Source organism: Neolamprologus multifasciatus, chromosome 7, assembly GCF_963576455.1.
Source record: "Neolamprologus multifasciatus chromosome 7, fNeoMul1.2, whole genome shotgun sequence".
NCBI classification, from domain to species: Eukaryota; Metazoa; Chordata; class Actinopteri; order Cichliformes; family Cichlidae; genus Neolamprologus; species Neolamprologus multifasciatus.
In genome coordinates this window covers 67,399,767-67,543,945 of record NC_140445.1, presented here as the reverse complement: position 1 = coordinate 67,543,945, position 144,179 = coordinate 67,399,767, and the positions used below count along the sequence as shown (strand labels likewise).

The 144,179-nt window shown below is 42.2% G+C and overlaps 4 protein-coding genes, 2 long non-coding RNA genes and 1 pseudogene across 8 annotated transcripts; 3 read left to right on the top strand and 4 right to left on the bottom strand.

Moving 5' to 3' along the window:
* Positions 1-1,198: 1,198 nt before the first annotated feature.
* Positions 1,199-19,262, bottom strand: LOC146515996 (fibroblast growth factor receptor 1-like). The gene is made up of 4 exons (XM_085164792.1): positions 19,158-19,262; positions 4,255-4,392; positions 3,738-3,843; positions 1,199-3,235 (listed from the first exon to the last, which is right to left on the bottom strand). The coding sequence occupies exons 2-4, from the start codon at positions 4,284-4,286 to the stop codon at positions 3,140-3,142; spliced, it is 234 nt and encodes a 77-aa protein (XP_085020918.1). The 5' UTR covers positions 4,287-4,392; positions 19,158-19,262; the 3' UTR covers positions 1,199-3,139.
* Positions 16,097-19,295, bottom strand: LOC146515995 (UDP-glucuronosyltransferase 2C1 pseudogene; annotated as a pseudogene).
* A 2,204-nt stretch (positions 19,296-21,499) lies between these two features.
* LOC146515994 (uncharacterized) lies at positions 21,500-25,678 on the top strand. Its single transcript, XM_085164972.1, has one exon. It carries the CDS (start codon positions 24,660-24,662, stop codon positions 25,674-25,676), a length of 1,017 nt encoding a protein of 338 aa, XP_085021098.1. The 5' UTR covers positions 21,500-24,659; the 3' UTR covers positions 25,677-25,678.
* Positions 25,679-31,354: 5,676 nt separating this feature from the next.
* LOC146515990 (uncharacterized) lies at positions 31,355-133,315 on the bottom strand. The gene is made up of 3 exons (XR_014874860.1): positions 132,968-133,315; positions 31,620-33,051; positions 31,355-31,439 (listed from the first exon to the last, which is right to left on the bottom strand). It is a non-coding gene; the product is annotated as an uncharacterized LOC146515990 (long non-coding RNA).
* On the top strand, positions 32,072-34,304 carry LOC146515993 (uncharacterized). The gene is made up of 2 exons (XR_014874861.1): positions 32,072-32,186; positions 32,721-34,304. It is a non-coding gene; the product is annotated as an uncharacterized LOC146515993 (long non-coding RNA).
* Positions 41,484-74,735, top strand: siah1 (siah E3 ubiquitin protein ligase 1). Of its 2 annotated transcripts, none has more exons than XM_085164789.1 (5): positions 41,484-41,663; positions 56,413-56,469; positions 64,330-64,511; positions 64,658-64,954; positions 66,279-74,735. In XM_085164789.1, exons 2-5 carry the CDS (start codon positions 56,460-56,462, stop codon positions 66,648-66,650), a joined length of 861 nt encoding a protein of 286 aa, XP_085020915.1. In that variant the 5' UTR covers positions 41,484-41,663; positions 56,413-56,459; the 3' UTR covers positions 66,651-74,735. The 2 variants fall into 2 exon arrangements, with proteins under 2 accessions (XP_085020915.1, XP_085020914.1); XM_085164788.1 differs by lacking the exon at positions 41,484-41,663 and adding an exon at positions 53,201-53,334.
* n4bp1 (nedd4 binding protein 1) lies at positions 67,693-94,537 on the bottom strand. Of its 2 annotated transcripts, XR_014874859.1 has the most exons (13): positions 94,045-94,537; positions 89,126-89,353; positions 88,659-88,832; positions 87,047-87,558; positions 84,673-85,021; positions 84,090-84,422; positions 83,664-83,899; positions 80,060-80,190; positions 75,007-75,103; positions 74,620-74,727; positions 73,009-73,110; positions 69,334-72,921; positions 67,693-69,297 (listed from the first exon to the last, which is right to left on the bottom strand). XR_014874859.1 is itself a non-coding variant. In XM_085164781.1 (12 exons), the coding sequence occupies exons 1-12, from the start codon at positions 94,354-94,356 to the stop codon at positions 72,570-72,572; spliced, it is 2,934 nt and encodes a 977-aa protein (XP_085020907.1). In that variant the 5' UTR covers positions 94,357-94,537; the 3' UTR covers positions 67,693-72,569. The 2 variants fall into 2 exon arrangements, 1 of the variants encoding a protein (XP_085020907.1); XM_085164781.1 differs by having other exon boundaries at positions 67,693-72,921.
* Positions 133,316-144,179: the final 10,864 nt, after the last annotated feature.

The following is a 144,179-nucleotide window of genomic DNA, read 5'->3' as shown; positions in this document are numbered from 1 at the left end:
GTCTCATTCTCAGGACTCTTTAAAATGTAAAGAGAACATTAGAGATCTGATATCGATCTGCAGCAGATCCTACCGATAGGTAGCTAAAGAACAGCACATTTATCGACTTCTGATCACAGATATTATTGATTATTGGAGGAAACTGCTTCACTGATCACAGCAGTGATTGATTCCCTGCTGCTTCTGTTGGACTTCTTAGAGAAGCATGACTGTATGTGTGCTCGTTCCTGTGGGGAGGCAGGTCCTTTGATTCTGTGGTGTTTTTGTGGTTGTTTACGTGAAGTTTATAATTTAGCTCATATTACGTTACATTTAACATCTGCAAGGAAACACAAGCTGTGAAGCCAGTAAAATCCCCAAAATGTCATGCTAAATACTTATTTTGTCAAATCTTATAGTGAGAAATACTTCTCTCAATAGGTTATATTGCGGTTACATTGACACCTTCTGGTTTAAATTGGTATTACAGCAGTGTCCAGCCTAATGTATGTTGTTGTGTCTGCAGTTGTTTCTTCATTAATTTCCTTAGGGATTGTTACACTATTCTGATTCTGATTAATTAAGAGCTTATTGTAAGGACCTTTAAACAACATGATCACTTTACTACTTCTAATGACTGAGCTTGTTTACATGAACAACCTGGTTTCATGTTATAAATTCAATAAAATGGTAATATGGATTTGGATTATCAATCACTTTTTTTATTTTGTTTTTGATCGAAGTCCCCTTTTTGGGAGTGCTTGGGCCTTTCAGGGCTGAGGTATCAGTTCAGTGTGGGGCTCTACTGTGGTGATCATTCACCAAAAGCGGTCCTTCTACAGCATGAACAGTGTGGTCATGTCATTCAGGCTGATTTGTTCTGTAAAAACTGAAATTAGTAAGATGGATATCAAAGCTGTACTTTGTGGCCTGCTAAGCCCACAGGGCTGGTGCTGATCACATCTTCATCTGTTGAAGATACAGTTAAACTCTGAATCACAGAGAATGTTTTGCTCTTTATGGTTTATGGTGTCCTTCATCACTGTTTCCCAGTGAAATGTTGGTTTTCCTGATTTTTCTGACACCACATGAAAGCACCTTCGTTCACAGGTAACCCAGAGTCACATCCACACTCCTGCAGGTGTAATGTGAGCAACCCTCAGCCATCTGTCACTGAAAGTAACGATGGGTCTTCAGCTCACTAGTCTGGATGATTAGCCTCAATCAGGCTTTTCCTGGAACCAGAAACACAGCGCTACCAAAGTTTCTGCCTCTGCACAAGTGAAACGAGAGGGTTAGACCCCAAGAGAACAGGTGAGGTGAATGAAGTTTAAGGTCAGAGTTTTACTCTGTTATATTTAACGTTGCAAGGTCAGATCAATGATACAGAACATGAAGAACAAACTGAGGCATGATTAGAGGATCTAATGTTGCCTTTACTAAAGCAAACCCTACACCACCTTCATCTTAGCCCAGTATTTGTAACCTCACCATCATTGACACACTTACACACACCTGAGATAAGCTCTTTAAGCATGACCATGACCATCTCCTCATCTGATCAAAGAAAAGGATCACTTTCATAAGTTCACCACCTCTTTTCATCTTCATACACAAACTGAATCCACAGACTGTACAGGTGTATCACACACACATAAATACCTGCTAATCAGTGTGACATCCAATCAAAATCCCCAGATGTTACTCAGCAAACCTGGAGTTCCGCCTTCTTGGACAGTCTGTTAGTACCTCACAGCAGCCATATTATCGATCAGATGATGTCATTAAAAATGCTCCAACAGCACAAACACGGTCCAGTGGTCCAGTTCAGGTGAAGTTAGCAGACAGCTAGCAGCTACAGCCGGCTGTGTCACCATCCACCCATCAGTCAAAAAGGCCACGCCCCTAACAATGCAAACTCCCCATGAAGAGGAAATTATTTAAAAAATATCAACAGAGACCAAGCAGTTTGTGTATTGTAAAAGTGTAAATGTGTAAACTTGTTTATTTGTACTGTAAAGGTTTAACATGGGAGTGTATGGAAACCACTCAGTGCTGGACACCAGAGGAAGTACAAGAAGATTGCAATAACTGTTTATGAATTACAGATAACTTTAGTCCCACAAAAATAAAATAGACCTGTTGAAATGAGATTTCCTCTTACTTTTTTACCTGCTGATCAGTTATGCTAAGCTAAGCTAAGCTGAGCACAAATGTGAATAACTAAATCTGAAATGTTCCCTGTGCTGCAATCATCACATCTTACCAGCAGAGCTCCCTCTGGAGAGGATTTAGACATTCATGGAAGCCTGAGGGGAAACTGATGGTATTAGCGCAGGAAACAGGAAAGACAGGCTGAAGCAGACAGACACGCACCTGAAACACCATCATGTTTCCTCTCTGTGGGAGCAAAATGCCATGTTTGTGTGAGCCATGATGAAGACTCTCTCTCATCAATGGGGCCTCCACTTCTGAGGCCGTCCTTCTGCGCCACGCCATCTCAAACCCAATATCATTCAAATATATATTTAGACAGAACTTTATAAGAAACCATTTATGAACGCGCTTGCAACCGATCCTCTCGTCTGCACCAGGATGATGTGATCAAAGTTATTACAGCTCAAACTAAAGCTGACCTTAGTTATTATGACGAAAAACAAAGACTAGAAAAAACATCAATCATCAGAGACATTTTCTAATGTCCGTGCTTCCTTAGACTCATCGTTTCACTTTCTGAAGAAACAAACAGCTGCTCATGAAGTTATTCAAAAGAATAACTCACATTTAATCCACAAAGCATTAAAAACTCTGGTATTTTAATATGTTAATCAGTTATTTTACAGATCTAAGAAAGAAAATCCATAAACGAGGCATTCAGGAGCATCAGGGAGATTTGAGTTTTACACATTTATACATTTATACAGACTCTCGCTCCCACCTTGACCCTTTCATGTCCCGTTTCTCAGATGAGACAAACTTTATGTACAATATTCACACTGAGGACGTCTCGTCAGTCCGTGCTGTTTCCTGATCTCAGCTCAGTCCAGCTGTTCTTCACATCAGGCCGCAGCCAAGCAGCTTGTCCCAGGGCCGCCGCCGCTACTGCTGTGCAGGAAATGGGAGGAAGAGGATTCAGGAAGGAGACTGGCTCCCGGGAGGATTATGTGGAGATGGAGGAGTAAGCTGAATAGGCACTGACCGGGGAGTACTGGACCGGAGTGTACTGGATCAGAGGGACGGCCAGGTCCAGGTACTCCTGCAGAGGCAGAATCACACGTTAGAACAGGAAGTGGAAGCTCTGGAGACTTTAGCTCTGTCACATGACACCAAAACTCGCTTCTAACTTTTCTTTGCTCAACGTCACATCAATGCTCTCTTGCCAAGAGACCCATGCCGCTTCAAATAAATGAATACAATCATGACCCCACGTTTTTGAAAGGTCAAAGCAAAGCTGCAGTTCCTCTGACGTCCAGCAGAGGCTTCAGCACTGAGGCAGTCACACAGCTCTGCGTTAGCCAACTGCAACTAAGATGAGAGAAAACCAACACAGACTGTGGTATAAATTTCACAGCAGCTCACAGATAACTTTAAATTTACAGAAATAATAAAATAACTGTCTCAGTCTTCCTGATGGTTAGCGAGTGCTCCACCCATCAGTTAAATGTTTAAAGAGGAACGAGAGGGACCAACTGAAGAGAAACAGCTGAAGTGGAGGATATTTGAAGGTTTTACTCCTTAACAAAGAAACGACAAGTCACCTGGTTGGCCATGATGGAGACAGTTAGATCCAAATCCTCGACCAGCTGCTGGAAGGTCGGCCTGCAGGACGGGACAGCATGCCAGCACTCCCGCATCATCAGATACCTGAGACCATGCAACACACGCTTTACTGCGCAGGTCGGATCAACACATCAATGAACACAATACCAAATAAAACAAAATATCCTCTTTTGATCACAGATGTTTGCAGCTGTGTCTCTGACTTTGCGTTTCCTTATTTACATGCAGTCACGTGCGACTACACAAGCAACCTTCAGATTTGGCAGAAGGTTTGTTAGCTGCAGCTGTCTGGAGATACTTGTTTGACTAATTTCAAGTGAATTTAGAGCATAAAAGTCGTAAATGTTGGATTTTTAAAGTCGGCTCATCCTCCAGGTCTCATGTTTTCAGATATTGGCATTTAATGAAGCTGTCTCTTCTGCTGAGTTTTCCAGGAATGACCGGCTCCTCTGCTTAAGTGTCAGACTGAAGCGTTTGATGTGATGATGTACTCACAGCTCCTGAGGGCACGCCGATGGTTTCTCCATGCGGTGTCCCTCCTTCAGCAGCTTGAAGAGCTCCTCGACAGGGACGCCGGGGTACGGAGACCCCCCGAGGGTGAAGATCTCCCACAGCAGGACCCCGAAGGACCAGCTGTGAACACAGAGGTAAACGAGCAGCTCTGTAATTTGCTTCCAACTGTCACATGAAAATAACTCGTAAAAATCCTCATTTATTAATAATTGAAATATTAAATAGCTAACTATTTCTCTATATCACTATTTCTATCTCTCTGCTTCAGCTGAAGACAACATCTGAACCATCAAACATGTAAACATTAACCCATGATCTTTAGCGCCAGCGTCTAATTTCACACTCCATAGATCGGAGCTGTCAAACAGCTACTTGCTGCTTTAACGTCACCTTCTGCTGGGGTGGAGTAGGAACAGGGTGGAGGTCCACTCCAGGCTGGGATGAGTTTCACGAGTCGGAGGAGAGCGGAGCGGGTTATTGACAGACATTTGTGTCGAGCTTTGAGGGCGAAGTTGCAGATTTACAGCTCGTTCTACGTTCCTGCCCTCACCCGTGAGCACGAGCGTGGGAATGAGCTTCCAGAGGGGCTTCAGGGACGGGAGTTCAGGAGGAGCTCAGAGCAGATTTGCTCCTCCACATAAAAAGGAGGCAGGTTCAGCATCTGAACAGGACGCCTCCTCATGATGAGTTTCAAGTCTAATCGGAGGAGACCCAGTGCAGACTCAGGACACGCCGGGCTGTAGGGGCGGGCGGACTGATTAAATATCGACAGTATCGGTGGCAACACAGGTATTGGCATCAGATCAGTGCTTAAGTTTGTTCAGTGTTGTACCCATTCATCAGACAACAGGCGTGTCTGCAGCCACTGCTTCTCTCTGCCCGCTCCTCCCTGCTCTGCTGTGATTAGTCACCCTGCGGTCACATGAGCAGCACTGAGCAGAGCTGTGCAGAGCTGTGCAGGCTGCAGTGCGTGTAGAGCTACTTCACAGCTGTACGTGAAAACACTGCAAACACAATGCTGCTGGAAGGAAACCCCTCACACACACCCGGCACAAAGGTCAGAGGTCACAGTACTTCAGACAGACAAAGAATATCTAAGCGTTTGGAACTATTTTGGTTTTCATGTGAAGTATGACCCTGAAGGTAAGCGCGTCATGGACTAAAGTAAAACAGTATGTTGGATGTGACAGCAATGCTCAATTACATGGTGGGAACTAGTGTGTTAGCGCAGTTAGCTCGTTAACGTGTTGGCCGTCCAGCCCCACGCACGGGGTGATCAGCTGTAGCTCGTTAACGGAGATTTGCCGTGTTGTGGTGTTAACGTCATTTCAGATTAACGCTGACAGCACTAGTGGGAACACAACGAATATGACTGCACATTTACTCCGACATCATCCTCGTGCAAAGACAAGTGGAAGCAGACAAAAACAACAAGCACGCGTGCTACAAACTTTACCCGAGTCATTTAGACAGCCGTTAGCACATGATTCTCCTTATGGGGACCTGATATGTTTAATATGCTGCTTAGAATATAGCCCAGAAGAAGCGTATAGTATAGCTTTTATTTTGGAAAGAGACATTTCTCTGTAATAAACTCTCTTTTCCAAAGATGAGTGATTTCTCAATCAGATACATTTATTTTTTCATTACTTTGTTGTTTCAGCAACATTAAATTTAAAAACTGTACTTTTGAGTTAAAATATCTATTTATAATTTTAATAAATGACATTAAAAAAGCATGAACATTGTTTTGTATCGAAAAAATATCGAACCGTGACACCAAAGTATCGAACCGAACCGTGAATATTGTGTATCGTTGCACCCCTAGTATTTAGGTGTAAGTATCTTTTCTACTGACACTGATAATGAATGAGCTCTAGGTTTTTCTCATATACTAAACACCAACTTTTTACTACATCATTTATGACTGAGCACATTCCCAGGTTACCAATAAATCATCAGTGATGAATGTAGACTCCAGAAGATTCTCCTGCTTGTTTTTCACCCGAGCAGGATGCTGGTGACAGTGCAGAAGAAGCTCTGAGAGATGATGAATTTGCTGATCACACAGTCATTGATTTAGGCTGTTTGAAGTCTTGTCTTTATTGATCCACGCAGCCTGAGAGTGACACCACATATTTGTAGTCAGCCTTGTCGTAGATTTGGAGCCACATTCACTATCCATAAATTGAGTTTATTACCATGGAGGTGAAGAATCAGTAGCTTCTTGTTCGTACTGGTATTCTGAAACAGCAAAGCGATGCAGCAGTTGTAAAACAGTTGAACCCTTAATGTGGTGGAATTGGTTTAATGTCATGATCACAATCTATGCCACCTACTCTGTAAGTGCTTTGATTATAAAGAAATTTAGTTTATATAGTGAACAAACTAGGATTAGATGAATTAAAATGGTTGTTAAACACTGAGTGTATGTTAGCACCCTGTAGTTGTTTGTGTTTTAACAAGTCAGCTGAAGAAAAACTTCATGCCTAAAGATATTCTTGCCTAAAACTATTTTCCTCAAATTTGCCATCAACAGCAATTCCACAATTCACCGTGAACAGTCCAAGTTCAAGTCATGTTTAAAATTTCACATCTTATGTTTACTTTTGTTACATATGCAGTAAAGATGGCAGGATACATTAGAAAGCAGTGACTTTTATTGAATAGGATTATCCTTCAAATGAGAATGTCCGCATTATTTACAATCATTGCTGCATATGACTCACAGTGCAGTGATGTGATGAGAAAGGTGTATAGACATATCAGGTTCTCACACTAGTGAAGAAATGGTACAAAGTAAATAGGAACTGAGCCAAATCGCTGCAGTGCTTCCTCTGACTACATTTTAAATTGCAGACATAAATTTCATCTATTTTGGCTCTCGGAGGAGGCGGACGCATCTTTCCCCCTCTCCCTCCTTTGGCTTCCCTGCTGCTTCTATGTGTTTGTCTAGTCTCATCTAACTCTAACCCTCAAAGAGTTTCTCAGTCTTGTCCTCTAAAGCCTAAAGAAATATAGATTTGATCCAATTGTCCTGCGGAGACGTTTGCTGCCGGATACTCGATGGTCGGTTGCATCGCGTGTCTGACGACACTCGATGGAGGACATTGAACGACATCTACCTATGTATTAGGAACCACGATAACAGAGTTTGGGCTGATTGGAGCTGGCTTGGACCTGGCTTATCGAAGAACAAGAAGCTGCTACAGCTGTTCAAAATCCCATAAGGCTGGCCAACTTGATAGACGATTGGCAGGGCTGTGAGTACTCAGACTGTGTTTTGAACGCAGTATGGATAAGATCTTGGAGAAGAACAATGGGAACTGAGATAATTGGTGACCAGTGATGGACATTATACCAACTGCAAAAATTGGATGCAGTTGTTCGCACTAAACCAAACATTCACCATCTTCACTCATGCGGCTATCCCACTGGCGCCAGCTGAATCAAACCTGTATAAAACATTTCAAATTACTTGTGACTTGTGATTATTAGGCTATTCCAAAGTATTTAAAAAGAAGTATAAGAGGCAAAAGTGTAGCCTTTAGCTTTAATAAAAATTGACTTCAGTTTACCTTTAGGTCCTCATCAGCTTTTGAGTTTCTGGCATTGCCATCAACATCAACATTGGCTTTCTGCATCCATAACTGCAGGTTGTGAAAATATTTTTCGACATTCTCACCACTACAAGGACTCCCAAAAACAACTGCAGCACTTCGAACCATGTCATTGAGGTCTTTTAAGGAAGTTGCAGTAGTGAAGACTCCAACAGTGTGCATTGCAAGATGGTAGTTCTTTGGTGCACTGCAGTTTAAGAAGAAATTATCTTTAAGTGTTTCCAAAACAGTAATAAACAGTTTTCCCAAATTGAAAAATGAAATGCCATGTCACAATAAAAAACAAACAAACAAGTGAATACTGTATTAAAACAGTATTGCTCCTCTCGTGGGGGAACACCCCACACCACATCAAGAACTCCACCGACTTCACTGACAAGGTCCAGAAACTTACCCTGGATCCAGATGAAACCATAGTGTCCTTTGATGTAGTCTCTCTCTTCACGTGCATACCCACCACGGAGGCAGTGGAGACTGTCAGAAAACGACTACAAGAAGACAACTCCTTGGAGGACAGGACCAACTTCACACCCGATCAGATTTGCACACTGTTAGACCTCTGCCTCACCACTACATATTTCAAATACAACGAAGGCTATTACAGACAAAAACATGGCTGTGCCATGGGCTCCCCCGTGTCACCTATTGTAGCCAACCTTTACATGGAGGAAGTGGAAAGGAAGGCTCTTGGCTCTTTCAAAGGAAGAGTACCCAGCCACTGGTACAGATATGTAGACGACACCTGGGTCAAAATCAAGACACAAGAAGTGGAATCCTTCACTGCGCACATCAACGCTGTGGATAAAAACATCAAGTTCACCAGGGAAGACACAAAGGACGACTGTTTGCCTTTCCTGGACTGCGCTGTGCACATTGAAGAGAATGGCAACCTCAACATCGAAGTTTACCGGAAGCTCACACACACGGACCAGTACCTCCTGTTTGACTCCCATCACCCTCTGGAACACAAACTTGGAGTAATTAGGACCCTACACCACCGGGCAGAACATGTTCCCTCTAAGCCTGAAGGAACAAAGAAGGAACACACACATGTAAAGGAAGCACTCAAAACGTGCGGCTATCCTAAATGGGCGTTCTTAAAGTCAGCAAAGAGGCACAGAAAAGAAGATTAGACACCAGCGAGGGAGGATAAGAAGGACAGACGCAACAACATTGTCATCCCCTATGTAGCCGGTGTATCAGAGAAACTCAGGAGGGTTTTCTCCAAGCATGACATCCTGGTGTACTTCAGACCCAGCAACACACTCAGACAAAAACTGGTTCACCCGAAAGACAAAACGCCAAAACACAGACTTAACAATGTGGTGTATGCCGTACAGTGCAGTGAGGAATGCCCAGACCTCTACATTGGAGAGACCAAACAGCCACTTCACAAGCGCATGGCACAACACAGAAGAGCCACCTCCACAGGACAAGACTCAGCTGTCCATCTGCATCTTAAGGATAAAGGTCACTCTTTCAAGGATGCCAATGTTCACATTTTGGACAGAGAGGACAGATGGTTTGAAAGAGGAGTGAAAGAAGCATCTATGTCCACTGTGAGCGACCATCTTTGAACAGAGGCGGTGGTTTACGACACCAACTCTCTGCCATCTATAATCCAGTTTTGAGATCCCTTCCCAGACGCCTTAACGCCCACTCACACCCTGGGCCATCTGACCTCAGGAATTCGCATGACAAGGTGGGGCCAGGTTGCACAATGAACTCACCCGAAACTCTGGCTGATTGGGACCCACACCCAGTTCCACACCTTGGCTCAGGCGATTAGAGGATCATCAGGGGGTCCTTTTGTCCCTCTGTGGGGGGAAACTCCCACCAGGTTTATATCTGGGACTCTCCACCAATTGACCTTAGAACTGAAGAAGCCTCTCGGATGAGAGGTGAAATGTCTTCAATTAACTTAAAGAAGTCCAGACGCTTTTCTTTGCAAGCTCCTTTGACTACGATGACCTGGATGACTGAGAACCTTCACAGACATACTGTATTAAAACGACTACACTTACTACTTTTTACAGATCTCCTTGGCATTCTTCATAACATAACTAAGGCATCTGTGAAGATGCCTTAGTTATGTAATGCAAGTTATGTAATGCAGTATGTAACTGCATTACATACAAATAATGTATGTAATGCAGTTATGTAATGCAAGCTAAACAGATAGCTTGCATTAGGACCATAGATCCATCACACATAAGCATTACAGGTGAACGCATGGCTTTGCGCCCAAAGGCCCTTGCAACATCAGTCAGAAATGCTTCCAGAAAATATGTGACTGAGGCAGTAGTATGGTCACATGTTAAATATGTAGCCACTGGTAGGGGAGAGGATGTTTTCCGTGGATTCCTTACTACAAGTTCGTAAACACAGAAAGGAGGCAAACCCTTTCTTTTTTTTTCATGATACTTCCTGTAGCATCCAAATAAACTATGTCCTCCCGACAGCGGCTCTGGAAAATTTCAATGCTCTTGGAAGACCATAAAAAAACACCTTTTGGATGTAACATCACTTTCTGCAATACATCCTCTGGGTTGTTCTTCTTGTTTGCCACCATTAACTGGAGACTCATAATCTCATTATGATGAAGACGACTTTTCTTTCGGATTTCCAATGCTATGTTTCTCAACACTTGAGGAGTTGGAACTTCATCTCTACACCCCGATTGCACAACATCATCATCCATTTTGCTCATTTTTTCCAGATACATGGCTCTAAGTAATTGTTTTTCCAATTCATGGCCAATTGTATCTCTCTTATGAGCTCTTACTGGTCTTCTTTTCAGTTCATAGTGGTTGTGCACACACTCGAGATCTTGAAAATTGACTTTCGCCTTTAGATTGTCTTCTTTATCTACAGTGACATTGACAGTGACTGGACAATCCTCGAAACTGCAGTAACCCAGACACCAGAAGAAAGGGCCCTTTCTTACTGAGTCCAAAGCCTTGACTCTGTGCCTTTTGAAAGCAAAGGAACAATATGGAAACACTGTCCGTAGTCTGTCTGAAATCAGATTTGTCCACTGTAGTCCCTTGTATCTTCTTTGGGATCTCTTATTTTTTAGATTAGCCCATTCTTTCCTTTTCAAGAAAAAAAAAAGTTGGTTCAAGTGGGACCCTGATTCTTAGGAATCCATCATCAGATGAGTTGCTGTTAGGCTACAAAAGAGGAAAAATTCATTTTGTGAGAAAAAGTTTTGTTCCATGTTACATAACTACTGTAATATCTGTAAATATACTTGAAATACTCGTGTATTTTAAGTATATTAACAGCCAGTGTTTTTAATGTCGGAATATATAGCAAAAATTCATTTTGAGAAGTGTCATTAAATAGAAATTGCATTCTATGTTACAACATTTGATAAAATTCTTTATTTTTAATTTATTTAATTGTATATTCTGTTTTTACAAATATTTTTATGTAATATAACATGGTCATTTAAACAATGATACTAGCACCAATCACAACTTATTTGAAAGCATTTTTAATGACTGACCTGCTCAGGAGACAGCTGTCCATCCTCCTGCGAGGAGATGTCCGGTGTCAGGAAAGCGGCAGTTGATAGTTCTTCTGGTTGCTATTACATGAGTTGAGGGGTGTAACTTTAGTGTAATTACATGGAAATGTTAAAGAGAAATTATGATAGTACAGACAGACTGACCTGCACAGGAGACAGCTGTCCATCCTCCTGCGAGGAGATGTCTGGTGTCAGAGAAGTGGCAGCTGATAGTTCTTCCTGTTGAGAATGTCATTACCCGTAACAATGGGTTACATTACCCACAAAGGCCCATCCGGACAGGGGCCTACATTAGCACCACCACCAAGCCCCACAGAGTCTGGGGTAGCGGGCGTACATCCTAACCTACCACAGAGGAAAATACATCCACCCAAACATTCAATAATCTCTCTGACTACATAAGATAACACCACGGTTGAGTTTATTCTCCACCTCTGTACTAATTTTAAAGTTAACTATTGTCTTTTTTTGTGTGTTTTAAATGTGGTGAATACTTGACAAACAAAGTAAAAAGAAAAAACAAAAAAGAAAATTACAAATTAAAGGGTCTTGGAGATGTCATTCAAACTAATACCATTGCAGATCAAAACATATATGTGGATAACAGAAAGAATAAAAAAAACAGTTCAGAATAATTCTAAAGTGAAATTATCATGTGGAAACAGGAATTTTCCATTTTAGAGCATTTTGAAATTGTTAAAAGAGTAGGTCGTATATGGGCAATTTAAAAAGGCCTTTATTTTGGAAAGCAAAATCAGAATGACTTGAAACTGACATGGTAACAACACGAGGTTGGATTCTGTTGATCTAAAGTGAAATTATCCTGTGGAAACAAGAATTTTTCCTTTTAGAGCATTTTGAAATCATTACAAAAGTAAGACAGGGAACCACCCCCCACCCTCCACCTCATGATGCTTAAATGATGTAATCAAATTTAATTTGATGCAGGGAGAAAAATGCACAGAAATAAATTATTTTTCAAGAATAATTAAATAGATTTAACATCTTTCTTAAACAGAATTGCAGAATTCACAGATGGTACTTTCCCAAAGGAAAAAGTACTATAGCTTACTAGGGTATATTATTAACTGTTAAGAACCTGAGAACCTTCACAGACATATATACAGTAATGGACTTCTATATATTTTACATCAGATTAAAACTTTGGGTGTAAGAGTCAGATAATTATTTATTAAAAGCTCGACATTTTAAATGAGAATAAGAAAGAAAAGTATGTCTTTGTGCCCCCTTTCCCCTGTTCATGCCCTATCGGCCCCCCTGGCTAAACTTTGCTAGATCCGCCCCTGCACAGTTACCAGCCGTCAGCTGCTTAGAAAAAGATCCTGGTGTAGAAAGTAATATTAAATAAATTCTAACAACTGCTTATCAAGCTTAATAGTGCTGCTGTTGTTCAGCCGCTGGTTTCCTCTTTCTGGTGCAAAGTGGGCGATAAACAAAGAAAAGAGACGGACTCGCGACAGAAAAGCCAATCACCTGATCATTGATCAGTTTCAGGATTGAAGAGGCAGTCGCTCGGTTGTTTAGCTTAACGTGGGAATGCTTTACAAACATTCAGAGATGAACTTACACCCTTGCTGTACTTCTCTCTGGGAAAACTTCCTCGGAGATGAAATGCTGGTTTGGTAGCATTTCAGCAGCAGCATTTCAGCAGCTACGTGATGCATACTGCTGCGACCGTATGCAGTATCAGCAGCAGCATTTCAGCAGCAGTATGCATCACATAGCGTAGCTACGTGATGCATACTGCTGCGACGTGCTACGGTTATGAGCCGAGTTACGCCGTGTAGCAAGTTTTGTGAGGTGCTTTTTGATATTTAATGGATCGGATTACATTTTTTTTTATTTCTCACCGATATCCGATCCAGTAATTTGGGTCAGTATCGGACCGATACCGATAGGTAATATCGGATCGGTCCATCTCTACTAATTAGTTGTACCTGTCTATTTCCTGCAGCAGCTTATATTCAGTTTGAACATAGCTATAGACTGATATGGATCAGTTTATAACTTATATTCATTGTAATATTTAAATCTTGAGAGAGGAGGATAGAGAGGGAGAGAAAGGGAGAAAGCAGGATGAAGACAGCAAAGAGAGAGAAGAAAAAGAAACAAGAGTGGACATGTAGTCATAAATTATCAAAAAATTCTAAAACTGTAGCTTCTGTTTAACCCACATTCATTGATGGTAATTTCACAAACCCCAGGCCAGCTCTTATAATAATTATTATAAGATTATATTTTTGTTATTTTTCAGCAACTGCAATTCAAGTTGACTGAGGAGGATGGAGACAGAGAAAGAGGACTGAGGGTTGTACAAGAACAGGAATAACAAGTGAGCAAATAGTGAAGCTGGCTGAAAAAAACCCTGTATTTTTCACAAAGTAATTTTCCATGTATTTCATGATTGCTTTGTGTGCTTTTCAGTAGCACACTTAAAAGATGTTAGTCAACATTCTAAACAGGAAATATTGATATGATTGGTAGCATTTTACAGTATTCATAATGTGGTGGTCGTAAGTGTGAGTAATTCCTTAGATAAGAATTAGGTGGATTTCAGCTTCTCAATTCCAATTAAAGTCAAAAACAGAAAAATCACAGTAGAGGAACAAAGTTCTATGCCAGCCGTCTTATTGAACAGTGAAGCTCAGCAAAACAGAAGGAAAAGCAAAGCTCCCCTAGGGTGTTTGCCGTAAGCGCATGGAGGTTAGGACCAACCCCAACGGACAAACGGCAGGATAAAGCCCAGAGGTCTTGCCCATGTCCTTTTTTGAAGAAACCAATTGTCCCACCTCCCTGCTGCTGAGAAACCTTCCAACACGCCCAAAAACAGCAGGTGCAGGCGCAAGTACGGGCCAGAGTCCGGCCAGGATGCTGGTTGAGGGCCCTGCCCAAAAGGACACCCTTAGATTAACCCTTTGCTTTGCCTTCTGACAATAGGTCAACGTTCACACATTAGTACAGCAAATAGCATAGTTTTTTGTGATAATTTTATGATATACATCTGAATAATACTTGACCTAACTACATTAAATATATGGGTTAAATGCTTTACATAATAATAAAGACTCCAGTGTATGTTGATAGTCTGTGTGTGTGTGTGTGTGTGTGTATGATCACATAAGTACAGTGATTTCATTATGTCTTACCATGTTACTATTTTCTAAGAGACATATTTCTGAATGTGCTGCATGAAAAACATTTATTGTGTGTGTGTGAGGGCAAAACACCTCGTGATAAGACTCTATGTGAAAGTTACAGAATAAACAGTGGCTTGGAAAAATATTCGTCCCCCTTTAACTTTTTCCACATTTTGTCACATTACAGCCACAAACATGAATCAATTTTTTGTGAATTCCACGTGAAAGACCAACACAAAGTGGTGTACACGTGAGAAGTGGAACGAAAATCATACATGATACAAAACATTTTTTACAAATTAATAACTGAAAAGTGGGATGTGCGTAATTATTCAGCCCCCTGAGTCAATACTTTGTAGAACCACCTTTTGCTGCAATTACAGCTGCCAGTCTTTTAGTGTTTGTCTCTATCTTGCACATCTAGCGACTGAAATTCTTGCCCATTCTTCTTTGCAAAACAGCTCCAGCTCAGTCAGATTAGATGGACAGCGTTTGTGAACAGCAGTTTTCAGATCTTGCCACAAATTCTCGATTGGATTTAGACACCAGACAGGTCAGGGATAAAGTTATTGAGAAATTTAAAGCAGGTTTAGGCTACAAAAAGATTTCCCAAGCCCTGAACATCCCGAGGAGCACTGTTCAAGCGATCATTCAGAAAATGAAGGAGTATAGCAAAACTGTAAACCTACCAAGACAAGGCCGTCCACCTAAACTCACAGGCCCAACAAGGAGCTGATCAGAAATGCAGCCAAGAGGCCCATGGTGACTCTGGACGAGCTGCAGAGATCTACAGCTCAGGTGGGGGAATCTGTCCATAGGACAACTATTAGTCGTGCACTGCACAAAGTTGGCCTTTATGGAAGAGTGGCAAGAAGAAAGCCATTGTTAACAGAAAACCATAAGAGGTCCTGTTTGCAGTTTGCCACAAGCCATGTGGGGGACGCAGCAAACATGTGGAAGAAGGTGCTCTGCTCAGATGAGACCAAAATGGAACTTTTTGGCCAAAATGTAAAACGCTATGTGTGGCGGAAAACTAACACTGCACATCACTCTGAACACACCATCCCCGCTGTCAGATATGGTGGTGGCAGCATCATGCTCTGGGGGTGCTTCTCTTCAGCAGGGACAGGGAAGCTGGTCAGAGTTGATGGGAAGATGGATGGAGCCAAATACAGGGCAGTCTTGGAAGAAAACCTCTTGGAGTCTGCAAAAGACTTGAGACTGGGGCGGAGGTTCACCTTCCAGCAGGACGACGACCCTAAACATAAAGCCAGGGCAACAATGGGATGGTTTAAAACAAAACATATCCATGTGTTAGAATGGCCCAGTCAAAGTCCAGATCTAAATCCAATCGAGAATCTGTGGCAAGATCTGAAAACTGCTGTTTACAAACGCTGTCCATCTAATCTGACTGAGCTGGAGCTGTTTTGCAAAGAAGAATGGGAAGAATTTCAGTCTCTGTGCAAAGCTGGTAGAGACAGACCCTAAAAGACTGGCAGCAGTAATTTCGGCAAAGGGTGGTTCTACAAAGTATTGACTCAGGGGGCTGAATAATTACACACACCCCACTTTTCAGTTATTTATTTGTAAAAAATTTTGGAATCATGTATGATTTTCATTCCACTTCTCACGTGTGCACCACTTTGTGTTGGTCTTTCACGTGGAATTCCAATAAAATTCATGTTTGTGGCTGTAATGTGACAAAATGTGGAAAAGTTGAAGGGGGCCGAATACTTTTGCAAGCCACTGTATGTTGAGTACAGATAGATATATAGTGTATGTAGTTATATAGGTATACATATCATACAACAATCCACCACACTACCACTCTAAACATGGCTTGAACACAGTGGCTGCCACTATATTGATGTGACAGAATCTTTTCTCCACTCGTGACATTGGTGTACATGATGCTCTGTGATGCCTCTGCATAATAAAGACAGGGTGTTTTATGAATTCAAAAATTTTAATATGAAAACAACTCTATTACCAGTTTGCTTCATGTACAGGTCTATGGATTGGCAGGGTGATTTTCCAGTGTTTGTGCTGAATAATGCTACTTGAAGTGCTTGATGAGTTGGTGAACTGTGTGATTAAGAGACTGAAATAGTGTTGTGCATGTTTTTATTCTTGTCTGCTTTGCCACAAATTTTGATTTAACTTCTTTCACAACTGAGCCTTTGCCTTGGGTTTGATAACTAAAGGCTCCACACTAAAACTGATGGAATAGATTGGAATATCTGATTATTCACTCAGAATTATTCTTAGAAACTACAATAGGCCATCCATCTAATTAGGTTGCTTTGGAAGGTAACATTATTATGGTTATACAATTTTAAATGTTACTTTTCAGTTTTCAATCAGCATATTCCCTTAATATCAATTACAAGGCATGTATGACATTATGATTGTGAGCTGAGCCCCCCTAAAAGCTTGAACCTAGAATCACACCTGTCACTGGGTAAGATGAAAATAGCTGATATCAAGTCCATTACATGGTAGCTGATGACCCAGGAAATATCCTTCTGTTTATCTCATTGCGAAATCTCATGCAGAGTACACACTTTACACTATTTAAACTGCTTTACTCTGCCTAGAGTTGCTGGCATATGTGGAATTCACTTTACACCCCACCTCCTTCCCAGCTCCACCTTTTGTGTTATATATTATATGGAAAAATTACCAGGCTGCTTACATATTATATTTACAGGAGCTTCTCAGCCATGAAACCCATTCCAGCTTACAGTTTTGTGCTCATACTAATGTCAGAGGAGGTTTGGAAACCTGCAGTTACTTAGTCAGCAGAGTGTTGCTGACTTTTATGCACCATCCGCATCAGCAGTCAGTGATCCCACTCACATGCAGGCACATGCAAAGCTGAGGGCACTGGCTTCCTTTTAGTAAGTATTTATTACCAAATAAGTAAATCTTGTGGTTGGAAAGTCATTTCAAGTGTTTTATTTGTGCTCATTATTATGAAATCACAATATGGATTCAGAAATATTTTAAGAAAATATAATTCTGAATAAAATCTCAATAAAATACAATAGAAATACAATGGGGTTTTTGTCAAAATGCTGCATTACTGAAATCCTCCATTACTCACGTTTCAATTTATATTTGCACATCCCAGTGTATATACACCTAATAAGGTAGAAAGTGGTTAAAAGCACAAGCAGCATAGCTCCAGCCAGGAACAAAACTACATCTACAGAGTGGTAGGAATACCAGGGCATTCTGTAGGACTCCGCTTTCAGGTGAGCTGCTTCTTTGTGCCTCATGACAAACTCTATCCAGAAGAGGGCGTTATCCAGTGGCTTTACTGGCTTATCTCTGTGTAGCCTGGAAAGTCTCTGCATGTTTGTCCTGTACGAGGGATCATTCAGGACTTCCTCTATGGCCTTCAGGAAGTTGTTGTCTTTGTCCACTGTAGTTAATGTAAGTATCTTAGCTCCTCCCCTCTTTTTCAGACGTAGCAGGTTGTCATGTTGGTCAAAAAACACAGGTATACCCACAACTGGGTCTCCGTGATACAGGGCTTCTTGGACTCCATTTGTTCCTCCATGTGCCACAAACAGTTTTATTTTTGGATGTCCTAAAAGGTCATTCTGTGGTATCCAGTCCACCAGTAAAGTGTTATTGCCCAGAGTGGTTGGTCTGTCACCTTTATACTTCCAGATCACTTTCTGTGGTAGTTTAGCAAAAGCTGCAGCGATCTCATTTGCCATGTCAGAAGGAAGTTCAGTCACAAAAGTCCCCAAAGACATGAGGATGAAGCCATGGTCTCCAGAACTCTGCACAAAGTCCTCCAAGTGCTGAGGCAGAGGTTTAGCAGGTTTGCACTGGAACCCTCCGATATAAACAACATTAGGCATTGTGGGCCGTGGGTACTCAAACACAAAGTCCACTCTCATCAGCCAAATGTCTGCATCAAACATTAACTCATTAAAATCATAACCAGGCCCAAGATATTTGTCAGTTATTTTCTGGTATACTAGTTTAGCCACCAGGTTGTTTATTTGTTGAGTTATGATGTGTAAAACCATGTTTGTAACTCTCTGAGAAAAGGTCATCTTGTCAGTATTCCCTGTTCCAGTCACAGGAATGTAAGATAATGGTGACGGAGCTATGGAAAAATGAGCATCTGCAGTTATTACCCAGCGAACATTATAAACCAAAGGAAGGTTGAGATATTTGGCCAGAATGACTCCACCACCAGCAGGGGTCAGCAAGTATCACGTCAAACTTGCTTTCATTTAAGTTTCTCATCAACTGTTTGTCATCTACTATTGCTGTTACAAGTTCACCTATAGTTCTGTGAATGTCAACAAATTTGCTGAACAGCCCTACACCCATGTGGATAAAACCTGACAAGGAAAAAGCACCTTGTTCAGATTCTATGAGCTTAGCAACCATTTTTGACACAATCTCCTGAGTCACAGGGTTTTCCACCGGAACTGTTAATATATTATAACTAGAGGAAATATCCTTGATGTACCAGCTTTTACTGGAACACAGAATTGTTATGCTGTGTCCTCTAGAGTGCAATGCCTTTAGTAGAATATCCATATTTACCCAGTGGCTGCCTTCTGAAGGAAACACTAAGATGTTACCTCCTTCACAGGCTCTGGGAATAAAAATGAGCAGCAGCAAAGCAGTGCAGCAATACAGCACCCTCATCTGAAATGAAGAAAAAAATGAATTTACTGACATGAAAAAGATGTTCACGGTGGAAACGGACTATGAAAATTTAAAACTACTTTTTTTTTTTTACTTTGTCAATGAAGGGTCTGAGAGTGATGCAATCACAAGCCATCCACATATGCTCTTGCACTTTCATGATTTATTAAGCAACTTTCTGTTTCATCACTGACATTTTTGAATTTGTAAAAATATTTATAATAACATATTTGAAATTGGTACACGTTTTGTCATTGGTGCAGATAATTTATTAGCTAACTGTAGGTTGCATGTTTTAAAAAAGAAGGCGTCTCACTGCATAATTGAGAGTTTCTTAATTTTATTTTTTATTTAATCAATAAAAAAGATACTGACAGCACTGCTGACGTAGGTATGATCCTTCATATCTGGAGTGTGAAGGTGCAGACATAAATTCAGACATCTCTGGGATGTTTAAGAGTTTAGAATTTCTCTGGTTCATTGGCTTTAGTCAGATAATTCAGTAATCACTCAAGATTAGTTCCCAAGTCCTCCTGAATTCAAAGAAATATTCAGGGGATTCAGCGCTGTGCTTTCCCACAGGTGAACTCAGGTGAAATGAAAGAAGTAGTGGATGCCCTCCTCCTCTGGCACAATGATAACTCAGAAAAGCTCCTTGGAGTAAGGAGATCAGGTTCAGAAGTGGTTCTTTCTAAGAACGTATATCGGTATTTATAAATGACACACTAAGGATGAGTAATGCTTAAAGAACGAGGAAACCAATGACACATTTAACAATGTGTCATTTTTATCCACTATTCTGTGTTTATTTATCAGTACAAGATCCCTTTTTCTATCAGGTAACCTAAAAAATGACTGACTGCACCTTTAAAAATACTAACTTAAATAAACCAAGATAATCTAGCAGTCCATAGGAAATAATGTGTGCACTATGTCACTTGGGGCGATCGTGGCTCAAGAGTTGGGAGTTCGCCTTGTAATCGGAAGGTTGCCGGTTTGAGCCCCGGCTTGTCAGTCGTTGTGTCCTTGGGCAAGATACTAATCCCATGTTTGCCTACTGGTGGTGGTCAGAGGGCCCGGTGGCGCCAGTGTCTGGCAGCCTCGCCTCTGTCAGTGCGCCCCAGGGTGGCTGTGGCTACAATGTAGCTTGCCATCACCAGTGTGTGAATGGGTGGATGACTGGATATGTAAAGTGCTTTGGGGTCCTTAGGGACTAGTAAAGCGCTATATAAATACAGGCCATTTACCATTTAAAGTTATTTTAACTGCAAATGTAAAAGTAATCATAAATGAAACAAACAGGACAGATGTGATCAGGTGGAAAGTGCAGAAAGCTGACTGATGTCCATCTGTGGCTGCATTCAATGTTGGCCTGTCCTGTATTAGGCATTCAGGATTTTCTTTGATGAACATTTAGCTCTTATGGCATGAACTTGCTCAGTGCATTATTATTGGCTTTTCTACAGTCTGATATTTGTTTAATAATTGATTGATATAATGTATTAAATAAGTTGATAAATAAGATGTTAAAAACGTCATCATCATATCAAACATGATCGATTTGGGGGGAGTTTGTTTGGCACATGCTGACTGCATTCTAATTGTAACCAGAACAGGAGGCAAGAGCAGAGAATGAGAGTGCAGCAGTTTGGTGAAAGGAACAGGAAAGGTGAAGAAGAGGTGAGCATCCAAAAAACGAGCAAGAGGACAGTTTCAAAGGAGACATCACGGCACAATAAAAGCTGTAAGAGCAGCGATTCATTCATATTTTTACTATTTTTTTCTGTAGGTTTTACTCCCTTACAATAAATCAAATATAAAGTACAAACAAGAAGAACTCAAATTGCATTGTTGTTCAGTATAATTCTGTGACTTCAACCTTTAGCTAACGTATAATGTTTGACATTTTATATAAATGTGACTATAACATATAGTCAATAATATTTAAAAAAGTGCTGTTACTGAGTGAAACCGCCAAAGATTTCAGGTCTGGATTTAGCCCCAGTGTTTTAAGATCCTAGCAGCGCTCGTAGCATCAGCCACCAGGCCACAGCCAGCCTCCACCATCAGCTAGCAGGTCCAGCCAGCAGGCCACAACCAGGCTCTACCATAAACCCACAGCCAGCCTCCACCATCAGCTAGCAGGCCCAGCCAGCAGGCCACAACCAGGCTCTACCATCAGCCAGCAGGCCACAGCCAGGCTCCACCATCAATCCACAGCCAGGCTCCAACATCAGCTAGCAGGCCCACCCAGCAGGCCACAACCAGACTCTACCATCAGCCAGCAGGCCAGAACAAGGCTCCACCATCAGCCACAGGCCACAGCCAGGCTCCACCATCAGCTATCTGGTCCAGCCAGCCTGTCTGACTGTCAGTCAGCATGTTATCCTCAGTAGCCTTTTTTCCTTTATTGCTTTTATTGACAGCTTTTTGTCTACATGAGGTGCAGGAACAGTCTGCGAAGCAAGAGAAACCATACTTGTTACTCCTCTCAAAGAGAACAAGGTGGGATTTTACATCTTTTAGAAGCTTCTCAAACGTGATCATCAGCAGAGATCTCATTCCAACTGATTTATTTATTCCATATCACTGGTTTATTTCCCAATTCTCTCACCCCTCAAAGAGATTGGGCACTAAGAGAAATCAGTCTGTAATCCTACAAAAAAAATCTGTGAAAAGAAAATGTTTTATTGTTCTTCTGCTTCTTTATCTGGAAATGTGCAACCTAATCCCGGTCCAGACTGCAAAGTAAGTACTCCTTGTGATTTTAAAACTCGAACAGGGTTGGTATCACTCATTTAAATGTCAGAAGTCTTCTTCCCAAACTTGATTTTGTGAAAATTTGGATGAAAGTGTTAGATACTGATATTCCTATATTATCAGAAACCTGGCTTACAAAATCGATTACTGACAAAGACATTGCAATAACTGGCTATAATCTTTTCCGTTGCGACCGCCCCAGAAAGGGTGGCGGTGTTGCAATTCTTGTAAAATACAAATTCCATGTTACTGTCGTTTCATCGGTATCTGTTTGTAAACAGTTTGAACTTCTTGCCCTCAAGCTCCAACTTTTCAAGGGCTATTTTATTACCATTGTGGGCTGTTATAGACCCCCCTCGGCTAGTAGTGCTTTAGTTTCACTTAGTGAAAAACTATCTACTTTAGATTTTAATGAAATTGTGCTGGTCGACTGGTTGTCCTCTGCCTCTCACAAATCCATGTGTGATTCATATAATCTCACACAACTAATTTACTATGGAACGCCAGGACTGCCATAATGAATTAATTAAATACACCATTAAATAATTAATTAAATTTGGCAATAATTAATTAAAATCGGAAATAATTAATTACATAAATATTTACAACACCTGTAATTAATTAATTATTGACACATTTAATTAATTATTGACACATTTAATTATTTATTTATTTATTTCACATTTTAATTAATTATTGCCACATCTAAATAATTATTTAATGCTGTATTTAATTAATTCATTTTGGCACAGTTGACTCCTTCAGGTCAGGTCAAACTCAGGGGGCAGGGTTAACGCTGCCATGCAGCTTCTCTAACATTTGATTGGTTGCCGTGCAAAGTAAGGCAAGACAGGTCAATCCTAGATAATCGATTGCTTGTGTCGACTTGGTATCCCAGAATGCATTTCAAATCACAGGCTTTGTTTAGATATTCCACTCTCTGTGTTCCACATGTTGCATTCGCAGATTCTCATTTTCACCGAACGATCGTCTCTTTCCGCCTGCTCTTGTGTCTCTGTGCTTCTGTAACATAAAGAACGAGCTGACGTGTTTCTCACGACACCGGCGATCGGCTCAACAGGCCTTCAGTTTACCTGCATGCATCCTCCTCCTCCTCACCTGTCAGCAGTTGTTTAACACCTGCTGCTAATTCAAGAAACAAGAAAGAAAGATAAATAAGTAAATATAGTTTTTCCCCGAGCGCAGAGCTGCTGGAGCTTGTTTCCCAACAGAGCACTTTATAGGCGAACCTGTCACGGTCCTAGGTCAGTGACCCAGTGTTTTGAGTTTCTTGTGCCTCTGAGTTTTTTTGTATTATGTTCTTAGTTCTCTTTGTTGTCCCAGCTTATTCTTTGGTGTAGTGTCTTAGTTCTGTTTTCTTGTATTCTGTTTAGTTCTCTGAGTATTTAGTAGCTGCCCTCTGTGTCTCTTTGTTGGTGGTGTTGTCTGTGTTTCTTAGTTGCTCTGTCTCCCCTAGTCTAGTTTGCGTCTGTGCTAATTCCTGTTTTACTTTGAAGGTCTGTGTCTCATGTGAGTGTTTCCTACTTTGCTCCCTGTCTCGTCAGTTCTGATTTCTCCCAGCTGTGCTCTCCTTCTGTGTCTCATTCCCCTCGTTACTTCCCAGTGTATTTAAACCCTGTGTTTCTCTGAGTCAGTGTCGTGTCGTCCCTCTTGCTGTGTGGATCTCCCTGTGAGTTTTAGTTCTTTGTTTCCCAGTTTAGCTTAGTTTACTTTGTATGCTCGTTTTTCTGTGACCAGCAAATAAAGCTGTGATTTTGAGTTCATCCCCTGAGTCTGTGAGTCCTGCACTTTGAGTCCTCATCTCCTGCCTGCCACACAGCGTTTCATGACAGAACGACGGGACCAGACATGGACTCAGCAGGCTCCGCCCGGGAAATCGATTTGGCCCACATCCAGGGTCTGGTAGAGCGGATTTCCCACACTGATGATGGTTGGGCCGTAACTGTAGGAATCAAAGCCATTGAAGCCGTCCTCGAGGGGAACCCCCACTTTGGTCAACTCAGAGGATTTATGGACTCGATAAATATGATACGCGAGGCCCGGGAGGTACTGCAAGCCCGAGAGTTAGCCATTCTCGCCCGCTCCCGGTATTCAGTGCCGAAACCACCACCGCTGCAGCGTCAGGTGGAGCCCTCTGCAATGCAGCAGCGGCCATTAAAGCGGAAGGGGGTTTCCACGCCACTGCCGCGGAATTCTTCACCCCCCACGTCCAGCTCTGACCACCGCTTACCTGCCTCTTTCCTCGCAGCGATGTGGTCAGAGGAGGAGGAGTCAGATTCAACCTCTCTGCCATTACCGGCAACCACCACTATCTCCGCTCCCATCTCCAGGGAGAAGCGGTGGCAGCACAGGCAGCGAAAAATGCCACCGCCAGAACCCAGGACTTCACCAATGCAAACGCCTGCGGCGAGTGTAAATGAAACTGTACAGTTTACTGGGTCTGAAGGCCCAAGGTCTGCTTAAGTTGTGGCTGAGGTGAAAAAGACTGTTTTGTCTGAAACCAAAATTTCCCATTTAGGTAACCTAAAAGACTATTCTTCTCATGCTCCTCCTAGCCATAACAATGCAAAGAACTGTGGTAATCCTGTTACGTTTGAGCCTGGACTAATTAACTCCATGTCTGCTAGCTCAGCGGATGTTAAGTCAGAGATTATTAATTCAGAGACTGTTTTTCCAAAAGCTGCCCAGCCTCCTGGAGCTCACTTAGCTGCCCAGCCTCCTGGAGCTCACTTAGCTGCCCAGCCTCCTGGAGCTCACTTAGCTGCCCAGCCTCCTGGAGCTCACTTAGCTGCCCAGCCTCCTGGAGCTCACTTAGCTGCCCAGCCTCCTGGAGCTCACTTAGCTGCCCAGCCTCCTGGAGCTCACTTAGCTGCCCAGCCTCCTGGAGCTCACTTAGCTGCCCAGCCTCCTGGAGCTCACTTAGCTGCCCAGCCTCCTGGAGCTCACCTAGCTGCCCAGCCTCCTGGAGCTCAGTCTCCGTCTCCTGTGTCCCCGCTAACTGCGTCTCCTGTGTCCCCGCTAGCACAGTCGTTTACTCCGCCACTAGCTCCATTTTCACCTCAACTATCACTCCAGCCTCCTACGTTGCCTTTAGCCCAGTCTGCTATTCATTGTTCGATTCAACCCTTAGTTCGGCCACTTGTGCAATCCATAGCTCAATTACCCGTTCAGTCCTTTGCTCATGTGCCTATTCAGTTCCGAGCTCAGTCTCCTGCATCGCAACCGGTTCAGTTCCCCGTAGCACTTCAGTCTCCCTCAGTTTGGTCTGCCACTCAGTTGCCCTTAGCTCCATCATCCACACTACCACCCGTTTCTCTTCCACCACAACCATCACTACACTCAGCCATTCAGGCTGCTACTCAGTCAGTCATTCAACCTATAGCCCTGCCATTAAGGCACTCTGTAGCTGAGCCATTAGCCGCCCGACCCGCACCCAATTCAGCCACTCCTCCACCTCCACCACAACCGTCACTGCAGTCTCCAGTTCAGTCTCCTGCAGCTCAGCTTTCCCCAGTGCTGTCCCCTGCAGCTCAGCTTTCCCCAGTGCAGTCTCCAGTGTCCCCAGTGCAGTCTCCAGTGTCCCCAGTGCAGCCTCCCTTAGCCCAGTCATCCACTCAACCACCAGCACCATAACCGTCACTACTACCTCTAGTTCAGTTTCCCGTGCAGTTATCTACTTCACCTCCACTAGTAGCTCAGCTCCCCGTGTTTCCAGTAGCTCAGCTCGCACCTGAACCATTAGCCCAGTCCCCGGTAGCAGTTCAGTCAGCTTAACATTCAGCCAGGGGTCCCAATACCCTCTGGCTCTACATCAGCCCCTGCTGGAAGCTCAGATGAGTCCATCCAGCACTCTGCGGCTCCCACGCCGCCACCCGCCTCGTCTGCTGGGTGTTCTGGTGAGCCCGTTCAGCCTCCTGTCTCCGCTGGAGGGTCCGAGGGGCCCGTTCAGCCTCTGGAGGGTCCGTGGGGCCTGTTCAGCCTCCTGTCTCCGCTGGAGGGTCCGAGGGGCCCGTTCAGCTCGTTCAGCCTCCTGTCTCTGCTGGAGGGTCCGAGGGGCCCGGCCCGTTCAGCTCGTTCAGCCTCCTGTCTCCGCTGGAGGATCCGAGGGGCCCGTTCAGCTCGTTCAGCCTCCTGTCTCCGCTGGAGGGTCCGAGGGGCCCGTTCAGCCATCACCGTCATCCACACCTGCAGCGGCCTCGTCAACTGGAGGGCCCGAGGAGCCCGTCCAGCCTCTTGCCTTGTCAGCTGGGGGTCCGGGAGGAACCAGCCAGCACATCCTCATGTCTGCTGACGGTTCTGGCGAGACCGTTCAGCCACCACCGGCTCCACTGCCTGCAACCTCAACATCCACGCCGCCTGCAGCATCAGCATCAGCTTCTGCTTCCGCCTCGCCTGGTCCGGCCTCCGAGCCTTCGTCCTCCACGCCTGGTCCGGCCTCCGAGCCTTCGTCCTCCACGCCTGGTCCGGCCTCCGAGCCTTCGTCCTCCACGCCTGGTCCAGCGGTTGTTACACCCCCGTCCAAGGTACGTCCAGCACCTCGGCATCGTCGGCCAGTTTCTGGGCCTCTAGCACATCATCACCGTCGTGGGTGGCCCCCAGACCGCCTTTGCCTGAGTCACCACTTTTCCCTTCCGCACGGTCGGCCCCCGGATCCCTTTCGCCTGAGTCGCCACTGTTGCCTTCCGCACGGCCTGCCCCCGGATCCCTTTTGCCTGAGTCGCCGCCATTGCCTTCCGCATGGTCGGCCCCTGGAACCCTTTCGCCTGAGTAATAACCAGTGTTGGGACTCACGCGTTATTAAGTAACGCGTTATAGTAACTACGTTATTATTGTGGTAACGAGCGGTAACTAGTTATTATGCCAAAACCAGGAATGCGTTACTTGTTACTGGGATTTAAATAGGCTCGTTACTCGTTACTTCGTGTGGTGGCTATCGCGGAGCTTCCACAGATTCAATAACATTAGCAAGTGGTGGAAGCCAGCAGGTGGATGAAGGAAAAGGGAGGCAAGAGGAGAGACCCGAAGCGGCCGCCAGTCCGAGTATCAGGTGAACTGAACTTCAGGTAAGAAGTTATGACCTGCAGTCTATCTGAGTCAGATATAAACCAAGTTTAGGTGGAGTTTATTTTCGTTGTGCTGACTTTTTCGTACCGGGTACTAGCTAGCATGACAGAGTTTCTATACAGCTGGGTGGGTGCTATGTTACTGATGTTGAACTTTATTTTGTTCATAAGGTTAATTATTAGAGTTGCTAACCGTCCCGTAAAAAACAGAATTGTCTCGTATTCAGAGAAAATATTACGCGTTTCTTATTGAGGTGAAAAGGAACAGTTTTTCCCGGACTTCAGCTACAATGAAAAAGACGCAAAGCTGGATTTATTCTGTCTTTGCTGCACAGCTGCATCATCTTCTCTCATTCTCTCCCTCTCCCTCTCCTGTTTCTACTTCAATCACAAAACTGATCAGTGACCAGCTGATCGGCTTTTCTCTCTTGTTTATTTATCGCCCACTTTGCGCCAGAAAGAGGAAACCAGCAGATGTCGCGCTAAACAACAGTAGCACATTTAAGCTTGATCAGCTGTTGTTAGAATTTATTTATTCAAAGGAACTTGCAAAGAAAAGCGTCTGGACTTCTTTAAGTTACTTGAAGACGTTTCACCTCTCATCTGAGAAGCTTCTTCAGTTCTAAGGTCAAATGGTGGAGAGTCCCAGATATAAACCTAGTGGGAGTATCCCCCCACAGAGGGACAAAAGGACCCCCTACTGATCCTCTAATCGCCTGAGTCAAGGTGTGAAACTGGGTGTGGGTCCCAATCAGCCAGAGTTTTGGGTGAGCTCATTGTGGAACCTGGCCCCGAATTCCTGAGGTCAGATGGCCCAGGATGTGAGTGGGCCTTAAGGCGTCTGGGGAGGGAACTCCAAACTGGATTATAGATGGCAGAGAGTTGGTGTCGTAAACCACCGCCTCTGTTCAAAGATGGTCGCTCACAGTGGACATAGATGCTTCTTTCACTCCTCTTTCAAACCATCTGTCCTCTCTGTCCAAAATGTGAACATTGGCATCCTCGAAAGAGTGACCTTTGACCTTTAGATGCAGATGAACAGCTGAGTCTTGTCCTGTGGAGGTGGCTCTTCTATGTTGTGCCATGCACTTGTGAAGTGGCTGTTTGGTCTCTCCAATGTAGAGGTCTGGGCATTCCTCGCTGCACTGTACAGCAAACACCACATTGTTAAGTCTGTGTTTTGGAGTTTTGTCTTTCGGGTGAACCAGTTTTTGTCTGAGTGTGTTGCTGGGTCTGAAGTACACCGGGATGTCATGCTTGGAGAAAACCCTCCTGAGTTTTTCTGATACACCAGCAACATAGGGGATGACAATGTTGTTGCGTCTGTCCTTCTTATCCTCCCTCGCTGGTGTCTGATCAGACACCAGCGAGGGAGCCACCGCCATCTTTGAACAGAGGCAGTGGTTTACGACACCAACTCTCTGCCATCTATAATCCAGTTTTGAGTTCCCTCCCCAGACGCCTTAACGCCCACTCACATCCTCGGCCATCTGACCTCAGGAATTCACATGATAGGGTGGGGCCAGGTTCCACAATGAACTCACCCGAAACCCTGGCTGATTGGGACCCACACCCAGTTTCAAACCTTGACTCAGGCGATTAGAGGATCATCAGGGGGTCCTTTTGTCCCTCTGTGGGGGGAAACTCCCACTGGGTTTAAATCTGGGACTCTCCACCATTTGACCTTAGAACTGAAGAAGCTTCTCGAATGAGAGGTGAAACGTCTTCAAGCAGCTTAAAAAACTCCAGACGCTTTTCTTTGCAAGCTCCTTTGACTACGATGACCTGGATGACTGAGAACCTTCACAGACAATTTATTTAATATTAATTTCTAGTATCAGCTGATGTTTGCTGGAGCCACAGCTGTAAAGCTGCTGGTCATGATGTTGGTTTGGATATGTGGTGAGAGGGAAACATGCAGATCAAACCAGGAGATGTCCTTACTGAATCATCAGAGCTGAACAGGTGATGGAGAAACAGGTTTACCTTTTAGGTGACATGAATGAGTTGAAGTTATGAACTGTTTCTGAGAGACAAATAACACCAGGATCCTTTTCTAAGTAGCTGGCAGCTGGTAACTGTGCAGGGGCGGGTCTAGCAAAGTGTTGCCAGGGGGGCAGGTAGGGCATTAACAGGGAAAGGGGGGCACAAGGAAATACTTTTCTTTCTTATTCTCATTTAAAATATCTTGCTTTAAAAAAATAATTATCGGAGTCTTACAACAAACAATTGATAGATTGATGCATATATACCATCAGAACAGTGTACATCACTGTCACAACAGCGTTTGTTTTCATTCAAAGGCTTTATGATTTTTCCTATAATGGCGGCCAGTCTCTGGTCAAAATGCCCGGGCCGATTTTTTTGTCCCAGTCCGGCCCTGTATGCAGCTCATCTGCAGTCTGCTGTTACCTACATCTTCCTATTCAGAAGGCAGAATTTCCAAGTTCTGAGTACAATCAAAGCACCACGACTGCAGTTTTTGTGTTGGATGTAAAAAGCAGGCTAGAATCATGCAGCGGTCAACGACGGTCCAGGCGTGGGATTTCTCTCGTGGAAATGTGCACATTATCTTTTCCTTTCTATTGGTAGGTGGCACAGTGCACTTGTGGCAATAAGCAAGCTAGAAGACTGGCAAAGTTATGGAAGCAACACATTAACAAGAGAATTCTGAGTAAAACCAAAGTTACTTTCCCTAGTAACTAGTTACTAATTAGTTGTTACTAATTTAAAGTAACTTGAACACTGGAAATAACCTACTTATTTCAGTGTAGTGGTGAACAGTCACACAGCTCACGTGGGCGTTATATGTGATACTCCTTAAATATAATTTATCCAAGTTAACTTCAGTTAACCATTCAGACAGTCAGACAGTTCTTTTACAATGAAAAACATAAACACCCATGCTCCCGGTAGGTTTCCGCTGTGCCAGCTTTTTACATTACAGCTGCTTATGCAGTAGCCATGGTAACCACGGACTCTGAGCGGCTGGATCGACGCAGGTCAGACAACAACTTTACATATATGATCTTAAGACAGGACACAGCCACTGTACGTGCTGGCCTCATATCAAATGTGAACGCAGACTGAGTCTATGTTTGACGTTTGTTTATATCTAATCTTCCTCTCAGACATTTAAACAGCAGCGAGTCTGCAGCTGAGGGAACACAAACTCAAACTGTCTGAACAGGTTTGCTCGTTTCTTGCGTGTATTCATTTGGTCATTTATTAAATGTATAACTGTTATTCTAATCTGCTGAGTCTCTTACGCTGATGAAAATGCAGAAAACACAGATCACACCTGTTCAACCAATCACTTTCATTCCACTTTGATCTGCGACAAACTGACGGTTCATCTCTGTTACAGTGTTGCGTTAGACTGCTATATTTTTGTGTTCTTTATGCTGTAGATTTTTACGTCTCTGGAATAGTTGGCAGTAATGAGGATGATTTTCTGTCAAATTATATAGATATGAGCCGTGACATATTCGTAGATGACAGTTAGATAAGTCAGCTGGGAAACTGTTAACTCATAGAACTGAAGATATCGTGGACATGCTGACCTCGCTCTGTGGTGTACAGGGCCATTTACCCCCATGATTAATATTCACAATAAAAATATTAGCCGAACATCATGAAGTCTGTATGTGTTTCATAACTGCGGTCAAGTTAGCCCTCACTTACGAAGTCACAGTCAAGCTAGCCGCACCGCCAGCCGCACCGAAAATGTGGTTGCACTACTCTTATGCATATTACGGTATGGGTGAAGCCCGGTTTAGAAACGAAGTCTTTTGTGTCCTGGCACTATTTTACTTCACAATCCACTCCCAGTTTTATTGTATCTCCACTTTTCCCCCTGTGATTCACAGCCCAAATTACTGTATGCTTCAGAGAAAATTAACAATAAAATTTACACAATTTACTCTACTGTACTCTATATATTCTCATCTTTGACCTCAGATTACAGGAAAACTGTAAGAGGTGACGCAGATATCTCACTGGATTCTGACTCTGGGTGACCCCCACTCTTCACCCTGTCATCCACAGCAAAAATTACTGTACTGTTTTTGAGAAAATTGATAGTAAAATCTTCCCATTTTGCTTTACTGTACTCTACATATTGACATCTTTGACCTCAGATTACAGGAAAACTGTAAGAGGTGATGCAGATATTTCACTGGATTCTGACTCTGGGTGACCCCCACTCTTCACCCTGTGATCCGCAGCCAAAATTGGGTGCATGAAAGATGTTTCTTTCGCCCTCAAAGTCCAGTGTTGCATTGTCAACAATTGCCTGGAAATGGGTCTTCAAGGGGGCATTCTGAACATCAGTCTGTAAAACAGATATATATCTGTATTCAGCAAGTTATCAAACCAAAGAAAAATTAATTATGTAAAATGTTATTGTGGTTTAAAATATATATTTTTAAAATAATGTGAATTAATTCATTTGCAACAGACACAAGTAAAAAAGTTATTAATATGGTTACTTAAAAAATAAATCTTAGCTAACCTTGTAATCTTCAGCAATCACAGTCTTTTCATCCAAATCCAGGGTCCCCCGTTTTTGCATAAGGATTTTCAAGTTGTTGTAGTGTTTGGTTACGTTCCTTCCACTACAAGGACTGCAAAACACTATTGCTGCACTATGGACAACATCATCCATGTCTGTTAAGTTATCACAGCATGCAAGGAGCCCAAACACATGCATTCCAAGCCTGTAGTTCTCTGGAATGCTGGGAAAATGAATGAATGAAATCACTGTTAGTAGGACCTTTACATTACAAATCTTGTATTCTTTTTTAATTATTGATATAAATGTTATTTTACAAAGGTCCTTGGCATTTTTCATGACATGGCTCAAACATCGATGAAGAATGGGAATGTTGAATTGCTGGCCACTCAGTAAGACATAGTACTTCTGCAGCAGATCCTCTAGACTTGTTCTGCAGAATGTCATGGAAATGGATCGGAGGAGTACCAGGGATCCATCACACATGAACATGACAGGCCTGTTGTAGGCCCGATTACCAAATGCTCTTACCAGATCAGTCTGAAAGGCCTGCAAGAAGTATCACAGGTCTCTAGGCCAGTGGAGATGGCCTAGATTCATAATCCAGTGAAAATATCCTCTTACAGTTTTCCTGTAATCTGAGGTCAAAGATGAGAATATGTAGAGTACAGTAGAGTAAATTGTGCAAAGTTTACTATCAATTTTCAGGAAAACCGTACAGTAATTTTTGCTGTGGATGACAGGGTGAAGAGTGGGGGTCACCCAGAGTCAGAATCCAGTGAAATATCTGCGTCACCTCTTACAGTTTTCCTGTAATCTGAGGTCAAAGATGTCAATATGTAGAGTACAGTACAGTAAATTGTGTGAAGTTTACTATCAATTTTCTGGAAAACCATACAGTAATTTTTGCTGTGGATGACAGGGCGAAGAGTGGGGGTCACCCAGAGTCAGAATCCAGTGAAATATCTCCGTCACCTCTTACAGTTTTCCTGTAATCTGAGGTCAAAGATGTCAATATGTAGAGTACAGTAAAGCAAAATGGGAAGATTTTACTATCAATTTTCTCAAAAACCGTACAGTAATTTTTGCTGTGGATGACAGGGTGCAGAGTGGAGATGGCCTAGATTCAGAATCCAGTGAGATATCTGCGTCACCTCTTATAGTTTTCCTGTAATCTGAGGTCAAAGATGAGGACATTAAAAGTACAGTAGAGTAAATTGTGTAAATTTTATTGTTAATTTTCTCTGAATCATACAGTAATTTGGGCTGTGAATTACAGGGGGAAAAGTGGAGATGAACCAAAACTGGGAGTGGATTGTGAAGCAAAATAGTGTCAGGACACAAAAGACTGCGTTTCTAAGCCAGTCGGCACCGATACCGTAATATGCGTAAGAGTAGTGCAACAACATTTTCGGTGCGGCTGGCGGTGCGGCTAGCTTGACTGTGACTTCGTAAGTGAGGGCTCACTTGACCGCAGTGTTTCATAGTGTTGAACAACCTTTGTACAGTTAAAGCCAGCAGTTACTACATGATGGAAACACCAACGTTATTTCTTTTATGCGTTTATACGCAGGTCACATTGATTACTGAACAAAAACCCAAAGATCAGCTGTTAATCGAATATATTTGCTCTCTCTCCTCCTTAAACATGTTTTTAATGTTAGTTATAATTCAGAATTGGCGAGTGAAACACGTAGGACACATAAGAACATCAGGAAATAAAACCCCGATAAATATAATCTCAGTAAAAGAAGTCAGTGTCAGCGGGGGTTATTACAGCTGTGTACCGGGGCCTGAGCTTTGTCGGTGGTAATAACAGCTCGATTGCCTGCGAGGCGAACGGGTGTGTTCCCGTTCGCCTCGCAGGCACTGCTTTGCTGTGAGACTGGGCAGACATCTCCAAAATCATCGAAGCACTTTTGCAAAGAGGCTGTATCTTGACAAACTGACCAGACACATGAAGATTAAACCACTACATTCTCGGCTAAAAAAATATTAAAACGGTATTTGGTAACACACAAACATGCTGGTTGTTGTGTGCTAAAAACAATGGCCACCAGGCCAAAGCAATGGTTTTGACTCGATCAGCGTTAACCCCGCCCCCTGAGTTTGATGGGTGAGGTTGACAGATAAAATTATTTCATGGTGAGACCTGAAGGAGTCAACTGTGCCAAAATGAATTAATTAAATACACCATTAAATAATTATTTAAATGTGGCAATAATTAATTAAATGTGTCATTAATTAATTAAATATGTCCATAATTAATTAAATGTGTCAATAATTAATAAATTACATGTGTCGTAAATATTTATGTAATTAATTATTTTCAAATGTAATTAATTATTGCCACATTTAATTAATTATTTAATGGTGTATTTAATTGATTCATTATGGCAGTCCTGGCGTTCCATAGTATACAGGGTTTAGTTTGTTTTTATTTTTGTCCAAGCCCAGGCTGTATGTAATTATGCTAATCACACACAAATTTTAAAAACAAATGCCTCATTTTGCATAGCTTCCACCTCAAGTCACCAAAGCAGATCTGACAGACCGGGGCATAAACACAGGACGTCTTAGGGTGTCCTCTGGTGTCTGGCACCAGGATCCTTTGGGTGGTTTGCATGGTGGGGATACTTTCTAGTGGAACCCATGGATGCTTAGCAGTTCATACAGTGGGTTGGAGCGCTTTATCCTGTAGAAGATGACATTGCCATAGGAGGTGCAACAATCTTTAGGTGGATATTACTTTACGTCAAATATTAACCCACATGAACCAGTACCCAATGTTTTCCAGCACTAGATAATCAATGTTTATATATCAAAGTATATACTGATATATACTTATATATATTGAAAAAGAAAGAAACTGTTTGAGACAGGCCAATATTTTCCTTCGGTACAGTTAAAACAGTGTAAAAGTATAAGCAGAGTGCAGATTAATACCAAAACATTTCTTTATCGCCTTAAACCAAAATTACATGTCTAACACAGAATTCAACTTTTCTCATACAAACAGTGAAGACTTTGTGGGGGGGATACTACACAAATATAGTAATTGAGAAAACAGCAAGTCTCATTCATTTTTTAAATACATTCATTTTTTTCCTTTCTATACTGAAAGGGAGAGTTTCTCTTTAAATAAAAAAAATGCATTAAAGTGCCATGTCCCTTCCTCTCCTTTTAGGTTTGCAGTGTTGGGAAGGTTACTTTTAAAATGTATTCCATTACAGAATACAGATTACATGCCCCAAAATGTATTCTGTAACGTATTCCGTTACGTTACTCAATGAGAGTAACGTATTCTGAATACTTTGGATTACTTAATATATTATCATGCTGTTTACAACTACATGAATGTACTATTGCTGTGATTTATTACTGTTACTGAAGGTTCGCGGCTCCGAACCGTAGTAAAGGGACCTCTGGCTAATACGGTGGGTTCTGTGTCGGGCTCGTAGCTGAAAACTAGCTTTACTTTGTTGTCTGGGTCAACTTTGCTAGCGAGAGACAGAGAGAGGCGTTGAAAGGCTGCTCCAACGGAACGTATTGTTTTTGGAGGAAAACGCGAACACGGTGTACAGTCGAGTCTTAATAGCTTACTTACAACTGGGCTCGTCAGGCACTCTTCTTGGCTGCAGTGGTTATTATTATATTTACATGCTTCCAGCTCCCGTTTCTGCTCGATGACAGCTCGTACTTTTCCTTTTTCTCCCTCCCTCACTCACAGACACATAACGGGTATGGCAGTCCATTCTCCCTGCAGCATGGACTACACTGCCTATGATGCTACATTCTTTAGAGCTATACCTGTAGCATTCTGCCTGTTAGCTTAGCACAACAACAACAACAAAAGGCGCTCTCTCGCCCAGGAAACACGCAGAGAGAGAGAGCGTCACCCTGTAACCATGGCAACCGTAACGCTGCCGCCTGGAACAACAGAACGTAGCTGTCAAACAAAACCCAAACAGTCCTGACCCGCCACAATATGAAACAGGGAAGTACCGCCGTGTAATCCATTTATTTCAACAAAGTAACTGTATTCTAAATACCACCTTTTTAAACGGTAACTGTAACGGAATACAGTTACTCATATTTTGTATTTTAAATACGTAACGGCGGCACATGTATTCCGTTACTCCCCAACACTGTAGGTTTGTTGCACCTGTTCAGGCAGTGAACCCTTCAACCTTTTTTTAAACACCTGTAGAGTAGGAGCTCCACCCTGCTCTGATGAACCAGGGCTGAAAGGGAAAAGCCTTGCAAACATTAAAGATCATAGTTGCATATTTGGTTAAAGGTTAAATTTACCATGTACAGAACATTTTGTTCCATCACTTTGGTTTCATGCAAATGTTTTTGGCTTCAACCTGGTCCCAGCTGAGCAGACACGTGGTCTTGGGTAAACACCCCAGGCATGTGATTTCATTGTTTACCCAAAATAATGTCCTGGCCTTATATACACACATAGAAGAGCGAATACAATACACCCATGCTGAGATGAGATTTATAAGATGTGATGGATGGATCAGGCCAGGTTACTTACTGAAAGTCAACGCTGCTTCATGTAGATGCATATTATCAGTGTGTCTCTTATTTTATTTGTTAATTAGTCTGGCCCACTTCCCACAGACACAAGTAAGAGTCGTGGAACACAGGCCAGGTGCCACATTACATAAGCAACACACATACTTCTTGCAACCTGGTTGTCATTATGCAAATTCATGGGGCTTGCGTTTCAGGTGACTTGCCAGCAATGACAGCCTGCCCAGAAATTATTCCTTGACTGCGGTGGAAAATGCCAGTGTTTCTACTATAAAAGTATGTTTTAGCCCCCAAAATAGCAACAAGACAATTCCCCACAAGCCCGCCAATCTAATTTGGGATGAGGGGTGACTCTTGTTGCCACAAGAGGTCTTTTCATGTAAAATATTTGGCTGTTGCCCAGCAATTTCCCAGTAATCCATGATGATTTTCACCTGACGGTTGAGGAACTTTAGATTACAGGAAACAACAAATATTTTTATCCCCCAGTGAATTTTTAGCAATTGAAACACAACAAATTCTACACTCTAGAAGTTCGTTTTAATTGGGTATTTCTTTTCTTTCTAAATTTGGGTATACACTGTGCGATCTTTTTTAATTGTGTTATTTAGCTCTTGCTCAAAGTGTACAACTGAATCGCAGGGGTTAAAGTTTGTAGGTCACGATGCATGTTCCCACATTATACGACCCGATGCTCTGATGCGACCTGAGTGCTCACACCGTGCTTACAAATGTTGGGCAATCGTGGCTCAAGACTTGGGAGTTCGCCTTGTAATCGGAAGGTTGCCGGTTCGAGCCCCGGCTTGGATAGTCTCGGTCGTTGTGTCCTTGGGCAACACTTCACCAGTAGGCAACGGGTGGTGGTCAGAGGGCCCGGTGGCGCCAGTGTTCAGCAGCCTCGCTTCTGTCAGTGCGCCCCAGGGCAGCTGTGGCTACAGGTAGCTGCCATCACCAGTGTGTGAATGGGTGGATGACTGGATGTGTAAAGCGCCTTGGGGTCCTTAGGGACCAGTAAAGGGCTATACAAAGGCCATTTACCATTTACCAAAACTTATATTATATAGCTAATATATATCACAAAATCTGTGTCTCGCTCTCCCTCTCTGTCTTTCACTCACACAGACACACACCATCAACTTTGCTATATTGCATGTGATTTAGTCCAGATCACATGCTGCACTGCCATGCTACTCCATCTTTTTCGCTTCCATTTCTGTGTTTGCACATGCATGTGTGAGAGGTTGCATTAAGTGCTCATGGCATTGCTTCAACAGTGCGATACCCTCACGAGGGGCGACCAGGATTTCAAACAGGTTTGATTGTCTTCTGACCGTGTGACTCGTTTGGATGGGTTGACTGTTCATTTGGAAGGATCTTGTCTCTTAAAAAAAACTACAAGACTTCAGGAACAATGTCCCCTGGACAGACGGGACTGAAGGGGAGATATGTGGCCAAAATGCACAGCAGCACATTTGAAGAAAACCAAACACAACCTATCAACAGAAACACCTCATACCAGCTGTCAAGCATGGTGTGGCACCTTGCAGTCATTGGATTGTCCATGAACTCTGTATACTGAAGTATTCTAGAGTCAAATGTGTGACCATCTGTCCAACAGCTAAAGCTTCGCTGAAATTGGGTCATGTAACAGGACAATGATCCCAAGCACAGCAGTAAATCTAAAGCACCATGGCTGAAAAAGAAAAGAATCAAGGTGTTGCAATGATCCAGTCAAAAGTCCAGGTGTCAGCCTGAGGTCCTTAACAGACCTGTGCATAAGCAAATCCACTTACCTGTTTAAAAAATGCTGAAACTATAAGCCGGTGGAATGTAATATTATTTTAAAACAATGTCAAAGGGCTGTAGGCTGCTTCTACAACTGCCGACTGCTGCCAAGTGTTAAGCAGAAGAGGACAAAAAATAAAAAACATCTTGATGAAGTAAAATCTTTTCTCGTCTCGTGCATTGCATTTTGTTTTTCACATTTGATTTTGTCACCAAACTGGTAAACTATCTGATGCTTCATTAACAAAAGCAGCCAACTCTTTGTGGGCGCAGACTGTGATTGTACTTTATACTGTGATCTTGAACAATAAATGGGGAAATACAAGTTTCCATTATAGACTTGTAGTTTTTCTATCATTAATAAAGTCATTCAAATGCATAATCCTGTTTGTGCTACTGTTTTTCCTTTCCTTGTTTTTCTGAGTCAGACTCTGTCCTTAATTGCCTCACTTCTTGTTCTTCAGTATGTCATGCACAACCCTGTAGTTATGGTTATGAATACTCAGACAATGCTATTTGTGCTGCAGCTGAGCTTTGATCTTTGCCCGTAGACCATAATTTAACAGTTGGATTTCAGAATAGAATAGAATAGAATATTCACTGTGTCACAGTTCACTTATCAATACACATGCAACATACATTTCTTATGATACATTTTGAACTTTAGCAAATCCACAGAAAGTTTAACCAGCACATGGGTTGGGATGCTGAGGGCTGCAGAGGTGTGTGCCTGAGACGGCCAAATTAAGTCTATCCTCCTGTAAAGACATCACACAGAGCTGAGAGTAAAAAAAAATACCTGAAATTGAGTTTCGAGCAGTTTGAAGTCTGACTTTTTTTAGCTCATGAGGATTTTTTTTATACTTACTTAAGTTTAATATTAGTAAACAAGACTCGCTACATGAAACATTTAACAAATCACAATTAAAGAAAACTGAAGAAAAATAAAAGGGAATTAATTTCACACAAATTTGTTTTACATTAACCTTTGACATTCAGCTAACTTTTGCCTGCTGTTAGCTCAACATTTTACATTCATTTACACTATGATCCATATCTATGCCCAATTTTATATCACTACTCAACCTAACATGCATGCCTATGGATTGTGGGAGGAAACCCGAGTCCTTTCACAGGAAGAACATACAAACTCCAACACAGGAAGGCCCCATCTGGCTGGCAGATTCAATCCTATAATGCCCTTGCTGTGAACCAACATCACCTCTAACCACCACCCCTTCACATTTACCATACAGACATAAGACTGGTATTAATGATTAATGATTAATTGAAGCGCCTTGAGGCGACATGAAGCGCCTTGAGGTGACATTTGTTGTGATTTGGCGCTATATAAATAAAATTGAATTGAATTGAAGACTGGTATTAATCTTCTTATCCAAGTCCTGCCAAGCCAACAAATACGTGTATTTCTCCCAGATGTCCTTTCAGGGGTTTAACTAGACAAGCAGGCATGGAAGGTATATTGTAAACAATTAAATCTTCAGACGAAGATGAGAGAGAAAGTTCTTGTACCACAGGTGGCACGAGGGTAGCAGCAGCATCAAAGAGACAATGCTTCAAACACTATCCGTGCTTCCAGTATATGCAGTGTACTTGCACTTTCTAGTTTGCTCATTCCAGCATGAGCTGGAATTTAGAGGATGGGAGTTTAACTCCAGCCTGGTCAAGGTTTTCCACTTGACCAGGCTTCCAGACAGCAGCAAACAAGTTTTTCGGAGAGGATCTTGGCCAATGCACAGCTACTAACTTGCTTTGATTTCAGCATAACAATCTACTGCCAAACAACATTATGTCTGGAATGTGCTGATGATTCTGCCAGCTCTCACTCACCCATTTCCTCTCCTTCATTTCTTTTAACACTCCCCCCTTTCCCACATACCCCTCCATTCCCATCCTCTTTCTCCATACTCTTCTCCCATTTGCATTACATCCATTATCCTTGTCTCACAACTTCCTTCCTCCCTTTCTCTTAAACTCTATTTTCTGCCTCCCTTCTCCTCTTCAAACTATCTCTTCCTTCCACATTTCTTTTTGGAGTCTTCCCTCCACCCTTTTCTCTTTCTCACTTTGCTAAAGGAAAAAAAAACTGTGCATGTTGTTATGTCCGACCAAGAAATTCAAATTCCTCTAGCATACCAGCACAGCTTAACATTCTCATGGGTTTGGATTGCTCCACTTCCTCTTGTCTTCCTTCCCCAGCCCCTCTCCCTCTCCTTGGTGTTCTCTGTAGTTCCATTCCTTTTTATTTGCTTGCTCTATTCCTCTAATTAATATAAAGAAATGGGCTTAATGAGTGCCTCCAGTGCATTATAATTGACCGAATTCAGACATTTGACATCCCACTGTCTTTTATTGTGTCTTTATAAAAATGTCATACCCTCTTTATATTTCTCCAGTACTCTGTATTTTCTCTTGAGTTCTGTTTCTACAGTAACTGACCCAAAAAAGCAGAGATACTCTTTTGTGTTTTTTGTTTAGAGAAGAAGTGTGCATGTGATGTATATGTGTCCAAAGTAAGCTGTTATATTTAAATGCACGTGTGATACCCTAAATGTGAGAAGTTGTCTGCATGCAATGATGGTGTACTTCATGTATTTACAAAGACAATGTGTTGCACTCTGCCCGGTTACAGTAGAAGGCTCACAGCCACTGTTTACAGGAGGACAGCAGGATTATATTTACAAAAGTCTGCTGTTTCTCTTACTATTCTTGCTGTCTGAGTGTCTCTCAGCCTACTGTTTGCTCCTGCTGCAGCTTGCCTACTGGGACAACACACTTACATAACCAATCCCTCTCTGTAATCCCAGCCTGTGCAGCAGCTCCTCCCACCCCCACCTCACATTACTATTTAGCTCCCCCTCCTACCCCTCATCCCTCCTGATGGTAGATGGCTGCGTGTGTGTGTGTGTGTGTGTGTGTGTGGGGGGGGGGGGGGGGGCGTGGTGATGGCTTCCCTTATGCCCAGATTGCTATGAAAGAAACAACACGACCTCTAAATCTTAATCCCAGCCAGTTACATGTGTCCAGCATCAAGATTGACCTCAATCTTCGCTATACCTGTCCAAAGTCTCTTTTTAAAACCCTTTGTTATTTTTTTTTTTCATTAAAACTGCTGATTTAAATGTCCAATTTCTAAGGATTATCTGTGGGACTTGTTGGTTTAAGCATAAGTGCAGTTTCCTTCACTTACATTATTGCGGAGAGGCAAGAGATCAAATCCAGTACAGATACAAGATGCAGGCGAATAGTATAATGAAGTGAAACTAAGATGAGAACCTGCTAGACGAGCCTTGATTTTAAGGAGATAGTACAAGTGTGAGCATGCGTTAATATTCTTTGTGAACGGTGAGAATATTTTCATTTTGTGAAACAGCTTTAAAAGATATGAAGTAAATTGTGTGGGATGCAATCATATATGCGTATATTTATTTTCGCATTATTGTTATTATTATAAAATTGAACCATTTCGAGCAACCTGCAATTCGTGCAAGGCGCGCTCCCGTGGCTAACTTAACTGTGCGCGCTCTGAGCGGCTGGTACTTAACGCCTGCCGTCTCGTCTCTGTTCCAGGAGCTGAGCCAATGTGTACATCGAGCAAACGAGAGAACGACGACAGAGAGGGAGCCTGTGTCTGTCCCGGTGCCACACATTCACCTGTTTCTCCGTGGTGAACTGAAGGATAATTCTTTCGAGGTAAGCGGGTGTGCCGCAGACAGTGAAACAGAAGATTTTCGAGTGGAGTGTGTGTCGGTGAAAACAACAGCCCCGTTGACTAGCAGAGCAGACGCTAGCTTCCTTCGTTAGCGCAGTGCTAATAATGCTGGCGGTTAGCTAGCCTACTGTCCGGCTTGTTTGCTTATCTTTTAAACGCCTCTTGCCTGCAGTGGTTAACGGGTTGACACGCGTAGGGACTAAACGTTGTTGTTAACGTTTACTAACTGGTGTGAGTGGGGGGAAATGGAAGGGTACCGTTTCTTAGCATGTTCACACACCAGCTAAGCTAACAAACTCACCGACTCAGCTAGCTAGTAAGCTGTGGGATACTGCTTTACGGCAAGACGAGGCCTTGTGTGCCTGCAGTGGAAACTGTTTGCTAGGATACGCCGTTGTCTGCCTTGAAAAGACAAGGCCATTTTGCTTTCAAAGTAGGTTAGACCAGGTCAACAGAAATTCGTCGTGGCATTGTTTTGTGTAGCACTGTTGCTGGCATAACGGCTGTAGAGGAAGTGATGACTAATGTTTACTCCAAGTAAATGTTACAGTCGGAGTCGGCGTGTTTGACTTGTCTATTATAAGACTAATGTCAGCTCCTGGTCGTTATTGCTTATTAAAGGGTTCTAATCGCCGTTGTTACATGTTCACTGCAGTTTGCATTGCATGAGCAGTAGTTGAGCGATCACGTAGTCGTTTACGTGGACACCTGTAGATGAGTTATGAATTAGGGCTGTGGACAGATGCACAGTGGTATCACAATATGACCTTTCGCTGAAGTTGGCTTAAAAAAGCAACCTCCATATTGATCACAGTTGTGCCCTACTTTACAAAACCTCTGCTCAGGCTGTATCTAAGCCGAGGTCAATCAAATAATAAAGCCATACCACTGTTTATGTAGCACTTTGCATACAGACGTGCAGCCCATAGCTCCTCACAGAGTAAGACCAAATAAAACGTAAATAAATGTACAAATTAAATGAACCTAGACAAAGGGATGCACTAGTTGTAAAACTCTGGGATTGTATTACAAAAACCCCCCAATGTGACTGTTTAATTCTTTCAGCTTTTGACAAATTAAATACTCTCTAAACAGGCCTCCAACCTCCGAAGTGCTGGACTTGTGTGTCATGCTTGAAACAGTATTTGAGATTTTACAGTAAGATTACACGGCAGATGTCGGTCTGGTCAGGTGTAGCGTCTCATTATCTTGAGATGCAAATTATTGGAAAAATATGGTCTTTTCAGCATGTTATAAACATGAGAGATGCAGGGTATTGATTGGGAGGTGGGAGTCTGTTCCACTGGAATTTGGAATTGCAATGCAGGTTTTAATAATTGCAACTTGTATTTAAATATCTTCTGTCAGGATGTGGTTGATTTCAGTTCACTATAATTAATCTCCCCTCTCCTTGAAAACCAGTTATTGGGCTGCACTTAGATGCTAGATAAACGTTCTGCATTGTACCTTAAAAACACTCTTTTACACACTGAAAGTTTGCTTATTTTGCTGCAGACCACAAAATCAGAGTAAACCTTTTTCTTTCAGAGACCTTACACACCCATATGTATGCACTCAGCTGTTTTAACTGGTTGATAAAGTTTGTCCAGCTATAACTTGTCTTTAGTCCATCTAACTGCATTTGGCAGGGAAAAGAAACACATCATGTACACGTGTATGTATGATCCTTCTTGGTTTCTGCTGACTGCCACAGTTAAGTGTTGGTTGTCTGTAATGCAGCAGTAGAGATGAACTTGTTTTGACCCAAGGGTTTTCCATAGCTTTCAGAGAGGCTTAGTCACTTGGTAATGTAGCCCACAGGGTGGTTTTCATATGTGGATGAAAGCTGACAGATGCCAAGATCAAAGGATTTATGTCATTGATAGGAAAGACTCATCCTTGTGAAATCCCAAAGCTCATTAAAATGCAAGAAAATAAAAGCTTGCTTTTTCATCTTTCATTTTACAGACTGTATTTAAGAGGTTCCATCTGGAATGGGTTTGTTTATTCTGACCAACGTAAAATGTTGTTAAATATTTCTTTTATCAAATCTCTAATGCAGTATTTGCTCTCAGTGGAATAGCACTTGGAGTTAAAGGCAGGAAATGTCTGAACCATTTGACCACTATGCAGCAACCAGCCATTGTTAAAACGGTGACAGAAGTGGATGTCCGGCCAATCCCTCCCGCCTCGCATGCACACACGCTTGTTGAGGAAAAGGACTACTAACTCTATGGGATTATTTTTTCGATGACCAAGGAAACAACCTGCAGCCTATTGTCTTAGCTTACCCAGCGAGGGTTCTGCTTGTTGGCTCAGAAATTTCTCAGATGCTGGTGCTTTGTTTTATTGTACTCATCTTAGACACGGCAGTGCCAGGTTTCCACCACAATATGTTGGGTAATCAAACATGAAGATGATTGTCGTTGTGTGTAACCCTCAGCTTCAGCTCAACATAAAGGATTACCTTTTTAATTCTGCCAGTTGTCTTTTGTATTTGACTTCTGAACTGAGGATAACGTAACCACGTATGTGTGCTCGCGGGCAGTGTTGTACGGGCACATGCTGCTTGTTCTGATGGTTAAACCTGTCTTCACTGCGAATTCTAGTTTCCCACAGACTTTCCTCGGGTAACACTCCCAGGTATGTTTGCCAGCACGTTCCTGCACTCAGTATACTTGAAAGTAGGGCTGCACGATTAATCGTTAGAAAATCGCGATCTTGATTCATACTTATGTGCGATCTCATTTCCAAATGACAACGATTTAAAAAAGAAAAAGAAAAAAAAAAGACGACGATTGTATCGCATTTTGATCCGGGACGTAATCTGCATGAAAACAAGCGCTCACTCTTCCTGCTCAACAAATGACGAGGGCGGAGCCTTATACCATGTGATACAGAAGCTGGCTGCTAAAATTGTCAGGGAAAAAACAACGGAGAGCACGTCAGGGATGACGAGAAAATGACAGGAGAAAATCCGTCCCGGTCAACCACCCAAACATCAATAACGGGAACCTTATACAGCGCTTCCCTATACCCGTCGATCTCCCGCAGGCACAAAGAAATTACGGAGGCTATTACTCATCACCTGACCAAAGATATGGCTCCATCAACACTGTGCAAAACGAGGGATTTAGGAAAATGATCAACACCCTAGACAAATGCTACACAGTGCCGTCCCGCAACTATTTTTCTATTGTTGCACTACCTGCTCTATACACGCAGCGTCGAGCAACGGTGGAGACGCAATTTCAAGCAGTGCAACATTTTGCGGCAAAATGTGAGACATTTGTTGTTTTTTATGTTTATTTATTGTTTTTATGTTCAGTCTCAACTGTTACGAAGTTGATGTGCAGTTAATAAGCGCAATAAATATTTATACTGAGAAAGAGAATCGTGATTCTAAGCAAAAAAATTGTGATTCTCATTTTATGCAAAATCGTGCAGCCCTACTTGAAAAGTCAATTGCTGCTGACTGCCTTACCTCAGTACTTTTACTTGCAGTGTTTCCCAAATGACATAAGTGTGTGCAGACCTCATTTTGCTTTCATGCTGTTGTCAGCTGTGTTATGTTATGATGCTTCCTGTGCTTGGGAAGACTTGACCCTGGTTCCCCATGGTGTCGTCTTTTTGAGAAACACTGGTTTGTTTCATCACTGTGCTTGAACCTCAAACGGTGGTGTGCATTTGATGTGTCTCTTCTCTTTCCAGCAGTAGACCCTTTTTGCTGTTAGTTCTTGGCCAGTTGGTTTAATTAGCATCACATTCCACCCTTTTTCTTGAAAGCTTAGCTGACTCATCTTGTATTTGAAATTCAAAATTCATTTGGTCCATCTGAGCTGCCTGTCTACTTTTGTTGCTGCTCCTGCTGTCACCTGACTACCTGTGTGCTTGTGCATGCATGCGTGGTGTCATATGACATAGGGCTGGGCGATATCGCCTAAAATTCATATCGCAATATAATTTGAAGCATTTGAAGGTAACGATATATATCACGATATATTCTTTTCTTCTGTATAACGTGTTTTCCACACTATAAGGCACACTTACAATCCTTTAATTTTCTCAAAAATCGAGAGTGTGCCTTATGTATGAATTCTGGTTGTGCTTACTGACCTCGAACCGATTTTGGCTGCAGAAATCTGTTAAAAATGTTTTAGTACAACTTTGGTAAGCCGCACTGCTTGATGGATCGTCAGAGCATTACGGCTGCCGTAGTGAGGAGCTTCACAGAGCAATCAGGGTCCAAAACTCCGTCAGCTTCAGGTCCCAAAGTCAAACGAACACTAAGAGTTAAAAACTGTCTAAATTCTTTCATCTTTAATTAAATCATCAGCGTTGCTGCTTTATCGGGTGTAACAATTAAATTTTGCATCCATGAAAACAGAATTTATTAAATTTTAGAAGTTAACATGAAGTTAGCTCGGTACACGGCCAAACTTCAGTCAGGAGAACAACTGAGATCATTCATCCACAATACGAGGTTAGTTATTAATATACTGCAACAACATGGGAACAGAGCAGCTGCCAGAGAATTCAGCATTAATGAATCGATGTTACGGAAGTGGAGAAAGCGCAGTTTTTGGCTTTCCCCATATTTCAAAAGTGCTTCATCTCTTTGCTGTGACTGTCGCCCGCCATAATTTGCAGATGATAATGGTTTTAGCCACTGCGATGCTTTCGACCAAAACAGGCGCAGCTTGATGACATCATCAACATGCGCTATCGCGATAGAGCGATATAGTCAAAATCTCTATCGTTGGCCAAATTTATATAGTTTCTATCATATATCGTTTATATCGCCCACCTCTAATATGACACAAGAGACGAGAAATGTATTTTTAAGAAATATTTTTATCTTTGACAGTCTTACAGCAAGGCTGAACTTGAGATGTATACCAAGTTGTCCTTTTGTTGACTAATTACATGTGGAATTTGACAATAACTGTGATTTTTATGTTGATGTGTGTGAAGACAAGTCTGAATCTGTGACTGAACTTTTTAGGAGATCGTTGCATCTTTTACTGTGCTGGCACAACTTTAGCAGCCGGCGTTGAAAAAATTGACAGCATGACAGCTGTTTTTGTCCAACCTAATACTGGCGGTGTGTGAATGTGAGAAAGACAGCAGTGAGTCATCGGCTCACTAACAGTGAGGTAATTCTAGATCTGCTACTAATGCCAAGGGGAGTCCCTGCTTGTTTTATCTGTGTGTGTATTTCTATACTAGGCGCTAACACACAAGATAGGGTAAGTGTGTGTCTGTGTGGTTGTTTTTGCCTCCACCTTGATATCCCTGTTCTGTGTGGCTTCTCCATGGTAACAAGCTGCTAGGCTGCATTGTTCCTAAGTTGTTTTTCCTGCTATGGAAAAGAGCCAACTGTTGACTGGGTCTGGATTTTGAAATCAGTCTATTCCATTTCTGTAGCACTATGAAATCAAACTGTAGTTGATTGATGATGATAATAATAATAATGGTTGCAGTTACAGTTTTCTGCATATATGCAACCTGTTACCTTGATTGAATGAGAATTGAGCCTGCTTTAAAGTTCTAGCATAGGAGCTGTAGGATCATGCATGGTGCCTCAGTAAATGCATAGAAACACCTGCATGTTTATTTGTGGTGCTTCAGGTTTTTTTTTTTTTTTTTTTAATTTAAACATTGTGTCCTTTAATATGTATATTAAGACTGGCCCTGTCTTTGAAGTAGGTGGCACTTAATTTGCAGATGAAGATCGAAATAACATGCCAAAGGTCGTCTCTTTAGTGAGCATTCACAGACTTAAGCGGAAGTGCCTTGCTGTGTGGTTGCAACATGATATTCTTTCTCCTTCAAAATGCCAAACACACATTTGGTCCGGAGGTGCACTTTGAACAACGATTGACCCTTTGCATTGACGTATAATGCATCGTAATGAAGAGGGTCTTCTTAATGTTACTGTGTAATTAATTTCAATTTGTATTTGGTGGCATTTTTCTGTTTTCTTTTGGTCTGCCAATGTTTTACCTCCTGAGAATTTTACATTCAGTAGAGTCAATACAATGTTTGTAAACAAAGTGCAAATCTTTAAATCTGTTTTTTCTGAAATCAGAGCCGAGGAATGCACAGTGACAGCCTGCTGTTAGTTCACCTATGCAAGAGAGCATCTTAGAACAATTGCACACACAATCAACTAAGTTATGTGAACATTGGTTAAAGGCTAAAAGGAACCATTAGCCAACTGCCTGCTTTGCTCTGCGTGTTCATCAGTGATATCATTTTTGTCTGAATTTCTTTTTTTTTTTTGTACACAAACTCCAGTTTTAGACTGTTTTGTAGGTAAAAATGATGCTGGTGCAGTTTGCTACTCAGATGTGTTTTAAAACTAGGACTGAATGTCCACAAACGGTCCCCCCAGGTTCTTTCAGTGTCATGATCTCACAGATTTTGCACTTGTCATAGATGAAAGTAGTGTATGCAGAAACGGGTTTTTAAAGTTATAAGTTGAAGTAGTAGCCATGTTATCCCTCATAATACTTTTTTTTTTTTGTTGTTGCCTGTCCCGTTTGGCTCTTTTGCATCAGAATTATTGTCTAAAGGCGAAGAAAGATGCCCAACGGATTTACTTTACCAAATGGACCATCCCAGCCTTGCCGTAATGGTCTATTTGATGTTTATTTTATTTTCACTTGCTAAACGCGGGATAGATTTGAATGAGGAAAAGAAAAGGGAGAAAGGAAGAGGGGGGGGGGGGAAACAGCGGGGAAGAGGGACGGGGATAAAGGGCAAAAAACAAAAACCAACAAAATAAGCAGACAAAAAATACATCTATCAATCACCTGGATCACCTGTTGAGAAAGGGGGGGGAAATAGAGAAAACAAGCAGAAGGAAAAAACAAAAGAGCAACATAATAAACAACATCATGATGATCTATGTGAATATAACAGTAAATACTATATATTAAACATTATTGTGCAGCACGTAAGATCGACAGCACAGTGTGCTTTGAGGTAGGAGCCAAAAAGGGTGTAGTTTGTGTGTGTGAGCATGGACGCGCTTGTTTTTAAAAGGTTCCTTCATGTAATGATCTGCAAGAGGGTGTGTGTGGGGGGGGGGCCACAGCCCGTCCTCCAGGGCATGAAGCAGGTATGGAGGAGATCAAGACTCCAGACATCCAGAGGCCCTCAGAACACAAGAGACCAAGGAAGACCAACAGAGGGGCAGCTGTGCCACTGTCCCAGAAAGAGCTGAGGAGAGCCCCAGATGAGGAGCAGAAGCCAGGGGGGGTTGCAGTGACGTGCCCGTGAGCTCCGCCGGCAGCCAGCTGTGCCAGAGTGACCAAGCCCCAGCCACTCACCCAATGTGGAGACAGACACAAAGAGACTGTACACACAATCATACTCCCCAAGCATACTCTATACCCCAGGTCTAGGTACCCTTGCCCCTGGAGGGGGAAACTGCACCCAGACCCAGGTGGTGTTACCCTTTTCCCTGGGGTGGGGAGAAGCAGACCGCCTCGACTCGGCGGCAGCAGCAAGGAGGCCCCACATTCCAGACCCTAATCGGACGGCCAACTCTTCCTCCCAGATTCCCGCTCCAACAGGCCGCAGAGTGGTGTGAAGGGTGTGTGAAGACTCCAAACCTCCCTCTGCCCGCTCATATGTAGTGTTGTTGCATGTGTGTTCTAAGGTGCATTTAAAACCCAGGAGGGGACGGAACTACCTCACAATACATTGCTATCTACTAGACAGTAGGGGTTGGGGAAAAAATCGATACTGTGTAGTATCGTGATATTTTGTTTGCTAATAATGTATAGATTCAGGGACAGCAGAAATCGATATTTTGTTACAAAAAAGGTTTTTGTGCTCTGACTTCAGAGCATGTCCAAATGTGTTTAACTTTTTTATGGCAGCAATAAACATGACAGTTTACTTATTTTAATTTAAGACATGTTTTGTTTTAATTTACTTTCAAATTCTTCAGTTGCTGAAGGGGCTGCATAGTTTTCATAAACTGCATAGTTCAGAATAGCTATAATTGTACCAGATGGTTGATTCAGTTAAGTTGGACTAGACTGTAATACAAACCGTTCAGTTTGTCAACAATCAAACTGAAATGAGAGAAAGACTGAGTGTGAGACTTTGATATTAGAGAAAATGAATATTGATAAAGTTTAACTTTATGTACAGAATCTGAATATCGCAAAATATTTTAAAAAATTGCAATAATATCGTATCGTGGGATGTATGGTGATTCCCACCTCTACTAGACAGACGCCCTTTGATAGTTTGCGATGTCGAAAAATGTGTCTTAGTGATTAATATTGTTCCCCAAGACCCAGATGGAAGTAAGACTAATATTAATGCAACTTGTAGGACAGATTCAAATATCTTGTAAACAATTTCAGAGACCTAAAATTCAAATAAGTGCATTTTTAAAGGACCTACAGGCATTTTCCTTTTCATTCACCAACCCTCTCTATAATGATCAGTGTAGTGTACCTATTGTTGAGTATGTCACTGAACTGATCACACTTGAGTGTTAGTTTTCTCGTCTGCCCCCCCCCCCCCCCCCAAAAAAAAGTCACCCTTTTTTTTTGACTATACTGACTAAACCACGAGCGAGACATGGGGCATGCTACCGTACTGCCTCTGCTGTAATCTTTTCTCAGTGGTTACGCCACATCTGTTTGCATTATTGCCAGACAATATAAACCGAATACAGTCAGAAACTTGGCAGCAGTAGAAGAAATACAGGCACAAAGAGAGACCGCTGTAACACGCATGCACAATGTGGGCTGTAAAACAGAGCTAGTGACAGTAGCCAATGCCCAAATTGTGTTATTAAAAGGGGCAAGGGCAATATATACAACAATGAGCCATCTGGACCAAGCAGCAGTTCATCACTGGCGACCCAAACAGGTCATCGCCTACATCCACAGGGGCTACAGAGGAGAGGATGGAAAGAGAGAGAAACTCTTTACACCTTAAACATCCTTCAGTAGTGCAGATTTTTGCATTTTGTCATGCCAATAGCATATCAATGAACTGAGAGAAACAAGATCAGTGAGTTGGCGATGTGAAAGGCATGCCTTGGTGAGGGGTTGTAAGACAGGATGGAGTAAAGCACAAGCCCACATTTCCATATGAAATGATGCTGTCCTTTCCTTTTACAGTCTGATTTGTTTTACTACCATGCAAGTACTTAAAAATCAAGTGAAAGGCACGACCTGTCAAAGATGTGCCCTTAAATTCTATCTGCCATTGTCACACAGAGTATAGAAGAAAGGGCTTAGTGTCCACATACAGGCTGGGAAAGGGACGGCAAGAGGTAGATGTGACTGTGAAACCAGAAGCATGTGGTTCAGACTTGTCACAAATTGTTACAGTGAGCGTACCCTGGATAATCCTCTTTTGTGAAACTTAAGTGACCAAACACATGCAAAATGGACTTTTGAGAGGCTGAGCACAGAGATTGATCAGGAAAGTCTTTACTGAGGGCACGTGCAAGGGCTGTTTTCTCAGACTTGTACAGGACTGGACGTTTCTTTTCAATTGCAGTTATTGCTCTGTTGGTGGACATATAAAAAGAACGCAGGTTTCAGACACAGAAGCATCCTCCATCATTTTTGCTGTCTTCTTGTAAGCAGAGTTCATTTTATAAAAAGGTATTAAAAGTTTGAATCTCTTCATAACCCGAATATCATTTGATTTATTTTGCAGTTCAAAAATAGACGTGCACTTTTGGCAGTACTTGCAGGCACAGCACACACTGTACAGCAGTCGTTCTACGTCATTGCTGGCATTATTGTCGGCCACGATGGTGGCCAGAAGCAGAGCCCGTGAGTCATCGTGTTTGGGGGCAGTTACATCTGTGTTTAGATCTGTCCATATGAGATCAGATCACCAAGATGCACTCGAGTGCTGCATGTGAACCGGGTCGGTGTTTCCCTGTGCACTAAGCTAGCTATCACTTTCTCTCCTGCTGACAGATTGCAGCTCACAGTAATATTTAGTTTTCTTCTTGGTTGGCTCAGTTATACACATGTGTTTGTGTTTTTAAAGAGAATATGGTCCTGTGTGTAGGAGGAGAAGATTGACTAACAGACCTGGATTTGTTTAAGCTACAGAGAGCATCATTTTGTTTGAATCTGCTGATTTAGTGTTTGAGTGCTTAATGCTATGCACAGACCTGCTGCACTGTGGCAAGCAATGTGAGGGGGAAAGTCGATAGAACAGAATGAAGAGAAAAGGCAGTGAGAAAGTGAGGTATGGTGTCAGTGAGGGCAGCTGGTGGTACAGCCTGCAGCCAGATGAGGCTGAAATCTGAGACTTTCTTAACCACAGAGGCTGGAACGGAGGGGGCAGAGAGAAAGAAACACAAGTGGGAGAGCGAGAGAAGGAATGTCCACCTAAGAAGGGGAGCGAAATACGCAAGCTTGAGGCAGGCAAAAATGCAAGAAAGTATACAGACGTGTACATACACTGTCTGTATACTTTCTGTTTGTATATTTTCAGGCGCAAATAAAATTTGTCAAGTGTCAGCTGTGTGAGGAGAGAGGGTTATGTGTTTGGGTAGGGAGTTGTCAGGGGAGAGCGGGGAGGGTGTGAGCGAGGCTGCTGTTTGGACTGACATTGGATGCCGGCTTAGCTTTGCTCTCTGTCTTTCTCACAAACGCACCCAGCAGCAGCGACACCAACCACACTCGTGGGGACGGAGGGAACTTCGCTCAGTGAGGGAGTGACTTTATTTGGGACACTTTCTTTGTTTCCTTCTCTCGCAAGTCTTATCATCTTAGGAAACCAAAAAAGCAGAGCTTCGTTTTCCTATCAAACTTTTTTTTTTTCTACCTTCCAACTGAAGTACACTGGACAGGATTTGTTTTTCTATCAAAATCACCCCTGTTTGACTGTGTGACCCAGCAAACCTACAATTTCAGAAGGTGGTTGTTGGATGCATTTGTACCTGTTAGATGCTGCAGTGGTGTAGTGCCAAACAGTTCCTGAAAATTTGGCACCAGGAGAAACAAAGGTGGAACCTGCTAAAGGATAATTATCCAGTGTTGAAGAAACTCTACTGTGAGTTGGCTAAACTGCCTTGCTTTGCTGTCTGTTCCTGTATTGACCGATTAGGCCGAAACGAGGGAGTGGCCGGCTGGCCACACACCAACAGACTGCTTACAGACTTGATTTTCAAGGTTTTAATTTTAACAAAAAACAAATCTGATGGTTTGTGTCGAAGCATTGCAGTGAAAACATCAGTGACCTGCTATTTTTGTTTTGTTTTTTTTCATCTCTCTTTCCAGCCTTGGCCACTCTGTTGTGCCATCTCCTCTGAGAACTCATTTTACCAGCTATTAAGGATCAGTTTGCCTCTCTGGACACAGTTCTTTCATTTCAGCTTACCTCAACCCTCATGAACTTGTTCTTCTCAAATGGGTGAGCAGGAGGATGAAACATGATCCTGTGTTTGGGGCAGCAGTAACACTGTGTGGTTTCCATGGAAAAGGCCAGAGAAATATGGCGCAAAGGGAGCGTATAAATGCCTTACCTCTATGTCTGTGGTACAAGTGAAATCGAAGCCGGCTAGTATATCGCTGCAAGCTCCACCCTGGAACTCCTTGCTCAGACTCTTCTCATGTGTAGCCACAAGGAGTGTGCACAGGACTAAAGGTATTACACTTAAAACGGTAAAGCACACTAAAAGCCCCCTCTCCTCCCCCCATCATCAGCTCAATGCATTTGTCCGTGTATCTGCAGGGTAAGATGTTGTACAGTAGTGTAAATTCTAGTTGTAGCTTTGTTAGCATCAAGCTGACAAATTGATTGGCCTTTCTGTTGCTCGAGCGTAGCTGGTGAAAGTGTGTTCTGTATGTTGTGACAAAATGTGCTGAATAGTTTCTTTGTGGGTGAATACAGAGGAGCCTTTCAGCAGGCGCCGCATGCGTGCATTGTGAATTACACTGTATAGTGTGCATGAAAACTTGGAGCCACTTAAGAACAAAGAACGGCATGTTTGTTGAAGCCTAGCTTGTTTTTGGCCTCCCCCTCTACTCGTGGTGTCTTTTTCCCGCTTGTATCTGTTTGCATTCCCTTATTCCCCCGAGTGCTTATTTTCCGTATACTTCAACTTTTCCTGGCTTCAGTGTGCAGCATATCTTAGCTTCTCTTAGTGCCCCTTTTTTTTGTGTCCTTCTGTTTTCACATGTACACGAGGTGCTATGTAGTTGTGTTTTGTTTTTGTTTTTTTCCCAAGGTATGTGTTTGTTTTGTCTAAAGAAAATGGCTCTAAAAAGGCTGCAGATTAACCTAAAGGAAATGTTGTTTTCATTATGCCCACATGGTGATTTCCGTTATATCAGATCTTATCAATCTGGTATCCATTGTGAAAGTCAGAAATGAATTAGGCTCTCTAATCTAAAATGGTTGATGAGATTTGGTTCCTTGTTAAGTGTTTTATAAGTAGAAATACAAATCTAAATTGTTTTTTCTTAGCATGGTAAAAGCTTTCAAAGTGTGCTCATCCATTAAACTAACAGTGGCTAGATTTACTAGCAACCATGAGTTTGTTCCCTGTTGTGCACAATGAGACGAGCCCAGGCATATCTGAGAGCAAGAGTCACCATTTAGTACTGAAGATGAGCTACTTCAACAACCTCCAACAAGGACACAGTACTTTGCAACATGTACAAGAAAACTGTCCAGATTAACTTCCTAGGACCTGCGTCCACATATGTGGACATCACATTTTGGGTTATTTAGACCAAAATACTCAATTTTGCGCTACAAGGGCCTGATATCCACTTATGAGGACATTATACTGCATATTATACTTTGAAACAAATATCCTCATATGTGGCTCTCATTTTTCTTAGAAACAAAAATCAGGTAATTCTTTGTTTTTTACATTCATCGGGTCCCAATATGCCCAAATATCGTAGAGAAATTTAAAATGCATGCCGTGGAAGAGTTCGGGTCTTAGGAGGTTAAAGGTGTAAACGACAAGTGTTTCTCCACCTTTAGCCTCCTAAGACCATGAAGGTGCAGCCAGACTTTAAAGGACGAGAAGCTAGCAGCCGGTGACTTGGGACCGAAATGTAAACACACGACTCACCCAGCGTGGCAGGGGTACTCACTAACTGCGCTTCATATGACAAGAATAACAAACAGTGGAGGCAAATTACTGATGTGGTTAAGCAGCTGGTTTGAACAGCTTGACCCAACATCTGAGGTACAAACTTTATTTTAGTTTAAAATAACTTCCAGAGCATTCTCAACAGTCACATAAGTTATTGTTAAACAAATATGTTTTACCTGAAGTATCTAGGAACAATTTCACCCAGGTTACTTTTGTACTTTTGTGCTGCGTCACTCGATATAATACTGCTTCTCCTGGCATCTTGTTTCAAAAGATTGCCCCTTCAGTATCCGGTCTTTAAGTGATGATGTATGAACCCGGCTTCCGGGTCCAAACTACACTGCGTTTATTAAGGCTGGAGTGGGAAAAAAGTTAGCTTCACTGCTAATGTGTTTATATCATGCTAACATAGCTGTGTAGCTACCCACCACGTAGCACATTATTATATAGCAGCTAGCCCAACTTCAGTAATCCTACAAACGTCACTGCTGTTTAGTTTTCTGTCTTCATTTATGTTGGAAGTGACAGCAGAGCTGTACGTCTTAATTTTTCAGAAACCCCTCAGTCAGAACATGCTATATCATGTTTAGGTGGAAACTAGCAAGCTAACTTCCTGCTTACTTCTAACTCTGTTAACCTTCATAAACTCTGTTTTCATGGATGCCTGGATGTTAAACCTATTTGTTACACCTGGTAAAGCAGCCATACTGCTCATTTTATTAAAGGTGAAAGGATTTAGACAGTTTGTAACTCTCAGTGATGCCGTAGTGTTCGTTTGACTCATTTAAAAAGGATTGAAAATGATCTTTTATTTAGTTGCAACTATAAATGGTGCTGCCCGCAAGCTGCAAGTATCAATAAAATGTTGTGACCAGCTTTTTGTCTGGATTATTCTATATTGAAGTAAAATGGGCATGATATTTCTGGCCATATCGACATATGATAATTTGAGGCAATATCACCCACCCCGAATTACAATGACAAATGTGCACTATATTAAGGGTAGAATGAAATTTTCTCTGGCAGATGACAGCTGTGTTGTGAAATGTGCATATGTGCACAGTTTAGCCCGCATGCAGTGACCTCTGTAGAGGATCACATTATTATAACCCAGACACAATGGCTACATGTCAGAGTTGTAACAGAGGCATTGACTGAACAACACTGGGGAAAATGTGGAGTAGGGCAAGACAGCACAGTGTGAATCTATTTTTTAAAAGTCTCGTGCTAATGTATGGTGCATTAGCAGCACAGTGAGTGGCTTAAATGCCTTGAAAGGCTGGCTGTAGTCCGTGGAAGTGCACTAAATCTGCCGTGCCCCTCCTGATCTCCTATAGCCAGCTGGCACCATTTTAAAAACTAGACTGTCATGATGGAAATCCAGCTTATCCGGACTGACTTGAGCATGTTATTAAACATTGTCAGAAATTACAAAGCCAGGCTTCATGTTTAGCTGGTGAAAAATGTGTGTAATTTAGTGTACTTTACTTGATGGTTATTATTCCTGTTATATGGTAGGAACATTGTTACGGTGGGATCGGTCTGAGCCAGTATCCTTCTAGCTTTGCTTTTCTAACTTATGTTTGTTTACTTTGCTCCCTTTTCTTTTTCAGAGGTCCCCACATTTCAAGAGGAGACGAAAACCTTATTTGGAAATCTTATGGACGAAGGTGTGTATTTTAGTTTTTCTCCCTGTTCATCTACAGTTATAGTGCTTATACCAGTGTTTCCAGCAGGCTTTTTAACCGTATCTGTCCTCATTCCTTTTGTAGTCCTAGCTACGGGGTGAGTTGTTTCCTGTTTTGGGAATTTGGTACTCTTAATTTACTTCACTTGGACAGCACCTAACACACTGTAATTGTCTAATGTAACACATGGAGGGGTATGCAAGATGACTTTTATTTCACCTTTTTGTCAAACGTGCATACACTACTGTGTGATCGCCTATTTTCTAAACAGAACGTTGCATAGCTTTTCCCTTGTTGTGCTTCTCCTGAACACAGCAGGCTGTGTGCACAGTCATTGTTTGTGTCTGTTCTGTCATCCTCCATCCTCTCGACACAGTGCAGTATCTCTCTCTGTCTGGTTAGCTGACTCACTGTTTCTGTCTCTTCAGTCTCTTTGCGCACACGATTTTTACCTTCTTCGCACACCTTTTGCTGCACCCTTCTCGGTAATGTATAATTTTGCTATAAAGGAGAAGAGTCGTCCTGAATTACTCAACAGTATCAACAGTGTGTTTAGATTTTTTTTTTCTTGGTGGTGGGGGGGTTTAAAAGTAAATTCAGGCTGCAGAAGTCATTTCTAAGCCACCTGCTAACAACAAAAGTTTGCTGCTCGTCTATTCTTTTCCTCTTTCTTGGGAGCAGCACCCCCTTGGCCTCTCATGTGTCAGCTAAACAAGTGATGCTATGTTTATCCCTACACACTCCATTTAGCTCTGCATGTCGCAGCTTGTTATAGCCTTATATGCTGCAAATTACTTATTGTTTCATCATATGTAACGTTCAAGCCAGGAAACTACAAAGGAGAATAATTCGGTATCCTCTAGTCTGGTTTGTTGGTGGCATTTTGTGCTAAAATTCCAGCTGTTGTTAATAGTAATCTCTATAATATTACCACTATCAACACAAAATAGCCCAATATCTGCACTTGTACTGTGTGTGTGTGTGCGTGCGTGCGTGTGTGTGTGTGTGTAGCAGCGCTGCTTCTCAGCTGCTAGACTACAAAACCCTTCTCCCCCTTTCATGGCCCCTTGGTTGAGGTCCAGTGATGATCTATTTCAGTAAAGTATGTTGAGCCATACATTAGCTCTGTTCAGTAATGCAGCCAGTATTCTTCAATAAGATGGTGCTGCAGTGTACTCGTGTGGCAGAAGCACTAATCAGCCACGCCTTAAGCACACAGACGTCCTTTCACAGAAACGCAGCTGGTAGCTGACATCCACATTTACCAAAGTAGTAAGTTCATGGTTGTCCTTTTTTCCCTTTCCCCACTCTCACATGAGGTGCATGGCACAGTTGTCAGAGTGAACAGAACAGATTCTACATTTTCATGATCATGTTAAGACTGTTAAGACTCTGTTTTATGTCGGTGTATTTTTATGTGGACACCAATTATTGACAAGTACACAAGTTTTCTAAAGGTCTCAATAGATCTACAACAAATGACTCTGCAGTTGTGAAGAAACTATTGTCTTCAAGCATAAGCGCTAAGCTGGTGATGCTACCACATGCTGGATATTTCAGTCTTGCCTTTGCAGAAAGTCCTGAGCTAATTTGGTCTCACTGTTCCTGGTGCTGTTGCTAGCATGCTAGCTAGCAAAGGCGTTCTATTAATAGCTGCTAAGGCAGTATCTCCATCGCAGCAGATGTTTACAGACAGACAGGCAGGCACAGGGAGCACTAGCTAATACAGCCTCTGATTAGATCCAGTTTTTATTTATTTTTTATTTATTTTTTTAACCTCAGCACATGGCATGAGTGTGTGCATGTGAGCATGCAGACAAGATTTACCCTAGCAGGTGAGGCAGTGCTGCCTACTGGTACCAGCTACTAAGCTAGACATAAGAGGGATGCTTACACGAGTAATGATGGCGTAGATAGAAGCATCACATTCGACACTCGTAGCTACAGGTTTACGCTATTATCTGGCAAATGACTCCGCTGTCAGCAGGAAATGAAGTAATTATTACTGCTAAAACATGGGTTTTCAGTGCTGTTTGTGGAGAGCTGGAGCTTGTGCAAAGAGAGCGCATTCAAACTTATGTGGCTCTAAAATAGCACAGTACAGCGGCGGCCTTAGTGGAGGATGGTCTCAAAGTGACTGTCTTATTTATTTGGTTATTCTAAAGGTCTTCAAAAATTGCTGGTTATTGCTAGTTCTTTGAATCACCATCAAAGGGAAAGAGGAAGTGCTTCCCTTCTGTAAAAACAAGGACCCAAATGTTTTATCAAACATCATAATTTACTTGCTAAATGGAGGTAAGTTGCCCGGGAAGACCTCAGAAGACCACCTATGAGGGCCTCTGACTCAGCTACAGCAGCAGCTGAGTATGTTTTCTTCTACTCTTTTTGAAATTGTTAAATTTGTGCTAAGTTAGGTGAATTGAGCAAAACCAAAGCTTTGGTGGTGTTAATTTCCCAGCTGTTTCGTCTGCCTACATATCACTGTGGTGTCTCATTGGCCGAGTCTTGTCTTCACCTCCCACACATACAGTCCCTTCTCCATATTATTCCTGTGTGCCGGCCCTCCCTCTGTCTGTAGGTAGGGCTATAAAAAGGAGCAGACTAGATGATGTAGTCCACCCAAATTACTGTACTGACCTGAAAAATGTGACCTGAGAAATATTCTTCTTATCCTTTTTTTTTCCTTCTCCCCCCCTCTGCACACTCTTGTTCATCCTCATTGCGGTGTCACCCCATCAGTCTATCGTCACGCCACCTCCCTTTTTTGTTTTTAAACCACCTCCTTCCTGACTCAAATGGTTATGTCTGATTCATTCAGATGGAAGCGTGTTTCCACCAATGGGGAAAAATATCCCCGACACTAGCTCACTCAAAATCGTGTAGTGGACATCATCAGTCAGCTTTCAGTGTAGAGTAAACACGAACAGTGCTATTCATGTTGGCGAGTAACGCAAGGATTTCATCATTTCTTAAACCACATTGAAAGTACTCAGCACTTTGCATATTTATGCCTGCCAGCTGTAGCACTGGCAGCTGATGCCATCCACCTCCTGCTTCCCAGTAACAAAGCAATGACGTACCTTTAAAAAGGCTTCCTGATTTTTCTCTAAATTTTGACTTATTAACTTGAAATTTTGAGAAGAACTCAAAGTTTAGAATTATGGATGCAATCATTGTTTTTCTTTTCCAGCTGCGTAAACTAGCCTCCCTGCATTCTCCTCTTCCTCAACACAATTGTTCTCCTGCCCGTCACATTCGGCTGCCACCTCTCTCCTTTGCCTCACAGGCCATCTCATCCTTATCCACAAACCTGTTACCAAGGCAACTACACAGCACGATGAGAAACATCAGTGCCACACCACATCGGAGTTCACTTTACTGTCTGGTTGTTATTTAATTAAAGTGACAGAAAATCTGCGTAGCTGACTCGTTGCAGTGATGACAGTGTTTTACATCAGTGACAGAATACTGAAGAATACTCTTCCTGCACTGTAGGCTTTTTTTAAAGCATGGTAGAAAGATTTGGTTTTCACAGAGAGATGAATTTATTACCCCTTAAGAATCCATCCACTCTAAATATAATCCAAAAGTTTGCATTAGTCATACAAAGTGTGGTAGAATGACGAGTCTCCTGAGATTGCTCCAAGTGGGTTATCATGATTTCAGTGAGGAAATGAAGCTCTCTGGTATTGGCACGCTTTGTGTGCTACAGACTGTTTAACTATGAAGTGTTTGTAATTCTGGAGATTAAACATTAAGTGTATGGCGAGTGTAATAAGCGCTGGATTGTGCCTAGCTGTGAGAGAAAGGATTAGCTCAGCATGTAGCCGCACATCATCATGCAAGCTGCAACATGTGGCCAGTGAGCGCAACGTGTGGCCAGTGAGTGCAACGGGAGGAAAGAAGCTGAGTTTCCTCTTGATATATATATATTTTTTCTCCCGGTGTCGCTAACCGGACAAGACTTCCTGTTCTGTTCACAGATGTTTGTTTATAAACACAGCTAAATGAAGTGGCCATATAAAACAACTACATCACCATCGGGCTATAGCCAGAGGTTTGCATTCCAGCATCCTTTTGATTTCCACACAGCTTGTTTACTTTTGTGCAACCAGGCAGGACAAACATGATTCAGGTCAGTAGAAAACTAGGGCTGTGCGGTATGACCAAAATCTCATATCCCGATCGTCCTGATAACAGACATGAGTTGTAAAGGGCGACGTTTTCTTTGAGTATTTATTACAAGGTGTGCTGCGGGGAAAAGCCTGTTCTAACGTTTGAGTCTAAGGTTTATTTTTTTAACACCTGGCGACTCTTTTTTTTAAATTTTTTTTAAAAATTCTCATCCGTAAGTAGTCTGCTCTTTCACGTGATTCGGTTTATTTTGAAAAGTCTCAACAGGATCTTGAGCTTTATTGTGAAAGGTTTATGTGGAACATAAACAAGCGGACAAGCGATGCTGTTACCGTTGTTGTTGCTAACCACAACGCATAAAAACAGGCGCTTGTCCGTCTGTAGTGTGGTTATATTACATATAAGGGAAAGAGAACTTTAAGAAATTAATAATAACTACAGTGACCATCAAAACGATGAGAAAATATTGCTGTAAACAGTTTATTTCGCGACACCACGAAACAAACGATAGCGTAAAATGAAACGATGGACGTTTTTATATCGTCATCTGATATATATCGTTATATCAAACAGCCCTAAGTAGAACCGTCTAACACTGGACACAAACGGGAATCAAACCATTGCCAAAAGATGATTGATATTCATACTTGATATTCGTACATATAAAATTATTCATTTATTATATAAATTGTATAGTAATGCATTTCAATTCTCAAACTATACACATTAGATCAATCGTCTTATGAACATGCATATCATAAAGTATTGATTAACATTAAAGGTCTGCCTGGTGTAGAGGACTGAGTGATGGCTGGAAGGCGCCAGTAGGAGTAACACAGCATATTTAGACCCCACAGCTGCTGATACAGACCTAACGGAGACACTCGGTCTGAGCGATGACTTGACTTCTACATGCACTACATGAACTTTCAGCGCAGTTTTTGTCTTTAATCCGTATGAATGAAGAGTTTGTTAGCTCACAGCTACAAAAACAATGATTCAGTTGGTGCAGAGAAGTAGCTTGGGGAATGTATTTAATTTCTCCTGTGTAGTTTATGGGCTGTATTCACATCATATATCTGTCATTCTGTTGTGTGACTGCAGGAAATTGTATACATGGCAAAGATTTGTGAATTTGGCTGTAGTTGTGAAGCAAACTGATATAAATTGCTAACAGAGACAGCTGAACTAAAGCACATGAAGCCAAACGAACATGGAGATGTCTGTGGCTGTCTGTTTGATGAAAATGCTTCTTAATTCCTGCGCAATTTGTGGTCTTGCTTCGGCGTTTGATTTTTCCTTATAGCTCTGACCTGTGTATGAACAGTTGGAGCTAACGCTTTAGCTGCATCAGTCCTGCTAGGACACAACAGCATGGGCATCATCAGCTGAAGTATTTAACAGGTCTTCTGTGTCAATTAGACATCACACGTCCCTTTTTGATATTTTACCAGTCATTAGGTTTGTCATGAAGCCCACCACACACACACAAAGAACCAGATGCCCTTCCTGATTTATCCCTCCCAGAGATTTGACTCCTCCCAGTGTTGAGTCTATGAATATTTCAGGTGATGTGTGAATGTGTAAACTGTACACGATGGCGTTAACGCAAAACCAAAAACTACACCTTGAACACCGTGAATAACAGGAAAGTAAACGTCTTAATTTGGGAACAACGTTAGCAGCTTGACTCAACAGCCAACATATATGCTGTGGTGTATATAACAGTCATATAGCATGTTGATAACGTTACAGTAAAAGAAAAAGTGTTAAAGGTGTTTAATTTTGTAGGGGTGCAACCATACACAAAATTCACGGTTCGGTTCGATACTTTGGTGTCACGGTTCGATATTTTTTTCGATACAAAAAATGTTCATGCTTTTTTTAATTTGTCATTTATTAAAATTATAAATATATATTTTAACTCAAAAGTACAGTTTTTAAATTTAATGTTGCTGAAACAACAAAGTAATAAAAAAAATCTATCTGATGGAGAAATCGCTCGTCCTTGGAAAAGAGAGTTTATTACAGAGAAATGGCTCTCTTCTCCTCGATGCATGAAGGAGCGTTTCCGCAGGTCCTTCCTCCCTGCAGCTGTTAGACTGTACCATCAGAACTGATGTTCACATCTGCGCTGTAACTGCAATAAGTTAATTAACCGATTCGCACTACAACCTGCTTTGCCTCTTATCTGTAGTTATTTTTATTTAATTTAATAACTGTACAGTACTCTCTGTACATAGTAACCACTGTCCTTGATGTAAATATGTAAAAATTGTGTATGTTTCTGTTCCCTGTCCTGTGTACTGTTTGTATGTGTCTTTTTGGCTGCTGTTACAACCAAATTTCCCCTTGTGGGACAATTAAAGGATTATTCTAAAATAAAAGCTATACTATACTCTTCTTCTGGGCTCTATTCTCAGCAGCATATTAAACATATCAGGTCCCCATAAGGAGAATCATGTGCTAACGGCTGTCTAAATCAGCGGTCCCCAACCTTTTTTGCGCCACGGACCGGTTTATGCCTGACAATATTTTCACGGACCGGCCTTTAAGGTGTTGCGGATAAATACAACAAAATAAAACTAGTACCAGTACCGAAAAGGTTTATTCATAACACGCGTGAAAAGACCCAGGAAAACCGAGTAAACGATAACAAATTAACGCTGAAAACCGATTTTAAAAACCCTGAAAACTATAATTTTCACACCTGAGCCTCAACTCTCGCGGCCCGATACCAAACGACTCATGGACCGGTCCGAGGCCCGGGGGTTGGGGATTGCTGGTCTAAATGACTCGGGTAAAGTTTGTAGCATGCGTGCTTGTTGTTTTTGTCTGCTTCCACTTGTCTTTGCACTAGGATGATGTCAGAGTAAATGTGCAGTCATATTCGTTGTGTTCCCACTAGTGCTGTCAGCGTTAATCTGAAATGACGTTAACGCCACAACACGGCAAATCTCCGTTAACGAGCTACCGCGGATCGCCCCGTGCGTGGGGCTGGACGGCTAACATGTTAACGAGCTAACTGCGCTAACACACTAGTTCCCACCAATGTAATTGAGCATTGCGTGGCACATCCGACATACTGTTTTACTTTAGTCCATGACACGCTTACCTTCAGGGTCATACGTCACATGAAAACCAAAATGGTTCCAAACGCCAGATCTGAATGAGGGTGGGGGAGGTTCAATTTGCCATGTTGCAACGAGCTTAGCTTCTGTCTTGTTAGCTTGTGCTGCGCTCAGTGAATCTGCGCTCGACAGTGCAGCCTAGGTGGAGTAGTTGAACACAGATCCACTGAGCGCTCAACACAGACAGCATCGTCAGAAGAAAAGTTGATAAAATAAATTAAAAATTTTGCATTGTTCATACATATGCGAACCGAACCGAAAGCACTGTATCGAACGGTTCAATATCGATACGAGTATCGTTGCACCCCTATAATTTTGGTATATTTTCATTTACGTTTTTAAACAAACTGCATGCTCTGCAACCAGCATCAACATCGTGATGTTTGTCCTTCATGTCCGTTGTCTTGTCTGTTTCTTCCACCTTCTCAGTGACCTGTTTTGACTCCGATGTAGAGGAAGAGCTGCCAACAAAGGGAGGGCTAGACAATTAGTCATACTTCTCTTTTAACTAAGGCTTGGTAATGGTATGGTAAAATATGATCTGCTTATGGCTTTAACCATCCTCCTCTCTTGTCAGAAATGAGTCGCCAGACTGCCACCGCGCTGCCCACAGGAACATCTAAGTGCCCTCCCTCTCAGCGTGTGCCCACCCTTTCAGGCACCACAGCCTCCAACAGTGACCTGGCGAGCCTGTTTGAGTGTCCTGTCTGCTTCGACTATGTCCTCCCCCCAATCCTCCAGTGCCAGTCCGGACACCTGGTGTGTACAGTCCAGCCTGTAACTGAACCTGAACTGGTTGTTGTTGCTAGTAAAATTTCTTGCAGAAGCATAATTGTGAAGATTAACATTTTAGTAAACTTGTCATGAACATACTTTTTATTTATCTTATTTTTCTTCTTTCCCAGGTGTGCTCCAACTGCCGGCCTAAGCTCACTTGTTGCCCCACCTGCCGAGGTCCCCTGGGTTCCATCAGGAACCTGGCCATGGAGAAGGTGGCCAACTCTGTCCTTTTCCCCTGCAAGTATGCCTCATCAGGCTGCGAAGTCACCTTGCCTCATACCGACAAGACCGAGCACGAAGAGCTTTGCGAGTTTCGGCCGTATTCCTGCCCCTGCCCCGGCGCCTCTTGCAAGTGGCAGGGATCATTGGATGCAGTCATGCCTCACCTGATGCACCAGCACAAGTCCATCACCACACTGCAGGTTAGAAGTTACTCAGCTCCTCAGTTTCTTCCACAAAGCATGCTCCTAAAGGTGTGTGCCATTTTTACTAAGTGAGGATGAGACACTTTGAAGACTATCTGAATCGATGCTATTTAAACATGGATCGTGCAGGGTTTGCAATTAAGTTTGTGACTTAGAAATAAACTCTTAGAAATAAACTAGAAATGAAAGTCTGAATAAACAGCGTAGAGTTTGTTCAAATGAAGTGGAAACATGGAAAACATTTCATATTCCATCCCACTAAGCTGATGGGTAATTTTGAGTGTGCCCTCTGCTGGACATCAAAGGAAACAACATGCTGTGTAAATGTGTGTTAATTTACAAATGAGTTGTTATAGCCTGCAGAATATGTTCATTTTAATACATGATTACTTTGAAATTGAAGGAACACTCCAATAGTTTACACCACTGCTAGGTGGGCGGAGCTTCTCTGGCAACAGGTGAGCTTTTGTGCTCACAGCTGAAGCGGTGTGCCTGAGATCACCACATAAGGAAATCTTCTCTCACTGATGTCATGCAAAGCCTGAGTGGCTTGTACATATAGTTGTATGATCTGTTCTGAAACCATGGAGGATCTTTGCCCCTACAACGAGAACATCCATGATGATCTTATCTGGCAACACTGACGTATTAAAGATGCTACTGGAGCCAGCAGTGCTACAGTACTGCTCTTTTTTTGTTGAAAGTGGTTTAGCCTTTTCATTTGTGGGATTGTCTTAGAAATTTGTTTTTAAAGCCGTAAGGTTGGACTGCAAGACAACACTAATGGCTACTCAGTGGCTCATATCTTACTTGGTCTTGAGAATTTAAGATGGTTTGATGTTAGCAATGAGTCGACGTGTCCATTGTGCAAAAGGTGGGGGTCGCACGTGCTCAAACAACTGATGGAGACTGTCTCTGCTTGTTCTTTACTGTTATGCTAAAAGTCAGCCTGCAGCAAGACAGCCGGATGACAAGTGCAGTGCAAATCACAACCCCTTTCAAAAAGACAACTTTAATGTGTTTCTCAGTCTCCCGAGTCCGAAAGTCGCGGTCTGGCAGACCTTTGAACTTTCCAGTGGTCGAGGTCTCATAACGGTGTGGTTGGTATCATGAGCAAACTGCTTTGTCAAATAATTGCCATATTATTCCAGAAAATTGCGTTTAACATGAGAACAACAGCTTGTTCCTTTTGCGGCTTGTTTTATAACATGTATTTATTTTGAGATCATGATGATGTAAAAGATCTTTATTTGAGCAGCGTCGGGTGTTAACTTCAGGCTGACGATTAAAGATGATTAACCCTCTTTGTGTGTCCGTCCAGGGGGAGGACATCGTGTTCCTGGCCACAGATATCAACCTGCCCGGTGCGGTGGACTGGGTAATGATGCAGTCGTGCTTCGGCTTCCACTTCATGCTCGTGCTGGAGAAGCAGGAGAAGTACGACGGACACCAGCAGTTCTTTGCCATCGTGCAGCTCATTGGGACTCGCAAGCAGGCCGAGAACTTCGCCTACCGACTGGAGCTCAACGGGCACCGGCGTCGTCTGACCTGGGAGGCCACGCCACGCTCCATCCACGAGGGCATCGCCACAGCTATCATGAACAGCGACTGCCTGGTGTTCGACACATCCATCGCACAGCTGTTTGCTGAGAACGGCAACCTGGGAATCAACGTCACCATCTCCATGTGCTAAAAACTTTGAAGAGGATTTAAAAAAACAAGAAGTTACATATTGTTAGGGGGCATTTTTTTCTTTGTTTTCTTTTTTTATTAGAGGGGAGACCTCGCAGTGCCCCGCCCCTCTCTGCCTCACTCCTTCAGACATGAATTTGGACTGTCTAATTAGGCAGCCATGGAGGCCTGGGGGGGAATGGATGGCTGAATGTTTGGATGGATGAGTGGAGGAAATGAAACAAAATAGCATAACTGTGTAGTGACGGCTATAGACTTGGAAACACATACGTGAGACCCGTGCACCCACGTGGGGCCTCGCCCTCTGTTGGTCATAAACGCGGACACAAGCCGTCAAACTCCTTTCCTGGCCACGTGTCCCCCGTCTTGGAGTGATTTCTCACCGCTCGTTCTCATCGCTCTCTCACTCTCACACACACAGACACACTTCAGACACTACGACTCTTCCCGAGCGGAACGTGGAAGGGGCTCCGGTCCCTGACTTGAAGGATCAAGCTATAGTTCAAAACGGACTCCTGGTCAGTGCTGGAGTGCTTGCAGGACAGCTAGCACTTCCTGTTTGTAATCCACCTCAGTACCCCTCAAGTCCCCCCACACTTTCCCTCACTCGGACTGGAACGGTTCCCACGCTCCCCACCCTCGCAGGGCTATGGCTGCGGCTGCTATTGACTGTTTCAAACTGGAACCCCGAGTCCCTAAAAATCTTTATCTAAAATGTATCTTCACCTGTGACTGGGGATCATCACTCACAGACATGAACGGCTGTAGCACCCCAATCCCCGAGTAACGTCCAGGAAAAGAAGCTTGGATCTGTGTAAAGGGTCCCGGGATTACTACAACTGCGCGAGCTCGTTTTGCTTCCTTCTGCTCCACACCGGTTCCTCCCCCCAAAGCTAAAGATTGCGCATCGGATGCTTGTTATTAAATTGTTGACTGTCATCATCAATTATTAAACTTTGCTGTCATACTGGTTGGATGTAAGAAGGCCCTCAGCTACGTCAGCCCTGGAGTTTTACTTTTCTAATTTTGAAGTTTTATTTTCAAAGTGGACACATCAACGGCTTTCTGACATGCCAAACGCACATTGCTCTTTGCATTACAGGCTCTGTGTGCAGGTGTAATAAATTGACCGAGGAACAAAGGGGTCCTTTTTGTTTTTTTGTTTTTAGAACAAGGAGGAAAAAACCTAAACACTGCATTTCAGTTGGAAGAATTATTATTTCTCAAGTCTATTTCTTTGGAACTATTAGTGTTTTTTATTTTATTTTATTTTTGTGTGTGCGCGCGTGTGCACTGTCTTTGCTGAAAACCTGCTCGTTTTCTCACGTCTCTTTCGTTTGTGCTCGGCCTCGTTTCTCTGTCTCACCGATTGACTGATCACCCAACAAGGAATGAGGGACAGTTTCTACCGTTACAATGTTGCTATTGTTATTATTACATGGAGATTATGACAATTATTGGTTTTTGTATTGAATTTTAAAAACAACCATTAAAAGGCAATTGTAAAAGTTGTGGCTAAACTTCAGTGTTTGTAGTTTAAAGGAAAAAAAAAAAAACAAGTTGTCGTTCTTCTGAAGGTTTCTTTTCTTCCAGAGTTGGGTTGCTTTATTTTATTTCCTCTTCATTTATTTGTCCCGCTGTCCTCTCATTTGTGTGGTAAGTCTTTCCCCTCGAGCCCTTTTGTTTTGTTTGTTTTGTTCAAGGATTGAGGGAGTTCAAGCCAATCATCTCTCCATTTCTCCTCATGTGGAGTCTCAGTAATGTTGCTGCTCTCCCTGAAGTCCTCCACTTCTGTTTTAATTTGTCATTAAATAAATCTATCTTTTTCATACTCTGTGCTTTTCTTCATTCTTTTTTTTCTTTTTCTCTGAGGCTTTTGGATTCAACACGACAATAACTGTAAAACTGACAGTACCTCCGTTTTTTGACAAGCAAAGAAATGAATGTAAGGAACATCCAGTTCAGTGGATGCTCCTGTTTGACTTTTTATTAGATTGGTCTTCCTGTTGTAAACCTTCATTTCAGCATTTTGGAAGCTTGTTTTCTTTCCCAGTTTTCCAGGTTGTTGTTGAGCTTAAGATTTGTGAAGGGTGTTCAGGTAAAAATATTTCAATATCAGCATGAAGCAAAAAGCCAAAACATTTAAAACAAAACTGGAATTTTGATTAGGAGAAGAAACACTAAAACATGATGGGGGTAGGTGAAATACAATTTTTAAAAGATTGTGGCCATCGTGAAATGGAATAAAATTCGTTGTAATAGTAAAAGCTGATCTTCCCGACAATCGGTTCATTTAAAAACTTTTCAGATCTACAGCGAACAGTTTTACATGAACAACATAAAATACAATGTCTGTTTCAGGTCTGTTGTCATTACAGGTGTCTCATAACTGTCAGGAGTGGTCACAGAGCAGGAAGAAATGCAGGTAAGAGCGTTGGCAGCACATTGTTTAGCTAGGTCGCCCCCACGATGCTGAATCGTGAAACAAAAAGACCTACTGGCGGGAGAGACGGCCAATTGGCGTGAAATCCCTCCAAGCCACGTCTGCACCCCAGGCAGGCATCACTGCTCCCCTGGGAGTAAACCAGCTGTGACAGATGTTAGCCAGAAAAGTAGGGAAATGCAAAGCTTACAGCAAACTCTGAGACCTGCTGCCTGACACTGACTGAAGCTTTGTGCCAGACAGTGGAGGCAATGGAAGATCATGACAGTGGGCTTAGGGTAACGTGTTTAACATATGCACTGATGTGATTTATAATTCAATGCAAGATCTTCAAACACAATGCCATTTAATGGAGAAAAAAATCTGTTCACTCAGATATTTAAACATCTGAGTGGTGGAATTAAAAAAAGCAGTTCTAGTACAGCCCTGTGATACTGCCCTTAATGCATCTGGTGGCCTCCTTAGTTTCTCATTGTTAAGTGGGTTTGTGGATGTAGGGCAGCCTTTGAGGTCAGACAGGTAGGTCGCGCAGGCAGTAAGAAACAGGAATAGTTCTGTGCAGCTGCAGGAGCACAAGCTGTTGGTACAATGGATGCTGTCAAGTAGCGCAGAAGACTGTAGGAGTAGGATGGTCTGATGCAGGTCTGGGAGGGAACACCAGCCTGCATCTCATCAGGAGCATGCCCAGAAGCTCACACTTAAGGGCAACGCGGTATCTTGACAGACTGGAGAAGCTGGGGAGCGCATCACTGATTTTCCAATTGGCAGACGACCCACTACATCTCCTGAGCCAGAAAATGATACAAGGAATAGGGTTGTGATGTGACGACTCCTAGAGTGAGCAGCCAAAAGAAGAATAATTACACCACCAGCCTGAACTGCTGATACAAGTCAGAATTGGCCTGTTCGCTCATGTCGCAGCAGAAATGGAGTCTCATCAGTTTCCTGTTCTAAGCTGACGAGAGTGGCCCCCTGTGTGACGTCCTGACTGGATATTTTCTTCTTTCAGACGATTCCCAGTGAGACAGGAACAATTAAGGTCAGGCGGTCTAGCACCAACAACCGTGCCACAAAGCAGCTTAAAATCACAGTTCTGGGTGGCTGTAGCTCAGGTGGCAGAGCAGGTCAGCCACTAATCAGAAGGTCGGTGGTTCGATCCCAGGCTGCCTCCTGGATATGCCAAATATCCTTGGGCAAGAGACTACTACTGGTGGTGGTCAGAGGGCCCGGTGGCGCCAGTGTCCGGCAGCCTCGCCTCTGTCAGTGCGCCCCAGGGCAGCTGTGGCTACAATGTAGCTGCCATCACCAGTGTGTGAATGTGAGTGTGAATGGGTGAATGACTGAATGTAGTGTAAAGCGCTTTGGGGTCCTTAAGGACTAGAAAAGTGCTATACAAATGCATTTACCAACTTCAGCAGGCCATCCTGACTATACCTAAATGCACTGAATTGCTGCCATATGTAGCAAAAATATGGTATTTGTCCCAGTCTTAAAAGCAATAGAATCAGTGCCTCCTCAGGGTGGTTGCTATAGAAAAAAAATTCATTTTTAATTTTATCTTAGTATGTAAATATCATAATTAAAAGCAACTGAAACAATATTTTCAACCTGGGTTTAGGTTTCGCTCTGTTATCACCCCGAAAGAGATCTCTCAAAAACTTCTCACATTCTTGGTGTGTTTGAGGCGATGAGCCTTCTTGTACAATATTTAAGACATTTAAAGTAAGCAGACATAAGAGTTCATCTTTAACCCGTGATGAAAAACAAAGCAAGTTTGCCCATTTTTCTATGGAGAATGCTGCATTTTATTCTTCTTCCACATACATAGAACCATATGTGCACTGTAGCCAAAAATGTGCATATTTACAAAAATGAAATCAATATACACAAAAGAATTATAATACAAGAGAAAAGAAATCCTTCAGTAATCCTTACGATAACAACAGAGCAAGTACAAACAAAAGTTATTTTTGACACCTTGTGAAGTTTTTGTGCAGAGATTCTTTTCTCACAAGATGAAATGTTTGTATGTTACAAAATCAGATGCACATTAAATATGCAAGCTGCAGCTCCGGGTAAGGGTGAAACCGCTGCAGCCTTCATTGCGGTACATCTGTAACTTAAACTATGTCATCTTAACACTATTTTTTATGAGCAAACTTATGATCCGTCATTTTAAATGCAAATTAATTTTCAAAGGGTAAGTCTAAACTGTTTTAGTGTTTGTTTCCATTCAAGGTCAGACAACTGACACGTGTCGGCTACAGACAGAAACTTTTAACCCAGAGCGGGTCAGTTTGGGAAGTAACGTCACTTTGATCATCAGAGCAGCAAATTCAGGTTTTCTTCAGAGATCATTTATAAAGTGCAGCTTTGAGAAAGAACACAGAACTATGAGAGAAGGGACTTTCTGCAAATATCATATGAAAAAGAAAAATCACCAATGAGATAAAACAGTGTATAATGGTCTACCTTTGAAGGGGGGAAAGCATCTAAAACTGGGTTTGAGAAGGTAGAGTTGGGAGGGGCTGGTTAAATTAACTAGAAACGTTTTTTGGTAGTTGTTTAAATTCAGCTTGAATATGCACCCATATCGTAACTCGGAGAAACTGCTTGTGAACAACAGCCTCTAAATGTTGGCCACGAGCACGCCTAAGGGTGTTTCTTTGATGTGCTCAGCTGCCAAAACAGAAGCTTTGATGTAATTTCCTGCTTAACTTTTGACCAGCTACTGCTTTTGGGGATTTCTATTCACTTTATACTTTCATCCGACTGATCTCATGCTTCCTGAAATTCTGGCTGTCTCAATTAAAACGCAATTCCAACAGATGCACTGCAAACGAAAACAAAGTGTTCTTTTAAACTTCCCGTGTTAATATTGAACGACTCCGAACTGCACAAACCGATGTTAGGTTTGTAGCCTGGTACTGCTTGACAGTGGAAAAAGAAAAAAAATGCTTTGCTGAAAGTTTCAAAACATGCAAAAACCTGCCAGCGTCACACGTGTCTCAACATAAAGCTGGAGAACAAGCTGAGAGTCTGTATTAAGAAGTCAGCAAAGTTCGGGAGAGGAAACCGGTCGTGCGCTGAGCTGGTGCCACGGTCCAGAAAGAGCGCGCCCAGTGCTGGTCCCACATTCATGGAATCTCTGGACTGTTGTCGAGAAACAAAGAAATGATTACCTAGAGACTTTTCTTGTTTGACGAATGTGGTAACTTTTAACATTTTGGTGACGCAGACACCGGTGCTGTCGACCTTAATCGACCTGAAAGTGAAGGAGAGAAAAAGTAGATCGTCCCAAACGATGGGTTTCAACAGTAGCAGCTAGTTTGACGATCAGTCTCGATGAAAAATAAAAATAATTAAAGAAAAAGTCCTCCAAGCTGGAAGAGATGGTAAAATAAATTATTTTTATATATATCCTTGCGTCTGTATGCACTGCGCGTATATCTGCTGATCGTCTTAACTGAGAGTTCTTTATCCGAGCAGCAACCCAGAAAGGGCGTTCAGGTCTCTCATGTACGGGTTGTCGCTGAGGATGCGGTCGATCCGCTGCTTCTGGTCGGGGAAGATGTCGTACAGTTTTCTCTTCAGCTCTGACGTCTCCCCCGGCGACCGCTGGGGCGGAGGTGAGGGAGAGGGTGAGGGAGACCGGCGAGGTGGGTGCCATTCTGGGGGCCCGGAGTGGGGCCAGTGCGCAGTGGCGTGGGCCGTCAGGGAGGTGGGGGTCCGCGGGGCAGAGTGAACAGCTTGCACGTAAACTGGCTGCTGCTGTGAGGGAGGCCGGAGGTCCGGGGGTCTGAGAGGCGGAGGCGTGCCCGGAGCTCTCCTGACAGGAAGAGAAAGAGGGTGTAAGAAGGAGCAGCGCACAGTAACCAACACTGACCCGACAAGGCCTCAGTATTTCACCACACACCAGCTGTCTTTACGTAGGAAGATGTCAAGGTGAGGGCCGTCCTTTCCCAGAGGGTCATCGGGGATCATGAAGTGGTCCTCCACAAAAGTAAACTGAAGCAATCTGCGGTCAAAGTGGACAAATTCACAAACTGTAACTGTTCTGAAACTCTAGTGGGCGCTTTCTGAACCCACACTGTGTTGTTTTTTCTGCAGCTTTTACATTCTTACTGTTGACAAACTACATGTTCAATTGCTGATTTCAAATAACTACATTTTATTCTTGAAATTTTAACATCACTACAAAAGCTGGAAAGTACTCTGGAGTTAAGACAAGATCATCAATGCACCAGGATGGCGATGCAGAACAATACAAAGGAAGACACACTTTCCGGTTCTTTGCTCATACCTTCCTAGAAATGACTTCATATTGTTGCTGACAAGCGTTTTCCATGAAAGTCTACTGATTTGGGTACAAATGTCTGTTTTCCCCAAAAAAAGTTTTAAAAAGAATTAGTCTGTGAAAATTATTTAAAAATGTTAAGAGCTTTGTTGTTTGTTGATGAAGAACTATTGACTGAGTCACAGTATGTTTACAGGTATGTGGAAATGATGGTTAAAGTCAGTGATGAGTCTCCCCTCCAGTACCATGTTTATTAAACCAGTTTGAAATAAAAACTTTACAGTTTGTGAGATTGTTGTCATGGAATTATAAGCTAAGCTAATTTTACCCCTGGTGCAGGCTGAACTCGTCAGCCTGAACAAAACAGCCTTAAATAAACAGAGTTTGTGTACGTGGGAACGCCGCTCTCTGTGTGAAGCAGTCACAACCAGGAATTAACCCATGACAGCAGCGCCGGATGGCGTCAGACCAACTTGCACAGTGGTTTCCTGTGCAAAGGGGGTCTGAGACACTGACCAACAGGGGGCGACACAATCCCACAGTCTCATACATTTAGCCCTTCATATGGGCTGTGGTGGAGTATGATAGAAGTCATGGAAAATGTTACATAGCTACTTTCAATACAAACACTCTTTGTCATCACTGATGTATATAAAGTTTCAATATATTTATTCAGTTTGCATTTATTTTATCGTAGCCTTACTACAATAAAACTAGGTGCGCTGAGAGTAATTTCTGTATTTATCACCATATAAGTAAGTCTGAGTGGTTCACAACACCCTGCAGATACAGCAGAGTGTGAATGGTTGATATCAACGGATTTATTTTCCTTAATACTTTTTCAACGGTTCTCCTGCGTGTCAAAAAACATGTGAAGGACACGATGTGGGTGTTCAAAGATCAATCATTTAAAGACGTCTCTTAGCCAAATTAAATACGTTGCTTTAACTGATGTAGCGATATGAAATTCTCATTAAGGAGTAATAAAGTGCATTATTCACTATTAGTCACCAAAACTGGATCTTTTGATTGGTGCCTGTACCCGTTTAGTTTCCTGCACACACATGAATTCTCCTTTTCCTATAAAGGACTCGCTGATTGATAGGAAATGTAAATAAAATGGTTTTAAATAGAACTTCAATCTTAACGTTGCTCCTGTGTGGACTTTCCGGTGCCATGTTAGGCAACACGTAAGTGAATGACTCACTGAGCTGTGTACACAACAATCACCTCTCTTGAATGATCCTACGCCAGGTGTCCGAGGTGTCGACAAAATCCCTCAGGTTGTCATTGGTTACGATGATCCCGTCTGTTTTTTCTGCCAGGTGGAGCATGAATCTGACGGGGAGGAAAAAAAAGGACACTTTTCCTCGTGTTCAAAAATATTATATGTGGAGAAGGTGCTGGTCAGTTTTATGATGAATGATCTGGGCTTCAAAACATCATCATATATCTGCACATGTATCTTCTAGTCGTCTATTAGAAAGATACAGATGGAGGTCAGCAGGGTGGGAGCGAACACACACAAGGGAACTTTCAACAACCGAGCGATTCAGTTATTCGGTCTTTGTCCATCCGTCTCTGTGCCCTTAGATATGAAGTGTTTGCAGGGTGTACCTGTCATCGTGCGAGGATATCCTCTGGCCACAGACTTCCCTGGAGGGGGTGAACGAGAGCAGCCTCAGGTCTTCTAGCTGGTTTAGAAAATGTTGCTCTGTAAGAAAACACCGCCGGCTGTGTCAGTAAAAACAATGACGACAAAGTGAACACACACACGTGTAACAGGTTTGTTTGGTTCCCGTACACAACGACCCGCAAGACGAAAACCCAAACAGTTGCTCCAGAAGGACTGCTGCTGATATCACCTTCAGCTGTGTTAAGTGCAGAGTGTTTGTGTTTCTACTACTAATAATAATAATACATTTTACTTAAAAACAGCGCCTTTCAAAGCACCCAAGGACACTGTACAACAGATAAAAACACAAAAACTGGAAATATACACAATAATAAGAATAACAGATAAAAGTTAGGAGCATACAGAGGTTCAAACTAGGGATGCAACGATACCAATTTTTTCAAACCGATACGATACCGATACTTGGATCTGAGTACTTGCCGATACAGAGTACAAAAACCGATACTTCTACCACACACACACACACGCACACACACACACAAATGCAATAAATTGGAAGACAGGTTTTATTTTATTCTCTGCCGATAAAAAATAAAATCTTAATAAAAATGACCACAAAAAAATTTCAAGTGAAAAATAAGCACTTCTGTTAAATTATTGCAGAGTCTCCACATTGTAATTTAACAAAATATCACTGAACTATTGGCACTGTCTCGAGCTTTCAGAATAATAAATAAACACTTCTGTTTATTTATTATTTCATATCGCGGCTCGAGTATGCTGAGAAGACGGTTCAATCCTATGTTTTCCACGGCCGGCATTGGCTGGTCATCCAGAGCGATAAAATGAGTCGAGCCTCTGTTATTTTAACTGCTCGTGGATTTTCTCTTGACATTTTTCTTCGCTTTTCCAAAACCTGAGTTAAAGTTGGCTGTTCCACACTGCTGACATTTTGTTTAGCCTAGCTACAGCAGCCTCCAGTTTCTCTATTTTATCTGGAGCCGCCAGTCTCACTCGTCTAACCCTGTGCCTGTTTAGCGCGGGATGTCCCCCTAGTGGCCAATCTAAAAAACTACAACAAAAATGACAATCCACCCTCTGATTAATGAAATAAGTTGGTATCGGTTCATGGTATCGGTTAACTTTACGAGTATGAGTACATACACATTTTACAGGTATCGGTATCGGGGCCGATACTGGTATCGGTATCGGGGCCGATACTGGTATCGGGATCGGTGCATCCCTAGTTCAAACATAAGTAATTTTAAACAGATGAGTTTTGAGTGTGGACTTAAAAAGGGGAATGAACTAATATTTCTGAGGTCAGGGGGTGAGTAATGTTTCTGAGGTCGGGGGGTGAGTAATGTTTCTGAGGTCAGGGGGGTGAGTAATGTTTCTGAGGTCAGGGGGTGAGAAATGTTTCTGAGGTCAGGGGGTGAGTAATGTTTCTGAGGTCAGGGGGTGAGTAATGTTTCTGAGGTCAGGGGGTGAGAAATGTTTCTGAGGTCAGGGGGTGAGAAATGTTTCTGAGGTCAGGGGGTGAGTAATGTTTCTGAGGTCAGGGGGTGAGTAATGTTTCTGAGGTCAGGGGGTGAGAAATGTTTCTGAGGTCAGGGGGTGAGAAATGTTTCTGAGGTCAGGGGTGAGTAATGTTTCTGAGGTCGGGGGGTGAGTAATGTTTCTGAGGTCGGGGGGTGAGTAATGTTTCTGAGGTCAGGGGGGTGAGAAATGTTTCTGAGGTCAGGGGGTGAGAAATGTTTCTGAGGTCAGGGGGTGAGTAATGTTTCTGAGGTCAGGGGGTGAGTAATGTTTCTGAGGTCAGGGGGTGAGAAATGTTTCTGAGGTCAGGGGTGAGTAATGTTTCTGAGGTCAGGGGGGAGTAATGTTTCTGAGAAATGTTTCTGAGGTCAGGGGTGAGTAATGTTTCTGAGGTCAGGGGGGAGTAATGTTTCTGAGAAATGTTTCTGAGGTCAGGGGTGAGTAATGTTTCTGAGGTCAGGGGGTGAGAAATGTTTCTGAGGTCAGGGGGTGAGAAATGTTTCTGAGGTCAGGGGGTGAGAAATGTTTCTGAGGTCAGGGGGTGAGAAATGTTTCTGAGGTCAGGGGGTGAGAAATGTTTCTGAGGTCAGGGGTGAGTAATGTTTCTGAGGTCAGGGGGTGAGAAATGTTTCTGAGGTCAGGGGGTGAGAAATGTTTCTGAGGTCAGGGGGTGAGAAATGTTTCTGAGGTCAGGGGGTGAGAAATGTTTCTGAGGTCAGGGGGTGAGAAATGTTTCTGAGGTCAGGGGTGAGTAATGTTTCTGAGGTCAGGGGGTGAGTAATGTTTCTGAGGTCAGGGGGGTGAGAAATGTTTCTGAGGTCAGGGGGTGAGAAATGTTTCTGAGGTCAGGGGGTGAGTAATGTTTCTGAGGTCAGGGGGGAGTAATGTTTCTGAGGTCAGGGGGGTGAGAAATGTTTCTGAGGTCAGGGGTGAGTAATGTTTCTAAGGTCAGGGGTGAGTAATGTTTCTGAGGTCAGGGGGTGAGAAATGTTTCTGAGGTCAGGGGGTGAGAAATGTTTCTGAGGTCAGGGGGTGAGAAATGTTTCTGAGGTCAGGGGTGAGTAATGTTTCTGAGGTCAGGGGGTGAGAAATGTTTCTGAGGTCAGGGGGTGAGTAATGTTTCTGAGGTCAGGGGGGTGAGAAATGTTTCTGAGGTCAGGGGGTGAGAAATGTTTCTGAGGTCAGGGGGTGAGTAATGTTTCTGAGGTCAGGGGTGAGAAATGTTTCTGAGGTCAGGGGGTGAGAAATGTTTCTGAGGTCAGGGGGTGAGAAATGTTTCTGAGGTCAGGGGGTGAGTAATGTTTCTGAGGTCAGGGGGTGAGTAATGTTTCTGAGGTCAGGGGGTGAGAAATGTTTCTGAGGTCAGGGGGTGAGAAATGTTTCTGAGGTCAGGGGGTGAGTAATGTTTCTGAGGTCAGGGGTGAGTAATGTTTCTGAGGTCAGGGGGTGAGTAATGTTTCTGAGGTCAGGGGGGTGAGAAATGTTTCTGAGGTCAGGGGGTGAGAAATGTTTCTGAGGTCAGGGGGTGAGTAATGTTTCTGAGGTCAGGGGGGTGAGTAATGTTTCTGAGGTCAGGGGGTGAGTAATGTTTCTGAGGTCAGGGGGTGAGAAATGTTTCTGAGGTCAGGGGGTGAGAAATGTTTCTGAGGTCAGGGGTGAGTAATGTTTCTGAGGTCGGGGGGTGAGTAATGTTTCTGAGGTCGGGGGGTGAGTAATGTTTCTGAGGTCAGGGGGGTGAGAAATGTTTCTGAGGTCAGGGGGTGAGAAATGTTTCTGAGGTCAGGGGGTGAGTAATGTTTCTGAGGTCAGGGGGTGAGAAATGTTTCTGAGGTCAGGGGGTGAGAAATGTTTCTGAGGTCAGGGGGTGAGAAATGTTTCTGAGGTCAGGGGTGAGTAATGTTTCTGAGGTCAGGGGGTGAGAAATGTTTCTGAGGTCAGGGGGTGAGTAATGTTTCTGAGGTCAGGGGGTGAGAAATGTTTCTGAGGTCAGGGGGTGAGAAATGTTTCTGAGGTCAGGGGTGAGTAATGTTTCTGAGGTCAGGGGGGAGTAATGTTTCTGAGAAATGTTTCTGAGGTCAGGGGTGAGTAATGTTTCTGAGGTCAGGGGGGAGTAATGTTTCTGAGAAATGTTTCTGAGGTCAGGGGTGAGAAATGTTTCTGAGGTCAGGGGGTGAGAAATGTTTCTGAGGTCAGGGGGTGAGAAATGTTTCTGAGGTCAGGGGGTGAGAAATGTTTCTGAGGTCAGGGGGTGAGAAATGTTTCTGAGGTCAGGGGTGAGTAATGTTTCTGAGGTCAGGGGGTGAGAAATGTTTCTGAGGTCAGGGGGTGAGAAATGTTTCTGAGGTCAGGGGGTGAGAAATGTTTCTGAGGTCAGGGGGTGAGAAATGTTTCTGAGGTCAGGGGGTGAGAAATGTTTCTGAGGTCAGGGGTGAGTAATGTTTCTGAGGTCAGGGGGTGAGTAATGTTTCTGAGGTCAGGGGGGTGAGAAATGTTTCTGAGGTCAGGGGGTGAGAAATGTTTCTGAGGTCAGGGGGTGAGTAATGTTTCTGAGGTCAGGGGGGAGTAATGTTTCTGAGGTCAGGGGGGTGAGAAATGTTTCTGAGGTCAGGGGTGAGTAATGTTTCTAAGGTCAGGGGTGAGTAATGTTTCTGAGGTCAGGGGGTGAGAAATGTTTCTGAGGTCAGGGGGTGAGAAATGTTTCTGAGGTCAGGGGGTGAGAAATGTTTCTGAGGTCAGGGGTGAGTAATGTTTCTGAGGTCAGGGGGTGAGAAATGTTTCTGAGGTCAGGGGGTGAGTAATGTTTCTGAGGTCAGGGGGGTGAGAAATGTTTCTGAGGTCAGGGGGTGAGAAATGTTTCTGAGGTCAGGGGGTGAGTAATGTTTCTGAGGTCAGGGGTGAGAAATGTTTCTGAGGTCAGGGGGTGAGAAATGTTTCTGAGGTCAGGGGGTGAGAAATGTTTCTGAGGTCAGGGGGTGAGAAATGTTTCTGAGGTCAGGGGGTGAGGAATTCCAAAGTCGAGGGGCAGAGCAACTAAAAGCCCCGCCCCCATTGCAATCAGACAGGAAGGAACAGAGAGAGAAAGAGAAGATGAAGCTCTGAGGTACCGGGATGTGGTGGGCAGAGGAAGTAATAATACCGGCAGCAGAATTCTGGACACGTTGGAGCTTGTTGATGGATTTTTGTGTGAGGCCAAATAACAGTGAGTTACAGTAATCAATTCAGAGATAAGATTATGGACGAGAATGGCCGTGGCATGAGGAGTGAGCAAAGGGTGGAGGTGATTGATACGAAAGCAACCCGTTTTAATATTTCTATTTGATTCATCACAAGTGAATGAACTGTAAATAAATCGAATACCCACGTAACAATCAAAAGCCTGCTGATGCTTTTTTGTGGCTGTGTCTCCAAGACAACAAAGGACCAAAGGAAAGACAAACAGATTGTTAAAATATTTTAATACACATGTGAAGACTGGCCTGTGCAGACCTGTCGTACCTGTTGTTAGTCGATCCCTCTTTTGACGCCACTGGGGGACAAAGACTGTGATTTCCCTGTGTCCTCTCTTCCAAAATGTCTCCACTGCTAGTGCTATACCACGGCAGGAGAAGAACCGATGAAGGCCATGACTGCAGAAGTGAGGACGAGAAGGAGGACACAGTTAACTGGAGAAGACAACTCCTAAAAACTCATAAAAACATAAGTAATGGACAGTAATGAGGCTCGGGAATAAGGGTGTCCACGTGTGAGGAAGTGCCACATATTAAACTACAGATGCTCCTTGTTCCCTCCACGAGCGTTCAAAAAATGGAAAGCACAGAGAGAAATAAGAGCGTGAACATGTCCACAGGACGAGGATCTCCGAGTCAACTAAAGGAAACACAAACACATGTAAACACATTTCAGGTGATGTGTGGGCAAAACCGGGGAATTCATTAATAAACAAACAAATACATGACACAGGGCGCAACGTCAGCTGACCCAGATTGTTGTCGATGACGTGCGCGACCTCCATATGCGCACGTCAGATAGCTGTAATACAACATCGGTCGCTAGGACGCAGAAAACCACAGAACAACAAAAGCAGCACACGGCAGCAGACACGAGAAACTCCCTGACAGCGGCAGGAAGTTGGCTTCTCTCGCTGAAATCCACAGACCCAGAAATCTTATCAGCCACGGAGGTATTTTTAAATATTGGCCTTGTTGGCCCTTTGTTCAGTGAAATCTAATCCTGCGTCACTCGTACACCTCAACAATCACCACCTCAGGAGAAACGGCGCACACGTCAGCGCTGACAGCCCCTCAGTGGGTTTTTATGTTTGGGGGAAATCTCGTGCACGTGGTTATTTTCAGAGGAAATGTTACAATCTTACAGTAGTCGTGTATAAGGCTTCTGTGACCCCTGTTTGATATAAAAAACAGGCACAAGTTCCCCTTTTCTTCACTAAGAACTGAATGTACGACTAAAACAGCAGCTAATAAAGTATGAAACAGGGAAAACTAGACTGGAACTGCAGATTCCTGTTTTGGAAAGCTGATGTTCTTGAGGAAATAATTAAATGCTGCTTTATGAATGAAGCTTCTGTTCATTCTTTTTTTCCCATCATGTGAATTCCGGTTTTGTCCGCCCTCCTACTTCCCTGTATACGGAGTTACTATGGTAACGGAGATCTAGTCTTACATGTGCTGCAGTTAAAGCAGAGAAAATAAATAAACAGATAAAATAATGATGCAACAAGCTAAAGGTAGAAAGTGGCAACGACATCCGTCTGTACACTCTGCCAAACACCAGCAGACCTGTTTTTAACATCGACGTGATAATTCATCTTTGATTGTAGAGACTTCACAGAGCGAGTTCCTGAAAACACGAGAACTGTGGAAACTTTTCACTATGAAATTTCATGTCTACCTGAACTCTTAATGTAATGGTGCCATTATAATATTCTTATTAATATCTCAGTAATATCATTCTTGTAATAACGCCAAAAACGCTGTGAGAAAGTGCCCCGTATGTCACAACATGGCTCTTCGTACTCGGGCGGACGCTCACAGCTGATAAGCCCATCGTCTCAGACGTCTTGCAGATGCACAGCGTCGAGGCAGAGAGCGCACACGGACACTGCACAACAAGATAAACTTCAGCTTGTGGTCAGAGCCGAAAGTGCAAAGTCAGGGGGAGTTCCACTCGCCGCTGATAGAGAAAGTGATGAATGAGAACAGCAGGAAGAGCTTATGCAATCTAAAAATCACCGAGAAAAACTTTACATAACCCAATAACCTCCTTCAGGATCACTGCCTTCATCCCCGAAACTCAAATTCCTGCAGTCATTTAAGGCAGGTGTTATTATTTCAATAAATATACGAGAACATCTCTTCCTGTGTCTGTACAGGAAAGCGCTGCATTGATTTTGGCTCACTTTGCGTTATTAAACACAATAATGATCAAAACTGAGTCACAGTGCTGACTTGTGTGTTTCCTTCAGACATACTTCTGGTAAGAAGGGACGATGAAGTAAGAACATCAAAGGAAGTAGCTGCAAAAATGAGAGGGCAGGAGAGGGTCATCAGGGTGGAAGAGCTCCGAGGAAAGACAATAGTTTGTGTTACACACATAAAGAATGATCCAATAATCAGGTTTCTTACTAGAAAGGGCCTTTCTTCTCAAAAACACCCCCACGGTTTCACCCCCACACATCAATATTGTGCCGTTACACGTGCTTTCGCTCCGTCACACACACACACACACACACACACACACACACACACACACACACACACACACGTGAAATCACTCACAAATATGGTGACTAATACCAGTACGTGACTGCGTGGGCAGGGTTTTGGTGCACCTACAACAGTTGTAGCTGCGACCTACGCGCTCCAACAGATGGTATTGTGTGACAGAGATGGTGTGACCTTAACTGATGATGATGATGATGGTGGGAAGGTGGACAGCTTCGTTAGTAAAAAGGAAAAACGTGGTACGAGTAAAACAGGCGCGGGAAGTGACACCAATCAAAACACATATTATATTTGTCATCAAGCGACTTACAACATCCTGTCCTTACAGCCATGATTAAGAAATGCTCTGAAAGAAATGACTCTCACTCTGCTCTCATCTCTTATTTACAATGGTCAGAGGAGCAGATGGGATTCAGATAGACAGCCCTGAAGATGCTGCAGCTACAACAAGAAGCATCTGGTGAATCTTCTGATTCCCCGAGTCATGCACAGCTTTGTACTTGATGGGACCTTGTGGATAATCCTGGCATACAAATATGTATATTTGTCTTTTTTTCATATTCAAGCTCATATTCTGCATCATCTAAGCTGAACCAACATGATTACCAAGATGTCAGGAACAAAGCCCACTGGACACATGAGACTAAAGTGGAGATGATGCACAGCACCACGTTTGGAGAAAACCAAAAGCTGCAAATTAGCACAAACACCTCACAGCAACAGCTAAGAAGTGGAGGGCTGATAATCAGGTTTGCTTTGCTGCCACAGCACCTGGAAACCTTATTGCACTGGACCATGAACTCCTCTATATACCAAAGCATATAGAGTGAAGCCATCTGTGCAACAGCCAAAGCTTTGCTGAGATGTCACGCTGACACTGATCTCAAGCACAGCAGCAAAGCCGAACCAGAAAAGGCTGTTTGTGGGACCTTAAGAGAGCGGTGCATGAAAAAATGAGCACAACCCTGACTGAGCTGAACTGCTGCTAAAGACAACAAGCTACAAACTGCTGAAGCGTGTTTTTCACAAGACGGTGAGGCGTGCTGTGAAAAACGGACACGGTGGGTTTTTTAAATAACCCGCTTGGAGCTCAGGTGTACCCTAACCCTAACCCGCATCAACACATCAAAACATCCAATTTGTTAACTAACCTTGGAAAAAAAAGACATTTTATACAACCTATATTTAAACAAGGATGTTAGCTGAAGAGCTTTGTGCCTTTTATAATAATTCTCTGACAGATGAGAGGATCTGAAATATAACAAACAGTAGTTTTCTTATATGAAGTTTTTAATGAATGTGAATATCTTACTTGGCATGAAAAGGACTTTTCAGTATAAGTTTCTTTTTACACTCACGCCATAGCCACGTTGCTGCCGTCTATGATGATGTGTCTGAGGTCTGGGCGTCCCGGCTCGTTGGGCAGGTTCAGTTTGTAGGGAGTCCTCAGCGACTGATGGAAACGAGCCAGGCCAGTCACCGGTGGGGCCGGCGGGTCATTTGTGGGTGGCGTCCGTGCTGCTGCCCCGTGGAACCCCGTGTGGCTGATTGTCTGATAGGAAGAGGCTGAGGGTCGGGCGATGGGCTGAGCTGACTGACGAGACAAAGAGACGTGATGTCACCGGTGTTATAAATCCACCAGACGCAGCTGTGCGGGCGCGTGCTGCGTTTCAAATAACTGTTTTGTCGTGTGTGTGTGTGAAAAGACAACAGACACAAATGCTACCTCAAAGTGCCACCTGTTAAACACACTATTCTTGACTGGACACTGGGGCAATACCTACACTGGTGGTTGAAGCCAGGGATGCAGTGGTGGCCGTCAGCCACTGAGGCGTGCTGCGCAGTGCCGTTACGGTCTCGACCTTCACCGATCCCCCCAAAGTCTGAGTCCCACCGCGGGACAAGTAGTCCCTCTGCGGGATGCCTCCGCCTCCTCGTGCCAAATAGTCGGTCCTGGAACCCGACTGCGCGTTGAGGTGCGCCACCGCGATCATCCGAGACATTCTGTCTGCCGTTTTGGTATCAGTGGGGATGATGTCTTCATCGTCATCAATGGTAATCACCTCATAGTTTCCTGCTCCTCCTTGAGCGCTTGAGCTCCTCTTAATAGTGATCGCCTGAAATGAGGTTCGAATCAAAGTTTAGCACGTGTACAACGCCTCGCCACGGGTTAAAAAAGGCATCATATCTGATATCAGAGGTTATCTCAGGTGAAGTATCAGAGAACAAGATGAAAGATAACAAGAAGCAGAGAGAATAATATAGAAGATGCACATGTGAAGACAGGATCGCTACAGCTAGACTTTGGCTCTACGTCTGTCTCTGTGAGACAAAGAAGTAAAGCTGAAGTGAGTTATTGTCAAGTACCTGCTGAGTGCTCGTTTCGCTGCCGCTGCACTGCCTCCTGTGCCCAAGCCCATTGCTGCTGCTTCCATACTGGTGGGGCTTGATGTTCTCTTTAGATCTCCCTGGGTCCGCCGACAGCCTGCTCAGCTCGAGCTCCTCTCTGAAGCAGGAGGCTGCAGAGACGGATGATGAAGAGCGAGCGTCTGAGGTGCGCACAGAGTTTAGTCTTCTTTCTTTTTCCCCTCCTTTCAAGCTCTCTTCACAGCGCTTAGTTTCCTCCACGATCTTCTCAAGGACGAGGAAGGTATCTTCAGTCTGTCCTGTTGCCTTGACAACACGTTCCACCACTTCCTGCTGGTAACCCATGGTTCTGGGGAAATGTGATGCATGTTACATTACTGGTGGCTATAATGCATCCGCTTGTCTTTAATGGCTGTAAAGAGAGCCATTCAATTCCAGGTCAAGAGAAACTCAAACAAATCAAGTAACATCACTGGGATGATTGTGTCGTTCAGACACGGCTCACCTTTCTTGTCACAGCTCATACTGACAAACCGCTCAGCAGTAGAGCTTTTGTTTTGTGTACTTTATTAATCTCCTGTACGGAAATTACTCCCTGCATTTAACCCATTCACTCAGTGAAGCACTGGGCAGCCAATCCAGCGCTGAGGGAGCAGTGTGTAGGGATGGTACGTTGCTCAGGGGCACCTCAGGGTAGCTGTTTGGTGTGTTTGAACCCCTGACCTTCCGATCATGGGGCTCTACCCTACTGAGTCTACTGAGCTAAGATAACTTACCCACCTGAATCTAATCCAGTGCCATGTAATAAATCTTGATGCATGCTCAATCATCCAGGATGAGCTTTGATCAGTGGTTGTTGATCAATGGTTATGAGAATTTGCATGTTAATGATCAAGGAACTGACCCCCCAGCCCATTGTTCATTCAGTGGTGCTGGTTTCAGCCATTGCGTAAATGTCCTGTTTATAAGATTGAAACCTGCAGTCAGCTGAGACTGAGGACGTCACCTGATGATGATGAAACGTTTCTCCCACTGAAAACGTCCAGGTGAACAGAATCAACTTTCCAAATTGGTTCAGTGACCTCGTCCCAGACATGCTGTCTGCCTCTCTTCATTCAAACATTATGAGTTGAAGGTAACGTATAAATGTTATGTGATGTCCCACCTAGTCATCACGGCTTTAAGGGAAAGCTGAGTGGATTGCACATTCAGACAGGAGTCATTAAGAGATCAATGAAAAGGGGCATGTCTGAAAAGGGTACGTGAGGTTGACTCGTTCTGTTATGATCTCACCACAAATGACTAACTGTGCACCTAACTGCACAGTGAAACTCAACAGTTAGCCACTCGATTCAACTGGATCACTGAACCTTTGTATTACTTTAATTTGAACATCCAAATGTATTTTTGTACTGTATGCATACTAGGGGTGGGGGAAAAAAATGGATACTGTGTAGCATGGTGATATTTTGTTTGCTAATAATGTATCGATACAGGGACAGCAGAAATCGATATTTTGTTACAAAAAGGTTTTTGTGCTCTGACTTCAGAGCATGTTGATCCTTTTTCTGAGCAAGAATCCTGACATTCCTTCACTGTCCAAATGTGTTTAATAAACATGACAGTTTACTTATTTTAATTTAAGACATGTTTTATTTTAATTAAGTTTAAAACTTTTTTATTTAATGTAAAATTATATTTTGTTTTAATTTACTTTCAAATTCTTCAGTTGCTGAAGGGGCTGCATAGTTGTCATAAACTGCATAGTTCAGAATAGTTATAATTGTACCAGATGGTTGATTCAGTTAAGTTGGACTAGACTGTAATACAAACCGTTCAGTTTGTCAACAATCAAACTGAAATGAGAGAAAGACTGAGTGTGAGACTTTGATATTAGAGAAAATGAATATTGATAAAGTTTACCTTTATGTACAGAATCTGAATATCGCAAAATATTTTAAAAAATTGCAATAATATCGTATCGTGGGATGTATGGTGATTCCCACCTCTAATGCATACGGTCATGACCTAATGTTTCATCAACCAGGACAACAGCCAGCAGGTCTCTTATATGTACATAAGCAAATGTGAGCTCTGTTCAAATACAAAATCTATTCTTCGTTAAGATTTCAACTAATTATTATATTCATAAGCAATAATTCTTCCAACGAGTGTTAATTTAGTCAATAAAACAAAACCATCACAGTATCCTATCCAGGTAATATTCGACTGTAAAGTAAAACAAAGAAAAACTGACCACGTTTCAAATTATGGTGGTCGTCTTTAGACCCAAAGACGACCACCATAATTCCAAACAGTTCTAATATAAATCCGAGGAATTCATTTGGAAACATTTGACTAGTGTGAACTTTACCTGAAAAAATTGACCAAGCAGCGGAGGTTGGTTTCTGGGCTGACCGCCTCTCCCTCATCCGAGACACCCTCAGCAGAGTCCAGCATGTTGGGCCCAGATACGGTATTTGCCTTCGCTGAGGAGAGGGACGACGAAGCAGAGGGGGTTTTGGATCTACAGCTGCTACTGCCCCCCCGGCCCTCTCTGTCCCTCTGTCGCTCCCTTTCTCTCGCTCTCTCCGGCGACTCCTCCCTCCGCTCCAGAGAGTACTGTCTCTTTGTATCCCGCGTCTCGCTGCCTGATGAACGCCGCTTGTGCGTGGGCCGATTGCTGTTATGCAGGACTGCCTCGGGACCTAAACCGATTCCACCTCCTGGTTTACTGCCTCCGCCAAGAGATGATGGCGTGGTCCCTCGCTCCTCAAAACTAGTGTCCAGGATGCGGTTGGAGAGCTCCGTCACAGGGGTGCTGCTCTGTGAGCGGTCCTGGTCGACCTCCGACATGCTTGGATGGAGCATCTGGTTGAGCTGAGTCTGGGGAAGGAAACACAGTGGTTGTTGCCTCAGTTAGGAAACTACAATAAAAGTTCCTCTCAAACTGGAATGCTCGCCACAGCCGACGTTCCTGTTGTACTTTCCAGTGTGCCCTACGTGGTTCTTCTTCCCGATGCCAGAAATGACGTCTTCGATTGTACTCAGTGTGTGACTTTCAAAAACATTCAACTTGTTCTTCAACTTCTCTCTGACTTCATACGTTGGTAAAACGTGATTTCTAAATACCTAAAAGTACAATGAAGCTCTTAACTTGTTGATAAATAAATAATTCACACTGAATTCATATTTTTTAAAACTAAAACAAGCTTCATATAAAATAATAACTAATTCAACATTTTGGTGACAGATCCAAATTTGTAATTCTGCAGCATCATCACAAAAGTTTAAGAGCACCAGTTGTGCTCTCTAAACATATCAAAGAGATGGTTAATGGGGGACTACTATGCATGATTCACAATGATCCTTATTTACACTCCTATCCCTCAGAAACACTTTGAATATAACCCACCCACCCAAAGCCAGGGCTGGCAGCATGTTTAGCATCTGTGTTAGTAAATCTCCCCTTCACACTCACAATGGAAGTGAGCAGTGAGGGGGTGAGACTGGTTTTAGCTCAATGCCTATAGCTTACCAGTTTTCTAAGTAAAAACGGGGGGAAATTCTTACTGACTGGTAAAGCTGGGAAGCATCTTGTTGCCGGGACAGAAGAATGTCAGCAGATATTAACAGCTAATTCTACACAGTTTATAAAAATATAATAACACTATAAAAACGCCTTTTATTACACATGACCTTAAAGTTAACCTTCTTCTTATTGACCATACCTTCAGATCAGTTTGTAAACTTAAGCTGCTTACACCAAATCAATGAATGCAGAGGTATATTTTTGGGTCGAGGTGTGGTTAAACACAAAACAATACCAGTCATGCATCAGAAACTTTTTTAAAATCTTAGTATTAAATCTTATAGCACAAGGCTGCAATCTCAACTACCCACAGCAGTTCCAGCTTATTCTCTTTGAGATTTGCAGTTGTCATCAAAAACTCTTTGGTCACAGTGGTCATGCTCTACGTACTAACCAGAGAAGAGGTGTTTGTGTTCGTAGGGGTGTGAACAAGTCCCAGCAACTCCTCCTTCAGCGCACTGGGAAGCAGCAAGAGCTCCATAGTGTACTTGTCATCCCTTTCCTCCACAAAGGACTTGAATGCTCGTTTTACTGTTGGTTCTTTGTCACATGGTAGACTTCGCTTCTCCTGGACAAAACACAAAAACACTTGAGTGTGTGGTATGACATGCTGTACACTACTCCTTCTTAAATAATTGCAAATGACTGTTAAGTCGTTTTCTCTAGAAAGCCCACGGCATTCCTTCCTACGTTTCATTTTGTCCCATCAACAGTTCAAAACAAAAAGGATTTGCATCATCATCAATCTTCACATTTAATTTACAACTATTCATCAGCTTTCCACAATATAAATGACCCCCCCGGAGTCACGTAACTACTACAGAATCAGAATGAAACTACGTCTGATAACAAGACTCGTACTTGGAACAGTGCTACGAACTGCTGAACTCGGCTTTGAGCCATCACCACGGGCTCAGCCCGACCCAACAGCCGCAGGCAGCCCGGCTCTTGCACCAGAACTTCAGCGCTTGTGTCCCGTATGAGCCTGTCCAAAAAAAGGCCCCTGGCGCCAGCAAAGATACAGTGCATATCCACCGGGTATCGCTCTTCTTTCTGCAGCTCTGGGTCGCACAGTCCTCGAACATATTCCTGCACAACAAGGAGAACACAAAGCTGTGAGTACTGCATTATGACTGCAGTGTTGCTTCATCTAGGAAAGAAAGAAAAAAAAAAAGGAACCAATCAGAATGACCTAATTTAACATATTTAGCAAAAAACTAAAAAAAATAATATAAATATTTCACACAGTAAGTGTTGTCTCATGCTTGACGTGCCCACACACCTGTAAGGTATTTACGGTGACACGTGATGAAACCAAACTCTGTTTTAGGGAATCTCCTGGCTGTGGCAACTGTTTGGATGAATCAGCGCAGGTGGGTACGCCAACTTTCGTACAGATAGTGTTTCGCATTTTTTTTAGTGTTTCTCTGCCGATAAGAAGTGACTCAGCACGAGCAATGTATGGTGACTCAGTGATGCGGTGGGAGAGACAGAAAGGGTGTGAGATTTGAAAGTGAGCACGGCTATAAATATGTGGGTGTGGCTTCTTAAAATAAAATAACCAATAAAATGAGTTTCCTTTGGCCCTGTGTACAAACTATACAGGCTGAGAGATCACTGCTGCTTATACTTTAGATTTTTAACAAGTAGAAATAATGATTGTATTTATAAAGGAGACTGTCAGGGTACAAGTGTTTGCCTGTGCTGCGTAAGGAAGCGCACGTTTTCTCAAATGAAGAAATAAATGTTTCTGCAAAGATTTGAACATTTTTTTAAATTTATTTATTTATTTAATGTATTTTTGTTTACACATAATGAAGAAATACAAGCCCCATCTCCAGGAAGCTTGGACTGCAGCTCCTTGTTCTGCTGTCTCAGAGAGCTTCAGCACTTTTCTATCTGCTCTAAGTCCTGGTTGGAGTAGCACTCCAACTGTGAGTAAATCTCGAAATCAGTCAACAGCAATCCAGGACAAGAGTCAGGGACAATAAGAACCAGCTGGTAGTTAAAACACATGAAGGTAGGGCCAAAGCAAAAAAAAAAAAAAGCAAGATAAGCAAAACTGGCCAAAGCAAAATTAGTAAGGCTGTCCACTGGTAACCCAGTCACAGAATCTAAACATGAGTGACCAACCCAAACAAACCTTTTAAAATATGAAGTGTTATTGCATATGCTATACTTCCTGATGTTAAAACTTATCACTAAGACTCTGTTTCCACACTCAATACATATTAATGAGTACCACTGAAAACTAAAAACAAACTTATAACAACATAAAGTCTAATGCCTCTCCAATGGATATTTACCAAATGTAAATCTAAGCCTAATCCATCTCTTCCTACCAGTTACCACAGTCCTGGTGGTACTGGAGGATACTTTTTACTAGCGAAAGAGTCCAAACAAACAGTGGAATAAACATTCCCATCTGCTCATTGCAAAGATAAAGAGAAAATGTGGCATCTGTACAAAAAAAAAAATGTTACTGTAACCCACCTAAAATTTGCCTCATGAAAATGAACTGCTGTTCCCAAAGAATGTCAGTAGGTGGCACTATAAGATTGTTTAGTGCTTGTGAACTTGAGTCGATATAGAGAAGGAGAATAGCGCTAAGGCTACGTATGCTGGTCGGAGCTACTCACCGAGTTTTTCTTTAATCCTTGCTCAAGAAAAAGGTTATGTGTGAAGACACAAATTGAATCTTACTCTTCAGCTTGTTGGGAAACGCGGACACTTTTTGTTGATGCCGATGTACCTGTTTTTGTGGTTTTTGTTCATTTCCGGTGAGCTGACTAACTGCGCTAGCATAGCAAGCTAATCGTTAGCTAATCATTAGCTTAGTATAATGTAAATTTCATGTGTTCCCTTTAAGTGCTGTATTATCTTTTTATTTCGTCACTTGTGAATGTTTTAAACCAATCGGAAATATTTCTTTGGAAGCTAGTAGGTAAGTTTTATTTATTGTAATGAGATGATAAATATGAGCAGTCTTTGGCTAAATAGTACTGCGACCACGTTTTGCACTTTCCTCGTGCAACAGTAATGTACATTCTCTCAATTCACTGGATTGATGTGACTGCTGTTCACAAAATATGAGATTTGAGTTAAATTTGTATGATGTGGAAATTGTTTTAAGGTTCTTTGATTAATTTTATTATTGATTGCATTAAGTCGTTATATACAAAGAGTGAGAGACATTTGGTCACTAGTGTTGATTAAGTTGTTATATGATATTCATGTAAAATATGTTCACTGCCCTGTGCAGGTTGTTTTTTTTGTTGGAGTCTAAAGTTGCTAGCCAGGATTCCAGATCCCCGGCTGCGATGCAGGAAAGGTTTCCAGCCTACTTAGAAGTGACAACTGCGTTACTTCTTGACAGATAAGCTTATGAGATCTCAGAACAACAACAACAACACTGAATACACAGACTGACAAATATGGACTATTGGAACTGTTGTGAACTGTTGAATGACTGTTTTTGGTTTTGTTTTTGAATAAATGTTTACTGTTCTTTTAGCTGTGTGTCAGTCGCTCCTTAGTCGATTCCTAGAGAACATAAGCCCAAGATCCTAACTTTCTCTACATTCAGTAGTGGTAAAGTATCGTGTGTTACATTACGTCAATCATACAAGACGTCTAAGACTCTAGTACGCCTGGTCAGAATCACATGTTTGGACTATGGAAGGGAAAAAAAGAAATGCAGTCATGGGAAAAACAGTAGTGATTTCCCAAACTGGAGGAAATGCCAGCATCAACCTAATATAGTTAAGCGGGACACCACTGACGACTTGCACATCATTCTTATCATGAGTTCAACAGGCTCACAGTGAAATTACCATTTCCACATTCATTTCTCAGTTGACTGGCAGAGCTCGGAGCAGCTGGTTACAGTGTGCCAAAAAGAAAGAGATGCATGACACAAGATGCAGAAGTGTGAGCGATGCTCCGGGAAATCACACAAAAGTGATCGGATTGAGATCAAGATTCAGATGTTTACAGATCCCTTGCATGACTAATTATACCGTAAAACCTCTAGAAACACATCACATGACTTTTAAATTGATGGCTGTGTAACAAGCTCTTTGGTTTCAGGTGAGGTAAATCAGTCACAATGAGTAATCTCTCTCCAGCAGTGGTGCTAAAGAGCGCTGCTCTTTCAAGTATTATTATTATTATTGATTTTTTTATAATAACTTTTAACAAACTCTAAATTTTTATCCAAAAAAAGCTGACATTTAATGAGACGGTCATTTAAAAAGCAGATCATTACATACGTATTACAATTTTACAATCACAATGGCCCCACAAACACACAAGAACTTCACATGTACAATGTTTAGAAACCTAAAAACTGCTATTTTACTCTGTTATTATCCATGACTTTAACCAGTTTTTGCAAGTTATTTCTTGTTTTGTTTTGCTAAGTTAGCCGTCTGCCTCATTAAAATTATATCTACAAACAATAAACTTGCAAATGCAGAATAAAGGCGTCTCCTCTCTTTTCGTTAAGGAAAAAACTATACTGGCACTTAGTTTATTAGGTGCTAATTTCAAACTTTGCCAACTGTTTAGGGAACTGAATTTTAAAAAAAACTGTAATAACATAACTTCCTTTATGGAGATTCCCAGGCATGCCAATGCCTAGCCAAAAACTGGAGTATTTGGAAGTAGGAGAATCACAATAATAATCACAATCACAATAAAGACTATATATATATATATATATATATATATACTAACAAACTAACAACAATTTGAAAATAAATATTTAAAGTTCTGAAGCTAGACATACAACTACAGGAATAAATAATAATAATAATAGTGATGGAGAAAAAAGCTATTATGTATGTTTACTCAGCCCCAGGCGTTGAACAACTAAATGCTAAACTAATGATATTCTGCTGCAGTTGTGGCTGTTCATGTTTGACTTGTAAATAAAACACCTTCTTACACCTTTGAGCTCTCAGCAGCAGCCCATTAATATCTAACATCTTTTGCCTGTTGTCCTTCAGGTTGTGTAGTAAGGTAGCCGCCCACACACTTGCCTGTACAGTAACTCTATTGTGATTGTACTGTATTTTTATATAACCTTCAGACTCCACCCTTAATAACATGTTTGATAATAGCTCAGTATTTGTTTCTCATGGCTGTACAGACACATGAAAGGGAGCATTCAGCCTTTGTTTTGGTTAAAACAAATAGCAACTAGTTAACAAACATTGTATCCAACCCCACCTAAAAATCATTGTGAAACCGAGATGGCCTGTTTAACATATCTGACAGACAGTGTGGCCAACTGCTTGTGGCTGTCTACTCCACAGTCCAACAATAAACTAATGAAAGCAAATGTCATGACATTTGACAAGATACCACTGCGTAAATATTGCGATATCATCTTATGAGCGTTATGAGTAGTGTTACTTTCATTAGCTATCTGGGCAAAATGAATAGGTCATATTTCATCATTCATATTTTCTGTGATGGAAAGGATGAGATGCCATAAATGTTGTCTTTTACATCGCTCACTATTACGACTTTAAACTAGCTATCCATCTGCACACCTGACGAATATATTTAAACCCTAATATGTGATCTGCCAAATATAAGATCAGACGTGTTTCTGAGCTGCACCAACACTGAGGGGCACACTCAGCACTGTGTTTGATTAAAAATAATAATGACAGCAGCTGACGGCTCTTAAAATAATAATGACAGCCTTGTTCTCAGACTGGTCTGCTGGCTTCGCCACAGAAATGCAAGCGAAAGCGTTTTTAAGATCCTACCTTTGCCTTCGACACGTCTTCTCTGTTGCCTCTGAGCTGCAGCCATATCTGCCGTAATGTTTTGTTGCCGTGCGACTGTCCTGTGTGGTCCAGCAAGCCGATAATGGTGAACGCTACTTTAAAAACCTGCTCCACTCTCGGTTTGGCGCATTTAAGCTCATCTTCTTTATCCTCCAGCACCGTAAACTCGTCCACTGTCGGGCTCTCTTGCTGCTGCCTGCCGGCGGACGCAGGCAGCCTGCTGCCTGGCTGCTCCGGGCACGTTAGCTCGGTGACTCGTCTCATTCCGAGGAGGGGCCGCGTTGTTGACATTCTGCCTCTCTCACACCGTCGTTCCTGGCGACGAAGTCTCAACAGTCACACTCTTTGTGGCTCTTAGGAGCCTTCGGGGTGTTCATGTTCTTCTTGCTGTGTACTCCAGACCGACGCAGCGACGTTTACACAGCTAAACGACATGAACACAGCGGCAGAGCTAGCTAAATAACTCGGAAGCCCCTAGTGACGTATCCGGAAAGTCCCAGTGATGGCGTCATCAAAACACGACAGTCAAGTGTGCTTGATGGTGCGAGCTCAAAGATGGTTATCGCTTGAAACGAGATATCAAAACAAGACGCAGAGTGACCTACATCCTTACGACTTTCACACCGTAGATGGAGATCCTGTGAGATGAGACTGTCACCACCCATCAGTGCTTTGGTGGCGTTTGTGTGTGAGCGCCTGAGTTTTGCTTTGTTGGGTAATTTGCAGCACACCTGCGGGTCTACACAGGCCAACGAGCAAAAACGCCACAGCAGAACAAACGTCCAACGTTGCCCTCTTGTGGCCGTGAGACGTAATTGCTCGGCTTGTAGGGAGGCCATGTAAACAAAATAAAATAATGAATCCATGTAATAATAATAAAAATAATAAATCATTTTTTACTTACCACCTTTTGGGGTCCTCTGTCACACCAACCTTCTGCATGTCTTCCTTGACCACATTTATGAAGCTCTGGTGTCTTCCTCTTTTCCTGTTGCAGGCAGATTTATGTTCAACATCCTTTGCCTAATATATACACTATAGCACCTCTGGACATGTTCAGACTATTTTTTGTCTTGTCTTCTACCTTTGAGTCCAAACAACTCCGCCCAAGCTCTCCTTTCATGTACATTTCATTGCAATGAAAATCTTAACATCTTCAAATCTGCCACCATGTCCAAAGCATACATCACAACAGGTTTAAATGGTCTGTATTTGTATAGCGCTTTACTAGCCCAAGGACCCCAAAGCGCTTTACACATTCAGTCATCCACACACACATTCACACACTGGTGATGGCAGCTACATTGTCGCCACAGCCACCCTGGGGCGCACTGACAGAGGCGAGGCTGCCGGACACTGGCGCCACCAGGCCCTCTGACCACCACCAGTAGGCAACGGGTGAAGTGTCTTGCCCAAGGACACAACGACCGAGACTGTCGGAGCCGGGGCTCGAACCGGCACCCTTCCGATTACAAGGCGAACTCCCAACTACTCCCAACTCCTGAGCCACGATCGCCCTATATTTCCTAACCACTACATTTTCTAGACCTTCCCTTCCTTTTCCCTGCGTCAAATCCCCCTGACACTCATCTCCACTCCCTCCACCTTGCCTACACTCTCTTGTTTGCAGCTTGTTCCTTGCAACCTGTAGTCAAATGTCAGCTTTTTGCAAGCTACCACATAGGTACAGGCTGACCAGTAATTTTGTTTATTCTGTTCAGTATCCTCTTACACTTTATTTCTCTTGATATAAAACTTGAATAAGATAAGGTGTTAATATAAGATTTTGTTCAGTGTGATGCAAACTCATATGGAGTTAGCCTTCTAATGAACTCTCAATTATGCATAGAAAATACATACAAAAAGAACTGTAAGTAACAAATGCCATCCGATATAAATTTGTGTAAGTTTTTCCATGCTTGAAATTACTTAATGCAATTAATAATAATGTGTATGTGTTACCCAGGGAGCAATGTGTACCTTGCTCAAGGATACCTCGGGGTAGCCGTTCAGTGGAATCAAACCCCCGACCTCCCGATCATGGAGCAACGACTCTACCTACTGAGCTATCCCTGCCCTTTGTGTTTCAAAATAGGAACACACATAAAAGTGTGCTTTCAAATATCTACAAAACTGTGCAAAATTTGTTAAAAATCTAAAATAGTTGAAAATTACACATTTTTTTGTCCCGTGTTCGGCGTCATTACAATTTTAAAAATAATATATTAGAAAAACTTTTACATTTAAAAAAAAATAAAGTACCTTTCAGACTCAAGAATGTCTTTGGTATTATTTTTTCAAAAAATGTGCCATTAAAATTTTTTTTTAATGTATTGTAACTGTTATACGAAAAAAAAAGGCCCTGTGGAAAAAACTGAAACACTTTGGGTGTGTGAGGTGTGATTACACAGCTTTATAGCTAATTCTCGGATGGGGACTAGTCTGGACATGTGATGTGTATTAATGACGATGATCAAGACAGACTTGCTATTCTTTGAACCCATTGTGTGGTAAGTAATTAATACGTCACTCTCAAGGAAACAACATCTAAGCATAATACCTAAGTGTTTACATGTCAGCGTGTTAATCAGATGTAAACTGGAGAGTTTCCTGTTTTTGTCACCTCAGTATTGTCTACCACACCCTTGACCTTTTTCCTTTTGTCATTCTTTAGCATCTACACGTAAATCACCCTCCACCTACTGGTCACTTCCTCCTCCCTTCCTTTTGTGCATCTAGATAAGTGACATGCTTTTCCAGCATTATTTATCTGACCACAGTTAAGAAGAACTTAACAAACTACAGGTACTGTAGTTCTCCTCTGGCCCTCAGATTGTGCAACAATGTGCCACTTTTGCATTACAATAAAGATTCAAAATACAAATTTGAAGAGAAACAATGTGAAAAGGAGACATAAATCTGATAAGGAACAAATGCATTAGAAAAGCTCCTCACTATTCACAAGGGAAATTACTGACAGGGGAAATATACACTGAAAACAAGAACACAAGGAGACGGCTGTTGTTACTGTGTGTGACTCTGAGCTGGTTAAGAAGACAAAGGACTTACATCTTTACAGTCACTTCAGCATACACTTGGATTGTGTAAGTTAAATGTGCTGATTTATTTATTTCCAGATCAACAACAGTTGATCAGTGAAGTTTACTCTATACTGCAAACCGGAGGCAGAGCCAGACATTTATACCACCCGGGGCTTAGCCCTAAAGGGTAGTATGCATGTGGGGGGGGGGGTTTACAAATCACTCCTCACTTCTTTGGCTCTCGGAGGAGGCGGACGCACTTTTCTCCTCTCCCTTATCTTCCCTGCTTATGTCCTTGTCTAGTCTCGTGGGGTTTTTTTGTACTTTCCCTGGAACATTCTCTCACAGTCTGTTCTCTAAAACCTAAAAGAGGAATTATGGAATTATGGATTGGATCAACTGGTCCCTAAATGCAATTGACACCCCTTTCTCAACGAGAAGTTTGGGCTTGGGTGAGCCTGAGTGCTGAAGATATCTACCTATTCTGAACCATGGTAACAGGGTTCTGGCGGATCGGAGCTGGCTTGGCCCTGACTTATTGAAGAATTAAGAAAGCGGAACCGGCTGTTCAAACCCCCACAAGGCTGCCCGCTGGGATTGGAACGATGGGAGAGGCGTGAGTTTCTCAAAATGGGCTCATTGAGTCAGCACAGATAAGATCTTGGAGAGGCTACGGCTGCTGTGAATACTCAGAATAAGATCTCTGACTGCAGACTGGATACATCTCAGAAGGACTAGCCCGGAATAACATCTCTGGGCGCAAAATTGGATGACATCTCGGGGAGGCACACTGCCGTGAGTTCTCAGAAATCGGCTCCTTGAGCACAAGAAATGACAACATCACAGAACGCAAGTATGGCGAAGCTCGCGGCTCTCCAATGGGACCAGTGTTGGACTGTAGAACTGCTTTGAAATTCATATGAGCTGTTGCACTAAAGTAAAAAATTAACATCACTCATCCGGATACCTCTCGGCGCCAGCTACAAGGCCGGAGCTGAACAAAAACACCCTGATAACGACTGTGTTTAGTCTGTTCCTTCCCATTCCATGCAAGGCCACCTGGGTTGGCTGGAAGACTGTTTACTTAGCCTGGCAGGGCGAAGGACACTGTCTCAGCTGATCTATCGACACGCACACACATACATATACTGATACTGATAAGCACTCACTGACGCATCACCCTCCCTACCCCGGATCCAACGCCACCTCCAACGCTTACCTCCCCTCTGATGTGGACATCGGGTCAGTTGGAGGCGCAGTCGAAGATTGCAGCGGTCCCAGATCAGATGTACACACTGGAACTCTTTCCCATGTTGCTTGTCTGTGTTTATTGTGCTGTGGTGTGTTGATATCTGTGCATTCCTGTATTATCCTTTTGTGTTACACATTTCGATGTTTTTTTTTCTTCGCTACCTAGCCTGACCTGTCTCCCCAATGTGATGTTTGTGTATTGTATGTATGGTCGGCAAGGTCTGTCATCTCGGTTGTGGGCAAAAGACCTGCAACTGACAAATAAAGGCTATCTCTATCTATCTCTAAATGACTGAAAGATTTATTAGGCTGTGTTTTGAGTTCTGTTCAAAAAAGATTAACTTCATGTTGGAAAAAATATATATATACAGGACACCTTAAACTAGTTTTTTAATTAAGCAGCAAGGCAGAACAAAATCAGGGCTGTATCAAGACACGGGGACTAAACCCCAATTCAACCAGACCCATTTAAAACAGAACTGTTCAAAATCAAGACTACTTTAGGACTTAACCAAGACGGAACCAGAACCAGACCTCCACTACACTTATTTTTTAATTCTACCAAAGTACATTATTTAGATTCAGAAAAGTTTAGATAACTATTTATCCTTGTTGTGCAAACAAGCCTGCATAACTTAATAAATATAGAATTTGAAAAATAGCAAACCTAAAATGATATACTAGGTACTAGATACATGTTATTAATGAGTTTTGGCAAACAACTATTTGACTAACACGTCTGTCTCACCTGGCTCTTGTTCCATCTCCCTCTCTTTGTGCTGACAATCAAGCCAAACACCAACATCATCAAATATACAGTTGACACCAGATATTTACAAACTCTTCAGATAAAAACATAAACACTTTTTAATTGTAACATCAAATCAAACTAAATGTTTATGTTTTTTAGATTGATAAATATAAAAACATATTTGTTAACTCTGTATTTCTTAATTGTAAATGGCACCAAATTGTATTCAAACTGAGCCACACTTATGGAGCTCCACAGTTCTGTTCCTGGTGTTTTGGTTGACATCTCTTGATTTTCCCATGTCACAGAAACAGGCTCTGTGTTTTGCCTTATATGCATCCACAGGTGTGCCACCAGTTTACTCACATGGTCTCTACTAACCAATCAGAAGCTTCTTCAGCTCAGAATGGAAACGTCTGGAGTTTCTTATTAATTAACAATAAACTTTGTGTACATGTACTCCTACATTTGATGAAAGTGATAAAAAATAGACATCCCTCTCTCTCTCTTTATTCTGACATTTAACTCATTCAAAAGATATTTCAATATTTATTTATCTAAAACAAAAAAGTTTACTCTAAATTGATGTTCAACAGTAAAAAAAAAAAAGTTCTTGTTTTTCGCCCTAAAGTGTAAATATCTGGTTTAAACTGTGAATATACGGCTGTGTATTGAAATTCCTCTTATTTTGCATAGAAATATACTGAACAACATAGAAAGCATAATGTATAAAATAACATCTTATGTCCATCGTTGTGTTCATCAGTACATAACTGGTTTAGAGTGCTTTATTTAGCCGTGGAGGGTAACAACTGAAAATATGAAATAAACACATGTAAGCTAAGACTTTCTAATAAAACAGCAAGAGCAAATATCGTAATATGGATTAAGTGATCAGTTTGATATCAATCTTTTGTGATACACCGTCATATTTACATTATTTGTACAGTACGAATGATTTGCTTTGGTACCTGGTCAAACTTAAGCTCTCCTCTGTCTGCAGCAAGCTCGCAGGCAGCAGCTTCTCCCCCCTCGCTCACAGGCGTAAGCGCTGTCAGTCGCCTATAGTGCCTGAGCTCGGATCATACCAAAATTAGGGGGAATTTACGACTGTGCACTATGTGCTTTGAATATTGTGTGTCGTTTTTTGTTTTATACAGTTGTCAGTCAGGGATCGAACTATGAGACAAATTGCACTCCAAAAGACCCTGGGCTTCTGAAAAAAATGACCCGGGATTAAGGGTCATTTTGAGCCCCCCCTGCTCCGCCTATGCTGTAAACCATAAAAACCATGCCTAATACATGCACAGTCATCCAGATAAGAAAATCCCAGGAAGTTCATGTTGTTCATCTGGACGTAGTGTTTTCAGTGGGAGAAACGTTTCATCACTCATCCAGGTGTCTTCTTCAGTCTCAGCTGACTGCAGGTTTCCCCAACCTTATAACTGACTAACACTGGGCTGTGAGGTCAAGTTCAAGATCATTAACGTTCAAATTGTCATGAATTTTGATCAGTACCCTTCAGTGTTAAAATATAAAATACAAAAAGTCCTTATTTCGGCATTAAATGTAACGTGATAAATCTTCTACAAAGAAACAATGTGATTTTAGTTTCTTGCATTAGTGCTGCAGGGTTAATGCAAGCTTCACTAAAGAGAAGTTACTGTGCCTATAGTTGGTCAATGATGAACTGTGACGGTAAAAGAGAAAATGAGGTCACGAAACTCAGTAGACCAACAGTTTCGGTTACAGGAGTATTTACCAAACATTTCCTAACATTGTGAAACATCATAGGGATCTAATATATATCTTTTCCACTAAATGTGCAGAAATGAGGAAGTGTGTATTCTTTCTCATAACTTCTCATTTCTAAAATGAATCTTGTGTAATTTCTTCATTTAAGTTCAATTCAATTCAATTTTATTTATATAGCGCTACATCACAACAAAAGTCGCCTCAAGGCGCTTCATAGATACAGAGAAAAACCCAACAATCATATGGCCCCCTATGAGCAAGCACTTTGGCGACAGTGGGAAGGAAAAACTCCCTTTTAACAGGAAGAAACCTCCAGCAGAACCAGGCTCAGGGAGGGGCGGGGCCATCTGCTGTGATTGGTTGGGGTGAGAGAAGGAAGACAGGATAAAGACATGCTGTGGAAGAGAGACAGAGGTTAATAACAGATATGATTCAGTGCAGAGAGGTCTGTTAACACATAGTGAGTGAGAAAGGTGACTGGAAAGGAAAAACTCAATGCATCATGGGAATCCCCGGCAGCCTACATCTATTGCAGCATAACTAAGGGAGGATTCAGGGTCACCTGGTCCAGCCCTAACTATATGCTTTAGCAAAAAGGAAAGTTTTAAGCCTAATCTTGAAAGTAGAGATAGTGTCTGTCTCCTGAATCCAAACTGGAAGCTGGTTCCACAGAAGAGGGGCCTGAAAACTGAAGGCTCTGCCTCCCATTCTACTTTTAAATACTCTAGGAACAACAAGTAGGCCTGCAGAGCGAGAGCGAAGTGCTCTAATAGGGTGATATGGTACTACAAGGTCATTAAGATAAGATGGGGCCTGATTATTTAAGACCTTGTATGTGAGGAGCAGGATTTTGAATTCTGGATTTAACAGGAAGCCAAAACAGGAGAAATATGCTCTCTCTTTCTAGTCCCTGTCAGGACTCTTGCTGCAGCATTTTGGATTAGCTGAAGGCTTTTCAGGGAGTTTTTAGGACTTCCTGATAATAATGAATTACAGTCGTCCAGCCTGGAAGTAATAAATGCAGGAACTAGTTTTTCAGCGTCACTCTGAGACAGGATATTTCTAACTTTAGAGATGTTGCACAAATGGAAGAACGCAGTCTTACATATTTGTTTAATATGTGCGTTGAAGGACATGTCCTGGTCAAAAATGACTCCAAGGTTCCTCACAGTGTTACTGGAGGCCAAGGTAATGCCATCCAGAGTAAGAATCTGGTTAGAGACCATATTTCTAAGATTTTCAGCACCGAGTACAATAACCTCAGTTTTATCTGAGTTAAGAAGCAGAAAGTTAGTGGCCATCCAGGGCTTTATGTCTTTAAGACATTCCTGCAGTTTAACTAATTGGTGTGTGTTATCTGGCTTCCTGGACAGATAGAGCTGGGTGTCATCTGCATAGCAGTGAAAATGTATGCTATGTCTTCTAATGATGCTGCCTAGGGGAAGCATGTATAATGTAAACAGAATTGGTCCTAGCACTGAACCCTGTGGAACTCCATAATTAACCTCAGTGTGTGAAGAGGACTCTCCATTTACATGCACAAACTGGAGTCTATTAGATAGATATGATACAAACCACTGCAGCACAGTACCTGTAATACCTACAGCATGTTCTAATCGCTCTAATAGGATATTATGGTTGACAGTATCGAACGCTGCACTGAGGTCTAGCAGGACAAGCACAGAGATGAGTCCACTGTCAGAGGCCATAAGAAGATCATTTGTAACCTTCACTAAAGCTGTTTCTGTGCTGTGATGAGCTCTGAAACCTGACTGAAACTCTTCCAATAAACCATTCCTCTGCAGATGATCTGTTAGCTGTAGTCCAACTTGATGGAGGGAGTGAAACCATCATGTTAGTGAGCTGAATAACCAACCGACCCCCCCCCCCCCCAAATATATTAAAAATGTCTTCTTATTTTTGCATTATTTTTATAATATTTGACCAGCAGTGCACCTCACTTCCAAGTGTGACTGTCCTTTTGGTAATGAAACGATAGAAGGAATTTAATAAGTAGGTTTTTCATGTTTATCATGTAAGAACAAATGTTGTTAACCAGCTGAGCTTTTGTAGTCCATTTCCAGGATTCTGTAGTATTAGCAAAGCGGACCCATTTCACCACAGTATCCAGTGTCTAGTTTAAGAGCAGTGGGGTTTTCTGACACTGAACTTCTCTCTCTCTCTCATAGGTCCTTTTGAATTCTCCCTCACATTTTTTCTCATGACAATTTCCATCAACATCAAGTCAAAATACATGCTGTTGTGTCATACACGTACTTGTTACTTTGTGCTAAGATTTTTAGGTAAAAGGATTAAACACAAATTAAAGGGGTATACTGTAGATCTTTTACTAGTTAATAGCAGGTCACTATCTCTAGGCAGAAATTGTAGTTCATTCATGGAAATGAACTTCCTTTATATGTCAGGCGTTGTGTGGAGGCGAGGAAGAAGGAACCCAAACGCAGGACTCACAGGTAGGTGAAGACTGGTGAAGGTTTATTATAAGGAGTGGATGAACAGAGGGTGAACGGACACTGACTGGCTGGATCACTGAATGGCTGACTGAACTAAGAGAACACACGGGAAGGACAACATCACACGAACATCAATAACATGACAAAGAACTGGTGAAACCGAGGAACTTAAATACACAGGTTGAATGACGACAATGATTGGAAACAGGTGAGTACAGAGCTGAACATAATCTGACTAATGACACGAGAGACAAGCTGACACGGGGGAAAAACAGGAAGTGAAAACACTGATGTGGCAAAACTGAAAACACTGGGTCACCGACCCAGGAACCCTGACATTATATATGGAAACCTTTGTAAAATGAGTTTTTCATTCATTTTATTTTTATGGACTACCTCTGATAGTGAAATTTTTTTTTATACCACTATACTGTTTACTGCGATCTTATTATTGATTTATTTTATTATTTACTGGGTGTGCCCAAAGGAAAAACAGTAAAACAATCTAATATAAAGACACTCTAGAATTTTCCCATAGTCCTTGGACATTTGCTTATCTTAATGTGTGAATAATAGTTCTAACTTTAAATTTTATTAATTGTTGCTCGTGTTTCCTGTGATCTGATGACAGCTTAAGGACTGCGGACCTCGAGTTTTACAAGAAGGTTCAACATAGAGTGGCCAGTATTTCTGTAATTTTAAAAATAATTGTTGATAAGTATAGTAATAAAATTAGGGGTTTTGTACTGTGACCAGTTAATAAACCTACAAAGCTAAAAGAGCTGAACTGGATGGGTTCCCTTCCTTAAAAATCCCTGCAAGGCCTAATGTGGCACTTAAGTCCTAAAGGATCTTTGCCTGATGGGGAATTAAGGTTTGAGACATTTTCATCTCTTTATCTAAATTATGAATAATCAATAATGAATTTCTACAAAGTCAAGAACACAAGCAAAAGAGGTTTATTTTTCCACAAACTCATCTTGTTTAGAGCTTGCTTCACTAACAGCCACTAGATGGTGATGTAAGCTTCATAATGGCAGCTCTAAGCTTTCGTCTGCCTGTGCTCCCTGGTGACAGAGAATAATATCGACTTAAGGATGTTCCAAATCAATATTTTTCATTATTTGAGGTCCACACGCACACAACAAAAGAATATTGTCTTTATTAAAGTTCATTGTGTTGTGTTATGTAGGGAGATGTGGAGAATGAGACCGAGGTGCCAGTAATAGTGGCAGTGTTGTGGGAAGCCTGTGAAAGGGTTGTTACACAGTACATTACACTCTAATCAGCCACTTTGCAGATGTAGACACAAAAAATGACCCAAAAATGTAATGATTCATCATACATCAGGAAACGGGCATAAAGAAAATTTCACATCCTCAAAATCTATTAAATTTCAATGATAAAAACAGTGCAAATAATAAAACCTCACAATATAAAAATTGTATTGCCATCGAAACCTTGCGACACGCATCGGTGCTTCACCAGGGGGCTCCACACTCCAGTTATAGACTTGTGTGTAAATGTGTGTGTGAACAGCTGCGCCTGCCACCTGTGAGGTGAAAGGGAGTCTGACCTGCAACACATGCTCCTCTTTAGTTCTACCTGACTTTATGTGTGTGTGATAAAGATGGAGAGGAACAGAGACAGACCACAGCGTTATGGGGAACCTTTATTTAATATGGCCTCCCCACGTGCAGCGTAACACCCAGCAGAACCCATACGAGCTGAATTTTGCAGTGATGCTCTGAGTATCCAAAGGAAGATGCAAGCAAACGGCTATGAGGCAGAATTAGGTCTTAGATCTTTATTAATAATTACTTGGATTCTGGTTGCACTTGAAAATGAATCAAAAAGCAAGAAATAACCCAAGAGAGGAGCATTAATGAGTGCCCAGAGGCTTGTGTATGAATCTAGTTATGAGAAAAATGCTCAGCACTCATGTCCACTAGGCGTGGCTGTGAAGCGGTCAAGTTCAACATCCCCATCGTGTCTCTCTTTTCCAGTATTCTCAGCAGACGCATTTGTAGTTCATTAACCCTCTCAGGCTCAAATTAAACCTTTTGTTGCTAATGCACAACCAAGTCCTGCAGTGGCACTTCTGAGTAAAAAAACCCTCATAAAATATGTATGTGGGGTAATCAGGTTGTTAGTTTTTAACTGTTGCAAATCGGCAACGCCTGCCTCGAGAGGGTTAATGATCAGTGTGGTCATGAAGGTCTTCTGGATGCACTTACTTTAATTACAGTATACATCATGCTGTCCTGTCCTTATTGTGTGCACGGTATGTCAGCTGGGGGGAAATTTTAGCAAATGTCCCTTTCACACTGACGTTTGTGAAAAAAGGGCCCAACAGGAAATAAAGCACAGCGTTATGTCAGGAAGAGTAATGGGCACTTGGTAATTTTTATGTTTCTGTTCATGATTTGCAAATTTGATCACTTTATAAAAAAACAGTAACAGCACCCATCAAACTGAAAGTTTGGGGGCATTTTTTCATAGTCCTGGCGATTTATGAAAAAACCTTTTTTGTGCAGAGTGGTGTGTGTGCACGATGACTGAGCTAAATCTAAGTATGTTGTTGCAGCGCTGTCAACAGACAAAAAACAACTGAGACGAGTGGGCTACAAAACTGATAAAAATACAGAGAAACAGATTCTTTATTAAACAAACCTGACCAAGGCAGAACGATGTAACATTGGCATCTCAAAATGTAAATGTGTTTTGTAGCATTTCTCTCAAGCTTCTTCCTCAGGCATGCAGTGAATCAGCACACAGAGAAAGTGATGAAGCTGAAATAGGTCCATCAGGTAAGTAAAGCAGATGTGATGGTTTACTGGATACTACACTTGGCCTAAGACCAGGACATCATCAGCTAAAACAGGAGCTGCAATCTGCTGGAGGAAGCCTCTTTTGAAAGTGAGATGCATCTTGTGCTTGGCTGTGCTTTCTACTAGCTGGCTCATACATCAGTTGTGGTTTTCTGTGTTTTATTGTAGGGTTGTAACTTTACAGTACGCTGTCACGTGCCTGGAGGCAACTGTTGTTGTGATTTGGCACTATACAAATAAAACCGAGGTGAACTGAATTGGAAATGCAAACAGAGAAAGAACGTATGCAGGTCTTGCGGGAGCATTTTAGTGGGCAGTTACTCCTTGGTTACTCAGGAGCTGTTTAGCCTGAACATATGTAACTTTAGGATTTTTTGTGTTTGTCTAAAGTTTGTCAGCAGTCAGAAAGTCTAAACGTTTCTGGGTGTGGTCCACTGCACCTATGGTGACAGAGGATTCACAGAATACAATTTTCCATCATTGCACCAAGGTCAGAAGTTAATGAGATTTTCATGAGGTATTAGGTTGCTCTTTGTGGGAGGATTAGTTCCCCTTCCCTGTGCTCAGTCTTTTTTAAGAGCTTTCTCAAAGACTTAGTTATTTGAGCATCTCTGACTGGAAGAGTTTATACAAAAACTGGCAAGAACTCCAGCCATTAGCAAACATTCACAAGTGATATGCATGCTTCAGAGATGCAAGCTGCTCTGACAGAAATAGAAATCGTGAGTAAAGATGGGAGAACAGAGGAAAGAAGAAACTTGGCTCGCATGTTCACTGGACATTGGCACACTGGCCAGAAAGGCAGTGGAGTAGCTTCCCCAGAAGATGAATATGGCTGAGAATCCTCAGAAATTCAGTCCATATTGGAAACTTGTCCTTACCAATATTGTTCCCTTTATTTAGGGGGAGGCAGTGTGTGGAATGAGGATGGGAAATGGGCATGTATGCAAGCTACTCTATAATGCAGTTTTTGCAATTACCATCTACAGAATTAGACTAAAACTTTTACCAGAAGATGGCGGTGTTTTACCCACGGGTGCATTGTGACGTTCTCCTGAGGCCTGCCGCATTTGGTATTCCTTTGCAGCTTCTCTCATTTTGTTCTGAGCTTTGCCTTTTGCCAACCCATCATTGTAAATTGTTCTTAATGACTCACCTGGTTACAGTGATTACAGATTACACATCTACCTGCACTACGCTGCGGTAATAATGTGAAATGCACGGAAATACAACCATAAATACATAACTTAGAACAAAAAAGGTATGCGATATCCCTTCAGGACAACACATCATACTGAACATTTACGATAAGTACTTTTCACCCAAACTGTCAACAATTAAACTTTGACAGATGAAAAACTAAAACAGACGTTTTTCCTGACCCGGGCTATGAGGTCACTGAAAATATAGATGTCATTATGCAAATAAGAAAGTCATAAAGTGGTGATCTTTTGCTTCATTAACATGACTTTAGAAAACATACTATTACAATAATAAAAAGAGCGATAACAAGGACTGAGAAAAGGGAACGAGAGGAAAACGTGCTATGTAGGACTGTGGTGTGAGGTTTCTGGTCCTCATGGTGGGAGAATCGAAGGTAACACTCACAAAACACACATGCACGCACAAATACTCAACCACACCCGCCCACCTAACAAATGTATTTATGTACAGCTTCGCTAAGGCCTCCCACCCCCTCCAAACACACAGTTTTTCCCTCCCTCTTTCCTTCTCTTCCTCTTTTCCTCCCTCCTTCCCTTGCAGGTCATGGGAGATAGCAAAGAGATAAATATCGCTGGCAATAAAAGGCCTGCATCATGAATAATAAAACAGCCGTAATCTCGACCAATGATTTATACATCTACAGGCTCTGATGGCCACACACACACACACACACACACACAGGCAGGGAGTCACACATTGAACACTGTTAAATTGAGATGAATGATGATGCAGGATGTGGGACTGGCATTGGACACACACCCAAACACACACAGACAGAGACACCCACCCACACGTGCTAAAGAAGAACACGACAGATCCTCGCTGAGAATATGGAGATGTGGAAAAACACGCTCACGCTCCTTCGGTTGTAAGAAGACAGAGGAAAGAAAAAGAGGACATTTTTCTTTTAAGAGTCAGAAGAAGTCTAGTTGAAGGAGACCACAAAAAGGCATAAATAACACGCTTCTCTTGTTGATCTGTGTACCACAGAGGGTGAATGAGTAAACCAGGGAATCTGACCCGTGAACTGATCTCAAATCTAAAAAATGTCTGGCTGACACATTTCCTTTGACATTAAAAGTAAATCCGGGTGAAAGTCACTGATGGGCTGTGAAGACCCAGCGACTGACACTGGGACTTTGTAGCCATTAGTCCAGCTGAAATGTTCTGCACTCACTGACTTTATTTCAGTTTAAAGAAGCTGTAAACAATTTGGTGGAATTTGATGTCACTACCAAGACAAAGAGGGGGAGCACGCAGCTTTTAAACTAACTGAAACAAGAGCTTATCTATAAACAGCTTTACCTGCAGAAGTCTGCTGCTACTGGAAAAACAGCAGGTGGAGCTTTAAAGCTGACATGGACGAGGCTTATTTTGGCTAATTAGCTACTAAATGCTTTGTTAAAAGTGTGCAGTGTTTGGTGACGGGCAGGAAGAAGCATAGAGTTTATTTTCTCTTTACTTATTTATTTGTTGGGGGACATAGCCAATAGTCCCTTGAGCAAACTGTCCAAGACATTATAGTTGGAGCTCTAAACAGAGCTGTAAGACGCCTTTTATCTATTAACATGTTATATTTAAATCTATTATTATTTTATGACTGTTTTGTGTTATTCTGTTAAATTTACTTCTATATTTCTTGTAGATTTTTTCCCAGTGTGATGCTGTAAGTGCTATATGTATAAGAAAAAGGTAGAGAAATAATTTATTTAATCATCTACTTATTTGCAAAGCTCTTATTTAAAATTTCAAAATTATTCAGAATGCCAGAACTAATGGATCAAACCTTTAAAATGCATCTGTGCACAACAAACCTAAAACTAAAAGGACATTTATCAAGAACAAAAGCTCAGATTTATCTTTTCTTCAGACGAGCTCAAACTTGACTAGTTATTATTATTATTTTTCATTAGTTTCATTCAATAAGCTTATTGTTTTCTGTGCCAGCTCATGATGATATTTAATCTTGGCTTTGATACTCTAATAATAATATTTAGAGTATTTGTGCTGCACCCAGCATGTAGAGTACAAACAGTGCTGTATAAATATGTATATCTCAGTCAAATTAAGTAATAATGCAAGCACTCTAAAAAAGCACATTATTAATAGGTTAAAGAAAAATGACTGAAAAAAGAAATATAGATTTATTTTAGCCAAGTTGAGCCAAGCAGACTGTGTTCTGGCTATGTATAAAAATGAATGATGAATATTCACTTTAATGCGTGTTTACGTTGTGTGCTAAGGAATTTTTATCTTTTTCGTGTTGCACCTACTACTAAAGATAAAAATATTAAATATGGCTCAGACACATTAAAACTGGCCTAATTTGACTTACAGCAAGATTCAAATTCTGCAAATATGTTAATGCATCAACATCAACAATGTTTTTAAAACTTACTTATTAAATTAATCTATTTTTAACTATAAGTGGAAGAAAAAAAGAGCTTATTTACTTTGTTAAGTGCAGAACTTTTACTTTAATGGAGTGATAGTATAACTTTTACTCTGTTGTAATATCTAATCTCATTTGAACAGCTTTGGGTAAACACTTGGAAAACATGAATGACATTTAATTAGGTTTATACTAGAAATTGTAAACTCTAGTTGTTTATCTAATGTTTATTATTAGACACTTAATGTTGAATTCAGAATCGCTTGCATAGTCAAGCCTGAATGCTGCTGCAGTCATGCAACAAAGAACGTTTTCACATGACTCTGTGCAGACCCACGAATAACACTTTTTATTTTTATTTTCCCTTTTTTAAATTTTATTTTTGATCTGTTTATGTTTTAGTTGTTCATTGTACACTGAGGGCTGTGGTAGCATTGCAATTTCAAATTCCTGTGTATGATCTGTACATGTGGTTTTTGACTTTGACTTGAATGACATCTTTTTTGCAAATGTACTTATTGATCATCAGACATGTGACCACCTCTATAAAAGCAGAACTTCTGGCAGTTTGCTGGTCTGGGTCTATCAAATGTGTTATAATGCCCCACCCCGTGCTCTGAGCCACACGCCTCAGTAAGCATGTCTAATGAGATAAATTACACATGAACAAGTATGGCTTGTTTTTAAGGATTTCCAGGGAAAAGCTCATTCTCTATAAAAAGAACATGGCAGAACAGCTTTGGTTTGCAAAGCCACCTTTGGTGAAAACCAAACAGCCAATCAGCATAAACACTGAAAGCCAGTTGTTAAGCATGGTGGTGGAGGGGTGATGATTTGGGCTTGCAGCCACAGGACCTGAGCACCTCGCAGTCACTGAGTCAAACTTAAACTCTTCTGTAAACTAGAAGAGTTCATCTGAGGTCATCTGTCCAACAGCTAAAGCTTGGATGACACCGGGGCACACAATGTGACAATGATCCCAAGCACACCAGCAAGTCTATAACAGACTGACTGAAAGAGAAAATAATCAAAGTGTTGCAATGTCCGAGTCAAAGTCCAGACTTCAACCTGACTGAAATAGACCCACGAGCCCAAACGAGAGCTGTTTATGAACGAATGTCCACAAACCTCCAGGAACTTAAAGCAATATTGTAAAGAAGAGTGGACTATAATGTTTACACAGTGATATTAGAGACTGATAAAAAAATCTCACAGAAGTTATTGCTTCTAAAACTGGATCTACATGCTATTTTTATACAAGATGTCAAGTGAAAACTCACAACTGTATTAACTTCATCTGCTGTGTTGTGTACGATTCTGTGCATCTTGCTGGTTTGTCTTTGTGTTCCTGACTCTTTTCCACTACTAAGCCTGCTCATCTACAAAATGTGCTAAATGGTGTAATTATTATGACTCATAGTGTTGAACAGTGTAATTATTGTGAATCATAGTATCCTCTTTTATATAATCTATTCAACATTACACTGCCTTATGTGTTTACTTGTTCAGGGGGAAAAACACATCAGTGGGAGTATAAACAGAAATTACTTCTTTCACACCCTGATGCTAAACAAGTCCAGCTCCAGGTCTTAAATGTCATTGTAGGACTAATATTACTCTTTCTATTGTAGTGACGTAAAAAACATGTACACACAAATCAATATTTTCTAAGACCGAGTCGTCAAAACAACATCGATTCTATAACAGAAACATCTGACAGCAGTATGGCTGCAGTTTCTGCTGAGGACACCAGTAAATAGCACTTTATTATTCATTCAAATTCTTTTCAGGGTGGAGACAGGAGATACAATAAAGTTCATAAGAATATGTTATATAAATAAATACAATATATGTATGACATGACAAACCACCACAAAGATGAACAACTATCTCTTTGTGAGACCTGACAGGGAATAAATGTTGACTGTTAAACACAAAGTGCTTACAGAGGCACATGAAGCTACATCACTTCACGAGTAACGACACAGTAAAGTATGAGAGTTAGAAATGGTTATTCATGCTCTCATCTCGCTTAGATTATTGTAACAGTCGTCATCTTTGTTGGAGCAAGAGGAATCTTGAGCGTCTCCAGTCAGTCCAGCATGCTGCTGCAAGGCTTTTAACTAAGACACACATTACACCAGCTTTACGTTCATTACACTGGCTTCCAGTACGTTTCAGAATTCATTTTAAAATCTTGGTCCTGACTTTTAAAGCTTTGACTTGTGATGCCCCTGCCTGCATTTCTGATCTTTTAGAACCCCACGCTCCCTCTCGCAGCCTGAGATCATCTAATCAAAGGCTGTTGGTAGTCCCACGAACTCGTTTTAAGACCAGAGGAGATCTTTTAGAGCGGTGTCAGGTTGTAGAGTGCTCTCCCTCCATCATTACGTTGCCTTGATTGTATTTATTCTTTTAAAAAGCAGGTTAAGACTCATTTATTTAGCTTTTAATTAGATTTGAATGCTTGATTGTGCTGTTTTTTTTTGTATATCTGCTTTTATATTGCTGTGAAGCACTTTGTTGTTTTTATCCTGTGAAGAGCGCGAGATAAATAACTTGAATTGAATCTTTGAATCTTTGAATGAGTTCAGTGTGTTTTGGTTGTCACAGCTAAATTTTAACAGACCATGGGAGCTACGGGAACAGACCTTTAACTGAAGAGCATGCTTGTTACAGGAGGAGTTTCAACACCAGATGTTGTCAACATCAGGATGTTTCAGACATGTGTGAGCATTACGGCTATCAATAAAGGTATCAGAGCACACAGATATTCTAATGTATGTCTAATGTATTTATACAACAGATAATACATGACTAACACGATAACAGCACCCACCTCAGCCACCATGAAGGTCTATGCCAGGATACTGAAGATGACAGTCTGCCTGTTAGGCTAACCTCAAATTCGGGAATAATATTATGGTTTTCGTCCTGGACCTAAAACACTTGATCTTTATCCTCTGGAGGATACAGGTTCATGGGACAAAAACCATTCTTTGTGTGTTTTTGGACTAGAAGAAGTCATTCAACTGTATTTTGGGCTGTTGGAGGTGTTTGGGGAGTATGGGATATCGAGATATAGGTTGCCCTTCATCACAAGCTCTCTTCATAACTGTTACGGTCAGAATTTCTAGGCACAGCCAAAAGCCAGAGGGTGCTCCTAACATCAAGTCTCTGATTTTTCTGGCTGATTTGAAGCTACAACGTGAGCTTCAATGAACAATGATGTGGGGCAGTCTGCAGCTAAATGTGCAGTGGCAGGAGAACCACGAGGACATGGTTTTCAGAAAAAAGTGGAAAATGAAAATACTTCAGTTTTTCAAGTATCTTGGATTCTCATTCACTAGTGGGGTTAATATTGGAAGGAGAAGCTAACAGATGGGTTGGCATGGCCTCCACAGTCTGTTGTGGTAAGAAAAAGGTGAGTGTCAAAGCTGCTGAATTTACTGCTTCATCAACATTCTTGCCCTCATTCTCAGATTGTGAATAAAACTGAATTTGGAAAATCAGCTTCCTAATTAAGTCTCAATTATATGTTTTGTGAGTCCACTAGGGTCTGGTTTTTGAGTGACATCAATCATGTCATCAGACGGGGAAGGTCAGTGTGCCTGCCTGTTTTCTTGGAACCTCGCAGACTTCGGAGAAACAGTGTACCGACTATACCGAATGGCCTCTGGCAGTGGGCTTCAGAGAAGAATGACTGCTCAGGCGTCAGGTCTCCAGCTGTTTGTGTCCATCGGAATATAATCAAGGCATTAGGCATCAGAGACAGGGAGAGGAGCTCCGTCATTCAAGAGGAGATCAGAGTAGAGCAGATGCTCCTATACAGGCATTTGACTAGGATTTCTCCTGGTTGCCTCTTAGGTGAGGTGTTTCACCTAGGAGGCATGCTCAATAAAGACATTATTACTATTGGCTAGCTAAGGAAATCCTTGGTATCCCCCAGAACAGCTAGAGGAGGTGGCTCGTGGGAGGATGCCAGGCTATTTCTTTGTAGACTGCTACTGCCCCGAGTGCTAGAAAATGGATGGAGTCGACATTAATGTGGCATTTCATATATTCATAATGTTTATGTATTATTACACTATATCTAATGATGTATTGATGTAAATATATTTAAAGATATAATTTTCATGGAGAGTAATGTGGTGGCTGGAGAAAGTCTGGCTTTAAGCAGGCAGTCTTCCCACAGGATGGTTGGTGGTTTAAACCAGTCCCCACGTTGAGGTGACCGTGGGAAAGATGCTGAACCCCACTGATGCGTCCGTTAGAGCGTGTGTGACAGAAAGCACACAAATGGGCGAATGTGGCTTGTAGTCAAAAACACAACGTAATAACAAAGTGTGTGACTATTGACACACTACACTGATATATATCACTATGTGTATTAGGGGTGGGGGGGAAATGGATACTGTGTAGCATGGTGATATTTTGTTTGTAATAATGTATCGATACAGGGACAGCAGAAATCGATATTTTGTTACAAAAAGGTTTTTGTGCTCTGACTTCAGAGCATGTTGATCCTTTTTCTGAATCCTGACATTCCTTCACTGTCCAAATGTGTTTAATAAACATGACAGTTTACTTATTTTAATTTAAGACATGTTTTATTTTAATTAAGTTTAAAACTTTTTTATTTAATGTAAAATTATATTTTGTTTTAATTTACTTTCAAATTCTTCAGTTGCTGAAGGGGCTGCATAGTTTTCATAAACTGCATAGTTCAGAATAGCTATAATTGTACCAGATGGTTGATTCAGTTAAGTTGGACTAGACTGTAATACAAACCGTTCAGTTTGTCAACAATCAAACTGAAATGAGAGAAAGACTGAGTGTGAGACTTTGATATTAGAGAAAATGAATATTGATAAAGTTTACCTTTATGTACAGAATCTGAATATCGCAAAATATTTTTTAAAAATTGCAATAATATCGTATCGTGGGATGTATGGTGATTCCCACCTCTAATGTGTATTAATATACATTTATCAATGTGATTGTGTGATGTTAAAGACTCAAAGTAAAGTGTTCCTGCATTTGTGTAATAAATGTAAGGCTGATTTTGCTTAATAGGACAGTATTGCTGTTCTAATAATGTTGTGTCAATAACGAATAATTTTCTATTTTTATGTGATTTTGAGCCAACATAAAGAGACAGAACAGCTACTCTCCTTCTGATTGTAGTAACATTGGCCATTAATTTTTGAAACACATTACTAAAGATAGAGATTTAAATAAAAATAAAAAGCTTTCGCTGCAGTTTTATTAAGACTGTTGAATGTATCCAGCAGGTTTTCATGATGTTTTTTGCTTTAATGTGGCAGTTTTGTTTTTGGATACAAAAATAGATCAATAATGCAAATTTGCTTTTATTTCTGTTTTGTATAAATCACACAAATTGTATCGTGCATTAGGCTCAGTAAGATCATTTCTTAAGCCCTGTAGGAAATGACAGCTTCCTTTCATTCTCACCCACTCGTGGCCCTTATTCTGCTAGCTTTCCTCTTCCTCTGTCTCCTCCTCCTCCTCATTCTCTCCTCTTATCCTTCACGAGCTGAAACGAGACGGGAGGGATGAGAGGACAAAAGGGGTATTACGGTAAAAGACGGGAGAGCAAAATACAGAGATGACGATGACAGAAGATACAGAGAGATTAATCATGCCATTGGACACCTGAGAGAAACACAAATCAACTATTTAACATGTACCTGCAAGTTATGGCTTTAAATTTGTATGACATGTCAAGTGGATTTAGCAAAGTGGACATAAATCTTTTCTTGATCTTTACGTACTTCACAATGAGGGACATTTCCTCCTGTTCAGTCCAAATGCTTAGACAACCTCTTTTTCTTCTCTCTCTCGCCTCGTTTGTAGCCCAACTTTCTTGCTTACGCTCCCCTTGCTTTTTCGTCCTCCGGCTTCTTTCTAGCCCAGCAACCGCTCTTCCTCCTCTCCCTCGCTCTGCTCCTCCTCCCCCACCACTTCCTCCTCGTCTCCCACTGAGCGATCCTTTGCAGACATGCCTGTTTGGTGCTACAATCTATTTAGGGGCCTACTGCTGCAGCCACCAGGTAATTGGAGCTGTAGCCAGGACCAGCACATGGGACATGGGGGGTCGTAAGTGTGTCTGTGTGTGTTTGTCTGTTGGTGCATGCAGAGCCAAAGGAAGACAGAGAAAACAGAGGGCAGTTGCAAAAACAACAAAAAAAAAGAAAGAGAGAAAGAAGGAGAGGGACAGAGGTAATGACACACACTGGCAACACGAACATTTACGCATGTCAAGACTGCCACGGGTGTGCCAACGTGCTTTTCACACAAAATGCAGCATTGAGGAGAGGGATGTTAAGTGGAAAGAGGCTGGGTGTGCTACACAATAGTCCGTTGCTAGAGATGTTTCTGGAAGAGCAAAATCACAGCAGCAAGAAAGCAAACAAACACATCTTCAATAACCATCACCGAGCACCTCTGACTAAGCGTTAGTAGGGGTAATATATAAGCTGTGTTCACACCACAATAAATAGTCATAATGCAAAATATGGGACAGAAGCACTAGGTCACCTACATATTACACTTACAAACTGCAGGTGTAGAGTTTTTGTGCTGATGTTAGTGGTAGAGATTTGCTTCTCTGCAGTTATCGAGTCAGGAGAGCATCGAAGGCTTTTACGCTCCATGTGCTCAGCAGCTCGGGTGAATGCTTTCTTTTCTTTTCTACATCTAACCATCAAAAAAGCTGCTGTGATTTATCTTGGTTAACAAAAAATGCTTAATAAAAAATACATGTTTATGATACTAGAGTGTGTTTCAAAATATGTATTTATTTTACTGATTTATTTTTAACTGATCACTTGATTCATACAAGATTTATTTATTCTTTATTTCACATCATAATGACTTGAAATGTCATTATAATGTGAAATAGGGTGGCTGTAGTTCAGGAGGTACAACAGGGCATCTACTGATTGAAACTGGCTCCCCTAGTCTGCATGCCCAGTACCCTTGGGCAAGATTAGGGATGCCCCGATACTCGATACTGGTATCGGGTATTGGGGCTGTAAAATGTGTGTGTACTCATACTCGTAAAAGTTAACCGATACCAACTTATTTCATTAATCAGAGGGTGGCTTGTCATTTCTGTTGTAGTTTTTTAGATTGGCCACTAGGGGGACATCCCGCGCTAAACAGGCACAGGGTTAGACGAGTGAGACTGGCGGCTCCAGATAAAAAAGAGAAACTGGAGGCTGCTGTAGCTAGGCTAAACAAAATGTCAGCAGTGTGGAACAGCCAACTTTAACTCAGGTTTTGGAAAAGCGAAGAAAAATGTCAAGAGAAAATCCACGGGCAGTTAAAATAACAGAGGCTCGACTCATTTTATCGCTCTGGATGACCAGCCAATGCCGGCCTTGGAAAACATAGGATTGCACCGTCTTCTCAGCATACTCGAGCCGCGATATGAAGTATAATAAATAAACAGAAGTGTTTATTTATTATTCTGAAAGCTCAGGACAGAGCCAATAGTTCAGTGATATTTTGTTAAATTACAATATGGACACTCTGCAATAATTTAACAGTTTATTTTATTCTCAAACCTAATTTGTATTTATTTTATTCCAAACAGAAGTGTTTATTTATTATTCTGAAAGCTCGAGACAGTGCTAATAGTTCAGTGATATTTTGTTAAATTACAATGTGGAGACTCTGCAATAATTTAACAGAAGTGCTTATTTTTCACTTGAAATTTTTTTGTGGTCACTTTTATTACGATTTTATTTTTTATTGGCAGAGAATAAAATAAAACCTGTCTTCCAATTCATTGCATTTGTGAGTGTGTGTGTGTGTGTGTGTGTGTGTGTGGTAGAAGTATCGGTTTTTGTATTCAGTATCGGCAAGTACTCAGATCCAAGTATCGGTATTGTATCGGTTTGAAAAAATTGGTATCGTTGCATCCCTAGGCAAGATACTAGCTTGGTGCTCTCTGGAGCATCCATTAGAGCAGATGTGGGTGAATGTTAGTTAGGAAGCACTGAAACACGCAGAAGAAAGCGCTTGTGAATGTGGCATATTGTATAAGTAGAAGTGAGTAGAAAAGCGTTACATAAGAATCAGTCCATTTACCAAATGTGAAAAATTACATTGCTTATAAATAGGGCGAAATATAAATCCATGTGAGTTTAATGATTTTATAACCCCCCGAATTTTGATTAATTGACATCTACTGTAACAGCATACACTCATTAGTTGTTACAAAAGTTAACTTTCTCACGTTAATGTTAACGTACATTTTAAAGCCACATAAAGAAACATGGAAGGTATTTTTTGTTCATTATCCTAACTTATATAAGGCTACGTTCACTCTGCAGGTCTTAATGCTCAATTCAGATTTTTGGATCAAATCTGATTTTTTTGTCTGCTCGTTCACACTACAAATAAAATGCGACAGCAAACGCGCTCTAGTGTGAACGCTCAAAGCGCCGCATGCGCAAAAGAAGACGCCACACACGACGCGCTCTGTTTAGACCCAGAGCAACAGTATTGTTTGACTGATGTCCTTAATATAAAGACTTCGGACTTTACGTTTCCCAGTTTTGCTTTAAGTTATTTTGTTATTTACATAATAATGTAAATAACCTAATAATGATCCTTATTGCTGTTTTAGAGGAGCGCTGCTTCAAAGGATAGTTTCTGTCAGAATCTGCAGATTATACAGAACAAATAAAATGTTCACGTTTCTCCAACGTTGTCTTCCCAACAGTTTCACTGGATGGCCAGGAAGCGTTCACGATGTCTTCTCCGGCGCTGATAATTGGTGTCTGTCTTGTGTCTGTGACGTAAAAGATGGATTTAATGCGACATGACCATCAAACAGCAGCTTTCTGAAACATCGGATATGTATCAGATTCAGCACCACATACGAAAGTGACCCAGATCGGATTTGAAAATATCGGATTTGTGCCGTTCACACTGTCACACCATGATCGGATAGATGGTCGCAGAGGGTCAAAAAATCGGATTTGATGCGCTTTCGCCTGCAGTGTGAACGTAGCCCAAGTCTTTATGCTTCAGCAAGTCTGACGCCGTGCTATGAACCTCAAAGTTACTTTTAATGGTCAGATGTTGCATGGTAGCTTGATGTGCCAATCAGGGCTGGGATGGTAATCTCAGAGCACTTAAAGTGCCTGAAATGTGTCTCCCATTGATCAGACACTGATCTTTATATTTATATGTGAGTTCCAGAAGGTTTGTGCCTGAGGAGTTATTATGTTTCCCAATATATGTTTAATCTATGTTCTGTTAAAGATATTGTCCAGCTCCAGTGACACGGTGACAGTGTTTAACAAATTAGAAGTGAACTGGGATTTCCAGTTAGCTTTGGCTCACTTACACCTGGCTTCTACCTGTGAAGGGTTCTTTCTGAGTTAACTTCAATTACTTCCTACAAACCATCAACGTGTCTTTTAGACCCCATTCCTACAAAACTGCTCAAAGAAGTCCTGCCATTAATTAATTCTTCGATCTTAAATATGATCAACTATCTCTAATAATCGGCTATGTACCACAGGCCTTCAAGCTGGCTGTAGTTAAACCTTTACTCAAAAAGCATCTCTAGACCCAGCAGTCTTAGCTAATTATAGGCCAATCTCCAACCTTCCTTTCATATCAAACATCCTTGAAAGAGTAGTTGTCAAACAGCTAACAGATCATCTGCAGAGGAATGGTTTATTTGAAGAGTTTCAGTCAGGTTTCAGAGTTCATCACAGCACAGAAACAGCTTTAGTGAAGGTTACAAATGATCTTCTTATGGCCTCTGACAGTGGACTCATCTCTGTGCTTGTCCTGCTAGACCTCAGTGCAGCGTTCGATACTGTCGACCATAATATCCTATTAGAGCGATTAGAGCATGCTGTAGGTATTACAGGTGCTGCAGTGGTTTGTATCATATCTATCTAATAGACTCCAGTTTGTGCATGTAAATGGAGAGTCCTCTTCACACACTGAGGTTAATTATGGAGTTCCACAGGGTTCAGTGCTAGGACCAATTCTGTTTACATTATACATGCTTCCCTTAGGCCAGGGGTCGGCAACCTGAGGCTCTTTAGTCCTTATAGTGCGGCTCCGCGTGGTTTGGGAAAATAAATTAGAAGTATTTAGCTGAAGTGTATTTTATTTATGTTAGTTCTTTTTTAACTTGTAGTTCTAAATTGGAAAATTATTGTCATATTGAAATATAAAAATAAAATTATATTCTATATATTATTTTTTCATCGCTCAAAATACAGAGACGTGGCTAACCGAGCTAACGCCACAGGCTAACGTAGACCTATGCAGTTTCACATCCGTGAGAGCGGATAGGGACACGCAGCGGAAAAAGCAGAGGTGGGGGTCTCATTGTCTACGTTAAGAACAGATACTGCAACCCTGGACACGTCTCCGTTAAAGTTTCGGTACGCCGTCCGGACCTGGAGCTGCTAGCCGTTAGCTTGCGGCCATATTATCTACCTCGGGAGTTCAGTCATGTGATCTGTGTGTGTTTACATCCCTCCGAGGGCCGACGCAGCAGCTGCCTGTGAGCAAATACACACAGTTACAGTTACTGCAGACACAAAACCCCGAGGCTTTCATCATTATATCTGGAGACTTTAACCATGCCACACTGGACTCTACTCTGGCTGCTTTTCACCAGTTGGTGAATTGTCCCACAAGGAGCAACAGGACAATTGACCTACTGTATGCTAATGTGAGAGATGCATACAGAGCCACCCCCCTCCCCCTCTGAGAGACCGCTATGACACCACAGACTTGGATGTGCATCTGAGCCCACATGGTGAGGACACAGAGGGGGCGACACACCGTCTGACAGACTACCTCAACTTTTGTGTGGACACGGTCGCCCCTGCTAAGACGGTACGGTGTTACCCTAATAACAAACCGTGGGTAACACAGGAAGTCAAAGCTGTCCTCAACATGTCCCCACCCTCACCCTTACTACAGAGCCCTCTCCCCACTCTCCTTCCTCCCTCGCTTCCCCCCCTTCCTGACACTATGACACCCCCCTCCTCCAATCCCTCTCTCAGCAGCAGGACATCTTCCCCCCCTCCTTCCAATCATCTCCCAGTGTCACAGTGGATCAGGTCAGGCGACAACTGAGGAAGCTTCGCCCCAGAAAGGCAGCAGGTCCGGACAAGGTGTGTCCGAGGATGCTAAAGGCGTGTGCTGCTGAACTTGGGGAGCCTCTACAACGAGTCTTCAATCTCAGTCTGCGACTGGGGAGAGTGCCCGCCCTATGGAAGACATCCTGCATCATCCCGGTCCCCAAAGGAACCGGCCCAATGAGCTGAATGACCTCCGACCGGTGGCACTGACGTCACATCTTATGAAGACTCTAGAGCGGCTCTTCCTCAACCTCCTCCGACCACAGGTACAACATGCCCAGGACCCACTACAGTTCGCCTACAAGGCGGGTGTTGGAGTGGAGGATGCCATCCTGTACCTCCTGCATAGAGCCCACTCACACCTCGATGGGGGAAAAGGCACAGTCAGGATCCTGTTTCTTGACTTTTCCAGTGCCTTTAATACCATCCAGCCCTGTCTGCTCCAGGAGAAACTGAACAGGATGGAGGTGGACCCCTGCCTGGTGGCTTGTATCTCCGACTACCTCACCGACAGACCACAGTACGTCAGGCTGAAGGACATCACGTCTGACACTGTGGTCAGCAGCACAGGAGCACCACAGGGAGCTGTGCTGTCCCCTCTTCTCTTCACCCTGTACACCTCTGACTTCTGCTCTTAATTATACCACATTCAGAAGTTTGCAGACGACACAGCCATCATGGGGTGTATCTGGGATGACCAGGAAGAGGAGTACAGAAGTCTGGTGAGGAACTTTGTCACATGGAGTCACACAAACCACCTGCAACTCAACACCTCAAAGACTAAGGAACTGGTTGTGGACTTTGGGAGGTCCAGAGCAGGTCCACTGCTGGTTCAGATAGAGGAGGTAGAGGTGGAGGTGGTCAACAAGTACAAGTACCTCGGGCGGTGGGTGGACAATAAACTGGACTGGTCATGCAACACAGAGCACCTGTACAAAAAAGCCCAAAGCCGACTGTACTTCCTGAGGAGGCTGAGGTCTTTCAACATCTGCAGGAAGCTCCTGAGGATGTTTTACCAGTTGGTGGTTGCTGGAGTACTTTTCTATGCTGTGGTGTGCTGGGGGAGCAGCACAGCAAAGAAGGTCTCATCCAGGCTGGAGAAACTGATCAGGAAGGCTGGATCTTAAATAAGCGTCACACTCGCGGAAGCCGATATACCCGCCAAAACGCAAATTTAAACGCAATTTATCGAGACTTTCAACCCCAGGTAGGCCAATTCTGGATGTTCGGATCCACATTATATCAGCAGCTCCACCGTGAACTATGTTAAAAACAAACGCCGCTCACGCCTCACAGACGACAGCTTACAGTCCTGTAAAGATGAAGTGACTTCGTACAGACGCTTTGTTCAGAGGTTCAGGAGCAGAAGTCCCTGAACTGTAAACATATCACGGCAAACCCAACGATGTTTGCATGAACACGCTTTTCAGCATCTCTTTATTGACCACTTTTCACACACGGTTGCTGTACGTATACAGCCGGTGTTAAAGCTCACAGCCCCACACACACCAACACAACAGCAGAGAGAGCACAGACGTAAAGGCGCCAAGGCGTGACTGCGGGTGCTGCTCAGGTGCGTCCGCCTCTCCTGCAGCGGCGCTGCAGACCACGCCCCGCCACACACATTAACCAGGTAAAATACATATTTAGGCAGAATGTTGCAAATATCTATTTTTCTGTTTTTAGCAGCATAGAGCTTTTTTCCAATTATTTTTTAAAAGCCAGGTCAAGGCTCCAAAAGCCCAAAGGCGATGTGAGGGTGGCTCACAACAGTTTTTGTTTGCTGGATCATTTTAGTTCAGCTTTCCTTTTGTTATATTTCTTTAAGAGTTCAAAATGTGTTAATTACATAATTAAAATGTAATTTTCTCTGTAGCACTTCATGGATTTCATAAGCAACACACCTTAGTTGTTCACACAAAGCATAAAGGTAAAAAACAATATATACAGTGTTATCTTCATTTTAGATGTCAACAAGTATTTGCGGCTCCCAGTGTTTTCTTTTGCGTGGAAACTCGGTCCAAGTGGCTCTTTTGGTGTTAAAGGTTGCAGACCCTGTCATGGTCGGGAGTCTGTGACTCTGTGTTTATGTTAAGTTTATTATTATTCTCTGGTTTTGGTTATCTTGGGTTTTTGTTTCACGTTTCATGTTCCTATGTCTGTGTCCCCCAGCCTTTAGTTGGTGTGTTTCCTGTTTTACTTTGAAGGTCTCTGTCTGATGTCAGTGTGTTCTTTTTACGTTTCCCCTGCCTCGTCAGCTGTTATGTCTCCCAGGTGTGTTTCCCATCCCCTGATTCCTGGTGTGTGTATTTATAGTGTGTGTTCCCTCGTCCTTGTGGCTGGTTCGTCTGTCTTATTCCCCTCGGTCATTCTGTGTATTTTGCCCCGTCTTCCTGTGCGCTGTTCTCCCTGCGCTGTAGGTTCCCTCGTTCATGTTCAGGTTTTGTTTAAGTTTAAGTTTTAAGTTTTAGTTTTCCCAGTTTAGAGTGTTTTCAGTTCTGTTTCTCGCCACCCTTTCTTTGTGTTGTACATCACTGTCGCAATAAAGCTCGCTCACCTCAGAAGCCACCTGCATTTTGGGTCCTTAATAATTCACACGGCTTGCCCCGGCAACCCGTGACAGACCCCTGCCTTAGGCAGCAACATTAGAAGACATAGCATACATTTACACTGCTATGCAGATGACACCCAGCTCTATCTGTCCATGAAGCCAGATAACACACACCAATGAGTTAAACTGCAGGAATGTCTTAAAGACATAAAGACCTGGATGGCCACTAACTTTCTGCTTCTTAATTCAGATCAAACTGAAGTCATTGTACTCGAGGGGTGGCTGTAGCTCAGGAGGTAGAGCAGGTCATCTACTGATCGGAAGGTTGGTGGTTCGATTCCTGGCTTCCCCTAGTCTGCATGCCAAATATCCTTGGGCAAGATACTAACCCCAAATTGCTCTCCGATGCATCCATCGGAGTATGAATGTGTGTGAATGTTATCTAGAAAGCACTTAGAGAGATGTGCTTGTGCGAATGGGTGTGAATGGGTGAATGCACAAGTTGTGTAAAGCGCTTTGAGTGCTCAGAAGAGTAGAAAAGCGCTATATAAGAACCAGTCCATTTACCATTTACCATGTACTCGGCCCTGAAAAGCTTAGAAATATGGTCTCTAACCAGATTCTTACTCTGGATGGCATTACCTTGGCCTCCAGTAACACTGTGAGGAACCTTGGAGTCATTTTTGACCAGGACATGTCCTTCAACGCACATATTAAACAAATATGTAAGACTGCTTCCTTCCATTTGTGCAACATCTCTAAAGTTAGAAATATCCTGTCTCAGAGTGACGCTGAAAAACTAGTTCATGCATTTATTACTTCCAGGCTGGACGACTGCAATTCATTATTATCAGGAAGTCCTAAAAACTCCCTGAAAAGCCTTCAGTTAATCCAAAATGCCGCAGCAAGAGTCCTGATAGGGACTAGAAAGAGAGAGCATATTTCTCCTGTTTTGGCTTCCTGTTAAATCCAGAATTCAAAATCCTGCTCCTCACATACAACGTCTTAAATAATCAGGCCCCATCTTATCTTAATGACCTTGTAGTACCAGTACCAGTACCAGCTGTATAGAAACTCCGTCATGCTAGCTAGTACGCAGCAGGAAAAAGTCAGAATAATGAAAATAAACTCCACCTAAACTTGGTTTATATCTGACCCAGATAGACTGCAGGTCATAACTTCTTACCTGAAGTGCAGTTCACACTCGGACTGGCGGCGGCCTCCCTCCTGCCTCCCCTTTGCCTCCTCCACCTGCTGGCCTCCTCCACTTGCTAATGTTACAGAATCTGGAAGCTCCGCGATGCCACCACACGAAGTAACGAGTAACGAGCCTATCTGAATCCCAGTAACGACTAACGTTCCTGATTTTGGCATAATAACTAGTTACCGTGCTCGTTACCACAATAATAACGTAGTTACTGTAACGCGTTACTTAATAACGCATTAGTCCCAACACTGCCTTTTAGATCCAGATTTGTGTTAGAAGTTCAAACTGAATGGAAAGCATAATTTTAACAGTACAAAATAGCACAACACAAAGACCAACAAATACAAATAAGGTGATAACTCATGCAGACACATCCCTCTCTCGCTGTGCCACCTACGTCAATTTTCCTCATCTACACCTCCTTTCTGTCTGCCCTTCCCTCCCTCCCCATTTTGCTCCCCTCCTTTCCTCATCTCCTCTCTAATGCGTCCATCTTTCTCTCCCTGTTCAGCACAGTAGGGGAGAGCAGCTTTTGAAACTCATTAAGTAAAGACCTACAGAGCTCTGTGGTGTGCATGTGTGTTGTGGATGTCTGGTTTTTCTGTACATATTAAGAATTTATGACTTATTACTATGTGTCTACTTGTGGTCGTACTAATACCAAGAAGAATGTATGAAAGTTGTGCTCATGTGGCTTCTGAAGATTCTTGTCTTTGTTTTAACCATCTGGTTTAACGTTGTGTAAAAAAAAAAAGGCATAACTTCTGGTATCAGATTTCATTTTTACAACCCCATGTCAGAAATGTTGGGAGCCATTTGACTATTTCACAAAAATATTCCCTTATTTTGAATTTGATGGCATCAGCACATCTCAAAAGTGTTGGGACAGTGCCATGTTGTTATAACAGAGGCAGTATGTAGTTTAGTGTTGTCTTGCTGAAATATGGAAGACCTTCCCTAAAAAAGACATTTCCTTCAGTTTTCAGGCCCCTCTTCTGTGGAACCAGCTTCCAGTTTGGATTCGGGAGACAGACACTATCTCTACTTTCAAGATTAGGCTTCAAACTTTCCTTTTTGCTAAAGCATATAGTTAGGGCTGGACCAGGTGACCCTGAATCCTCCCTTAGTTATGCTGCAATAGACGTAGGCTGCCGGGGATTCCCATGATGCATTGAGTTTTTCCTTTCCAGTCACCTTTCTCACTCACTATGTGTTAACAGACCTCTCTGCATTGAATCATATCTGTTATTAATCTCTGTCTCTCTTCCACAGCATGTCTTTATCCTGTCTTCCTTCTCTCACCCCAACCAATCACAGCAGATGGCCCCCCTCCCTGAGCCTGGTTCTGCCGGAGGTTTCTTCCTGTTAAAAGGGAGTTTTTCCTTCCCACTGTCGCCAAAGTGCTGCTCATAGGGGGTCATATGATTGTTGGGCTTTTCTCTGTATCTATGAAGCGCCTTGAGGCGACTTTTGTTGTGATTTTCTATATAAATAAAATTGAATTGAATTGAATTTCTAGGCTGTTGTTCTTAAACCTGTATATGCCTTTTAGCGTTGATGGTGTCTTTCCAGATTTGCACACTGCCAATTCGATAGGTTCTAATCCACTGCCATACTACCAGAGATGCAGTCTTTTAAATGGATTGCTGATAAGAAAGCAGATTGTCCTTCTCCACATTAGTCTCGAGGACACACTGTCTATGTTTTTAAAAAAGGCATTTCAAATTAGGATTCATCTGACAGTTTTCCACAGTTTTCCTCATATCCATTCTAAATGAGCTTTGGCCCACAAACATTCATTTACATTTCTCCAGAACCTTTTGAAATATGTACTGTAGGCGAAGAGAGATTCAACATTATTATCACTGTACCAAACTACATTACATTATTCTGAATTGGAGATAAATTATCTGAATTTCAGAAGCGGGGCCATGCTTCCAAACACACCCCTTCTGCGTCTTATGTATATATGATCTCCCCAGTTCTACAAGCTGTTCGTTCTCACTCCCGAGGCGTAACATGCCGACGTTTTGTCACGTCCCGCGGCGTTGCTGATGAGCGCAAAAGGAGACCTTCGGCGTTCTTATGGTAGGCGGCGGGTTATGGCTGAAATCCAGTGCAATGACGCGCCCGCGGTAATAGACGTTCCAGCCCTGTATTCCAGCCCTAAACCTAACCTTATCCCTAGCCCTAACCATAACCTTTTTCCTGAGCTTAACCAGGACTTTAATGATGTTAAATAGCGTGTTTCTAAGCGATTTGAAGGAAAAGAGTGAACATGTGTAGATTGAGTCCATACGGTTCTCATAATTCCTCATTTTTCCGAGGTCGTCCTTTAGGAACGTGGTGGGTAGCCGAAAACGTAATATGTTGACGATTTGTCACCTAGCCTAAAATGTTACGCTTTGGGAGTGAGAACGTGTTGACAAGCTGTTCGTTCTCGTTTCCATGCCCCACCCTCACACCCTTCTTCTCATTAGTACACAGGAATCTGCCAGGTCCGGGAGCCGCCGCCAGTCCCCATCGAGGTTTTCCCCAAACCACAGCTCATTTCTCAATTAAGCTGTGGTGGGGCGTGGTCTGCGGTGCCGTGCAGGGAGGGCGGACGCACCTTCACGGCATCCTTAATCACACCCGCCTAGTTAAAAACACAGGGACTCAGGGGTTGGTGTGTGTTGTGGTGTGACAAATATTGAATAAATGGCTCAAACCTATGATCCCTGGACCCGCCGTGTCTCATTCACACCACACAAGCCATTCGCCTTTATCTACTAGAAACACTACAAAACCTAAAATGAGGACGTGGGCCCAGCGAGTGAAATGATTCCATGTTGATGTAGAAAGATTTTTGCAGAGTGGTGAACCTCTGTCCGTCTTTACTTTGGAGAAACTCTGCCTCTCTGAGATGCTGTTTTTATACACAGTCATGTTACAGAACTGTTGCCAGTTAACCGAATTAGTTGTGAAATGTTCCTCCAGCTGTTTCTTTTTTGTGACGCTTAATTTTCCAGCATTTTGTTGCCCCATCACATTTGTGTAGATGTGTTGCTGCCATCAAATTCCAAATGAGCTGATATTTTACTGACTTAGTAAAATGTCCCAGTTTAAACACTTTTCTATGTCCTGTTGTACATTTTCATTTTTTTTATTTAAAGAGCATTTTACACAGCATCCCAACTAAATGGAATTGGTTTATAGAACAAACCATTTTGTCAGAAATCTATGAGATCTTCACTCAGACCACAAATAACACTAAGTAATCAAAATCAGTACTGTGCAATAGTGTGCATTTTTCAAATGCGCCTCTTTTTTGCATCGATAGTGGCTTGATGTTTGCAACCCGGAAGTTTTCCTGGATTCTGAATATGAAATCCACATTTGATTCAAGTCTTTTTCCTAGTCCCAATATTAAGCTCATTAAACCCCTGCAGACTTTGTTTCTGTTGTAGAATATTCTTCACTGAACAACTGGTAGGTACGGAGTCCCGCAGGGGACATGGGAGAAAAAAAAAATTAAGACGGACTTTTGCGAGATCTCGCAAAACAAACTCGGGATCTCGCAAAAGTTTTGCGAGATCTCTCAAAAGTTTTAGCCGCATTCTTCGGCCTTCACGCTGTCACTTGGTGTTCGCTCGCTCGCTCTGTGGTATAGTATCGCTTCCTGTTCCTGCTCAAACACAGTGGTGTTTCTGAGTAGCTTATTTGCTTAGCAGTTTAATTAACAACTTTTAAATACATTCTTTTTTCACAGTATAATCTTCACGTGCTTCATCCGAAGCACACTTTCTGTGTACTCACTACCTAATTTATAGTATTCACTCACTGTCTCTGTACTGTTTCGCTAGCTTAGCTCGTAGCCGACCCGTTAGCACCATGGCTACTTCACCTGTCCCTCCTGCACTTTCTTGCTCATTGTGTCAGATGTTTAGTTACTCCTCGGCCTCCTTTAGCAGTAATGATATCTGTAACAAATGTAGCATATTTGCAGCTCTGGAGGCCAGGATTACTGAACTGGAGACTCGGCTTTGCACCCTTCTCTCACCCTCAGCTAGCCAGGCCCCTGTAGCTGGTGCAGCCGAAGATAGCGTAGGCCCCGCTAGCTGTTCCCCGGCAGATCCCAAGCAGCTGGGGAAAGACGGCTGGGTAACGGTGAGGAGGAAGCGTAGTCCTAAACAGAAGCCCCAGGTACACCACCAACCCGTTCATTTGTCTAACCGTTTTTCCCCACTCGGTGACACACCCGCTGGGGGTCAAACTCTGGTAATTGGTGATTCTGTTCTCAGACATGTGAAGCTAGAGACACCGGCAACCATAGTCAATTGTCTTCCAGGGGCCAGAGCAGGCGACATTGAAGGAAATTTAAAACTGCTGGCTAAGGGTAAACGTAAATTTAGTAAAAATCATAATTCACGTCGGTAGTAATGACACCCGGTTACGCCAATCGGAGGTCACTAAAATCAATATTGAATCGGTGTGCAACTTTGCCAAAACAATGTCGGACTCTGTAGTTTTCTCTGGTCCCCTCCCCAATGAGACCAGGAGTGACATGTTTAGCCGCATGTTCTCCTTAAATTGCTGGCTGTCTGAGTGGTGTCCCAGAAACGATGTGGGCTTCATAGATAATTGGCAAACCTTCTGGAGGAAACCTGGTCTTGTTAGGAGAGATGGCATCCATCCCACTTTGGATGGAGCAGCTCTCATTTCTAGAAATATCGACAAATTTATTAAACCCCTCAAAATATGACTATCCAGAGTTGGGACCAGGAAGCAGAGTTGCAGTCTTACACGCCTCTCTGCAGCTTCTCTCCTCCTGCTACCCCCCCCAAAAACCCATCTCCATAGAGACTGTGTCTGCTTCCAAAAAGACAAAAAACAAACTAAAAGCCAGCAACAAACAAGTTAAACATTTACAAAGAAAGAATAATACAGTATCCACATCTGAACCAAAGAGTAAAACAGTGAAATGTGGATTATTAAATATTAGGTCTCTCTCCTCCAAGTCTCTGTTAGTACATGACTTAATAATTGATCAACAAATTGATTTACTCTGCCTTACAGAAACCTGGTTGCAGCAGGATGATTATGTTAGTTTAAATGAATCAACACCCCCGAGTCATTCTAACTACCAGAAATCTCGAAGCACAGGTCGAGGGGGAGGTGTGGCAGCAATTTTTCACACCAGTCTATTAATTAATGAAAGACCCAGACAGACTTTTAATTCATTTGAAAGCCTGATGCTTAACATTGTCCACCCCAGCTGTGAAACTCAAACCAGTCTTACTTGTTATCATCTATCGTCCACCTGGGCCTTACACAGAGTTTCTGTCTGATTTCTCAGACTTTATATCTGATTTAGTTCTGAGCTCAGATAAAATAATTATTGTGGGTGATTTTAACATCCATGTTGATGCTAAAAATGACAGCCTCAACATGGCATTTAATCTGTTGTTAGACTCAATTGGTTTCTCTCAAAATGTAAAAGAACCCACCCACCACTTTAATCACACTCTAGATCTTGTTTTAACATATGGCATAGAAACTGAACATTTAACAGTGTTTCCTGAAAACCCTCTCCTGTCTGATCATTTCTTGATAACATTTACATTTACAATAATTGATTACGCAGCAGTGGAGAGTGGACTTTATCAAAGTAGATGTCTTTCTGAAAGCGCTGTAACTAAGTTTAAGAATATAATCCAGCCACTGTTATCATCGTCAATGCCCTGTACCAACACAGAGCAGAGCAGCTATCTGAACGCTACCCCAACAGAGGTCGATTATCTTGTTAATAATTTCACCTGCTCACTACGTACGACTCTGGATACTGTAGCTCCAGTGAAAACTAAGGTCTCTAATCAGAAGTACCTGACCCCGTGGTATAATTCTCAAACACGTACCCTAAAGCAGATGACTCGTAATCTGGAGAGGAAATGGCGTGTCACAAATTTAGAGGATCATCATTTAGCCTGGAGAAATAGTTTGTTGCTTTATAAGAAAGCCCTCCGCAAAGCCAGAACAGCTTACTACTCATCACTGATTGAAGAAAATAAGAACAACCCCAGGTTTCTCTTCAGCACTGTAGCCAGGCTGACAAAAAGTCAGAGTTCTTTTGAGCCAACCATCCCTTTAACGTTAACTAGTGATGACTTCATGAACTTCTTCACAAATAAAATTTTTATCATTAGAGAAAAAATTACCAATAATCATCCCACAGATGTAATATTATCTACAGCTACTCTTAGTACCATTGATGTTAAGTTAGACTCTTTTTCTCCAATCGATCTTTCTGCGTTAACTTCAATAATTACTTCCTCCATACCATCAACGTGTCTTTTAGACCCCATTTCTACAAAACTGCTCAAAGAAGTCCTGCCATTGATTAATTCTTCGATCTTATATATGATCAACCTATCTCTAATAATCGGCTATGTACCACAGGCCTTCAAGGTGGCTGCAGTTAAACCTTTACTCAAAAAGCCATCTCTAGACCCAGCAGTCTTAGCTAATTATAGGCCAATCTCCAACCTTCTTTTCATATCAAAAATCCTTGAAAGAGTAGTTGTCAAACAGCTAACAGATCATCTGCAGAGGAATGGTTTATTTGAAGAGTTTCAGTCAGGTTTCAGAGCTCATCACAGCACAGAAACAGCTTTAGTGAAGGTTACAAATGATCTTCTTATGGCCTCTGACAGTGGACTCATCTCTGTGCTTGTCCTTCTTGACCTTAGTGCAGCATTCGATACTGTTGACCATAATATCCTATTAGAGCGATTAGAACATGCTGTAGGTATTACAGGTATTGCACTGCAGTGGTTTGTATCATATCTATCTAATAGACTCCAGTTTGTGCATGTAAATGGAGAGTCCTCTTCACACACTGAGGTTAATTATGGAGTTCCACAGGGTTCAGTGCTAGGACCAATTCTGTTTACATTATACATGCTTCCCCTAGGCAGCATCATTAGAAGACATAGCATACATTTTCACTGCTATGCAGATGACACCCAGCTCTATCTGTCCATGAAGCCAGATAACACACACCAATTAGTTAAACTGCAGGAATGTCTTAAAGACATAAAGACTTGGATGGCCACTAACTTTCTGCTTCTTAACTCAGATCAAACTGAGGTCATTGTACTCGGCACTGAAAAGCTTAGAAATATGGTCTCTAACCAGATTCTTACTCTGGATGGCATTACCTTGGCCTCCAGTAACACTGTGAGGAACCTTGGAGTCATTTTTGACCAGGATATGTCCTTCAACGCACATATTAAACAAATATGTAAGACTGCGTTCTTCCATTTGCGCAACATCTCTAAAATTAGAAATATCCTGTCTCAGAGTGATGCTGAAAAACTAGTTCATGCATTTATTACTTCCAGGCTGGACTACTGCAATTCATTATTATCAGGATGTCCAAAAAACTCACTGAAAAGCCTTCAGTTAATCCAAAATGCTGCAGCAAGAGTACTGACAGGGACTAGAAAGAGAGAGCATATTTCTCCTGTTTTGGCTTCCCTTCATTGGCTTCCTGTTAAATCCAGAATTGAATTCAAAATCCTGCTCCTCACATACAAGGTCTTAAATAATCAGGCCCCATCTTATCTTAATGACCTTGTAGTACCATATTTCCCTATTAGAGCACTTCGCTCTCGCTCTGCAGGCCTACTTGTTGTTCCTAGAGTATTTAAAAGTAGAATGGGAGGGAGAGCCTTCAGTTTTCAGGCCCCTCTTCTGTGGAACCAGCTTCCAGTTTGGATTCGGGAGACAGACACTATCTCTACCTTTAAGATTAGGCTTCAAACTTTCCTTTTTGTTAAAGCATATAGTTAGGGCTGGACCAGGTGACCCTGAATCCTCCCTTAGTTATGCTGCAATAGACGTAGGCTGCCGGGGATTCCCATGATGCATTGAGTTTTTCCTTTCCAGTCACCTTTCTCACTCACTATGTGTTAACAGACCTCTCTGTATTGAATCATATCTGTTATTAACCTCTGTCTCTCTTCCACAGCATGTCTTTTATCCTGTCTTCCTTCTCTCACCCCAACCGGTCGCAGCAGATGGCCCCGCCCCTCCCTGAGCCTGGTTCTGCCGGAGGTTTCTTCCTGTTAAAAGGGAGTTTTTCCTTCCCACTGTCGCCAAAGTGCTGCTCATAGGGGGTCATATGATTGTTGGGCTTTTCTCTGTATCTATGAAGAGCCTTGAGGCGACATTTGTTTTGATTTGGCGCTATATAAATAAAATTGAATTGAAAAATTGAATTGAATTCGACCTCCCTGTCACTACCCGATCTGTACCGGAAACCCGATCGGTACCCCGCATGCGCAAATCTTACGTCACTTCCTCTCTTTGCCAACATTGCGACACTCAATATATTTGAATGATACGGTTAGCGCCCAGTTAACTCCTAGCATTTCTCAACAGCTCTGCCTCCTTTTCGACTGCCCGGGACATTTAAACAATGGATAATCTGTATACAAACAATTTCATGCTTTTCTCCTCAACAGAGAGCGTTCCCCGATTGAACAACAGCGCTGTAAAATAAGAAGAATGGCGCCTAATTACAGACTTAATAATATTGACTTAGCAATGTGTCACGTGAAGATTCAGCAGCCAGATGACGTGTTTACTTACACTTGACAGTGATAGCGGACATCATCATCACTATTCCAGTCAATCCTCTCCACACAGACAAGCATAAACACACTTGATTATCACAAAATCAAATTTAACACACGTTTGTAATGACGCTAATTCAGTTTACAATAGGGCTCATTCGCTCGGTCAGCAGGTGGCAGTATCCTCGTACACTGGGGAGTAAACTGACATTAAACGAACAGAAGAAGAAGAAAACATCTGCACATGCGCAGTAAGGATCAGGGAGTCCTGATCCGTAACTATCTTCTTATTTTTCGTTTTTGTCTTCATTGTACTGAAATGCTTCATTATTGCAAACATTTTAAGAGATACTTATTATTCTTAACATTTTAACAGATACTCTGACCCATAACTATCGTAAAACGCTACGACCGGAAGTAGACACCTTTCGCACATGCTGGGTACCGATCGGGTTTCCGGTACGGATCGGGTAGTGACACTCCCGTTAGCTCGAAGCTAACCCGTTAGCTTCCAGTTAGCTCGAAGCTAACGGGAGGTCGAGACCTACTACAGCCGGGAGGAACACCGCTTTCCCGGCACATCGTGCCTCGACCTCCGACAGACCTCCGAAGATTGCGGCTAAAACTATTGCGAGATCTCACAAAAGTTTTGCAAGATCCCGAGTTTGTTTTGCGAGATCCCGAGTTTGTTTTGCGAGATCCCGAGTTTGTTTTGCGAGATCTCGCAAAAGTCCGTCTTAATTTTTTTTCTCCCATGTCCCTTGCGGGGCTCCGTAGGTAGGGAAGAAATTACAAAGTTAGGAATGTGATTTTTACACTGACTATGATGTGCATTACACAAAGACTGAAAAAACTCACAGAAAATAAAATCACATGTGCTGCTTTAGTAATCAGAGACATCTGTGAAATTTAAACTTGTGTCTGTAACCACTTCATTTTCTTTTTGTAATTCACAAAACGCTGCAGTGTAGTGAGCAATGACTACTTAATGTTTAACAGATGTAGAAATATAGTCAAAGAATTCTGTGGCACTGCTAACGACTGTGTGTAATGTGGCTGAAGAGCAGTTGAATGTGTGCAGCTGAAGCTAAACGCAGATCCAGACAGCACAGCATCTGTCGAGTCCCGTAGTTTCATTTCATTTATCCTTGCGTTCTCATTTTCATATCTTGCTCCACATTTATGAGCTGCGCTGTCCTGTGTGGCTATCGCTGCGCACATGTGTGTCTGTGTGTGTGTGAGCAGGTGAGAAGCTAAGCTGACAGAGATGGACCACTTCACTTTACTGAGATGACGGTTCCATTGTTAATGATGTTATGTACATCCGGGGGCCAGTGAGACACACACGCCTACAGTACATGCTCACCAACGCTGCAGATGGCAGACAAATAAAGACAAATAAATATGTGCACGCACATATGGCACCAAGATTAAGGTTTGTTATTAATAACTTAAAGCGACAAGAATCGCTCCACTTCAGGAGGCTGATCTGCACTCCGATCACACCTACACACAGCTACACCTGCACTACAAACTGCTCATATATGAAAGGAGAGGCAATAAGGGAAAGCATAGCTTAAGGTTTTGTATGCTACTGTGCTTTGAGGAAGTAATGGGACAATCTGCTGGGAAAGAGATGAATTCACTGGGTGCTGCATCCAAGAGTCAATGCACAGAGTGCAAACTGCAGATGTGGACACTGCACTGAGGGTGTGGCCGTGTTTTCTACCAGTGTCTGTAGAAGGCATGGCGTTAACTGCAAGGAAAGAGTGATTTTTTAAATCGTTTTTATTATGTTTGTTATTTTATCGTATTTATTATTCTTATTGTATTTCTTATATTTCTGTTGTTCAGCACTTTGGTCAGCCTGTGTGTTTTTAAAGTGCTATATAAATAAACTACGATGATGATGATGATTTGCACCGCTCTCATCTGCTGTTGGTCATTTGTTTGGTACATTTCACTATTTATTTATTTCATTTATAACGTGAACTACCACTATTTTACCACTATATGTTTCCTTGTCTTTTATTATTTTTTATACTAATGTGAGAGAGAAACAGCATTACGATTCTCCTGTATGCCCTCTACATGTAGCGACAATTAAAACAACTCATTTTTAAAATCTTTGAAAAAAAGGTTAGCAACTGTTGGGTCTGCACTTCCACAGGCGTGCATGTGTGCATGTATGTGCGAGCATCTGTATGTGTGTGTGTAGGTGCACGTGAGTGTGTGTGTGTTTGTGTTTGGGGGTGCGTTTGTGTGAATCCTGCCCACAAAAGGGTCATAAAAGCAGGAAGCTTACTAAACAAGAAAACAGAACCCTCACATGACCTTTGATCATGCTACTTGAACTAAGACTTACAAATTTAAGTAACACAATGACAACATTTAACAATTTGTGTCCAACAGCAACATCTTTCTACTATGAAGATTTTGAAGAAGTACTGAAAAAAAAGAACTTAAATGTGCTGATGAACAAATAATGAACAAAATAATTTAGTAGCAAAAGTTAAAAATACACAATGTGTATATGCAGTGTTGGGTAAGTTACTTTAAATTAGTAACTTAGTTACATTACTAGTTACTTAAAGTAACTCAGTCACTTCAAGTTACTCGTTACTTTCAAAGTAACTAGTTACTAGGGAAAGTAACTTTGTTTTTACTCAGAATTCTCTTGTTAATGTGTTGCTTCCATAACTTTGCCAGTCTTCTAGCTTGCTTATTGCCACAAGTGCACTGTGCCACCTACCAACAGAAAGGAAAAGATAATGTGCATATTTTTATTATTATATATTATATGTATTTATATATTATTATTATTTATATTTTTTTTATTGTTACTGAATCTGTGGAAGCTCCGCGATGCCACCACACGAAGTAACGAGTAACGAGCCTATCTAAATCCCAGTAACGACTAACGTTCCTGATTTTGGCATAATAACTAGTTACCGTGCTCGTTACCACAATAATAACGTAGTTACTGTAACGCATTACTTAATAATGCGTTAGTCCCAACATATGTAGGCAACATAAAATGGGTAAAACAGCTTTCATGTACCTGTGGTGAAGCTACAGATCAGCCTGTAAATCTGAAAATGTTGAGATGTAGGAGGGGGACTAAAATTAAGGCCCCTAGACCAGTACACTGTGCAACACGAGTGTCTTTAACACTTATCAGGCCTCCTGTTGGGGGTGTAGCAGTTGCACACTGACAGTTTAGTAAATGATTATAGTCCAGAACAGCTTCTCCTCAAAGGGGAATTATCCTCTAGCATGTTCAATTTCACTCAACAAGGAAAGAAGATTTGCTCCTTAGCGTGCTTTGTGACAATCCAAAGAGCTGAAAGAAAAAAGATATTTTGCTTTCATTTTCTTTCCAGAGGAAATGTATGTGGGCTTTAAAATAAAGAGCAGACAGGAACACGTAGCATTTAATAAGATCACGATGACAGATCAGATTTTGAGTGGCTGTTGCGACAGAACGCTTAATTATGTTGGGGGCATTGGAGATTACACGTGCTTTTTAACCAGGAAAAACTCCAGAGGCACTCGGAGTACTCAGACCTCCATCTCTTTAAAATAGCTTTTGAATGCATTTATATTTCAGGCTTTTTTGATATTGGAGAGACGGATGCATCTACACCTTTGCAACAACTTGCTAAACTCATTTCAAAAAAGAGTCTCAGTACAGCTAATGCTTGGATCTGGTGGTTCTGTTATGCTCTGACTGGCATTTTTTCTTTCTTTTTGGTTACAATTGTTGTCTAAGACAGATGACTCACTCGAATTCAATAGAAAGTTGTTCTGAATCATCGCCTTTCTGTCACGAAGGAACTGGCTTCTTCCAGGATGCCAGAAGTGTGAGGATTCACTGCAGGTTTAGATTAGGATGAAAACGACGTAAATCACAGGCTATGATCCTTGTAGTCAACAGATCCAAGCCCATTTGATCACCTGTCTGAGATTTGGGACTTGCCACCACTCTCATTTACATAAGAAAACATAAGAATGAGTATAGTATGATAGAACTGAAGAATCAGTGGCATTACATTTTAGTTTATGAGATAAGAGAAGAGAAGAGAAGATAAGATAAGATAAGAGAAGAGAAGAGAAGAGAAGAGAAGAGAAGAGAAGAGAAGAGAAGAGAAGATAAGATAAGAGAAGAGAAGATAAGATGACCTTTATTAGTCCCACGAGTGGGAAATTAGTTTTGTTAGAGCAGTGGACAGTGTAAAGTTGCATAGAAAAATTAGAGAAAACACTGGAATAAGATATCAATAAGATACTGTACACAATAGAATAAAATAAAATAAAATACTATATACAATCGAATAAAACAGAATACAAATGCTATATACAATATGAGTATAATACAACGATGCCAGAAAGAGTATTGTGCTTAGTCTTATTGCACATGTGTGGATGTGTTTGATCAGTTGGAGTCTTTGTTGTGGAGTCTGACAGCAGTGTGGAGACCTGTGAAATCTCTCCGTCCCACACCGTGGGTGCTGCAGCCACTGAAGGAGCTGCTCAGTGCTGTCAGAGTCTCCTGCATGGGCTGGGAGATGTTGTCCAACAGGGACGACAGCTTAGCCGCCGTTCTCCTGTCACTCACCTCCACTGGGTCCAGAGGGCAGAACAGAGCTGGCCCTTCAGCCTGTTCAGTCTCTTCCTGTCCTTCCTGTGTTATTTAATTAAAAAAACTAATCAATGCGTTTTCATAAGAGTTAATCCACTGAAAACACACAGGAGTGGGTTGCCCCAGTATCTAGAAAACAGTGGCTGAGATTTTGCCTTTTGTATGTGGCCTGAGACCTGCCACATACAGAGTGCTCCAAAAGCAGAGAACTTGTAACCATTCACGTGCCATGGATGCAAATTTTAAACTCAAGATATGAAGGATCATTCCTGTCCTAGACAGCATCCTAGTCTAAAAGAACATCCTAGTTCTTTGGGGTAAACAGCTGCACTCATTACAGATGAGCTGGTTGTCCTACAGTGGCCACGCCCATTATGATCATGCACTTGATTTGGGAGGAGTAAGAAAAACAGAGCTCAGTTGGCTGCAATCTCCTAACATTTCCCTTCAATTTTGCACCAATTTATTTTACTCATTTAAGACTCATAATGTCTAAATTCAATCTAAAGTGAGGGTCTGTGTTCAGGAAGACCTAACCGGGGTGGTGGATTATACACAAAGATGACCCTCACAGTTAATCCCATACTCATGAAATCTGCACACTATGACTGGACATCCACTGTACTCATGTACACATTGTGCAAACAATGATGGACCCAGCTTCACATCAGCTTCTTGGTTAAGTTAAAGAAGTTGTCAGAGGTTAATATTTCTGCATATTTATGTTCACAGAGTGTTGACTGAGCCTCTGTGACAGATTTTGACTGTATTTGACTAAAAACTATCCTCAAACAGAAAAACGTCCAACATTTTACTGGAGGTCAGTACGGGCTCCCTCAACTCCTCTAGGCTTGGAGTCCAGCTGCCCAGTGAGGAGTATGTTTTACGCTACTACAGGAAATATGTGTCCAGTCTTCTGGCCGCCTCTGGCTCCCATGGCTTCTGAGTCTTTTCCCAGTTTTCTGTTTTCGTCTCACCGTTTTACTCCTCGCCCTTCTGTGATTTGAACTGCTTCCGTCCACAAACTTCTTGTCATTCCACACAAAGTTCTCATGTTCAGCTCCTGTTATTACTTCCCTGTTTGTTTAACAGTATCTACGCCCCCACTCACCTTCACCCTTCTTTCTCTTTCCTCTTACACATTTATTCCAGCTGCTGCCCCTGCTCTCTTCTTCAGACGAACACATCAGTGTGTTCACATCCCTCCTTCTCAATCTTCTTCCCTCCCCTCCTGCTCTGTTGCCCCATCCCCCCGGCGCTACACGGATTTCATATTTTCAAAGTCAAATAGCAGTCGCTGGAATGCCAAATAGGACCAGAGACACATGCGGGTCGACTCGCGCAGGTTGCCATCTCACTTCAAATGAGAAAAGAAGAAACAAAAGACACAGGCTGCGACGCAGATAACAGGAGATGGGATACAAACAGGATATCAAATACAGTATATCTTCCTATTCTCTATCCTATTTCCCTCCCCCTCCCTCTCTTCTCTACAGTTGGAGACCAGGTGCTAGAGGGGAGATGAGAAGGGAGGGTGTGTCTTTGTGTGTCTGCATGTGTGTAGCAGATAATTGGAGAGGCACACCTGGATGCTGGTCACCTATCAACCCTGACCCTCTGCCCTTCAAACCAGCATAATTCACTCTGGGTGCATACTGTGTGTGTGTAGGTGTGTGTGTGTGTGTGTGTGTGTGTGTGTGTGTGTGTGTGGTGAACTTTTCCTGCCCAGCCAGCATGCTATTGTGCGTGCATGCCCGTCTTTACTGACTGTCCATGTCCAGCAGTCAGTGTGTGGGCAGGTGTGTGTGTCTGTCCATCTTCAGTGTGTGTGAGAGAGGGAGATGGTGAGCAGTAGGTCATGCAAGTCTGCTATAAAAGATTCAGGAATGACTGACGACCTCGGCCAAGTGAAAAAGCTCTCACTTTCTCAAACAGTCTTCTATGGGAGACGGTTTTTTCTTTTTAATGTAACCTTTGCTTTGGCAAAGAAAACACATCAAAAATTCCCTTTCAGCGCTGCACCCTGTGCAGAGGCTGTCCGCTGGTTTAGTGAAAAAGCTCGGCTGCATCGTTCATGGCCCAGGATTTCAGACTGGTGTCAAAGATGCACAATCATTTTGTAACACACCAAAAACCAGAAGGTGAACTAAAGTTACTCTACAGATCCAGTCAGTGGAGAATTCAAAGCAGTGCTACTAGTCGTGGTTGTTATTGGACTTTTTTATTGAAGATTCAAAGCTTCTTATTAAATCCTTACATCTCAGACTAGTATCACTTTTTACTTTTGTATTATTAACCAAATGTATCTTTACACTAGTTGCTGAACGTGTTCATAATTATTCATATTTTTGCTGAGGTTGCAGATTAATGCGGGTAATCAGGAATACTGTCATCAGTGTGAGGTTAGTTTTCAGCAACAAGTCAAATGTGACTCACTCAGGTTAACTGATACTCATTAGAGCTGATTGTATATTTCTGTTTTCCCACCTGTGATATTTTCACAGTGCCTGCTTAATCACAAAGCCCACTGATCTGTGACAGTGTTATGACGATCAACCCTGGTGCTGCGTCCAGGCTTCTACTGAGGCGCTCGTCTTTTCAGCGTGCTGCAGCACTGCGGTCCTTGTTTTTTCAACAGGCATGAGTAGGGATGGGTACGGTATCCAGTGCCATGATGGCACCGGTTCTGACATAAACGGTAGTAACCAGACTGAAAAGCAGCGCACATTTCAGTGCTTTATTTTCCTGAGCTGTGATACACTTTAGATTCTAGCCAATCATTTTACGTTTCCGAGGATAGTAGGCGGGTCCAGGTACGTACGTTCTTTTAGAGCAGAGCTACAGATTAAAAATGTCCAAGGCGAAGCGGTCAAAGTCTGGCTGTACTTCACAGCAAAAGATGCAAACTCAGCAGCTGCAACAAGTGCTTTAAGCTGATACTGTGATAATGTGCAAAGGAGGTAACACCTCAAATCTGATGAAACACCTGGCGACGCATAGCGTTTTTTTTAAAAGCCGAGAAATGCGCCGTATTTGATAGCTTGCTGCGAGACCTCACACCGAGCACATCTACTGCGGGTGTGGTGCCTGTTATCGGACCCGGAGTTAGCAACATCCCCCAAAAACCCGAAGAGGAGAGTCCTGGCCCCTAGCCCTGCCAGTGTAGCAGAAATGATGAGGATGATGATGCAACAGCAGCCGTTCTTCTCTGCGTGAGTAGCTTAATGTTGTTCGTGTGTAATTTACGTTGAGTAGGCTAACCACGTTATTACATTAATGCATGTAAGGTGAACTAGCAAACACCATCATAGCTACATGCGGCTGTCTTCTTGTTTGATGGCAGATACTCCCTTCACCCTGGACAAAAAGGCTAAAATGACCAAAGAAAAAGTGGAAAACAGTTAAACATGAGAGGTTTTTGGACAAAGTTTGTGTTTTTTCCATTGTTTAAGCTGCTTCCAGCCAAGAGTGATACCATATATGCCCCATAGCTGCAGAAAAGGCTAACATTGTTATCTTTTTACAAAAAACAGCTGAACATGAGAGGTTTTTGGACCAATTTTGTGTTCTCCATTCTTTAAGCACCGGTTTGAGCACTGTTTAAGCACCGGCACCGTTTCAAAAGTACCGGTTTGGCACCGTATCGGATAAAACCTAAACGATACCCATCCCTAGGCATGAGTCCTAATATACTACGTAATCATCATTCGTCTCCTGTATTTCTTTGTTCCTAACAAAGTTAATGTGTATCACTCTAAGCTTTAAAATCTCACACTCTACAATTCAGCCTTCAGCCTTTTTTTGGTAGCAATTAATTCATACTCTGCAGAAAAAATAACAATCATTAAGTCACTGTGGTTGTGTCAGAGACTCTTTTATGTGCTGTTTAGTCCATTTTTCGACTAATGGACCAAATCTCTGCCTGTCAGGCAACCACAGGAGCTGTGGCCACACTGACTGACCCACAATGTGTACTTAAACTGACAGCATTTACCCGTCAAATCCCCCCAAAACATTCTTCTTGCTCATGTGATAAAAGTAGCATAGTTGAAACTCGTTTTAATAAAAAACAGATGTAGTCAATTTATGAACTTGAATCAAAGTCAGAGATTAAAAATATAACCACAGTATTTACACAAACACAACAAGTCAAATGGCGTAAGATGCTAGAATTATGTCCTTCCACCTTAATGCTGTTTGACCAGTTGTACTATTTAATATAAATGTTTAATGTGAAATCATTTAAAATGTAACAGAATGATGTAGGTTTAAAGAAAGAATGAATAAATATTCCACCACAGTACATCAGTCTTTTCCAGCAGAGCATCATCTACAGCTCATTGTCCCACAAATCCAAAAAAGGGGAGGACATGACCCTGTCCCATTTACTGACATCATCGGTAGACTTTTGGAGTTTAGGAGTCAATAAATATTTGAAAACGACTTTGCTCTGTGATGTAACTGCAGCATCATGGGCCGCAGGTTCTAACTTGTTAATAATGTAGTGAATGACAGGTTAAAGTTAATCTTTCCACTCAGGAGCAGTGTTGGTCAAGTTACTTGAAAAAAGTAATCAGTAACTAATTACTGATTACTTCCCCAAAAAAGTAATCCTGTTACTTTACTGATTACTTATTTTCAAAAGTAATTAATTACTTAGTTACTTAGTTACTTTTTAAAAACACGATTTACAACCTGAATAGGTGATAAAGTGATAGATCTTTCAGCCCAATTCTACTTTTTCTGCATAATCATCATACAAAATGTAATCAAATGGAAAAGTCTCTTTTTAAAACTTGTTTTATTAGTTTTAATCTTTTAACTTTATGCATCAAGCAAAAATTTAATTATCTGCAACATTCTCTGACTGGAAGAAATTAGTTTAATATTTAAACCTATTTTCTGCACATTCCAGCACATAAAATAAAAATATTTTTTGTGTTTACACTCAGTCTTTCAAATAGATGCAAGTAAAACACAGCAGAAAATAAATAAAGTCAAAGACTAGCGGTCCTTTTGCTCTATTTTCACCTGTAAAGCAGGAGTGGGGTAGGCGGAGGGTTACCCTGGTGCAGGTGTGCAGCGGTCAGTGGAAGAATCCGCGAGTTTCTCTGTGAGTTTCCCATTACGTCGTAGCTACTCGGTGCTTGTTTGGAAGTTTAGGGGTTTTTCGCTGTAAAAAGAAGTTTTCTTCCCACGCACAACGGACACTAATGTTTTTGTCACTTTTTATGGAATCAAACTCAAAGTAAGGTCAGTACTTCCACGCTTTAAACGCTGCACGCTCATACTCTCTCTGCACTCGATATATGATCCATTGTTGATCTGCACACAGCTGTTGTCACGAACGTCGCGCTCGCTTACGTCACTGTCATGAGACATTCTCGCAAAAAAATCACGGTTTTAGTAACGCAGTAACGCAGCGTTCCTACGGGAAAGTAACGGTAATCTAATTACCGTTTTTGCAATAGTAATCCCTTACTTTACTCGTTACTTGAAAAAAGTAATCAGATTACAAGTAACGTGTTACTGCCCATCTCTGCTCAGGAGTGTGGCTGCTTCTCTCCATCAACATCACAGCAGCTGCATCATCAATTGCAAAACCAACAAACCATGAATGACTGTGGACAGCAGTGCTGGTTCATAACTGACATTCAACCAGCTGAAATAACCCTAATCCTGATGGTCAGACGTGTGTTTAATATTCAGTAGGATCATTTATAACATTTTTGCGAGGCTCCTGTAGAATCCGGTCCTCCAAGTCCCCCCTTTATTTAGTTAATGGTAGTTTTCAAGTTGAAATAACAGCGGTACAGTGTGGCATACAGAATCAAACAGACTGCAGTGCCATCTCTACTGTCACAGGATTGTAAATTGACTGATTCTTATATAGCGCTTTTCTACTCTCCTGGAGTACTCAAAGCACTATGGTTCAACGTACCACATTCACTTTCTGCTTTTTAGTGCTTCCTAACTAACATTCATACTCCAATGAATGCTTCAGAGAGCAACTTGGGGTTAATATCTGGCCAAGGATACTTGGCATGCAGACTGGGGGAGCCAGGAATCGAACCACTAACCTTTCAATCAGTAGATGACCTGCTCGACCTCCTGAGCTACAGCCACCCCAATCACTGAAGCTGTGAGCACTGAAAGCTAGAGTTATAGGACCGTATGACAGAAGGTGCGTTTACAGGAACTTCAAAGCTATGAACACTAGAACA

Coding starts and splice junctions, on each gene's coding strand:
- LOC146515996 (XM_085164792.1), bottom strand. CDS start 4,286: ATGGAGAAACCATCGGCGTGCCCTCAGGAGCT. Junction 3,844..4,254: donor TCGGCGTGCCCTCAGGAGCT/GTGAGTACATCA, acceptor GCATGGTCTCAG/GTATCTGATGATGCGGGAGT. Junction 3,236..3,737: donor TCTCCATCATGGCCAACCAG/GTGACTTGTCGT, acceptor CTGCCTCTGCAG/GAGTACCTGGACCTGGCCGT.
- LOC146515994 (XM_085164972.1), top strand. CDS start 24,660: ATGTCTGCTAGCTCAGCGGATGTTAAGTCAGAGATTATTAATTCAGAG.
- siah1 (XM_085164788.1), top strand. CDS start 53,217: ATGTCTGTGGTACAAGTGAAATCGAAGCCGGCTAGTATATCGCTGCAA. Junction 56,470..64,329: donor TGGAAATCTTATGGACGAAG/GTGTGTATTTTA, acceptor CTCTCTTGTCAG/AAATGAGTCGCCAGACTGCC. Junction 64,955..66,278: donor AGTCCATCACCACACTGCAG/GTTAGAAGTTAC, acceptor GTGTCCGTCCAG/GGGGAGGACATCGTGTTCCT.
- n4bp1 (XM_085164781.1), bottom strand. CDS start 94,356: ATGTCAACAACGCGGCCCCTCCTCGGAATGAGACGAGTCACCGAGCTA. Junction 89,354..94,044: donor AAGACGTGTCGAAGGCAAAG/GTAGGATCTTAA, acceptor CTTGTTGTGCAG/GAATATGTTCGAGGACTGTG. Junction 73,111..74,619: donor CGTAGGATCATTCAAGAGAG/GTGATTGTTGTG, acceptor CTTTGACCGCAG/ATTGCTTCAGTTTACTTTTG.